Raw genomic sequence first — 121,896 nt, 5'->3', positions numbered from 1 at the left:
TTCCAGGCCCAGTTCCAGGGACCCTGCTCCCTCTCCCTAAAATGAGAGAGCATCCCTGCATTATTAGGATGTAATGTCTCGACAGATTATCATTTTTTTAAAACTACATGCAAATGAGAAAAAAAATGGATTCCAGTGGCTCCCCACGCCCAGCTCACACTAGGCCTGAGGAAAGGTTTGACGCATGATAAATAAAAAGATGAATCACTAACAAACGGATATTCCAGGGCGCAAGGCGTTTCTGTGCGCCTGCGTGACACCGGACGGCGTGGGAAGTTATTTGCTACCTGGCTGGTCCACTGCAGCCTCCGGTAGGGGGGGTGGGGCTTTTTCAGCCTCGCCCTGCCATTGGCCAAGATGGTCCGCATTGGCTGACGCAACACCTCTGCGGTCCTGCAGAGCTCGCCCCCAGAAAACCAAACACCCCCCCTCCCACCGCCACCACCATCTTGCAGGCCAGTGCGGAGAAACGGATGGCGTTTTGAGGGCCTGTGGGAATGGAGACTGGCTCCTGGGGATGGCTCGCCAAGCAGGACAAAAGACTGGAAGCTGCACTTTGAATTTGCTCAGTTTTATTAGGATTACCAAGGTTCACAAGGAACAACAAGGGGCTTCTGGGGGGGAGGGGAACAGGAATACCGCAATGACAAGCGGCCTTGCATAGACACCAAGGCGAGCTAGCGGGCACAGCGTGGGGAGGGGGCGAGGGACGGAGGCAAAGAGAGGCTTGGGAGAACAGGGTGGCAGTAGAGCCCCCCAAGGCCACAGCGGCCCTCCCCGCTTCGGGATCAAGGGTGTCCACTCCACACAGCACGAGGAGGAGGATAGAGGGGCCCTGACCAAGGCATCACAATAAATACGTTTAGCAGCACACAGAAGCTTGCAGGGGAGGAGGGCCAAAAGGAAGGGGGAAATCCCCCCTTCCCTCCCCCCCCAAAATAAGAACTCTGCAATTACTAAACCATAAAAATAAACTTTAAACCCGTGTACGAAGTCGGTCACCCCCCAGAAGTGCAATATGGGGCCGCGCGGCCCTAGCTGAGGGGGAGGGCAAATGGGGCAGGGGGAGAGGGATACAGAGAGGCAACCCCTGCAAGGGTAAAATGTTTATCCAGTTTTGCCCCTCTTCCCCGGGTTGGCCCAAACATTTTGGACCTGAAGCACCTCCTCCATGTCAGAGTCTTCAGAGTCTTCCCCTCCTTCGAAGTCATCTTCGATCCCTTCTTCCTCCTCCTCCTCGCTTACTTCCTCATCGTCACTCTCCTCACCTTCTTGCTCGCTGTCTGTACAGGGGAAGAGAGACAAGGGGCAAGGAGGGGAAAAAAGAGGGTGGTTAGATGAGCAGGTAGATGTCACTCTTTTGTTTGTTTGTTTAAACAATAGAAATTTATCTTCTCAGTTCTGGAAGCAGGAGGATAGCACTTAACAGTGAACAGAGCCTATAGCCAGGGCTTTGGGGGCCTGGAACCACTCCCCAAGCACCTCTGCTTGGAAAAAGCAAGTGTGTGTGTGTGTGTGTGTGTGTGTGTGTGTGTGTGTGTGTGTGTGTGTGTATGTTATCTCAAGCAAGCCCAGAGGGAAGGAGGGGTGGGAGCCCTGCCTCTGGCTTATCAAAATTGATACCATGTCTGAAAGTAGCTTTTTCTCCCCATGTAATGTGTCAATGTATGTGTCTTCTGAGCTCTAACGTTGGCTGAATAAACCTTCTGTTCTTCCCAGGCAGCTCCCCCTCTTCTTTTCCCCAGTCTGATCCAAACAGGCCACACTCTGTCTTCTTTAGTCCAATTCCCTACCCCCACTCCCACCCTAGGGCTGGGCAGATAGCTCTTCGTCCCCTTCTCTGAAAGAAGATGCCATCCAGTGGCAACTCCTTCAGTTTCCCTATTCTAACTGAATATATGTCTAGATTGAATTTACATTCAATGCCTCCTTCCTTGCCCCTGCCCTCAATGGAAATTTGCCAGAGACCCCATGGCCAAAACCCCCAGGAGTGGTTGGTCTTCCAGCTCCTTCTACCTCCCCCAGGGGCCTGCCTCTCCAAGGTCTGCCTGCCCACAGCCAGGCTCAAACATCTCCCTTGCCTGTCCTCTGCCATCCCCTTCTTAGCCAAGGTTTGATTCTATTGCCTTGCCCCTTGCTCATTCCCTCCTCCTACCCCACTGATGTGGCTCTGCTCACACCAATCCATTGAAACTACTCTTGGCAAGGTCACAGATAACCTATTCAGTGCCAAATCCAGTCCTCATTATACCTGACCTGGACACTGCCCACAATCCCCTCCATGCCCAGTTCTCTTCCTAATTCTACCCTCTCAGAGCCTCAGTTTCCTAATCTATAAAATGGTGATAACAGTACCTAGCTCATAAGAGCTGCTGTGAGGATTAAATGAGTTAGTAAGTAAATCACTTACGATAGTGCCTGGCACATACTAAACACTTCATTAATGTTAACTGGCCAGAATCAGGGCTAGGATTCTGTTCTGACTTGTTACCCCCTTTTATTTATAACTTCTGACTTCCCAGACACATAAGCAACCACCTGCCTGGGCTACCTGTACCTTATGTCCAACAGGCCTTTCCAACTCCATGTTCCCCTCTGCATTTCATCAATCCTGCCACCATGTCGTTCCCAATCCTAAGAAATGGTACCTCCGTTTGCCAGTCATCCAGGCCAGACCAAACCTGGGAGTCACCGTAAATACTGCCTTCTCCCTCAACCCCCCACATGCAAACCTTTCTCAGCATTTCCTAAAATACATGTTTTGGTGAGCAGTAAACAGTGGCTTCTGCGGTTAAGAAGTTTGGGAAATGCTGGGTTCCACAATGTTTAAATAGGTTTCTTACAGCAGGACTTTTCAGAGCCTTTAAGGGGCTAATGTACCTGTCACTCTACCTGCAAATATCAACGTATGCAGTATTGTCCCCAACATACCTGACTACTGGACCTTTTTGTGAGAAACAGCTTTCAGGGCTGGTGAAGGATCCTCAGAAGACAAACAAGCCTGGGAGTTCCCTGAAGGCCAGGGCTGGGTACAGAGTGTGCTGAATTGTAATATGTTTGCCAGTTTCCCCCTTTCTGTGTGTGAACTTGTCCTTCTCAATTTTCTACCCACCTTCTATCTCTTCATTCCTTGTCTATTGCTCTGTTACAACTTATCTACCCACCAGCTAGAACTGAAATTTGTTTCTTTGGTTCTCTTACAATTGTTAAGTTAAAGGTTCCCTGGCCTTGCTTTGTTTAAAAAGTTGCATAAAATGCTTTTTCTTTTCTCCACAAGAACAGACTGTACTCATGCCTTGATATCCTGACCCTGGCCAGCTTTTTTCTGGGAAGAGAAAGAGAAAAGAGGGGGGCTCTAGGCTCACCTTCCTCACTGCCCTCATCTTCTTCTTCCTCCACTGAGGATCCTTCTTCAGAGATGTTCTCCACTTCGGCCTCAGAGTCATCCTGGTTGTTGCTGTTATCCTGATCCTTGTCAGGGTCATCACTATCATTCCTGTAATCTTCGATGTCTCTGTCGTCATCATCACTGCCTTCATTGTCACCTTCATTGCCATCATCATCACTGCCTTCATTGTCACCTTCATTGCCATCATTATCTTCATCATCACTGCCCTCGTTGTCTCCTTCGTTGTCACTGTCACTGCTGTCCTGGTTGTCACCGCTGCTGCCATGGTTGCCACCTTTGGGATTCTCGGCACTATTAGGGTTCTCATCACCATCAGGATTCTCATCGTTGTCATCAGTATTTTCTTCATTGTCATCAGGGTTCTCTTCGTTGTCATCAGTGTTGTCTTCAGGGTTCTCACTGTTGTCGTCAGGGTTCTCGTCGTCAGGGTTCTCACTGTTGTCATCGGCACTCTCGTTGTTGTCAGTGGTCTCGTTGTCATCAGAGCTCTCATTATTATCAGTGGTCTCGTGGTCATCGGGGCTCTCATTGTTGTCAGTGGTCTCATTGTCAGGGCTCTCATTGTGGTCAGGGCTCTCACTGTCACAGAGGCTCTCACTAATGTCGGTTATCTCATTGTCAGTGGTCTCAAAGCAGTCGGTGGTCTCCATGAAGTCAGAGATCTTGATGTCATGAATGGTCTCATTGTCGGTGATGTCATCACTGTCTGAAGTCTCGCTGATAATGTCTTCCATTATGTGATAGTCGTCAGAGTCTTCCATAATCACCACCTCACACCTGTCCCTGTTTTTACTGTGGGGAAGCCTGGAGTTGAGTATAGGATTGGTGGGAGGCAGGGCAGACACTAAAAGGTGCTAAGTAACTGAGGAGGCAGTAGGTTACAAGGAATTCAAGGGATGAGGTTAGGGTGGGGAGAGTCCCATTTCTGCTCCTGCCTGCACGACCTCAGGCCAATCACACCCCACTTATGCGTATCATTCTCCACTTGTAAAACATACTGAATTGTCTCAAAGGTCCCTTTGGCCCTATAAATTCTGGGTAACACTTGCCTAATCTTTGTCCCTAACAAACCACCTCTCAGCCACCAATTCCCCCCCCATCACCTTTCTTCCTTTTCTTGCTTCTTTCTGTTTGCCCTGTAGCCTCCTTCTCCCATCATGTAGTAGCGCAGAGGGTTGACCCACAGGTCATTTTTGATAATCTGTTGAAAGAAATGAGGGGGGAAGGGGAACAGAGTTATGGGTAAAAGCCCCAGAGCCTACTCCCAATTCCCCAAGCATCCAGAAGCAAGCCTAGCAAGGCTTTCTCTGGCAATGCCAGGAGGGGCCCCACCTCAGCAATCCTGTCAGCCTCTGGGAGGCTGTGGTTTGAGAACCAGCTGAAGAAGCTGTGGCTGGTGTCCTGGTTCCTGTGCCTGCGGGCCTGGGGCTCCTGGCCCCGGTGCCAGCGGATTGGAGTTGAGTGGGACACCAGCCGGCCTGAGAGGAAAGGAGGCTGTAGATAGGGCACTGGACAAAGACAGACGGGAGTGGGGAGTGACGGTTTTCCCTAGGACCACCTCTTACCAGAGCGGCTGCGCTGGAACTCCTTGACAATCACCATGTTTGTGAAATAGGGGTTTGTCTGGAAATACAGCTTCATCTTATAGCCCATGGAGATATGTCTGAGATCCTGTACCTGCTCAGGTTAGAGGTAATGTTGAAATCCCCACCACACCAAGGCCCTTCCCACCCAAACCCCCTCACCTCCAAGGACCAGATTCCTTGCCTGATCCTAGTAAAAAACATGTCTTTGGTCTGACCTGCAGATTGGTCAAGTAGCGGAAAATGTCTTCATCACGTCGGTTGATCAAGATTGAAATTTTGGGGTGGTTGAGGAACTGATGGAGGGAGCAGTTTAGGTCAAGGAGTGACTGTTCAATGAGAGAAGGAGGGAGGGAAGGCCAGGCAGGGCAGAGCAAAAGAGAAGCTGGAGCAGAATTCCTTCTGTGTTCATGTGATGTGTGGGGAGCAAGTGGGTCATGGGACATGACCCATACTTTTCTTCCTATGATACTATGTGGTGAGAACCTATGTTTATGCAATGTCAGACATCTGTTATTAGGTTGCCTTGCCATGGTCCATATTTGCTGTGTGTCTGGGTGCTAAGGGTCCTATGTCTGTATGATGTTGTATCCTTGGGTGCTGTGAATTTGTATTCACAAGACATTGTGTGTCAGGGGGCTGAAGCCCCAGGCCCAAGTGATGTTATATCTGGTTGTTGAGGGCCTGTAGTCATGATGTTGCTTATTTGAGTGTTACAGGTCTGTGTACACATGATTTTGGGTATCTGAGTCTGAAGGTTTGTATCCATGTGATAATGTGTCTGGATGCTGAAAACCAGTAAGTCACATGATGATACATGTCTGCATGCTGAGGACCTGCGGCCACATAATACTGTGTGCCTGAGTGCTGACAGACTGGGATCATGTGATACTTTGTATGAGAGTGTCAAGGGTCTCTATCCATGTAATTCCATTATGAAGTTAAACCCATGTGTTCCTAACATGTTGTATATATGTACCCCAGAGATAAGATTTTCACCAATAGTGAAGAAGATTCTTCTTACTCTTCTTTCCTTAACTCCTTGATCTCCACTTCTAGGTACTCCTTCTTCTGACCTTTTAGGGGTTCCAGCTCCTTTCTAGCCCCCTTCTCTCTAGCAAGGATTGGGGTCTCCCTAGTATCTCAGCAGAGACCTAGACTTGAAGAGCCACCTGTGACTTAGGCATCCTTTCTGGGCAATTTCTCTGCTGTGTGCCTTTCCTCTCCCTCTTCACCATCTCTGAGCCACTTTATCTTCTGTGTGTCCCTCCCCTCCTCCTTTCACCATCTCTGGTCCAATTTTTCTGTGTGTCCCTCTACCATCCTCCCCATTTCACTATTGATTTTTATTATGCTCCTCCCCTTTTCTCTTTCCCATCTGTGGTCCAGTTTTTATGCTGTGTGCCTCTCTCCCCCCTTCATCATCTGTAGTCCAGCTTCTCTGATGTTTTGCCCCTCTCCTTCCATTCCTCCTCCACCAAACCTAGGCATTTTTCCAATAGGGATCCACCCACACACAAATTCACCCTTTCTGTTCCTCCCCCTTCCCCCCCCCCTTTTTTATCATGAGCTCCTGGCCCATGAATTTAGATGACAAGGATACTGCTTTGACCCAGAAGCCTGGGATGTGCTGGATGATGAGGTCCCTGCGCTCCAGGAAGGGTCTTCGCATCTGGATGAATTTGCGCTTCAGACGGAGGAAGGCCTTGCCTGCCTTTATGTTCACCGCCTCCAGGTCCAGTTGAATGTTTTCCAGTGCCTGCAGGATGCACTCTATCTTCTCGGCATTCTTCTTGCTTTCCTTCTTCACCTTCCTCTGCTTCCTCTTCCTCCTCCTCCTCCGCTTCCTCACGCTTTCCTTTTCATCCTCATCGTCATCTTCCACTAGGATGATAGCCTCTTCCTTCCCCCCTGGACCGGTTAACCTCTGGTACGCCCAGTGCCCTGCGCTACAGGTTTCTAGGACATTCTCTCCAGCAAAACTGCCGGGCTCCACAACCTGAAAGTCAATCTCCACACTTCCCCCAGAAGCCTCCGAAGGAGAGTATGTTTCTAGGCTCTCCGTGGGAGGGGGCGCCTCCCCATACCCTGACTCCATCTCAGGCTCCCAGCCGGGACCCCCAGAACCCAGGGTGAAGTACGCGCGGATCCCCCCCTCCTCCAGAATGACATAGGGCGGCGGCGGAGGCAGAGCGGGGCCCAGCCCCACCCCCCTCATGTCAGCCAGCACCTGTGCCGCCTCGGTTTCCTCCTGGAGCCTCGGGCGCTGCTCGGGTGGAGGCAAGGGCAGTCGCAGGAGCGGCGGGGGAGGCAGGAGTGGCGGGGGAGGCGGAGGCGGCGGAGGCGGTGGCAGCTGGTCGTGCTGAGCGGGCTCGGAGCTGCTCAGGCGGCGGGCCTTGGCCGGAGGCCCCTCATCCTGGCGGTCCATGGCGACCGCGCTCACAGCTCAGGGGATCGCACTCGCCCCTTCGCTCTCGGCCAAACCGCTGCTGCCTCTCACACCTGAAGCAGAGCCACTGCACCTCACGCGACCAGCTCTCCCCACAGCCTCGCTCTGGCGTTCCCTCCCACAGCGCCAACCCTACTCCCTCCGCGCCAAGCGTCAAGGCCCCGCCCTCTCCGTGACGTCAGAGGCCCATTCGTCCTCTCCAGTGGCTGCCAGCCGCGGCCGCGGTGCTCGCTCTCCCTCGACCTCTGCCTACTCTCACGCAATCCGCTTGCCAACACCACACCTCATCTCTTTCCGATTGGCTCCCCTCCGGGCCCGCCAATCACCGGGCTGACTCCGCCAGCGACGAGAGGGAAACTGCAGGGCGATTGGCTGCAAGGGAAGCTAAGGGGGAAGAAACCCCTCTCCCTCACCCCTCCAGCATTTTATCCAATGGGAAAAGTACCAGTGGTTCTGAAGACCAAAAAACAAAACAAAAAACAAACGCAGGCACCGAGCAGGATGTGCTCAGATAAAATTGGAAGAGCCTCGCTATCGTTTTCCCTCTTAGCGGCCCTCCCCTCAGCAACTACGCACTTCTTAAATCTGCTCCTTCCCCCGTGCCCAGCGTTTGCCCCCTTGGAGAACTCTGATATGGCCCCTCCGGGGGGCTAGGGTTGCCCTAAAGGGGTCTGGAATTTCGAAACCTAGGACCTTTGGTTTCGAGCTAGATTTTGACGTGGCGTTTTCCATCTCTGCAAAATGACTCTAGAAATAATAATCACACACAAGAAGTAACTTTCTCTGCGTCATTAACATGATTGTGATTCCGTTCATCTGCTAGATTTTTCTAGGATTTTCTATCTTTTCGTCTGCTCAATACTTGCCCTCCTCCCAATCCTTTCCTCTCCCTTTACCCAGTGTATGCTTTTTTAAAATTGTATTTTAGATCTTTGGGGACCAGATGGATGGTCTTTAGTGAGGTAGGGTGGTGGGTTCTGGCTTTGGTCTGGGATTGGCATCAGGGGCCTGCTCTTCATTTTGTAACACTAACCAAATCACTGCCTTTCTCTGAGCTTCAGTTTCCTCTGCTCTAAATTAGAGATCCTTAAGAATTGTAGGAAACTGCCCATTGCAGCCTTTCTGTGGTAGCGGAAAATTGGAGGCAACCTGGAGACCCATCACCAGGGGAATGGATAAGAAAAATGTGATACATGTAGAAGATGGACCACTAGAATGAATTAGATCTACATACAGCAACAAGGCTGGATCTTTATAAAACAGAATGCTGAGTGAAAAGAGAAACAGAACAAGATTTAAAGTACAATACTGTTTATGTAAATTAAAACACATAACAATACCATATATTTTTCACAGATACACATATATGTAAACAAATACATGAACGGTGAATTGGAAGGACATACATTAAATACACAAGAGTGGGTGTCTATGTGGGAGGGGGGATTGGATCAGGGATGAGTGATGAAAGGGATGAAACAAAACAAAAGAATAAAAGGGACTCACATGGACCAACAATGATATAGTGTGCCAAGAACTGAGGAGTATGGTCAACTCAATTCTGTGCACCTGAGAGAATAAGTAAATAAAGTATTTGAGTGCCCAGGTAGCAGGCTAGCTGGGTAGACTCCCAGGCTTGGCTTTCTTTATTCACCCCTAACATCCCTCCTCTGAATTTAGTCAAAGGTTACCAAAGTCCCAGCTGTATACAGTGGACTCTTCAGAAGGGCTCCCATCCCAGACTGAGCAGTCCCTCCAGAAGCCATTATTTTGTAGGGAGCATTTTCTAACCCCATTAGTTCACCCTCAAGTTTAATCCCCAATTCCCAGTCCCTATTTTCCATTGCAGTCCACTTTCAGGAACACTTCATTTGTGTTTTTGAGAGGAGACTGACCATGGAGTTGGAATGGTACCTGGGGGTTCCAGGCTTTGGGAAGAGATGGAGTTCTCAAGTATCCTGCCCCTGCTCCATGTTCACAGCCTGGGCCAAAGGAGGAAGATTTATGAAATGGGAGTCTACCCTCTTGCTGCATACATATGTACAGTTTTAAAATTCTATTCTCTGACCACTCAACCTCCTGCTGCAAGGACATACTCTAGTTTGTCTCCTTTCAGTTAGGTGCATATGTGTACGTGTGTGTGTTTGTGCCATATGTCTCCACATACAGGCATTTGCTTACATGTGTGCACCAGGCAGTGCTGCCTCCCCACACAGAGTCACACACAGTCTCACTTGACCATACCTCCCCACATGTGGTCATGCAGACAGGACACACACACACACACACACACACACACACACACACACATAGAGTCAGAAAGAGAAAACATCCAATATAGCATTGTTCTCTTCAGTTTTCCATTTACAAAATCCAATGGTGAATCCAGGCAGTTAGAAAAAAGAAATGGAGGAAAACCTTCCAGAATACACCCTATCTACTCCCACCCCTGTGGTCCCCCCACCCCACTCCCTGGGAAAGGCACCCCCATCACTATCACTGAGAGAACAGGTACCCACCCCCAGACCCACTCAGCCACTCTGGCCTGCCTTTCCAGAGCTGCTCCACAGCCAGGCTCATTAATGTCTCTCCTGCCTAGAGTGCCCTCCTCATTCCTCTTGGATCAAGGCTTCCCCAGTGCTGGGACTGTCTTGGGGGTAGGGAGGGAGCTTAGGACAAGGGCTTCTATCAGAAAGGGAAAAGGGTGTGGATAAATACAGATCTCTCCCTCCCCCAGGAAATGAGAGGGGGACAAAGAATCTGGGCAAGACCAGGCAAAGGAATGCCAGCTTGGCTCACCAGTTCCATAAGAACTGGCCATGATGTGAGTCCAGGGTGGACTCTGCCCTGGGAGGGAGGCTTGGGCTCTCCCACCTGAAGAATCTGGCTGTAGTCTGCTCCACTTTGGGTGGAAGGAAAAAAGGGGAGAAGGGCTGTTCAGGGGAAGGAATCTGGGGTCTGAGGGCCCAGAAGGCCAAGGGCTACCAAGAGGGGCAAGGCCCCTGAGGCTTCAAGGGGACAAAAAGAGGTCAGATAGGAATGGACTCAAGTCCACAATGCCTTGGAGCTTATACCATTATGCATTATACCAAGGCCACCCCCAACTTTTCATCTTCAGGATAATAGTATGAACCCAGGAGACAATTCTGGGGTTGAGTTCGGCTCTGACCCCAGGTGTTCCTTTCCAGTTACTCTGGGGAGTTTGGCTTTCTCCCTACACTTCCTTGGGGGAATGCTCCTGCCCAGGGCACCCACATCAGCCCTAGTGGAGCTGGAGTGGATTTCCATCCTCAGGAAGAAGAGTTGGGGGCTGGGGATCCAGGAGGCAGCTCGAAAGAATGCAGCCAAGCTCAGATCTCTTCAACTTGAGGCGTGCAGCTCACATCCCATTCTTCACCTAGCCTGAGCCCATTCCAAGGGTCCTTCTCCCTCCCCTCCTGGCTTCTTGAACAGATGCTCAAGAAACACTCAGGAGGTCTGGACATGGTGGGGAGGGAGAGGAAACCAGGCTTGGGACCAGGGTTAGCTTAAAACAACAATTGCACACAACGCAGCCATTAAACATCCCCGCTCCCTGGGGACCCAGAACCCCCTTTGATCCCTGTTGTCAGCAGATGAATTTCTCCCTAAAATCCAGTTCTTGCTAAAGGACTTGGAAGGAGAGGGTGCATGGGAGCAGAGGGGGCAATAAGAGCTCTGGAAGTCTATTTTACAGGACAAATTTCCCCCTTCTGGACAATGTCAGAAGGAGAGACATTAAAGCAAGAAAGCCTATCTCCTCAGCTGTTAGTAGAAAAACCTGCATTTTCAGTCTTACTTTCTTTTTCTGAATTGTCACTTCTGAGAGAGGAAAAGAGAGAGGAGAGAGAGAGAGAGAGAGAGAGAGAGAGAGGAAATGACAGAGATTGTAGAAGTGGAGAATGAGGCAGCAGAGACAGGCCCCACAGAATTAGAAACACCTCTTTCCCAGTCCCCCACCCCGGTCTCCAACCCTGGGGAGGTGTTGGCAAAGGTGCCTAGATTCCGGGTGGTTCCAGGGGCTGGGGCTGGAGCTCAGAAAGAAAGGCTCCTGTAGGAGGCCCACCCTTCCCTTATTGTTGGCTCCAGCAAGGTAGCCATGACCTCCCTGCCTGTCTGCCTACCCGCCTGCTTCACATGACACAGTAGGGTTCTCTGGGAGCCGGGGCACCTCCTGTGCCCCAGCAGGGGGCGTGAGTCCTCAGGCACTTCTTGAGGTCCTTGTTGAGCAAGAAGCAGACTATCGGGTTGACGGCAGCCTGGGCGAAGCTCATCCAAACAGCGGTGGCCAGGTAACGGTGGGGCACGGCACAGGCTTTCACAAACACTCGCCAGTAGCAGGCCACGATGTAGGGTGACCAGAGGAGCAAGAAGAGCAGTGTGATCGCGTAGAACATACGGCCCAGCTGCTTTTCACCCTTGACCTCGTCCATGCCCAGCAGCCGCCGGCTGGCTGCGTGCCCATTCTGCCTGATACCCAGCAGGGTTGGTGGCATGGGCCCACGGCCAAACCCAGCGATCCAGTTGGCAGCAGCCTGGCCGGTGGCCCCAGGACCGTGGAATGTCCAGTTCTGGCTAATGGCTGGCACCATCTGCACTGGCTTCATCTTGCGGTGACGATACTCGAAGAGGAGCAGCTTGCCATAGACAGCATGTGTGGCTGCCATGAGCACAGCCAACATAAGCATGAAGCCCAGCGTGTCATTGGCCTTGAAGTAGCGATGCTCAAAGATGCACTGGTCCTCCTCACGGATAAACTTGTAGGTGCCCACATCAAAGACAGGTGGGAAGGCCATGGCCACAGACAGGGTCCAGGCCATGCAGATGACAGCTGCGCATGTCCAGAGTGTCATGCGCTTGGCGTAGAAGCGGTGGTGGGCGATGGCCATGTAGCGGGTGACGCTGATGCAGAACAGCATGAAGGCCGCATGGAAGCAAAAGAGCACAGCCATAAAGGCCACAATCTTGCAGCTGAGAGCACTGAAGGTCCATGAGGAGCCGTGGCGCACAGAAGCCAGCACAAAGGGGAAGCAGACGGCAGAGCGTATGCCGTCAGCCAGGCACAGGTCCAGCAGAAAGTAATAAGGAGCCTTGTGCAGGGCACGCTCCTTGAGCACCAGCAGGGACAAGATGGCATTGCCCGCCAGGCTTACGCACATGATCAGTCCCAACAGCACCAGCTTCACATAAGCTGATGCTGATGGTGGGGATAGTGCGCCGCTCACCTCTTGGGGCTCTCCAGTAGTGTTGGCCATACTGAAGGGGCAGGGGCTGCTCCCAGCCTTACAGGATCAGCCAGTCCGGTATTTGATGGGCCCTGGGGGACTCCATCAGTTGTCCTGCTGGGCTGCACCTGCAAATAGGGATAATGGGGAAGAGACAGACAGACAGAGATAGAGAGATGAGGGCAGGAGAGAGACAGAGAGAAAAACACAGAGGCACAGAGACAGAGCGAGAAAGGATAGAACAAAGAGAAAATGGTGACAAAGACAAATAGATGCAAATTGAGACAGCAATGGGAGGGTGAGAGTGAGAAGACATAAGAAGAAACAGAACCAGAGAGACAGGGAAAGAGGGAAAGGAGAGATAGAGATAGAAATGGAGAGAGAGAGAGAAAGGGAGGGAGAGAGAAACACAAGAAAAAGAGACAGTGAGAAACAGGTGGAAAGGAGAGGTGAGGAAGAAACAGAAAGGGCAGTGTTAGTGGGTCTACATGGCCTCCACACTTACTCCCTGGCTGTTGTCAGGTCCTGCCCCTGGCCCACTGCTGCTCCTACCCCTTCCTTGCTGGGCGGGGGGTGCTTCACCTCTCTGGCTTGTCCTCGGTTACCTGTTTCCTCCATTGGTGGTTCTGTGGGGCGGGGGTGTTGGTGCAGCTCTCCTCCCCCTTTGCAAGGCCCTAAGGTTATGTTCCTCAAACTATTTTTGACCTCTGCCCATAGTAAGACATACATTTTACATCACAACCCGGTACACACACATGTGTGCACACAGAGCTGAACCAAAAGTTTCAGAAAACGGTACTGATCCTATATGTCACATACCCCATTAGTTCTACTCTATTTCATGACTTTTTGTGGATGTTGGTAGCCACTCATTAAATAGGCTTTTTTTTATATATTCATGATCAGGAATGTGGTTAGCATGATCAAGGAAGAGTGGGAAGACCAACGTGGTTGGAACAGGGCAGGCAAGGGAGACAGTGGTAGAAAGTGAGATCACAGAGGTGTCTGAGGTGTTTGGGGCCAGATTATATAGGGCTGTGGGCCATGACAAGGACTTAGGTTTTTATTTTAAGTCAGGTGGGGAGTATTGTGAATCTAAAGATGTGGGTATGTTTGTGTGCTTTCATTCATTGAAAAACGATTTATTGAGCATATATTGTATTACAGGCACTGGGAGTACAGCTGTGAGTCAGATGGACAAACGTCCCTGCCCTTATGAAGCTGATATTCTAGATAATAAAGAAGATACATAAGTGAAGTATAGTAGGTCAGATGATGGTAAGTTCCTTAAAAGAAAAGTAAAGGAGGGAAAAGGGATAGGAAGTGCTAGGGGTGGGGGAGGTATGCTTTTGGATGAAATGGAGAGCAAAGGCTTCACGGAGGTGTCATCTAAGCAAAGACTTAAAAGAGGCAAGAGAGTGAGCCATGTGGGTATTGGATGGAAGAGAAGTCCAGGCAGAGGGAACAGCCAGTGCAAAGGCCCTGAGGTGAGATTACATGTGGTATATTTGGGGAAGAGTAAGGAGGCCACTGTGCTTGGAACAGAGTCAGCGATCAGAAAGTAGTAGGAGGTGAAGTCAGAAAAGTGGTGAGGCCAGATCACGTAGGCCATCGTGAGGACCTTGACTTTTACTCTGAGTGATATGGGAGCCATGGGAACAAAAGCAAGGCGTGATGACTCAGGATTGCACAGCATCCCCCGTGCTGCTGGGAGGAGCACACACCATGTGGGGCAAAGGTGGAACTGGGGAGAGTACACAGGAGGCTCCTGCAGTAATTCAGGTGAGAAATGATAGTACTCCATGCCCCTTGCCCTGCTTTATTTTTCTTTCTAGAATTGATCTCTTCTAGTGCACTATATAACTTACTTTCAAAATTCAGTTTATTATCCACCTCTCCCTGTTAGAAGAAAAGCTCCACAAGGGCAGGGATTAGAGATTCACATGCTCTTCTCCAGAAGAGCAGTACATAGCACATGGTAGACCCTCAGTTAAAGGCTTTCAAATCAGTTAATTGGCTGAGGGACTAAATGGGCTGGTGGCTCAAGGACGGCTGCCTGAAGGCACCCAGGTAGGATAAGCTGAAAGAGCACTTTGGCCAATACAGGGGTGGGAGGGCACGGGCAAAGCTTGCGTGGGGGTGGGGGGCAGGGGGGGAACAGGGGGACTCCTGGTGTGTGCGAGCTGGGGGCGGGGGGAGAGGGAGTGTTATAAGGTAATATGGTAGGTGCCAGAGGGAAGGTAGCAAGGCAACCTGGGAAGAAGCTGAGGAAGCTCAGAACTACTGTTGGGGCTGGGATGGGCTGGAGGTTGGGGGCTACGGGGCTGAATGGAACCTCTCTACCCTCCCCTCCCGGGAAAAAAGTCACTCCTCTGTACTGTTTCCCAGCTCACTCCAACCTGGCCTGCCACAGCCACCTTGGGCCAAGCTTTTTTGATGACACCCCAAAGTCTCAGACATGGTGCCAATAGGCCATGAGAAGGTGCCAGGGCAGGGGCTTGGGAGAAATGGATTTGGTGGACCCCCTCTCAGCTGCTCAAAGCCTGATAGCTCCCACAGAACTGTGGACTAGCTGACAACTGAGTGTATGTAAATGTGCACAAACATACACACACACACACTCCTTAGCCTTGAGGGGAAGCAGGGGGAAAGCATTAAAGACAGAAAGAGATTGAATGTAGAAGAGAGACACACAGAAAGTGACAGAGGAGAGAGGTTTGTGTGTGTGAGAGAGGAACAGAGACATATGAGGGAGAAGGGGAGAAATAAACAGAGAAAGGGGAGCGAGCCTTACACACAAACAGGAAGAGATAGAAATAGAGACAGAAAGGGGAAGAAGAGTGAGAAAAAAGACACAAAGACACACACAGAAACAGAGACAGTACAAGAGACAGAAAAGGAAGAGAAAAAGAGGCAGGAAAATAGAGAATGAGAGAGTGAGAAGGAGGGAGAGAAAGAAAAATGAGAGAGACAAAAGGAGATAGGGAAGGAGGGAGAGAGAAAGAGAGACAGAGAGATAAGAGAGAGATGCCAGGAAAGAGAGAGAACAATATAGAGACATAGAGACAGGGGTTGAGACAGAGACAGAGATAGAGATAGAAGCGGAAACAAAGATGGAGATAGAGAGAGGGAGACACAGAGAAACACACTAAGATTGAGAAGGTGGATACTTTGTAGTCCAGAGTCTCAGTGAAAACAAACAAACGCTAAAATGAAACAACACAAAACAATAGCAGCAAACAAACAAAACCCTAGTGTTGCCTAGAAAGCTGGGGCGATTCTACAGGTGAGGAGAGGTTTCTTCCGAGCAGACTGGCAGCCACAGCCTGGACCCATCCTGGGCTAAAAACAGTGCATGCACACAAACACATTCGCACCTGCTCCTGCCCAGACACCCTCAGAAAGTTACGCAGACACCTACACACACGCTCACACGGACACATAGCCTACTGCTATGGAGACCTACAGACAGCAACCAGCTCACACATACGGACCTTGCCCCTCCCATACTCGCACACAGTACATCTGATGCTGCCTCCTTCCCACAGGCACTGAATACCCCTGTCTAAACACCAGTGCTCCGTCTTCAACAAAGGCATTACTGCCCCCTAGGGGACATTTTGGAAATTTGTAAGAGCATTTTTGGTGGCCACAATGCTGACGTGTAGGATGTCCTTCCAACATTTAGGGGTCCAGACAAGGATGCTGGCCATCCAGTGATCTATGGGGCAGTCCCACACAACCAGCATACATCCTGAATCCCCTAGACTTTATACTTGTAATGAGCTGAACCTTGAATCTAACTGTATTTCACATATAAATACAAAATCCCCCTAATTTAATATAACCTAAATTCTCCAGGAATATAGCTGTCAAGTAAATCCAGAGGTGACTGCACTTTGTTTTGGGGAGCACTTTCTTTGAGTTGTTCACTATTTCAGAAAATCTCACCCCTAGGCCTTTGCCTGTCATTTTCCTGCACTTTGGGCATGGGGCAGCCTCTGAGTTTTCCCCTCCCAAACCCATGTTTACTCACAAGACGTTACAAGCCTCTAACTACCTTATTGAATTTCCTGCGGAGTGCCATGCCCAAACATTTACATATTGAAATACAAATTATTTTCTTATAAATTACTTCCCTTTTACTTATTTATTTGTATTAGTTAATACAATATGCATATTGCATAAAATACTATATGGATTTTCTTTTGAAATTATATGTGCAGAGACTATATTATCTAAGAACTTCATGTCCATATAGTAAAGGGGTGTTACAAAATACGTGTTACATACAAGAGAGTGTTAGGTATGAGAGGGCTGAGAATTGCTCATATACACAGATACACACACACCCACACACACACACGTGCAATGGCCCATAAACCCACAATTATAACTCCCCTAACACACACACACACACACACACACACACAAACACACACACACACACACACGTGCAGTGGCTCATAAACCCACAATTATAACTACCCTAACACACACACACACACACACACACACACACACAGATGAACATTCAAATCCCGACAGATAGATACACATATGCAAACCCATTCACACATTATTCAAATCCTCTCACACACTCAAATTTTTGTGACACAGGCATGTATACAGTGGCATTCCTATATCATCACATACAAACACTGTTACACATGTTAACATTCAAAGTCATTTACATATGCCACCATACTCACATGCACTTGAACCCTCCCACATGCATACACACATATAAACACACACAGGCATGTACACACAGACAGAATCCCCCTTAAATATCCACAGAAATATTTGCATAGAGAAAAAATAGACAAGCAAAAAACTGCTCATATATACACACATGTACATACTCTAACACACTCTAACACACAGAGGCCGATTGATCCAAACCCTTTCACACAGATTAGGCATACTCACCAAAACAGACATGTACATCTTGGCACATGTACACACAGCTACCCATTCATGTACACTCTCACTAATGCAGAGAAGTATACCAGCTCCAACACACACACACACACACACACACACACACACACACACCCCTCTTTGCAATATGCAACCACAACCAACCACAAAGAGAAAAACCACCCGTGTATACAAACACACTCTTGCACACACAGGGATGTGTACACAAACAAGCATGCTCACATTACTTGATATATATACCCTGCAACAGATGTACACCCAGAGAAAACCCACACGTTTCCTTCAGACACAGGTGGAAACATTAGCAGAGCTACTTGGCTGGTGGGTACCTGCCACAGCAGGGAGCCAGAGCAAGAAGCCCTCTAGAGGTTCAAAGGGAAATTGTAAATGTTTGGATCGCTTCCTATTGAAACATCCCAGATAATCTGATTATTACTTTGATTGTCACCCTGGTTCATCGGTGAGGTTGTTTGGTTTGGCCTATACATGTACAGCGGTTTTTTTTTTTCTTTTTAATTTGGCCTCATTTATTTTTCCACAACTTTTTTTCTACAAAAATAGTTGTATGATTGTTGCTGTTATTATTATTATATAGTATAAGGTATTCCTAAGGGAATATAATTGTTTTTGTTAATTGCCTTGATTGCTGCTTCTTCATAAACTTTTTTTCCCTTCTAGAATATTTCAGATATAAAAACGTAGAAAGAATCCTGTAATGAACTTCAGTGCACCCATCACCCAGATTCACCAATGATCAACTCTCAGGGTCTTGTTTTGCCTATAAACTCATCCATTTCCAGAGTACTCTGAAGCATATCTATCATACCATTCATCCATAAGTATTTCTAAAAGGACTCTTTTAAAGACATTACAACAATATAATTTTTATTATCTCTTGGTTCATTTACTGACTTACTTGTGACTGGTTTTTAATATTAAAAGTTAGCCAAATCTGATTCTTGGTGGGATTTCATAATTAATTATTACCTTTTGCTTTTAGGTAAAAATATTTGTCAATAAATAAATAAAGACCAACTGTAGTTGAGTTGAATTGATTCATTAAAGGGAAAGCAAGGCCTTTATTCAAGGCTTTGTTTACAGAGTGCTGCTCTTTTAACAGCGCAAAAGACCTCAAGTTTCTCTTTTAAAAAAATAGGTTTTCAGGGGCGCCTGAGTGGTTCAGGCTGAGCGTCTGACTTCGGCTGAGGTCATCATCTCATGGATTGTGGGTTTGAGCCCCGTGTTGGGCTCTGAGCTGTCTGCACAGAGCCCAGAACCTGCTTCAGATTCTGTGTCTCCCTCTCTCTCTCTCTCTGCCCTTCCCCCGCTCATACCCTGCGTATGTGTCTCTCTCTCTCAAAAAATAAATAAACATTAAAAATTTTAAAAAAGATTTAAAAAATAGGTTTTCAGAAGTCACAAAGATCTGATGGCCCCTTCAATACTTTATATTCAAGTAGATTTAATTTTTAAGATACTTCTTTTCCCATCAAAATGGACTTTTTGATTAAAGCTGGAAAATCAGGAGACTCACAAGACACAGTCTTCCCTCAAAAAAATCTAGGCTGTCCCTAATTTGAGCAGTTTAATGAGGATTGTTTCAAATTTGGATTCAGTTGCCAAATAAGCCCTCTCTAGGGAGGCAAACCATAAGAGACTCTTAAAAAACTGAGAATAAACTGAGAGTTGATGGGGAGTGGGAGGGAGGGGAAAGTGGGTGATGGGCATTGAGAAGGGCACCTGTTGGGATGAGCACTGGGTGTTGTATGGAAACCAATTTGACAATAAATTTCATATTAAAAAACAAAACAAAACAAATAAGCCCTCTCTTCCTCAACCTAAATGTCCGATTTGCGTGGGAAAGTTATCAAAAGAAACTTCATTTCCCAGTAGGGTATGTCAGTCAACTGGCCACAAAACACTATCACACAGAGAAATATTTGGAGTTTTTAAAGCATCTCAAAGTGCAAATTAAGAAACCTGGCTCTTTTATGGGATGGGTTATAACATCCTTAGATAGAGCTCAACCAGCTAGTGACAGGGTTGCAGGATTAACAAGTAAAGCTAAGGTGCTCCTCTCAGTAGAATCTCACATGTTAGCAATCTGCCAGAAAATTGTCCACACCACATTTGGGACCAATGAGGTAAAAAGAATAAGAAAGGGGACATTTTCAATTATTGCTATTAGGAGATATAGTGATGGTGGGTCAAAGGACATTGAAATGACACTAACCCAGAAGATTGTTGAATCAAAAGTGTTTTTCATTTTACATTGAGGAGTCTCTACATGTTGATTAATTGTGCTCAGTTCATAGTACTAGTCAGAAAACCTGAAGAGAAATGCAAGAAGCACCAAAATAAACTAAGGTTGAAATATTCAAAGTGATACATGAGTATTTTGAAATACTGTGGAAACTCTACATTAGTCCATAAACTGATGCTGCTGAGATGGCATGAAATTTGCATTGGAAATTTGTTCTGAAAATGCCGAGATTCATGCACCAAGGAGCACCCCCCTATCAAAGTTTGCCTGTAGGTCTGATTTCCACAGTAAATGATGGTAGGTGGGTTTGATTAAATCCAAAGCACTACCCACCTGTGTGTTGGGTTTCTGTGAAGTTTTGATATCAGTACATTTATCTCTATTGTTCTAAACCTAAGTGTATAAGGATTTTGTAAAAGATTTATGAGCTAAAAGAAAATTTTCAGCATTTTTTTGTGAATGATTCTCATTTGCTGATTTGATGCTTACTTGTTCCAAGACAGCATGGTATTGGCACAAAAACAGACACATAGACCAATGGAATAGAATAGGGACTCCATAATTGGACCCACAAAAGTATGGCCAACTAATCTTTGACAAAGCAGGAAAGAATATCCAATGGAAAAAAGACAGTCTCTTTAACAAATGGTGCGGGGAGAGCTGGACAGCAACATGCAGAAGGTTGAAACTAGACCACTTTCTCACACCATTTACAAAAATAAACTCAAAATGGATAAAGGACCTGAATGTGAGACAGGAAACCATCAAAACCCTAGAGGAGAAAGCAGGAAAAAAAACCCTCCGACCTCAGCCGCAGCAATTTCTTACTTGACACATCCCGAAAGGCAAGGGAATTAAAAGCAAAAATGAACTATTGGGACCTCATCAAGATAAAAAGCTTCTGCACTGCAAAGGAAACAATCAACAAAACTAAAAGGCAACCAACGGAATGGGAAAAGATATTTGCAAATGACATATTGGACAAAGGGCTAGTATCCAAAATCTATAAAGAGCTCACCAAACTCCACACCCAAAAAACAAATAATCCAGTGAAGAAATGGGCAGAAAACATGAATAGACACTTCTCTAAAGAAGACATCCAGATGGCCAACAGGCACATGAAAAGATGTTCAGCGTCGCTCCTTATCAGGGAAATACAAATCAAAACCACACTCAGGTATCACCTCACGCCCGTCAGAGTGGCTAAAATGAACAAATCAGGAGACTATAGATGCTGGCGAGGATGTGGAGAAATGGGAACTCTCTTGCACTGTTGGTGGGAATGTAAACTGGTACAGCCGCTCTGGAAAACAGTGTGGAGGTTCCTCAAAAAATTAAAAAGAGACCTACCCTATGACCCAGCAATAGCACTGCTAGGAATTTACCCCAGGGCTACAGGAGTGCTGATGCATAGGGGCACTTGTACCCCAATGTTTATAGCAGCACTTTCAACAATAGCCAAATTATGGAAAGAGCCTAAATGTCCATCAATTGATAAATGGATAAAGAAATTGTGGTTTATATACACAATGGAATACTACGTGGCAATGAGAAAGAATGAAATCTGGCCTTTTGTAGCAATGTGGATGGAACTGGAGAGTGTTATGCTAAGTGAAATAAGTTATACAGAGAAAGACAGATACCATATGTTTTCACTCCTATGTGGATCCTGAGAAAGTTAACAGAAGACCATGGGGGAGGGGAAGGAAAAAAGAGTTAGGGAGAGAGCCAAACCATAAGAGACTTAAAAACAGAATAAACTGAGGGTTGATGGGGAGTGGTAGGGAGGGGAGGGTGGGTGATGGGCATTGAGGAGGGCACCTGTTGGGAGGAACACTGGGAAACCAATTTGAAACCAATTTGAAAATAAATTTCATATTAAAAAATATATATATATATATATGAAAGTATACTGTTAAGGTTTATGGATTCAAAGCCAAACTTCAACTTAGAAGAAGTGAGGTCATGTGTGGTTCCCTGGGTGATATTTAGTTGGTGTTATTAAGTTGAATATTAAAGACTTATTAAGATGAGTAGAGTGGGGCGCCTGGGTGGCGCAGTCGGTTAAGCGTCTGACTTCAGCCAGGTCACGATCTCGCGGTCCGTGAGTTCGAGCCCCGCGTCAGGCTCTGGGCTGATGGCTTGGAGCCTGTTTCCGATTCTGTGTCTCCCTCTCTCTCTGCCCCTCCCCCGTTCAAGCTCTGTCTCTCTCTGTCCCAAAAATAAATAAACGTTGAAAAAAAAATTTTAAAAAGATGAGTAGAGCAATGTCTGTGTCTCCTTAGGGTAAAAGCTTCTTCAATTATTTTGAAATACTCAAAATGAAAATTTTTTGTTGAATTCAAAATCCATGTGCATTTTTTTTTTTATTTTAGAGAGAGAGCGCACACAAGTGGGGGAGAGGGGCAGAGGGAGAGAGATAGAATCTTAAGCAGGCTCCATGCTCAACATGGAGCCCCATACAGGGCTGCCTCCCACGACCCTGGGATCATGACCTAAGCTGAAATCAAGAATTGGATGCTCAGGGGCCCCTGGGTAGCTCAGTCGGTTGAGCGACCCACTCTTGATTTCGGCTCAGGTGGTGATTTTACGGTTCCTGGGATTGAGCCCCACATCAGGGCAGAGCCTGCTTGGGATTCTCTCTCTGCCTCTCTCTCTGCCCCTCCCCCACAATGCACATTTGCACTTGTGCGTGCTCTCTCTCAAAATAAATAAACTTAAAAAAAAGAGTCAGACGCTCAACCAACTGAGCCACTCAGGCGCCCCTAATGTGCATTCATTACAAGAGTTTCAACATCACACTTGATTGAAAGAAAAGAAAGAGGTGTTAGATTTAAAGAAGGTTCCTACCTTTGAAGTACAAAATTCAAAGACTATAATTATCCAAGTTCTGATTATTGAGGAGAAAGAGGCTTTAACCAGTAAAAAACAAAAAAACAATGATCATTTGCTGCCACCTACACATGCAAGCAATTTCCTGTTGATGGTGACTACCAAGAGACAGAAGAGATTATTAGCTATTTCAGCAGAGAACCTGGGTAACCTGGGTCTCTCTGCCTGGCCATGGCAAAAACAAGTGAGTTAGAAAGGGAGGTGAAACAGGCACAAACAAGCAGTTAGTTGTTGCATTTCTTAAGAAAGGTTGGTAAGGTGTGAAAGCTTCAGAGAAACCAAAATGGTACCTGATGACCCCAAAGCTGATGCCTTTAAGGTGAGCTTTGATGACCCACAGAATCATGCAGCTATGTTTCACACATTCAAGCTAATTACTGAAGTCATCAGGGCAAACTGTGCCTGCACAACCTCCATGGAATAGATCTTACCTTCAACAATAGGCTTTCCAAGACCACGAAGTGGCAGGTCATGATATAAGTTTATATCCATGTCAGAACTACTAATGGTTACTTGTTTTGTTTGTTATGTTTGCGTTTTTATCAAGAAACATGATTACTTGATGTAGAAGATCTATGCTCAGCACAAACTGATTTACCAAATCATGATGAAAATGTCCATAAATGAGTCAGATTACCATAAAATAAAAGCAGTCATGATCAAAGGCTCAGAGGTGGGCATGAATGTTGACCACCACAAATATGCATGAGTGAATAAAAGTTATATTTCTAGAAGTGAGCTCGTGTGCTGTGAAAAATTCCTGAAAAGATGTCATTTGAATTCAATATTTAATAACTCCCTCAAAACTTTGCATTTTTGTTATCCTTATCACAATTTGTGTAACATAAATAAAATCTATGGAATTTCTTTTCACCAAACCCCAGTACCCCTAAATCCTCTTCAGTTTACTCCAATGTGTCATATGTATAGTCCCCTTCTCCATGTGCCAGGTTGGGCATGCCCTAAGACATTCACATCTAGTCAACAATGCATAGACCCACTAGCACACATGGACAGATATGTGCACACAGGCACATGTGTACATGGAGATTCAAATTTGCACTCACATCCAGACTTACATCAGCTGATAAGCACAATCAGGTGCATTTGTATATGTACACACACACACACACACACACACACACCTCCTCTTCTACACAGAAAGTTAGGCATGTGTGTAGGTACCCATCTAACAACAAATTATGCAAAGATATAAAAAAACACACAAACATACACGTACACACATACAGATAACTACCCTTCAACAGAAATGGAGGCCTAGGCAGAGAAAAATTCACCATACACATGGGCACATGCAGACACATACACATACAAACCAAATCATACGGGCCTACATGCTTTCAGATACAATCATGCATATGCATAGACATAAGAACTGGCATTCTGACACAGGTTAAGTCCTATTCACATCCTATAGATCCAGGCCCTCCCCTACCCCCAGGATCTTACATTAAGAGATTAAAATCCACTGTTTTATACAAACCTTGCCCTGGTACACATACATTATACACACAGTACCGACACTCTCACACATACAGGCACTTTGCTCAGATTCACTGCTACACACACAGAGGCAGGCATATACAGAGCAATGCAGACTCACACACACACAGCCATGTAGCCACCGATGCTTATAAACACAGCCAGACACAAACCCTCAGATGCACACACCCATTCACACCTATGCATTCACTTATACAACACAAATACATACATCCTATTACATGGCCATATGGGCACAAATCCTTTATACACACATATCATCCTATATAAACCTGGATACTAACCTTCCTACATGTATAGGCACAACAGAGATTCACACGTACACATTTACATCCTGACTAGTACAAACCTGTTTACATATTCACATAAAAACACACACAGGGCACCTGGGTGGTTCAGTCAGTTAAGCATCCCACTTTGGCTCAGCTCATGATCTCACAGTTTGTGAGTTCAAGCCCCACATCAGGCTCTGCGCTGACAGTGTGGAGACTACTTGGGATTCTCTCTCTCTCTCTCTCTCTCTGCCCCTCCTCCACTTGTGCTCTCTCTCTCTCTCTTAAAATGAATAAACTTTAAAATACACATACACATGCTCATATATGCAGCATACCAGCAATGCAGGTAACACCTGAACTCACATGGACACACATCATCACAGATACAGATATATGCATTCATTCACCCAGATGTACACTGGGAAATACACATGCATGGCCAAACCCCTTCCATTGACCTCCTAGACACACACTTCCTTTCTCATATACTTATGGTTTTATATACACAATGGGACACATATAAATATAAAGCCAGTTTTATGTACAAACACATTCTCACATACACACAGGATCTACTCACTCTCTTACACATACACATGAACACAAATAATGTAGGAAATACGCACATAGAAACTACTCCATTGCACTTGCTGATGGGCACATACTGTTACTTACACACCAGGCACATACAATAATTATAGTACTATGTAACACCTGATACAGCACAGAGGACTCATTATGTGCCAGGCACTGTCCTAAGCACTTTTCAAATATTAACTCATCTGATCCTCACCCTATGAGATAGATACTATTATTACCCCTACTTTACAAATACGAAACTGGGGCTTAGTTGAGATTAGGTGACTTGCCCAAAGCCCCACAGCTAATAAATGACAGAACCAGGATGCAAATCTAGAGCCTACCTCCAGAGACCTTGCGGATCTAACTTACTCACAGGGAGAAACACACTCACCTCACACACACATACAGATACACACCACTCTAGCACAAACACATGCACACACAAGCCACGTACCAACATATGTGGGTACCAATAGCAACACACATGTAAGCACATACATACTCACATTTACACTCTACCAGAGGCATATATGCCCTAGGAAATATATACACATTCCCACACATACCCACAATCACACACCCCACCCAGACACACCCACATTATCAAACACACAAAACACCCTGTTATACCACCTACAGACCATCTGGACAAATCCACACTCACATGCAGATACACCAACATTCTCAGATATGTTCCCCGCCCAAATACACACAAACACTCTCACACACACTATCCAGATATACCCACATGCCCACACCCCCACCCAGATACACTCACACACCCCACCCAGATTCACCTATATCCTCTCATTCACATACCACCCAGATATACCCTATCCATCTCTCATATACCAGCCAGAGAGAAGCCCACACTCCTTTACTTAGATACACACACAACCACACCCCAACACAGATACGTGCACACTCTCTTTCTTATACACACCATTCAGACACACCCACTTTCACACACATACCCAATACTGATACAGCCACATTCTCTCACACACATCCCATCTAAACACACCCATCCTCATACACACCCACCTCAAACACACCTACATTCCACAGGCACTCCACCCAACAACAGCCACACTTCTGCAAACTCCCAACTCAGTACACCCACACTCTCATGTGCAACATTCAAATAGATTCAAATCCATAGACACTCCCAACCTAGAGCCCTCATATTTGACCCAGGCACACCTACTATCTTCTTCACACATGGTATCAAGGTACACACCCACAATGACACACACACCATTCACAGACACTACACTTACACACAGCCAACCCAGATACTCACACTCACAAATTCCCAGCCTAAGTACATTCACACACACAGCACCTACACATTATCCAGAGACACCTGCTCACACACAAATCTTATACGTATACACCCATTATTTTCTCATGTTCTCTCCCTCTTTCTCTCTCTCTCACACACAGCAAATAGATCCACTCACAAAGCCCCACCCAGATACATCCACCCCCTGATACATATGTATACACCATCCAGATTTATCACAAGTGGACCATCGAGATTGTCTCTCTCTCTCTCTCTCTCACACACACACACACACACACAACTAGATACATTCCACTACAATCTAGACACGTCTGCGTTCACACACGCACACACACACACACACACACACACACATCCCACCCAGATATATTCAACTCTTACACGTGCCATCCAGGTATACCATCTCAGACACTCCACTACCCAGATACATCCATACTTTCATCCCCTCCACACCAGTCAGATGCACTAACACTCCAAACGCACTTTCCACCCAGATATGCCCCCCCAAACTCTCTTACACACCCCATCCAGTTATACCCACACTCACACACGTCCAAGTACATCCATACCCAGATACACAACCAAAGCTCTTACAACACACCACCTAGAGATACTACGCACACCACCACCCAAACACACCTGTGCTTTCACCCACCCACCATTTAGGTACACTCATATTCAAACACACTCCACCCAAACTATACCCACACACTATCTAACACAGAGCCCAAATGTACCACTATGCTCTCTCTCACACACCATCCAGATATACCCACATCTCACACACACAACATCCAGACACACCCACTCACACTTCCCAACCCAGGTAAACCCAAACACTTACAACATATCCAGATACACCTACACATTTCTCCCACCAGATACTTCCATACTGTCATATCTCTACCATACTCAGAAACACCTGCATACTCTTTTACACATACACACAATCCAGATTCCCCTCTATTCATCACCATCATCCAGAATACCCACACTCCACACATACAATGCAGATATACCCATACTCTCTCTCACACACTATACACACATCTCATCCACATACACTCCCACACACCAACCATAGATACTTCCCAATTATATGTATACTCACATACACCCCCATCATCACCCAGATGTGCCCAAATCCTCCCCCCACACACATACACACCATCTAGATATATTCCATCGCACACTTCCATTGCCTAATAGACTTGTATGCTCACCCACCTACACACTATCCAGATATACCCATATTTGAATGCTCCTACCCCAATACACCCATACTCCTTCATGCACAGTCTACCCAGAAACACCCACACTTTCACAGATACATCTACACTATAAAACACATACATCATCCAAACACCCCCTCACTCTCTTGCACCAGCCAGATACACCCGTACACACATACTCCTCAAAAACACACATCCTCACACATATTCCCACTCCCACTCATACCATACCCAATACATATCATACCACCCCCATACCCAAACTCTCACCCATACCATCCTCCACCCAAACAGGCTGATGTTCTCATAACACCTCACAAACACACCATCTACATAAACCCACACTCACACTCACCCCTCCCAAATACAGCCAAATTTCTCACATACGTATTTTTCCCAGAAACACCCAGAGTCTCTTACATACACAGAGCCCAGATCCCTTCTCTCTCTCTCTTTCTTTTTCATTCTCTTACCAAATATACTACCTTCTACACACACACACACACACACACACACACACACACCACTCTACCTAGATATACCTTTACTTATACATACACATTGACATCTAGATTTCTGCCTTGATGGCATAATTTGGGTGCTCTCTGTGAAAACCATTTACCAACCTTAGATACTACACAATGCCATTTTGTTCTGGGCCTTCAATGGTGGGGGGATGGGAAGGGAGGTCTTTGTGTTTCAAGAAATCCTTTTCTAAAAGGTCACAAGGTCCCCTTTCCTAAGAGGACTTCAGTCCTTAGGAGGACATCAGCCATGATTGGTTCCCACATCTTGAGTGTGAATGATGACAGGAATTATCCTGAGACACCTCCCCCCCACAAAAACCCAGCATATGGTCAAGGCCAAAGAGGCCCCAGAAGAGGGTCATGGATTGCTTAGGTGTTATAGCTTGCCATCCTGTAGGATGTCTACACAGAGCCAGCTATGGTCTAGCAGGGTGCCACTGACTCTTAGACATGCACATAAACACATGCTGGGGTGTACACACAGCATCACACAGACTCTTAAGTACCGTCCTTTATCACTCTTTCAGTGATTAGGCCCATCTGGGTAAGCCCAAGGCCAAATCTCTCTCACACACACATACCATCAGACAGGCACATGCACAAATACCTACACTTATCCCTACACATAGGCACACTCGCATTGCTCTTGGTCCCACATGTGCATTTCCATTTACTCTCAAACACAGGCATACATGCATGGCATATATTTCCATGACATAACACCCATGAAGGACATACATTCACTCACAAACACAGGTGTACACACAGGCATACTTTCACATGTCCACAGATGGACACACTCTACATCATACCCAGCGAGACAATGAAGAAACAGGACACACAGAAGTGAGCTCCCAAATATATACACACACACACATCCAGACATGACCACATAAGCATTTTCACACATGAGGGTTCACTCAAGCATTCACATGAGGGTGTACTCACACATAAACACCCAGATGTGCACATGCTTGTCAGTGAGATGATGTATTCACATACAGACATTCTAACACACATAGACATATACACACAACTGGGCATGTATGCCTGTGAGCATATTCACATATACATAGACATGTACATCATTCATTCCTATATGCACACAACCAGACACAGAGACACAAATGTACTTACAAAATACACTCACACAATCACAATAAGATATGTACACCATGTACATTCCCACATGTCTATACACCCATATGAGAAGCTATGCAAACAAAAGAAGATCCATCTATACTTATATTCTTAGACAGACTTGGACACAAAGGTCTGTTCACACACATGTGCACATGGAAGAACAGTCAGATATTCTTACATGCTTGTATATCTGCAGAAGAAGAACTGATAACACTTTTCACACACAAGCTCAAACATATTTATAGACCAAGAGGGCGTGCACATACATTCACTTACACTGTTCTAGAACATATGTTCCGGAATAAACACAAATACACATACACAAATAATTAGAACTACACAAAGTCGTACATCCATATACCTGTACAGACTGGCACACACAGGCATATTCACACAAACACACTTAGAGGTGGCAAATATACAGACATGTTCACTCAAATGCACACACAGCCATATGTTCACAGGTAGTAGCACATACTCACACATATACACTCCCAGTCACTCACAGGCACATCCATACTCACGCAGTCACACTTGCACTCAGAAATTCAAACAAAACACATATTGAGATATGTGCACCAAGTATTATGAAATGTAGTTACTCATGCATACCACAATCAGACTCGCATTCACACATAACAGTGTACCCACAAACACACATAGACATGTACACAAATACATTCATTCACTTATGCACATAGCCTTTTGTGCATATACACACAGGCACAGACCTCCCCGACCACAGCCATACCTCTATATACATGATCAAATGTGTACACATGGGGATACCCACAATATATTTTCATGCACAAAACATGTATTCACACACTCCCCTCTACCCACACAATTAGTTCTTTTACTCATGTGATCATCTACACTAACATTCCCCTAATCAGATGTGGACCCACAGGCCTGTCTACAGACGATATGTACTCAAAACACACACACAGACATACACATAATCCAAAATGCTGGAGAATCCACATGGGCTTTAACACACAGACCAACTCATATATATACATGACAGATACACCCACACAGAGGCATGTTCACACATAAATACTCTCCCATACATGCATGGACACACACACACATGCCCGTATACTCATAAACACACCGTTTAGATACACCTACACTCATATGCACACATAGGCACACACACCAATATACACAGATACAGCTAGACATTCACCTAATTCGGTATGCATACCCAGGCATTCTGAAACCCTCATACTCATATGCATATAATTAGACATGTACATTCAAAGACAAATTGATACCACAAACATACACAACTAGACATTCAACAGGCCTGTTGGCTCACAGAAACATTCTCACTCAGCCTCATAATCAAACATGCCCATTTGCTCACCCAGACCTGCAAAGTCATACCCACTCCCCTGTACACACACAAGCCTACCCAGACATTCACACACTTGCACATACCATCATGTGGCCTGCTCACATACAGGCTCACATATATCCACAATGCCCATGAACAGATACACAGACACACAGACTGCACACAGTTACACATATATACCCACTCTCAGATCCAGATGCCTCTAAACCACAGTCTGGGTACTCTCTCTTCCAAATTCTTCTTCAGAAAAGTCTACTCCATACCCCAAAGCCCCACCCCTCCCTACCCTCACCATGGGGTCTTCTGGGTCTCAGACTTTCCCCCCTCCTACTCCTCCCCTGGCCTTAAAGACCTTCCTCCAGCCACCCACCCCTCACGCAATGTCCACATCTCTATGCCCAGAAACCAGCCAGGAGACCCCACTGTCCCCCTCCAACCCAGTCTAGGCTCTAGACTCGGGTCCCTGGGACCCGTCCCCCACAGGTCTAGCTGCTGCATGGGCCACACCCCAGTTCTACCTGAAGCCCTGCCATCTCAGAAGCTTCAGCCTTGTCTCCAGGCCCTGCCAACCACTGACCACAGGCCAAACTCTTGCCAAGTCTCCCCTCAACAGGGAGATGCCTACATCACCAGGGCCAGGAATGCTGCAGGCTGCAAGCCAGGCCTCTGCTAGCTCATGGGGGCTCAAGCCTGTGTGTGTGTGTGTGTGTGTGTGTGTGTGTGTGTGTGTGTGTCTGTCTGTCTGTGTGTGTCTGTGTGTGTGTCTGTGTGCACACACACACACACACGCACGTGCAAGGGGGCAAGTGCAGGGAAAGGAGACTGGAGTGGAGTAGGGGTGGAAGGCTCTGCCCATAGCCACCACTCATCACTCCCTACAAAGAAAGAGTGACAACACTGAGCTGCTCCTGCCTCCCCTCCACTTCCCAACCCCCATTTGCCTACCTGCTGTCCTCCCTAGATCTCTGCCAAAACCCTGGAGAAGAGGGGCCAGTCCCTCCTCCAAATAATCATTAACAATATTAATCATGAATAATCAGCGATATTGACCATGAGCTTTGCTGATACTGCTTCAGGGCCACTTCTATGCACATCCTTTATTTGCATGCACCAACTCATCTAGTCACTACACACACCCATGATGGGAGGGTCACCAGTCTCTTTGGCGGATGAGAAAACTGAGGTTCAATAAGTGGCACACTTTCACTACAGTTGCAGACTAGTAGTTGGGGGAAGTGTCCCTGGAGAATCCATGTTCTTCATGCACTAGGCTTCCCTGCCCCTTCAGATGTAGGGACCACCAGCCACACTGTGCACAAGACCATAAGATCTGGGGGTCCCAGATACAACACGGGCATCTGAAGCAGAGATAGCCTTGGGTGAAGGCTGGGGCCCACACTGTGGCCCCTGCAGGTTGTGTGGCATGGTCCTTGCCCCCACAGAGCCACCAGGCAGCCTAGGGCCTGGACGTGCTTCCCACCCCCACCTCACTTTCCCTACCAGCTAGGAATCACAGCAATATCTTCAGTGGTGAGTGAGCAAAAGTCTGTGCTACCTGTGGGGAGAGACTGGGGAAAGTAGAAAGGAAGGAAAGCCGGGAGAGAGGAAAGAAGGAAAGGAGGGGGGGCGGTGGTCTGGGCTGGGATCAGCTTCTCTGTCATGTCTACCCACCTGCCTGTTCACACACACAGACAGAAATGCACACACCCTGCATGCAGGCTAAGGAACCTGGAGGAGAGTGGAGGAGGAGGGAGATGGAGATGGAGAGGGAGAGGAGGCAGCCGCAGGAGGCTGAGCCTGCCCAGGGTGCAGGCATTGAGGAGAGCACTGCCAGGCTCCCAGGCATGCCTTCCACAGCTAGCACACAAGGGGACATTAACACAGCCTCATGCCCCAAAGCGACCATCATGATAAAAACAGACCCCATGTGGGGAGTGGGGAAACAGGTGGTAGTTCCCTTTCATGGGACATTTGGGATTGGGGAAGATGGAGATGGCTAGAGGACTCTCCAGGCCTGGGTGTCCAAGTAGTCCTTGTGATGGAACGGGGATGGGGGCGGGGGAGACACACTAACAGAGTCAGAGAGAGAGACAGAGAGCATGGCAGTGATGGAGACTCTGAAATATGTGTGGGGAGACAGAAGAGAAGTCTCAGCCCCTCATCCTTGCTGGAGGGATGCTGACTACTTACCTGGGCTCTCTCAGCAGGGCTGTCTTGGAATCCAGGGAGGGGGCTCAAGCTGTCTCACCCAGGATAAATCACAGCCCAGGCCACATTGTGGGACCCTCAGATGTGTCCTCAGTGATGTGGCGGCCAGTGACACTCCTGCTTCTGTTGCCGTGGATACAGCGGCCGGGCTGGTCTAAAACGCAGACATCAGGGGAAGCAGGCACCGAAGGGGTGCACTGGGCAGGGCTGGGGGCATTAGGGAACACCAAGTGGGCAGCACACAGCCTTGGGGTGCCCAGCCAGCTGGCAGGTGAAGGTCCAGGCAGGTGCTTCCCCCACTACACATTCCCACCCCCATCTTCATGCCACCTCCAAGCTGGGAGGGGGACCAGCGCTGGCCCCTGCTACCCGTCTGCCCGCCTGGCTGCCGGTTCCCCCCTCCCCCCACCCCGTCTGCCTGCTGGCCGCCGCCTTTTGTCCTCAGAAGACACGGTCCCCGCGGGGCCTCTGCCAAGCTTCTAGCAGATGCTCAGGGGCCGGGGCTCCTCTCTGGGAGTACTCTGGCCATGGCCTGGAAGAGCCCCAGGTTGGGGGGCTCTCGTCCAGGCTCACCCCGCTCCACAGGCCTGGCGGGGATGGGGAAGAGGTGCAGGTCCACAGCCAGAGGCAGCAGCAGAGGTGGTGTTGGGGAGGGGATGGACGCCAGAAAGAGGGGGTGGGGTGGAGAGAGAGGCTGGCCAGATAGCTGTGTCCGGGGTTTTAGATCCGGGTTGAGGAGAGTGGCTCAGAGCATCCAAGGGGGGGGGGGGGTCCTGATGCAAAACGGGGGCACCACGGGCCTGCCGGAGGGATGCTCCTGACTTGGCAACCACCCCAGCTCACACAGATCCGGGTCCCAAGATGTTGGGGACACCCGGCCTTGATGGGACATCAGTAGGGAGCCCAGGGCTTTAAGCTGGACCCCATCCGGCCTGTCTGTCCCCCCTCTCCTCGATTTGCACGGTCCCTGCCTCAGGGGCGGGCGGGGGAGGAAGGCAGGCAGGGAGGGAGCGGGAGGGAAGGAGGGAGGCTGAGCAGGCTGGGAGACTCCCAGCCGCCAGCCTGGTCCTCCCTGGGGCGGGGCGGGGCGCGGTGGGGGCTGGAGAGGCTGGGGAGCTGCAGGCAGCTGGCTGGCGGACTAGGTGGGGACGCTGGCATGGCAGCTGTGCTGCCCGGACAATAGCTGGCTGGGGAAGTCAGACTCCGGCTTTTCTGAGATGCTTGAGGGAGGCAGGCGTGGACGTGGGGAGAGGCGGCCAAAGGGCTGCTGAGAGAGCAACTCACCTGGGCTACAAGTGCAGAGGAGGCAAGGGTAGGGGTCCGGGGTCGGATCTGGGCTGAGAGGTCATATGGAAGTTTCTCAAAAGCTTTCGGATGGAGGGGAGGGGGGCGGGGAATGCTTGGAGCTCTGCGAGGTAGAGCTCATAACCTCATTCGGAATGGGTTGTGTGAGGATTTTCCCAGCAAGGCCTGTGGGCTGGTGGTGGGAGAGGGGCAGGGAGCCCTGCTCAGCTCTGAACAGCCCCTCTCAGGACACCTCCCTTGTCACTCCTACTTTCTCTGTGCCAGTAGACAGGCACACACTCATAATTAAGGCCGTGTTCCAGGACAGCAGAAGGGGACAGGTGAGGAACCCTAGTAGGCAGAGATTTTAAGACAAGGAAAAAATATTTCTGTCCTGAATGGATTCAATTGGGGCCAAATGATGCCATAGTGGTTCACTAATTCATAGCATTCCAAAACTCCGACTCTCTTGATATAAGCAATTTTCTTTTATTTGTTTCCTTCTCTCATCCTTTGACTCACTCATTTCTTAAACATGGCTTTGTGCTAAGCCCCTGGTGGGCACTGGAGATACAGGTGGATCAGACTTGCTCCCTGTCCTTAGGAAACCCTTGCTGTGCTACCAGACTGTGGTCCTGCAACCCACTTGCATCTGAGTCCCCAGGAGAGCTTGTGAAATGTGGATCTCCAGATTTACTTCCCAGAAATACTAATCCAGGAGGTTTGAGATGAGGCTCCAAAATCTGTATTTTATCAAAGTTGGTTCTTTGAAAAAACTAGAAAAAATGATAAAGCGCTAACACTGATTTGGAAAAAATATATAGAAGGCACATAACTAGTATCAGGAGTAAAAGGAGGAAGCACAATTTGGGTCACAGATACATTAAAATATAAGATAGTATTATGAAGAACTTTATACCAAAAAATTTGAAAATTTTGATAAATGGGAAAATTCCTGGAAAAATACAATTCACTAAAACTCACACAAGAAAACAGCTTAAATGTAAAATATCCTGTAACTATTAAATAATTGAATTTATAATTAAAAAGCTTTTCACAATCTTCCAGACCCAGAGACTGTCAATGGTGAATTCTACAAAATATTTAAAGACAAAATGCACCAATTTTCTAATTTTACACAAATTCCTTCAGGAAATTGGAGACAAATTGTATGATCATTTCAATATATACAAAAAAAGCATCATGACAAAGTTTACCAAGAATATAAGGGAAATTCTCTAATTTAATATATGTCATCTACAAAAAACCTATAGCAAATATCATACCTAATGGGAGATGTTGAATGCTTTCCATCTAAGATTGGGAATGAGATAAGGATGCCCATCATAACTACTTTTATTCAAATTGTACTGAAGTCCTGGCTAGTGCACTAAAGTAAAATAAATAAATAAATAAATAAATAAATAAATAAATAAATAAAAATACATAAGGGTTAGAAAGGAAAATATGAACATACAGCTTCATTAGTCAAGAAAGTATGAAATAAATCAGCTCACTAAAATGACTAAAAAAGACAATACTGAATGTTGCTAAGAATGTGGAGTGACCGGAATTCTCATTCAATGTTGATGAGAGTATAAATTAATATAGTCACTTTGGAAACTGCTTAGCAATATCCACTGAAGGTGACCATATCCACACCCCATAACTCAGCAATCCTTCTAGGTATATGCCCAACAGAAATGTTTCTATATGTTTACCAAAAGACACATAAAATAATGTTCCCCTAAAAGCACTATTTGTCATAGTCCAAACTGAAAACAATTCAAATGCTAACAACAGAAAAATGAGAAATGAATTGTGGCATATTCACACAATGGAATACTACACATCAATAAGAAATACCCCACATCTACATACAATATGGATGGATTCTACAAACATTATGCTGAGCAGAATAAACCACACACAAACGAGCATCTGCTGTATGATTCCATGTAGATAAAGTTCTAAAACAGGTGCAACTAATCTATGGTGATACACGTCAGACTCGAGATTGCCTTTCAGGTCTGAGTAGGAGGCCTAAGGAGACTTCTAGAGTGCTAGGAACCTTGTGTTTCTTGATTTCCGTGCTGATTACATGGGTGATTACTCAGGAACAGTTCACTGAGAGCTGTGCATTTATGCCTCTACTTTTCTTTATGTGTGTTATACTTCAAGACAAAAAAGTTTTTAAAAATGAAAAAGTAAAATAAGCAGTCAGATTGTTTCAGCCTAATGGGGGGCAAAGGTGGGAATTGGGAGCAGTAGGAACTCAAGGGAGTCAGGGGCAGTGTGGGGAGAGGTGCTTTACCCGAGTTAAGTGTGGGAGAAGTGAAGGTGAGTTGGAAGAAGTGTAAGAGGCAATACAGTGCAATTGCTAAGAGCACTTACTCTGGCTCCAGGCTGCTTGGATTTGAATCCGTGCCTCTTACCCTTCTTGCACCTCAAGATCCTTATCTGTTAAATGGGGTCATAATGGTGCTTACAGCATAGGGTTGTGAGGATAAATGAGGTAATATTTGTAAAGTGTTTATAATAATGCTAAGACATAATTAGTACCATGCACATCCTGATTAAATAAAAAAGGGGTGCCTCGGCAAGTGAAACAGCCTGTACAAAAGTTTGGGGGGGTCCCAGAAGGCAAGATGCGCTTGGAGCATAGTGAAAGCAATTTGCTGTGGCCCTGGTGAGGGATGTTACTCTGGCACGGGCCAGACCCTGAATGCCAGGCTGGGGATCTCAGACTTTCTCTCTTTCTCTCTCTTGTTAAAAATTTGTTTTTACATTTTATTTTATTTTTGAGAGGCAGAGAGAGACAGAGCACAAGTGGGGGAGGGACAGAGAGAGAGGGAGACACAGAATCTGAAGCAGGCTCCAGGCTCTGAGCTGTCAGCACAGAACCCGACACGGGTCTCAAACCCATGAACCATGAGATCATGCCTGAGCCAAAGTCGGACGCTTAACCGACTGAGCCACCCAGGCGCCCCCCCCCCCATTTTAAAGAACAAATTACATATTCCTATCATAAGGAATGTTCTACTTGGTGTCTAAACAGCTTGGAATGGTTTGGTATATTTCTCACCCATGTTTAACTGTCCTAGTTACTGAATTTAAACAAGGCTTTTACCCAGGCTTGAATACAAAGGCTTCTTTCCAATTTATTCTACAATTTTTCTTAGAGTTTTCATTAATTCTCTCAAAAACTTTAATTTTTAATGAACATTTCAAACATATAAAGCAGAGAGTAGCATGAGCACACACATACACTCACCACAAGTTTGGACAATGAATAAGATTCTGCCTTATTTGTTCTATCTTTTCCATTCTTCTTTTTGAAGCATTCCAAAGCAAATCCCAGACATCACATCACATTCCTATATGCTTCAGTACACATTTCCAAAAAGGGACATAATTTAAAAACCACTATGCCATCATTACATTTAAGCATAGCAACAATTCCTTGTTAATGTCCAGTAATACGCAATTCCACAATTACTCGATTATCTTCATAATGAAATGTCTTTTTACAGTGAGCTTGTTCTAATCAGAATACACTGCACTGTCTGATGTGTCCTTGAGGGTCCCTTAATCTAGAACAGGTCGTCTCTTCCTGATTTTTTTTGTGTGCATGTCATGCTCTTGACTTGTAGTTGTGCTATAGATGGATTAATCTTCTGATTTTATCTGTTTGCTTCCTGGTGGTGTCATTTAACATGTTCTTTACTCTCCATTGTTCCTAGATATGGAAGTTAGCTCTGAGGACTCTATTGCATTCAGGTTATTTATTATTATTATTATTATTATTATTATTGCAAGAACACTTCATAGGTGGTGCTGTGAGATTCATATTTCATCACACCAGGAGGCATATAATATCTGGTGGTCCTACTTTTAATGATGTTAAGATTCATCAGTGAGTTAAGGTGGTAACAGTCTGATCTCTCCATGGAAAATTTCTCCATCAACCATTTATCTAATGATCTCATCTGTTGATTGTCGTCCGAATCAGTAATTTTTCTAAAACTTTTCTAAAATTCTACTGATTTTCTACATTCTTACATAAGCAAAAACTTTCTTTCATCAACTTGGGTTATTGTGTTATCTAAAATACAGTTAAGACAAGATAAAGATGTAATTCTGTCATTACCGATGCCAATTTGAGAGTAATTGATGCCCTATGGTTCCAATGGTTCAAATGAGGTTTTTGTTTAGACTGTTTCTTTGTTTTTTTGCTTCTTCTTGTTTTTAGTGCCACTGTGAACTCATGGATTTTTAAAAATAAATATATTAGGCGTGTTTCAATCCATTTTAATCATTATTCTGTTTGATGTTCAAATTACCCCTCATTTGGCCAGTGGGAACCTCTTCAAGTTTGTTCCTGTGCTTTTTTGACATGACACTAGTAGTTTTTTATTGTTTTCCTGGCTTCTAGTATTAAAAGATGTCTCAGGCTCATATTGAATATTTCCTGCTCCAGACCTGGAATATATATATTACATATTATATATTATATATATATATATATATATATATATATATATATATATATAAAATACACTTTGCATTTCCCACTTTCTTTACGCAAAGGGCACAGCCTGGAGATACTGTTTTACACCTTCTGCAAGCACCTATTGAGTGGTTATTATACTCCCAGCACTGGGCTGAGGAACTCAGGCAAGAGCAATCCCACTTATCACCATGTTTTTGTGCATTTTTTGGTACTACAGTTAATTAGGGCTGCGGGTGTTATCTCTGTCTCTCAGGAGACAGTGCTCCTGGATGCCACCTCAGTGTGACTTATTTATCTTTTACTATCTTTCAGTAAGCACTGACAGTGACAAACACTTGTCCTTCAGCATGTCAAAAGAATAAACAAATTTTTAATTACACAAGTTATGCATGAGAACACGCACATTGTGAGACGCTTGAGCAACACAGAAGTGTATGGAATAACAAGCCATTGTTTGCCTTGACTCTCACCCAGTCCCACTACACTTGACTGAAATAATTATTCCGATGGCAGTTGCCAAATGGTGATTTTCTAATTCCATTATTCCTTCTACCTTTATTAATTCACATCCTACAATAAGGAAGACCTTCCTCTTCTCCTCCATTTATTTGTTTATTCATTTATTTAGTTTTGTCATTGGATTTGTGGATTCTAATTTTATTGAATAGGTTATACATTGCAGCATTAATTATTTATTTTGATGCTCAAATTAACCCAGAATTTGACAAGGATGGGGGAGTCTTTTCAAGCTTGCTTTTGTGTCCTTTTGATATGCCCAACATTCTTTGAACACTTCCTTATTTTATGGAACAGCAAGATGTTCCAGGTTCATCTTGTACCTTTCCTGTCCCAGCTCTGGAATCAGCCATTTCTCCAAGAATTCTGCCTTGGTTCCTTTTTGTAGAGATACCAAGATACGGGTACTAAGTGTACTCACTGCTTCTAGGCCATTTCAGGGCACAGAGCTAGTACAGAAATACACACACACACACACACATATATACATGTATATGTATGTGTGTATATATAGAAATATATACATATAAATATAGAAATATATAGATACACATTATCTATCTGCAATCTCTGTTATCATCTTAAAAATAATGAGTTCGTCCTAGTACTCCAATTCCAATCTCAAACCACAGGGTTCATTCTAGCCTCCTCATTTTCTAACTCCCTTCTCTAACAGTGAGAAACCTGGTTCTCATTATCTACATTGTATTTGCTTACTTGTTCAATTCTAGGACACACATTCAGTAGTTTCAGAACTGCCAGCCCACACCACTGTGAAAACTAAAGCTACTAACTAAGGCTCAATATTTGTTTACAGTTCTTTTCCGTTTTCCCCTTCAGTGTAGTTATGTTATTCATTTGAAATAGGCTCGTTTGTTTCTGTTTGTATTCCATTTTGTTTTTCCCATCATTGTTGATTGACTGATTATGTAAAACAGTAAAATGATTTTAAAAATCAAAACTATACGAGAAAAATAGCCAAAGAAGTGGGTATAATTCCCATCCCTGTACCCTGTTCCCATCCTCCATCCTTTTCATCCCATTCCCACTCATCTCCTGTGGATAGTAAATCCCACTAGTTTCTGGTTTACCCTGATTGTGTTTCTTTTTGCACAAATAAACAACACTGTATTTTTCATTCCTACTTCTTTTTTTACACAAAGTATAGCATACTATAGATACACTCTTGCACTTTGCTTTTCTTTGCACTATTTGCTTTACAATACATCCTGAAAATGTATATACTTATAAAAGTAAAATGTATATACTTATAAAAACCTTTTAGTGGTAAAATATAATACAGGAAATACATAAAACATACATTCATTTTTTAAGAATAATTATATAAGCACCACACAGCTTCAGAAATAGACATTGTCAGGGGCATCTGGGTGGCTCAGTCGGTTAAACATCCCACTCTTGATTTCGGCTCAGGTCATGATCTCACGGCCCGAGTTTGAGCCCTGCATTGGGCTATGCGCTGACAGCTCAGAGCCTGGAGCCTGCTTTGAATTCTGTGTCTCCCTCTCTCTCTGCCTGTCCCCTGTTCTCTCTCTCTCTCTCTCTCTCTCTCTCTCTCTCTCTCAAGAAAAATAAATAAACATTAAAAAAAAAGAAACAGGCATTGTCAGCATCCTAGAAGTCCTCTGGGTGACTTTTGCCAATCATGGCTCCTTCTCTCTCATCCTGAATGTTATGGTATTTACTTCCTTGCTTTTCTTTTTTCTTTATTTATTGACACATAATCGGCATACAATTTCTTTGCTTTTCTTTACAGTTAACCACCTTAGTTTCATTTTGCCTTTATTCGAAGATAACACACACACACACACACACACACACACACACACACAAAAGCGCACAAAAATTATGGACAACTTGATGAGTTTTCACGAAGTGAATATACCCAAGTCAAGAAACAGATCATGCCCCCAGAATCCCCAACTGTGTCTCCTCCCAGTCACTTTCTACCTCAAGGTGGGCAACTACTCTGACTTCTAAGAACATGGTTTACTTTTGCTCTTTACATAAGTGGAAAGCTAATAGACGGTAGCTTTTTTTACTTAATTATGTTTGTGAGATTTATCCAGTCCGTTGTATGAAGATAGTTCATTCTTATTGCCGAATAGCATCTCATTGTATGAATACATCACAATTAAAAAAAAATCTGTTTCACTGGCATTGTTGGAAACTTGAGTTGTGTATACATAGCTTGTAAAAGAAAGAAAAACAAACTGAAGACCACGGCCCCATAGGTGAGACAGACAAATGAGGCAGAGTTCCAGAACAAGTTCTTTATGAGAACTATACATGTGGAGTTATGGATAGATGGACTTTGAGATGTTGGAGGTAAGTTTTGAAGGATGAGAATATAGGATCTCTCTAAGAAGATATAGGGAGAGAGACAGAGACAGAAAGAGACAGGGAGCTTCGGGGCAGAGGGAGAGCATGGTGAGGATCTGGGAACCAGTAACATCTGGGAAAGGCTGAGTCAGAGGGGGCTGCATTTAGAGGTGGAAGGGAGAACCAAGGTAGCAGAGTAGATTGGTAAGGCAAAGGATATGTCACAAAAGTCCTAGGGTGCTAGGTTAAGAAGATGAGACTTTATCCCTTAGGGGATTGGAATGCTACTGAAAGATTGTTTTCTCTCCTCCTCATTCATTTTTTCTCTTTATTTTTATAGCAGGGGCATCATATGGCCTATTTTACAGTTTAGAAGGGTCTCTCTGGCCATGGCAGGAATGATGGATTGGAAGGGGAAGAGCAGGAGGCAACGAGACATATTGGTGGTTAAGAGTGAAAGTTCTGGAGTCAGGCTTCCAAATTTTGTCCAGCCCAGTTCTCTCTCCTGATCTCCAGACTCTCATGTCCAATTTACCACTCAACATGTCCACTTGAATGTCTGCTAGGTATTCTGAAACTCAACACAAGCAACAATGAACTCTTGACCTTACCCCTAAAACCAGCTCCTCTTGCAGTCTTGTTCTTATCACATTGGCAATTTCATCATTTTGGTTGCTCAGGCCACATTCTTAGAGTTATTCTTTACTCTTTTCTCTTCCACACCCCACATCCAATCCATCCTGAAGTCTACTAACCTATTCATTTGCATTTCCTAGATTTCATGTAAATGGAATCATACAATATGTTTGCTTCTTTTTTTTTTGTCTGTCTTCTTTCACTCAGCATAATTAGTTTGAGATTCATCCTTGAGGTTGCGTGTGTCAATAGTTCATTCCTTTTAGTGCTGAGTAGTATTGCATTGTATTTATATACAACAATTTCTTTATCCATTCACCCGTTGATAGGCATTTAGGTCATTTCCACTTTTTGTCTATTACAAATAAAGCTGCTATGAAGATTTGTGCACACGTCTTTGTATGGACATATGCTTTCATTTCTCCTGGGTAAATACATAGGAATGAGCGTATAGTAGATGTATGTTTAATTTTGTGAGAAACAGTTAAACTGTTTTCCAAAGGTTGTACCATTTCATTCCCATCAGCTGTGTATGGGACTTCCAGTTCCTTCATATCCTTGCCAAAACTTGCTATGGTCAGTCTTAAATTTTTAACCATTTCAATAAGTGCATAGTAGCACGTTATCATGGTTTTGATTTGCATTTCCCTAATGACCAATGATGTTTAGCATTTTTTCATGTGTGTATTTGTCATCTGTACATTTCTTTAATGAAGTGTCTATTCAGATCTTTTGCCCATTTAAAAAAAATGTGCTGTTTGATTTCTTATTATTGAGTTTTTCAGAGTTTTTGTATATACTCTGGGTACAAATTCTTTATTACATATATATTTTGCAAAAATTTTTCTCCCAGTCTGTGGCTTGCCTTTGAATTTCATAACAGTCTCTTTTTGAAGAAAAATTTCTAGTTTTGATAAAGTCCAACTTATCAATACTTATTTTATAACCATACATTTTGAGTCCTAGTTAGGAAATATTTACTAAGCCAAAGGTGACTAAGATTTCCTTCTATGTTTTCTTTAATAAATTCTTAGTTTTTTGTTTTACATTTATATGATCCATTTTTGTATATGTTGTGAGGTAACTCTCAAAGTTCTTTTTTTTTTTTTTTTTTTTTTTTGCATATGGCTGTCCAATGGTTCCAGCACCATTTGTTGAAAATGTTATTCTTCCCCTCATTGAATTGCATTTATACTTTTGTGGAAAATTAATTAAACATATATATGAGCCTGTTTCTTGACTCTCTTTTTCACTGATCTTTACACCAATACCACATTGTCTTGATTACTGTAGTTTGAAATCAGGTAGTGTAAGTCCTCTAACTTTGTTCTTTAAAAACATTTTTTGGCTATCCTAGATCCTTTACATTTTCATATGAATTTTATAATTGGTTTGTCAATTTATGTATCTTAGCAATATTGAGTCTTCCAGTCTGTGAACATAGGATATCTTTCCATTTATTTAGATCTTCTTTAATTACTCTTAGTAATGTTTTGTAATTTTTGGTGTATAAGCCTTGCACATTTTTGGTCAAATTTATCTCTAAGTACTGTATATATTGTAATGCTATTTTAAATGGTATTTTTATTTCAAATTCCAATTGTTAATTGCTAGTATATAGACATGTAGTTGATTTTCAATATTGAGGTTTTATCCTGCAAAGTTGCTAAATTCATTTGGAAGAGATTGTGTGTGTGTGTGTGTGTGTGTGTGTGTGTGTAGATTTCTCAGGATTTTCTATGGACAGAACTGTTATATGACAAAAGGACAGCTTTACTTTTTTTCTTTACAATCTGGACGCATTTCTTTTTCTTCCCATACTTCAAGGGCTAGAGCCTCCAGTACAATGTTGAACAGAAGTGGAGTCAGACATTTTTGCCTTGTTGTTGATCTCAAAGAGAAGGCATTCAGTCTTTCCACCATAGAGTATGATATTAGCTGTAGATTTTTTGAAGATGCTCGCATCACTAATTATCAGGGAGATGCAAATCAACATCACAATATCATCCCACATCTGTTAGGATTTCTGTTATTAGAAAAGACAAAGGATAACACATGCTGGTGAGGATGGGGAGAAAAAGGAACCCTTGTTGGTGGGAATGTAAACTGGTGGAATGCAACCACTATGGAGGTCTCTCAAGAAATGAAAAATAGAAATACCATATGATTCAACAACCACACTTCTGGGTATATAGCCAAAGGAAATGAAACCACTATTTCAAAAAGATATCTGTCCTCCCATGTTCATTGCAGTATTATTCACAATAGCCAAAGCATGGAAACAACCAAAGTAATATTCCAGCAGATGAATGGGTAAAGAAAATGTGGTGTGTGTGTGTGTGTGTGTGTGTGTGTGTGTTATATGTATATATGTTATGCATAAAAATATATACACATATACGTATGTATGTATACAAGTATACACAAATGTTATATATTTACATATGTGTATATATATGCATATATCACATACATACACACACAAAGGAATATTATTCACCCTTTAAAAAGAAGGAAATGTTGCCATTTGTAACAGCATGGGTGAACTTGAAGGGCATTATGCATGATATCACTTATATGTGGAATCTAAAAAAAAATTGACCTTACAGAAACAGTAGAATGGTGGTTTCCAGGGACTAAGGAATGGGGAAAAAAGGAAGAGGCTGGTAAAAGGGTACAAACTTTCAGTTATAAGATGAATAAGGTCTGAGGATGTAATGTGTTACATGGTGACTACTATACTTGATAATACAGCATTATATAATTGAAATGTGCTAAGAGAGTGAAACTTAAATGTTCTCACCAAAAAACCCAAAAAAACAAAAACAAAAACACCAAACAGGTTAGTAAGTGAGGCAATGAAAATGGTGGTGGGAATACTTTCACAATGCAAACATATCAAATCATGATGTTGTACATTTTATTTTTTCCTGCTATTTTTATTTTTTAAATTATTACTTATTTTTAATTCAAGTATAATGAACATACAGTGTTATATTAGTTTCAAGTGTACAATGTAATGATTCAAGAATTCTATACATTACTCAGTGCTCATCACAGTAAGTGCGCTCTTAATCCCTTTTGCCTATTTCACCCATCCCCCCACCCATCTCCCCACAATTTCATTTGTCAATAATACCTCAATAAAGTGGAAGAATTTTTTCTGTTGCCCCTTTTTATTTCTTCCTCGACACAATATTGAGAAGTGTTATTTTGCTTCAAAATATTTGTGTATTTCCCAAATACCTTTTAAAAATTTATCTCCAATTTAATTCCATTGCATTGAGAGAGAATACTTTATATGATTTCAATATTTTAAGTTTACAGAGATTTGTTTTATGGTCCACCATATGGTTGTATTAGTTTCTTAAGGCTGCCATAACAAATTACCACAAACTTGATAGCTTTAAACAATAGAAATTTATTCTCTCACATTCTGGAGAGCAGAAGTCTGAAATCAAGATGTAGGCAGGGTTGGTTCCTTGTAGAGACTCTGAGGGATAATCTGTTCCATGCCTCTTTTCACCAGCTTCTGGTGGCTTCCAGCAATCCTTGACATTCCTTGGCTTATAGATGCATCACTCCAGTCTCTGCCTCTGTCTTCACATTGCCTTCCTATCTGAGTCTCAAATCTCCCTTTGCCTTTCTTTTATAAGAACACCTGTCATTGGATTTAGGGCCCAACCTAACTGCCCTGGCTAGAGCCTCTAGTCAGTTTAGCTTGTTGCTCTCATGGAGCTACCAGCCTCCTCTTAATCGCTTACCAGCAGGATCTCCATAGTCTCAGAGTATACTTGAGTTTGAACTTCTCCAAATTCTGTTTCAAATAAAGTTACTTCCTTTGAGGATAACTTGGAGTTCTCCCATAGGAACTGCCTCTCTCCCTGGACAAAATCTCTGAGCCACTGCTCCAGGCACTGGGTAAGGGTTGTAACTTCTGCCTTTCCCAACTGAAACTTCTTCTCATGTGTGGGCTGGGGCAAAGGCTATAGAGGCTTTAGTATTTGGGACCTGTTGTGCCTGAGATAAGTTTTCCACTCTATGAGTGGGGGCTAGATGGAGGACGGGAACATCAGAACTTTCAGATGCTTTCACCAGGAATTTGGCCTCTGCAACTTGGAGAGGGAGTGGATGAGAAATCCTGGTGTCCTGCCCCTTCCAGTGAGATCCTGTATCCTTTGATTGGGAGCTGAATGGAGAGGGATCTCCAATTTTTTTGGCCACATCCTCCCAAAGTGGACCCTCCCTATAGCTGAGTTGGGGTGGAGGATGGAGTGGGTCATGGCTCAAGGGCCACAGACTCTCACTGTGAGATTTAATAGATTTTCTTGAATAAACGTTTCCTTATTTGTTGTATTCTTTTAGGACAATTTCTGGAAACTTTAAATGTTTTGGTTGTAAAACAATAATTTTTACTAGTTTCTTTGCTGGTGAACAGGTCCACAGAGTTCTTTGTGTTGCCATTCCGGAAGTGGAATCCCCTGAGTGGCCCACCCTTTTTCCTTTAACCTATTTGTATCATTACGTTCAAATTCAAATTGGGTTTCTTTCAGGCAGTATATAATTGGGTCTTGCGCTTTTATTTAACCCTACAACCATTGTCTTTTAATGGAGTCATTTAGACCCTTTATATTTAATATGATTATTGATATGTCTATGTTTACATATTCCATATTGTTATTTGTTTTCTATTTGGCCCATCTGTTCTCCATCCCCAGTATCCTCTTTTTATGCTTTGTTTTATATTAGTGTAGTAGGTTTTTTAAAATGTAAATGTTAATTGTTAACATACAGTATAATATTGGTTTCAGGATTAATTGGTTTCAGGAATTAATTCAGTAATTCATCACTTATATCCAACAGCCAGCACTCATCACAAGTGCCCTCCTTAATACCCATCACCCAACTAGCCCATATCCCACCAACCTCCCCCAATCAACCATCAGTTTGTTCTCTTGTTAAGGGTCTCTTGTGGTTTGTTTCCCTCTCTTTTTTCTCCTTCTCCCATATGTTCATCTGTCTGTTCCTAAAATTCCACGTGAGTGAAGTCATATTGTATTTGTCTTTCTTGACTTATTTCACTTATCAAAATACACTCTAGCTCCATCCATGTTATTGCAAATGGCAAGATTTCATTCTTTTTGGTGGCTGAGTAATATTCCATTGTCTATATATGCCATTTTTTCTTTATCCATTCATCAGTCGATGGCCATTTGGGCTCTCTCCATAGTTTGGCTATTGTTGATTCCACTTCATTTTTAACAAAGCCTTTTTCCCCCCTAATGTGTGCATTTTGAAAGTTTTTAAAAATTATTTTAAAATATTTATTTATTTATTTATTTTGAGAGAGAGAGAATGGGGGAGGGACAGAGGGAGGGGGAGAGACAGAATCCAAATCAGGCTTTACACTGTCAGCACAGAGCCTGATGGGGGGCTCTATCTCATGAACCATGAGGTCATGACCTGAGCCGAAGTCAAGAATCAGATACTTAACCGACTGAGCCAACCAGGTGCCCCTGAAGGTTAAAAAAAAATCTCATTATGTCTTCAAGTTTACTAATCTTTTCTTCTGAAATCTGCTTTTAATCTTAAGAGATGTAATTTTCATCTCAGACCATGTACTTTTGATCTCTAGCAGTTCCATTTGAGTCTTTTAAAAATAACTCTATGTCTCCTATTAACAGGCTCACTCTTTCTTCTATCTTCTTCAACCCATGGAATACATTTATAATAGCTGTTTTAATGTCTACAACTGTTAACTTTATCACCTGTGTTATTTCTGGATCTCTTTCTATTGATTGATTTTTATCCTCATTATTGGTTGCATTTTCTACTTCTGTGCATGCCTAATAGTTTTTTTTAAAAATTTAATGTTTATTTATTTTTTTGAGAGATTGAGAGAGAGAGAGAGAGAGAGAGAGACAGAGACAGAGACAGAGACAGAGTTTGAGCCGGGGACGGGCAGATAGAGAGGGAGACACAGAATCTCAAGCAGGCTCCAGGCTCTGAGCTGTCAGCACAGAGCCCAACACGAGGCTCAAACTCACGGACAGTGATACCATGACCTGAGCTGAAGTAGAAGGCTTAACCGACTGAGCTGCCCAGGCGCCCCACCCCCCCAATAGTTTTTTATTGGATGCCAGACACTGTGAATTTTACCTGTGGGGTTCTGGATTTTATAATAACAGTAATAATTCCTTTAAGTGATTTTGAGCTTTGTGCTGGGATGCAGATAAGTTACCTGGAAACCGTTTTATCCTTTTAAGGCTCGCTTTTAAGCATTATTATATGTGACCAGAACAGCCTTTAGTCCATGGTAAATTTTCCCAACTACTGAGGTAATAACTAGCTGTGAGATCTACCCAACCCCTGCATATTTTGAGGTTTTCTCACCTCTGGCAGGTGAGAAGATGAACTATTTCCATCCCTCTGTGAACTCTGGGGTTGCTCCACACATTCTTTTTTGGTGGTACTTTTCCCTTGCTTGGGCAATTTCCTCACACATATGCACTGATCAGAATTCAGCTGGAGACTCTAGGGGAGCCCTATGCAGATCTCCAGAGCGTGCGCTCTCTCTCTCTCTCTCTCTCTCTCTCTCTCTCTCTCTCTCCTCTCTGCAGTTCTCTCACCCTCCACGCAGCTCTCTTTTCTCTGGTCCTCTAATCTCGGAATTTTCCTTGTCTTGGCCTCCCTGAATTCTCAACTGCTTCCTCAACTCTGGGGAGACCATGGGCCTCTGTTTTGGGTTTCCTCTCCCTGCACTGATGCCTGAAAACCCTCTCCAGGCAGTAAGATGGGGGAAATTATACTACTCACCTCATTTCCCCCCTTCTGTCAGGTATCAGTGACCTGAACTGCCTGTTGTACCAGATCCAAGAATTGTCTGTTCCAGTTTTTTTAGTTATTTTAAGTGGGAGGATAAATCCAGGCCTGTTTCTCCATCATGGCCAGATCCAAATCCTAAGTCAGTCTTAAAAAAAAAAAAATTACTTATTTATTCTTGAGATGGAGGTGGGGGGGGGGGCAGAGAGAGAGGGAGACAGAGAATGCCAAGCAGGCTTTGTGCTATAAGCGCAGAGCCCAACGTGGGGCTCAAATGCACAAACGCTGAGATCATGACCTGAGCCAAAATTAAGAGTCAGGCGCCTAGCTGACTGAGCCACCCAGGTGCCCCCGAATCCTAAGTCAGTCTTGAACTAATCCTTGAATGCTGTGTTAATAGGATCGGCTGTCTTTCTCATATGACATGTGTGTGTCCTGTGATGAAGAGGTTCAAGGAAGCTCCCAGAGTTCTGTCAGTGTAAGGGTGTAACAGTTGTTGCTATCCTAACAATTACCACTATTTATGATAATGAGGATGTTACAGAACTGTGTGTAAAGCATGAGGCATGTGGGCACCATTAAAGAACATCTGCTACTAGAGGCAGAAAGGAATACTGTTTTAGGTCAATACACCTAGAGTCACAAGGTGCAGGCTTTGCTGTGGACTAGCAAGGGGATCTAACCCGTTGGTATAGCAAGGGGATCTAACCCCTTGGTACTTAAGTTTCCTCATCAACTGCTCTACTAACAGAATCGGGGTGAATGTGGGCTACTGCACCCACTCAAAGGGGAGAGTGCCAGGAAGGAGGCTGTGAATGTTCAGCTGGGTCCAGAGGCAGAGAGTCCATAGAACACGGGGCCTCAGCATGTCCCACTCAGCAGTGCAGGGAGAGGTGCATGTTGCTTGCATCATCCCTGGACATATCCTGCAAGTGGCTAAGAAATCCCTGGAAAACAAGCCCACGGGACATGTACAGGGAGGAGTGACTCACTGAGATTGAGAGTACTCTGGATATCTAGTCTTTCCACTTCATGTTGTGGGGACCATATTTGTTTCAGGGTCTTTGCTCAGCTTTGGCTACTTTTATAATGCCAGCAGCTACTGCTGTCACTGACACTGCTGTGGAATAAGGCACAGCCAGGGGTTATGGGCAGGAGCTCTGGGGCCAGACATACCTGGGAGTGGGTGCTGGTATCTCCCCTCCTGGCTCTGGTGAGCTTCAGTAAGATAGTTAGCTGATACATAGTATAAGTTACTCATCTGTAAAACAGTGATTAATAATAATAACCACCTCCCAAAGATGTTATGGCTATTAACGGAGTTAACTGATGGTTAAAACAGGGCATCTGTGGAAACAATACTGACAAAAACAATAATGATCCTGGTTAATGTTTATCACAAATTTATTCTGCATCAGGCGCTATGAAAACTCCTGCTAGGGTCATCTCATTTGCTTTTCACTACAACCTATGAGGATTGACACTATTTCACGGTGGAGAAGACTGAAGCACAGAGACAGTAAGGGAAAATCCCCAGTCACACAGCTGATATGAAGAGAACAAGCTGAGATTGGCACTCAGGAAAACACCAGAACCCAAATTCCTGACCACTGCTGGGGATGGGGTATGGCATGGAGTGGTCCATTCCAGAGGGGCCTCGGCTGGGGCTGAAAACTCAGAGAAGGAATCAGAGAGGGCTGCTGTGGGCAGTGAATACTGGGAACACACACGAAGAGGGCAAAGGGGCCAGAAGGAAGGCAAGTGATGATGCCCTCCAGATGGTGGGAATCAAAAACTCCTAAGAAGTGCTCCAGTGGCTGTCCTTATGGGCTTTGGCCTCTGCTTGGGCTGTCCAGCAGCCTTGGGGCACAGCTGGCCAGAGGCCAAATCCCATGAGGACAGCCACTGGAGCACTCCTGCGATCATGCTCCCCCAGTCCCCCCGAGGGTCCCTTCTCTGTGCTCACAGACCCAGACCTGCACAGTGTCATCCCACCTCCTGATGGGACACTCATCCCAGCTCCTCTTCTCAGAAAACCTTCCCTTTACCTCCAGCCCTGGGGGACTGCCCTGGATCCCCAGTCCAGGGCTGGAGTTTCACCTGAATCCTGGAGAATTTTCTGTTCCTCCCTAACAGGGACATGATTACAGACCCTTACATGGTGGCAGGAAGACCTCTGTCCTGCACAATGTTGTGCGTTTGCAGGGAGCAGGAAAGGCTCTGGGTGGGTCCTCTGAGGTAGAACTGGGGTGCTGGTTGACAGGACAAAAACAGGAGGGACAGGGTGTAACTGAGGCCCAAGACTAGGGCTGGAGGAGGGGGCTAAAGAGGCTCCTGGGGGAGAAGGGGACACCTGGTGGCTGGCAAGGGGAGTAGAGAGATTTCAGCAGAGGGAAGGGGTGAAGCAGCTGCCACCAGGAGAGGGGGTTTAGGGAAAGGACAGGGATGATCAGAGGGATTTAAGGGGGTTGCCAGAGGCAGTGATACAGTATCCCTCTCTCCGGGATACAGTATCCCACAGTGGGCGCGGAGAGATGGCAGAGATGACAGGATCCACGACCTCCATTTGTGGATCTGGGATTCACCTTAACACCCCGTGGGGCAGGATGCAGAAGTCGCTATGATCAGAGGTGACCAGGGTGGGTCAGACGATGGTCATTCCCAGGATCCAGACATGAGATGTCTCTCAGAATCCTTCAGTCTAAGAGACCTCCGCATCCCTGGGGTGAACCTGCCTTCCTGATGACGTGGTGGTGACTGCAGACAGCGAGGGCCGCAAGAGCCCAGGCCTCTCCCCCATAGGGTGGACTGAACAGAGACTCACTGTCACGGCCCACACAGCAGCCCTGAGCTGAAGATTTGTGGCTCTGTGTCACAGGGTGCAGCCTGTAGTCTCTGTGAGTGAGTGTGTGAGGCCTCTGAGCTGAAAGGGAGCTATTACCTCAACTAGGAATCCTCTCAGCTGGCTGGAGTCTAGTTGTCACATGTGACATCTCTGAGCTGTTTGTGGTTGGGGTCTAGGATGAGAGGCCTCTGAATGATTTGTGAGCCTCTATCCCAGGGTATGAGGTCTCTGAACTATTTGGGGGAGTCTTTGTCCAGAGGGGTGGGTCTCTGAAATGTTCATGTATCTGCATCTGAGAATGATTTTGAGAGGAAGGCAGGATGCACCTTACTCTCACAGGGCTTAGCACTAGGCCTGAGATTTCACATTTGCTGTGCTTTCCCCCATGCCTGCCCTGCTAGGGATGAGGGCTTAGGGCCCCCATCCTCAGGGAGGGCCTTTCCTCAGCCATACACAGCCCCTAGGAGCCCATGGTAACAATACAGATCAAAGGAATATCTGTTTAGCATTACTCCCATCCTTGCTAGGGGCCAACCACTGTGACAAACCTATGGACATGTACTAACTCAGCTGATCTGCCCAATCCTCAAGGAGAAGGTCGCTATTTGCAGGTGAGGAGCCTGAGGCCCAGCAAGGGAGGCCAATCTAAGCTCCTGAGGAGGGAGGAACTGGATGTAACTTAAGCTTTTTGAAGGAGGCAGGGAGACGTCGGCACAGCAAGGCCAGGTAGGAGGTGACCAGGAAGGGGGAAAGCTGAGGTTAGTGCATGGCCACAAGGACCCTGTAACTGACTCACTTTCAGGATGTCTGTCCCTCGCTGGCGCTCACTCACATGCCCCGTTCCCGGGCACAATACTTGATGCACAAACGTAGAGGTGGTGGTAGAAGGGTAGACAGGTGAGGGAAGCACCTCAAATGCACCAATTTTCACAAAGCCTCAAGCAAACCTAGAGATTCCTGCCTCCACTTCCCTCCTTGCAGCATTTTTGGGCACTGAGATCGGAAGGAGGGCAGTCAAGGTCATGAGGGGGTGTGGGCAACCCTGTGTACAGCATAAGCCTCCCCATACCTGAAATGTGTCCTTGTCCTTATAGGCAGAGGGTCCTGATGCATGTCAAAGCAGTGGGACTGAGACCAAGACCACAGGCTGCTGAGGTATTTCCTAGATACCCCTGGGGAGGGGCGTCTTTTCCTCTGGAGAGACAGGCACATCATCCAGTAGCAGAGCTGGGAGCCCATAGGTGGGTACTAATTCAGTGGGGACAGTGGTGCTGCCAGATGGTCTCTCTGTCTCAGTCTCTCTAATGCTATCTTCCTTTCTGTCTTCTCTGTGCCTGAAACTTTGTCTCTGTTGCCCACCCACGTGGGTGGGACCTCACTCACCCAAGAGGACCCTTGCTTGGGCTCTCCTGAGGCTATCATCCTTTGACATGGATACTCATGGGGAACTGTTAGGGGGTTGCTCACGAGTCTATGGAACTGTCCAAGAAGGCATGTTCAGCTGCAGATGGGTAGAAAAAAGGTTCTCCCTTAGGGCAAGCAAGGAGCTGATCCCCATGTATTGGGTGGCCTGGGCCTCTGGCCTCTGAAAGGGGGCTTCTGAAATAGGGGCTTCTCTGCTAAAAAACCAACCGACCGACCGACCGACCAACCAACCAACCAACCAACCAACAAAAAGCCTCCATGGCTCAAACACGATAGTCAAACTCCTCACCATGGCCCTGAAGGTGCTTCACTATCTGGCCCCCATTACCTCTCTCACCTTGTCTCCTACCTCTCTCCCTCAACCATACTTAGCCAGCCACAGTGGCCTCCTCACTGTACCTCATACACCCTGCTCTGAGTTCCACTCCTGCGTTTTTCTACTGGCTCCTACCTCTGTCTGGGATTGTTTTCTAGCAGATATTCATCTCCAGGTGTCTGCTCAAGGATCACATTCTTTGAAAGACCTTCCTTGACCTGATTCTAAAAATTGTCCCCCTCTATTTCATTATTCCGATTTAATTTTAATCGCAATTGCCAAATTACTTACATTTTTGTGCTGTATGATCCCAATAGAATGTAAGCTCCATGAGAGCAAGGGGTTTTTTGTTGTTGTTGTTTCCACGCGGTCGTATTCCTAACACCCATAATAGTGCCTGACACATAATTTGGAGGGAATTAATGAATGAATGAGAGAATGAATAAGTAAGTACAAGGCTGTGGTGAGATGCATAACTACACAGGCCAAAGGATTCTCCTAGGGAACATGTTCACGGGTGACAGGATGCTGACAAAGTCCGCAGTCTTTATATCACTTTCTCAGTGTCCTTGGGGCCCCTGGAAGATGGCTCTTTCCCTAACAGAAACAAATGACTTATTACTGACAGTCAATCACAAAGGCCTGACACACAGCAGACCTCTAACACCATCCCCGTGCTCTACCCCTCCTGCCCCTGTTCCCCCACTAGACCTAGTTTGCATTGCCCACGGAGGCATAAGCCAGCACAACGCCTACCACATTAAAAAAAAAAAAAAAAATCACTTTTAACGCTCCCTATTACACTGGCGGCCACCGGAGAGAGGTAAATTTCAGCTCAGGAAGACTTTCTCCCGAGTCCACCACTGCAGCAAGCTGGGGTTTACACCCTGGCTTTGCCCTCCCTCCCTTTGGGACCAGCCTGGAATGGTCCGTGGGCATCTGCATCGACCAGCCATTCCAGGTACGCGCCACTAAGGGGCGCGCGAGCTGGAACGGTAAGCGTCACTGGACACACCTCTCAGGGCCACAGAGGCAGGACCGTCCACTCCGGGAGGTACCACTAGAGAGGGGACTCCGATTTTGGAATAATCCATTGTGTATGTGACAGTACTAAGGGTCTGCTTATACAGCGTGTGGCATCAGCCACAGGTCGCAGCGGAGGCGCTAATGGCGCCGCCAGGTCCTTCCCCACTCGCTCCACTCCATTCTTCCTGCCCATGTGAGCCTATGTGAACACCGGGTCTCAGGCCGCTTTATTCAGTTGCACTTCGCCGACTCCACCCCTCCGTTTCTACATGGTTACGTCCAGCTGGGCAGCAACGAGGTGAGAGATTGGCTCTCCGATATATAGGGGGCGAGGTCAGAGGCTTTCTGGGTGATGATTGGTCCGGGAGAGAGTGTGCTAGAGTAAGCCCTTCCCGGGGCGCAAAATGGCTCCGGAAAAACTCCCTACTCCCCGCCCCTGTCTTCGTCTACCCAGTTCCCATTGGCTATCTAGCGGGGTCAGGCACAACGAGGGCAGGAGCTCTGGGCGAGGGGTGTGTGTGTGTGTGTGTGTGTTTGTGTGGGTGTGGGTGTGGGTGTGGGTGTGTTTGTTTGTGTGTGTGGCTTTTCAGAGGGCACGGTTTTTCTCCGAGTTGAACTACTCACCGACTGACTGCCCCGAGGGGCTGAAGATGCTGCCCCAGTCGGTGGCGAGGTTCGGCGCAACAGCTCTCTTGTAGCCAGAGTCTGGCACTGGACGCGCGCCGTGACTGTGCAACTGTCTTCACGTGAGCTCTTTCAGTCTTGTTCAGCCCTAACTCGGTCACAAGCCTAGTCGGGCGCATTTGGCACGGCGCCATCAATTAAGTCCAGGGCGAGGTCTGTGCGCTTGTTTGGCGTCCCTGCCTGGGAAGTAGAGTGTGTCAAGCAGTTTGGGGATGTGTGTGGCTAGAGAGGACATCACAGGCACAGTTTGAGTATATTTGATCTTTCTGAGCCTTTTAGGAGATTGTGAGTGAATGGGATATTTTATCTGAGTGGATTTTGTACGGCACGGGATAAGGACTTTAGGCCGTGCGTGTCTGTATATCTGGGGGTGCATTTTCTGAGCTTTTTGCGCATTTATGTCCGTGGGGTTGAGATCTGTGTGGGCGTCTGCACCCCAGGTGTGAGGTCTCTGAGCTGTTTGTGATTCTGTTTCAAGTTGTGATATCTCTGAGCTGCGTGGGGTGGGGGGTATTATCTTAAGGTGTAAAGGATCTGTGCTGTTTGGGAGTGCAAGGTGTGGGTTCTCTGAAATGTCTGGGGACTTTAAAGATAAAGGTTATGTGATGTTTCTGAGTTATTTGGGCTTCTGTCTTTCCCTTTTTATTTTGAGGTCCTTGTAATAGCTTGGGAGGTGTCTGCAGGGTTTGGGAGTCTTCTCTAGGATGTGAGGTCTCTGAGCAGATTTAATTTGTTTCCTGGAGTGAACACGTTGATCTGTTGCGGGGGGGGGGGGCAGGAGTTGTTTCAGTGTGTATGGTCTCTGTTGTTTTTTTTGTATTCTGTGACTCAAGTTGCAAGCTCTTTGTGCAGAGATTTTTGGAATCTTTTTTAGGGTGTGTTCAGGGATCTGTTTTTGGTGTCCCTGGGTATCTGAGCTGTTTGGGGTCTGTGTCTGAGAAGTAAAATCTTTTATCTTTGTGGTTGTGAGGTCTCTTTCCAGGAACTGAGGGGTTTGGAAGCTGGCAGATATGATTCCAAAGCCCGGACCCCCAAATCCTGGTTGTGTGTCATCAGGAAAGTCATTTGTTTCCTGAGGATTAAATATGTGTCAGCATCAATAAAATGGGGCCAGTGCGTGTCTTGGAGGGTACCTGTGCAACTTAGAAGTGTGTGTAAAGGTCCTGACTCCCAGCCATCCTTCCACAAGAATTTTCTGATCACCGGCTGTGTGCCTGAGTACTTTCCTTGGAAGTTGGAAGTACAACACAGGATAAAACTGACAAAGTGTCTTATTCCTTAGAGTTAGCCAGTAAATGTATTGAGTGTCAGAGGATGTCAAGTGCTACATAGAAAGAGAAGGCGGGTTGGAGGAAGGAGTATGTGGGGATCATGTTGGTATTTATGCTGGGTGATGAGGGAATGACTCCCTCAGAAGGTAATGACTGAGCAGATTCCTGAGGAAGTGAAGGAGCAGGCCGTGGAACTACCTGCAATTGTTAGAACATTACAGGCAGAAGGTACAGCAGGTGCAACAGTACTGAGGGGAAATCCACTGAGTGTGTTCCTGGATATCAAGGAGTCCTGTAATGCTGGCAAAAGCCCTCAAAACTGGTTTGACACATAGAGCGCAGTGAAAGGTGTCTGGTGTTGCTGTCTCTATTTTTCCCACAACCTGTGAGGGAGGTGGTCTTCATCCCCATTTTATAAAGGACCCGAGGCTCCAAGAAGTGCCCAGAATCTTCTCTCCTGTTTACACCTGAAATTGCTAAGAGGAGTGAAATCTTGTGCTTCATCATGAAAGACTTGAGACATGAGAGGCTTGAGTGTCAGAGCTGCAGGGCCCACACCATCCAGTTTGGATGTCAGCCAGCCAGCAGATATAAGCGATAATATGGGAATCATGCCCCTCATTACATTTCTACACTTGATGGAGGTCCGGACTGAGAAAGAAATGGGGCAGAGAAGAGAGGCAGGAAGGGGAAGCTGGAGAGCAATGAGAAAAAAAAAAAAAAAAAAAAAAAACCAACACACTGGCTTCATGATGTTGCCTGGATTTGCCCCAATTCCCTTTAATTAATTGATTGTATTGAGATATATTCACCTCTCCCCCTCCCTTTTCTTTCCCTTCCCTTCCCTCCTGTTGTGCCTGAGCAGTTCAGCCCTAAAGCCATTAGGTGCTACAGAGCAAGGCAAGTGTGTGCATGTAGGGGCATCCCACACTTGGAGTCAGAGCCCAGGCACAGTGAGAAGGGCATCCATACATAGGGGCAGACTGCATTGGGGACAGAGCCCAAGGTAGTAAGGAGGATGTCCCTGGGGGTTGGATGGGGAGAAGGCTAACTGGCTCAAGGGTTCAAACTTCAGTGGAGTGTGGAGGTCAAGGTCAGGGATTGGTTCAGCAGAGCATGTGAGGGTGGGCCTCTGTGTGCAACTGGGATGCCTTATATACTTTAGGATTCGTCAACTCACTAAATGTGGAAGACCCGACTCTCACTTTTGGAAGAGGAGATTTCAAATACAGAAAGGAAGAAAACAAATTCTGAGGTGTTCTATTGGGATTGGAGGTCTCCATGTGAACTCATGCTTTATGATATGTATGTGTGCGTATGTGCATATGTTGATAGATACAGATGTACATATGTATGTGTGTGTGTTTGAATGTGTACATACATGTATTCCAAACTTTCTGGAAACAGCAACATCCCAATAGTAATAAGTACACCTAGCCCCGACGTCCTGGCTTCTAAATATTATTCTGCATTCAGTGATGGGTTCCCAGGCTGGGAGAGCGAAAGGACAAATGAGCCTGGCTCAACTTGTGGTACCAATCATAAAGGACAGTTCAAGGAAACTTGTGGTACCAACAATAAGGGACAGTTCAAAGACTGATTTGGTGATGTCAGAAGGACACAGAAAATAGCCTGAAGGGGCTCCCACTGGACATTCTGGGGATGATTTTATTTTTTCAGCTTTAATGAGATACTATTGATATATAACATAAGTAAGCTTAAGGTATACACGGTGATGATATATATATATATATATATATATATATATATATATATATATATAAATTGTGTGTGTGTGTGTGTGTGTGTGAGATCCCCATAACTTACTCTTCTTATGGCTGGAAATTTGTACCCAAGACCACCGTTTTCCCCAACCCCTGGCAAACACCATTCTAATCTCTATTTCTATGAGTTTGGCTTTTTAAATTTCCACATATGTGAGAACATACAGTATTTGTCTTTCTCTGTCTTCTTTCAGTGTAAAGCATTCAGGGTCCATCCATTTAGTTGCAAAAGTCAGGATTTTCTTTTTATGGCCAATTAATATTCCATTGTGTATTTATAGCACATTTTCTTGATCCATTCATCCCTCCATGGACACTTACATTGTTTCCATATCTTGGCTGTTGCTGCACAGTAAATCATAAAATCGGTGTTACTCCTCCAATTTTGTTTTTCATTTTCAAAATTATTTGACTATTCTAGTTCCTTTACCTTTCCACATAAACTTCATAATCAGTCTATATGTCCAAAAAGTCCTACTGGGATTTTTTATTGGAATTGTATTAAAATGTTGCATTCCTTTGAGGCCTATTGACGCCTACATTATTTTGATTTGATCAACCCAAGAACACAGTATGTGTCTCCATTCATTTAGGTCTTATATTTCTTTCCTCAGCTTTTTGTGGTTTTGAGCATATACATCCTGTGTATGTTTCGATAGACTGGAACGGGGGAAGCGATTGTAAATGGTACCTGCGGGTGGTTTCTGTATTTTGTCTTGTTATGTAATTGTTCATTGCTAGCATGCAGAAAGTTGCTTGATTTTTTTGTGTTCAGCTTCTATGCTGTGACAACATTGAATTCACGTATTGGTTCTAGGAGGTTTTTTTCTGTAATTTCATGGGATTTTCTACATACATAATCATGTCATTGTGAATTGGAAGTTTTATTTCCTCCTTCCTGACCTTTCTTTTTTCTTTCCCTACTGGAGTGACTAGGACTTCTAGCAAAATACTGACTAACAGAGGGGAGAGTGGATATCGTAGCCTCATTCCTGGTCTTAGGGAGAAAGCATGTAGTCTTTCCTCATTAAGCAGGATGGAGGGTGTAGGTATTTTTGTAAGATGCTCTGTATTGTGGAGTTGTTTCTAGAGAAAGTATTGTAAGTCCTGGAGGGTGAACGGGGCAATAGCTGAAACGTCAGCAATGTTCTGGTCTCAAGGCTGTCAAACGTGGTAGCATTATGAGCTACAGAGCCCCATGATCCCCCAGAGGACAGTTAAGATACAAAACCTGCTGTAATTCCCTGACACTCCTTAAAACTTCACGTACTCCTGCATGCCTTCACGTAGCCACCAAATGTATGTCTGGTTAATGTCTAAAGGTCCATTGTGCTCTCTATCCATGCTTTGATATTCTTTGATCCTCTATCTAATGAAATATGAAATAAGGGCTATATGCAGTCTGCTGCTCTCTCACAGAGGCAGCCCTGCACACCCGCTCGGTCTGGTGTCTGAGAACTTCTTCAGTGCGTGGCCACACTATATCCAGGTTAGGAAAGTTCCCTTCTGGTTATAGTTTGCTGAATGTTTTTTTATCATGAATGGCTGTTGAATTTGGTCAGATGCTTTCTCTGCATCAATTGATATGATCATGTGGGTCTTTTTTTTTTTTGATACACTAATATGATTTCTTAACTGATTTTTGAATTCTGCACCAGCTTTGTATTTCCAGGGTAAATCCAACTTGCTCATGTTGTATTATTCTTTTTATATATTATTGAATGATTTGCTAGTAGTGTCTTCATCTGATTTTGATATCAGGGTAATGCCAGTCTGATGAAATGATTCAAGAAGTGGTCCCTGTCTTCTATTTCTTTGAAGAGGTTGTAGAATTGCTGTTATTTCTTATTATATTTCTACTACTTTTGTAGAATTTTTTGAAATTTAAATTCAAGTTAGTGTATAGTGTAGTAATGGTTTCAGGAGTAGAATTTAGTGATTCATCACTTACATATAACACCCAGTGCTCATCCCAACAAGTGTCCTCCTTAATGCCCATGATGCATTTAAGCTCACTCCCTCCCCCCCCCACACACACACGAAACACCTCTCCAGCAACCTTCCGTTTGTTCTCTGTATTTAAGAATCTCTTATGGTTTGCCTCCCTCTCTGTTTTTATCTTATTTTTGCTTCCCTTCCTCTGTGTTCATCTGTTATGTTTTTTAAATTTGACATAGGGGTGAAATCGTATGGCATTTGTCTTTCTCTGACTGACTTATTTTGCTTAGCATAATACGATCTACTTCCATCCACATTGTTGCAAATGGCAAGATTTCATTCTTTTTAATCCCCGAGTAGTATTCCATTGTATATATATGTACCACTTCTTCTTTATCCATTCATCAGTCAATGGACATATGGGCTTTTCCCATAATTTGGCTGTTGTTGATAGCACACTGTTACTTGTTCTTAAGTGTGTGGTACAGTTTTCCAGAGAAACCGTCTGGGCCTGGAGATTTCTTTCCTGAAAGTTTTTAACAATGATATTTTAGAAATATATGTATGTTTTTCAGATTACCTGGGTGGTGGTTTTTTGTTTGTTTTGGTTTTGTTTCGTTTTGTTTTGTTTGGGTTGAGCTTTAATAGTTTGTGTCTTTCAAGCAATTGTTCTGTTCCATCTCAATTACCAAATGTAAGTGCATAGATTATTTGTTAGAATCCATTCAAATTCTCTGGATTCTGTAACCTATTTCATTCTGGATATTGGTAAGTTGTGTATTTTACTTATCTTTCTTTTTGTGTCAGTCTGGATAGAAATTTATGAATTTTATTGACCTTTTCGAAGAACCAGCTTTTGGTTTCATTGACTATCTCTATTCTTTTCCTGATATTTGCTCTAAATCCTGTTTTTCTTATTTGCTTGCTTTATTTTTATGTCCTGTTTCTAGTTTCTTAAGGTGGAAGCTTTCATTATTAACGTGGGTCTTTTCTTCTTTCTAATACAAACATTTGATGCGGTACATTTAACACTAAGTACTGCTGTAGCTGCATCCTGCAAATTTGGATATGTTGTATTTTCATTTGCATTCAGTTCATCTGATAAAGGGTTAGTATCCAAAATATTTTCTAATTTCCCTTGAGCCTTGCCATTTGCACCATGGGATTATTTAGACATGTATCGTGTAATTTCCTTGTGTTTGGAGATTTTCCTCTTCACGTTTTCTTACATATTGGGATTTTTTTTTCTTTTGCTCAGGCAACATTCTCTGTATGATTTCAACTATTTTATAACTTCTAATGTGTGTTTCGTGACCCAGGATGCAGTCCACCTTGGTGAAACTTCCATATGTGAAGGGTTCTATACTTGTCAGTTATATCCAGGTAGTTCACAGTGTTCAGTTCATCCACATATTGCTAATTTTCCTTCTATTCCTTCTGCATATGACTGAGAGAGTGTTGACTTCTATAACTGTTACTTGTAGATTTGTTCATTTATCCTTCAGTTCTGTCTGACTTGGTTATATATTTCGAAGCTTTGTTATTGGGTGTTGTGCAGAGAAGAGTTAACATAGTAGGCCTGAAACTACTGTGCTTACAAACATCAGCATGTTGGCCCTTATCTTGCATCCGGGAACTTGAATTTCAGAAGGTTTCCCACCATTCCCTACCTGAGCAGGGTGCTTTATTCTTCCTAAACTGTCCAAACAATATGTTTCATGTTAAACATCTATGAAACATCTCAACACATAGACATCTGTGAAAATACCTTTCCTTCTGGGGATCTGAAATCTTGGTCTGTGCTGGGCAGACAGTGCCTACGTGACCAGCCTCCATCCCAAACCTCTGACGCTGTGTTACTCACGAGGTACCCTTGGTAGACAGCATTTCACATGAGTTATCATGATTTGTTGCTGAAGGCACAAATTGCGTGACTCTCCTGGGAAAGGACTCTTGGAAGCTTGCACTGGTTTCCTCCAGATGTTACCCAGGGCACCATTTCCCCTGGGCAATTTTGCTTTCTATCCTTTTGCTGTAATAAATCTTAGCCCTGAGGATGACCTTCACGTCCTCCTGGGGATGCAGCAGAAGCAAGGGTGGTCTTGGGACCTCCGAAACCATGGTGGCAGCCATGGGACTCACTAGCAGGAAAACCCTGACTCACTAAAATATGGTGGAAGACTTTGCGTAAAGAAAGGATGGCACGGTAGAGATGATAAGCTGCTTGTGCCTCAGTGACTATGGATGTGCCCACGATATGAAAGAGCAGCTGAGCTGTTCTGAAAGGTAAATGTTACACACGGAATGCAAAAATAAAAGGTCCAAGTCCAAGAGCGTTGGCTCACTGCATGCCTTGGCTGCTTTAGCCATGCTGGATGATATGAGGTGAACAAGTGTAGCCAACTTAATGACTTGGGTCTTTATTCTCTGGAGGCCAGGGAAAAGGATCCAGACCTTCCCAAAGGTGAACAAAAATGTTGAAAGTTTAACTTGCTGTCTCCTGCACGTGGGAGAAGACAAATTTAATTGGTTGCCTGGGCTAGAAAAAGCTTTACATAAACTAGAGGCAAAGACGGAGGGAAGGCATTCCAGCCTTTTCTTCAGCTGGCTTACTGCTGCTGTGGCTGCGCCTCCCAGCATTCCAACCAGGATGTCCCCTGTATGGTCACCCGGTAAGTGTCCACTTACTGCTAGGAGTTTCAGTAAACTTGCAGTGAGAGCGAAAAGGGAGGATTTAAAAGTGGCTTTGTACGTTGTGGCTGTTGGTGCCTGGATGTCTGAGAAAGCTGATGTAAGACGTTAGGTGGGGCCACTGTTCAAAGCAGCTGCCCCCAGCAAGGGTATGACCTGTTCTAGCCTGGCTGCTGGATAAAGGAGAGAGACAAAAGGGACAGGAGGTGATGTAAACCCGTTTTGAAAATTTTGAAAATTCAGAATTTCATCCTGAACAATTCCTAATGATCATGAGTCTTTCTCGTTATGTAATAGAGTTTTCTATGAAAATATTTTGGTCCCTTTTGCTAACAGGCCCTCCTTACAAAAGGTTTGGAGGAGAGCAGGGGATAAATAAAGACACGGAAAGGTTCAGTTCCAGAATTGTACGCACTGATTTTGTAACAGTGGAGAAAACAAACCTGGCACCTGGGGAGAAGCAGAGGGAAGAGGCGAGGACATTAATGGCCTGTGTCTGTCCAGACTATTCTTGGAAATTTTCTATTTTTTGTTAAGGAAACACTCTCAGTGCAGCCTTTGCAAGCCTTTGTAAGCCTTTGTGAGCACTGCGAATGCAAATTGACTCCTGAGCCTCGAGCCATACCTGCCAGAGCTCTGACTGTGGGACAGCAGGGGTGGCCCCAGCTCCTGGGCGTTGCACGCATGGCACCTCCATGTGACCTCCACCCTCAGAGAGAGGATGAACTGGTGTCATGGACAGACACAACTTTGGGAAATAACTGCCTCCAGGCATCCCTCTAAAACCAAGGTCTCAAATGAATATTCCAAGTGGACAGGGAGTCCTAGAGGGGAAGGCCCGTGGCGGGAGGCCCCATTGAGGCCCCGGTGAGCCGCGTTGCCGGATTCGGTGTATGTCCAGCTCTGGGCTCCCTAACGATTGTAAACTCTGTTTCAGGAGAATCACGTGTGCCCGCTAGGATTACCCTTCCTGTGTGTGTGCCCCGACCAGCCCGACACTGCCTCAGCCTGGAAGACTTTCAGGTCAGGTTCTGCTTCTCGACCGGTGTGTGCTGTGCCTGAATTTGTGTGTCAGGCCAGCTAAAAAGAAGGTTCGTACAAAAAACTAAGCAGTAAGTTACCTGTTTTTCTACATTAGACCTTTGTGGTTAGTGCAGATTGTTTTAACTGGTTAAATCTAGGACCCCTGAGGGATGTGATGGAGATCAGTCCTGCAGGCTGGTCTTACCCTACCGCATTGGTCCTAAGACTGAGACCTGTGGCACGTCCCTCCTGCCCTCTGCAGACCGGCATCTGTGTGGTTCATCATCATGACACTAGGTCCATTCATTCCCATTTGACTTCAATTCCACAAGTGTGGACTGGCCTTCTGCCAAGTGTCAGGTCCTCTGGCCTGAAGACACCAAGAGGTGTGTTTCCAACCTTCCACGAGGCAGACACGAGGGAGACAGATATGGAAACAAAGTGGCAATGTTCAGTGACCGCTGGCAGATCACATTGTGAACATCTCCCACTTAATTCCTCCGGTCCTTTCACAGCATAACCTGGAGAAGACCCATCCGGTCAGTACACTTGGGTTCCCCTCATTCTATTTCCTGCACGCACAGCCACAGATATCAAGTGATACTGGCATGTTGTATGAGACGCAAAGCCATGAACAGAATTGCTTTCATTGATGTATTTTCCAAAACAGTCAAGGATTATTGGTACCTTCCCAGGTAAAACAACATGCAAGTATCCCTCAATTTACAGGGAAGTTAACATTTATGGAAAATCCACCTTATGTAAGTCTCTGTCAAAAAGATTTGCCTCCCTGAAACTTTCCCTTTTTAAATACTGATACTTCCCTTTAATCATTTCAACAATCACAGTCTCCCTCTGAAATTTTCAAAATGTGCCATTGTGGTTATAACCCACATAATATGCTGGTCCTTGCCTGGATTTGGTGAGAGGAAATACCATGGCAGCATGGTACTCCCAGGAAGTACTCCCTGGGAAGGATTCCGGGCACCCTCATCCTCTGCCTGCTTTCTGTGATAAGAACGTGTTTCAGGGGACAGCTGAGATGTGAGGTAAAGCTTCATTTCAGAGGTCACCACTGCTGTGGAATGTCCACGCCCGGATGGTTTTGTGCTCGTCTTGGCTCTTAGCTCCTGGGACTGGGGTTCTCCTCCTCATTGATGACAAGCCTTTCTAGGTATGGACACCAGAGTAAGGGGCTGGGCAAGGGCTTTAAGCTTTTGTCCTGTTCGGGACAGCAGATGATGTCACAGGACAGCTGAAAGGACAAGAGGGAGATGATCTCCTAAGGTCAAAGGCAGGTTTTTGATAGGTGAAGGGAAGACATGCGCCCAAGTTCTGGTTGCGCCAGGCTGACGTGGAGTGGAGTGTGGGTGTAAGAATGAACCAAAGGCTGCGAGGACATGGGGAGAATAGATTGCATAACCTCACACCATATGGTTTACGTGGTCCTCAAAAAAAGCCCGTGCCATCATGAGAACTTAATGTCATCTTCTGTCACCAACCCTACCCACTGGCCACGAAGAGAATGGATTTGAGATAGACCGAAGCTTTCATGGAGAACGTCCAGTGGGGTCGTGATGTCCTCTCAGAAAATCTGCCCTGCCCTTGGTTTGAGTCTCAGGCTGTGCTCATTATGTTCTGCTTTCTGTGTGCTTTCAGATTGGTCTCTCGTGTGTGTTTGTCTGGAAAGAGTCAGTACATTGAAGTCAGGCTTGCTACCACAGGGATTTAATAAAGTTCTTGAGAGTTTCCTAGGCAGAGTTAAAAATCACAGATTCTAGGGTGCGTGGGTGGCTCAGTTGGTTAAGTATCCGACTCTTGATTTCGGCTCAGGACATGATCTCACAGTTCATGAGAATGAGCTCCGCATTGGGCTCCATGCTAACAGTGCAGAGCCTACTTGGGATTCTCTCTCTTCCTCTGTCTCTGCTGCTACCCGATTCACGTGCATGTTCGCTCTCGCGCACGCGCTCTCTCTCTCTCGATAAATAAACATTTTTTTAAAAAATCACAGATTCTTAACATTGTGACCACGCTAAATGAGATTCACTGGGTATGGATCATAGCATGTGCACTTTTAAAAACTTCTTGGGTTCTGACTTAGGAGGACTCCTTGTCTGGGAACTACTGGAGCAGGGCAGTCAGTGGTCCCGTTTTTCTGCTGCCTGGCTTCTCTCTCCATTGTTGTGAGGGTGCAGAAGTGACAACAGTTTGGTGCCTTCTCTGATGCACAAACCCAAGAACTTCAGCTAGGAGACTGATGTGCTGTCTGCTGTACTAACAAGGCTCGGAGAGTATTGTTTCCACAGAGTATCCTGAATCCAGTCCCTGTCAAGCTTCCATCTAAGTGATTGCTGTTAAATCAAATTTCTGTATACCATGCAGTTCCGTGCTATAAAATCAGTTTGTGTTATATGTTAGGTGTAACCCTAAATATTTTGCAGTGGCCCTTGGATCCTAATATTGACTGAACAAGTACACAGTACAGTGAATTTTCTGCAACGTGGGCCTGCACCACTTACGGCCCGATGCCACTGAGCAAGTTACTTAACATCTGTGTGCCTCGTTTCCATTAGCAACGTGGAAACACTAGTTAGTAGTAAGTGTAGCTACTTCTTGGGGGCAGTTTAGAGTACTGACTGTGTTAAGACAAAAAAAGTCATCAGGACAGTGCCCAGCATGTGGCAAATTGCCGATCAATTCTAGCTGTTGTTGTTACTGTTGTTGTTCCCACATTTCCGGGAAGCATGTTCTGGACAGATGGTGTCAAGACTACCTTTGACTCACTGGAAGGACTTAGCACTATCACTTCGGCTCCCTGGGGACTCAGGAATTGAGTCTGTGGGGCACGGTGGAGGGCGTGTTTTTATTAGCATAACGAGTATTCAGCTCTCCTTATGGGCCATTGGGAAGCCTAAATGCAACGCGTGGTTCCATCATCGTGGGCTCCTATGGAAAACTTGAATGGAAACTTCTCTAGGAAATTAGAACGAATGACCTGTGTGCACATTTTGTACAGTGTTTGGAAAATGAAGTGGTCACTGGATGATGATAGAACACGAGTGTATAAATTTGCGTAAACATTTCAAAGAGTGAAATGTAAAGGCCAAGGACCTCATCATGTGGTGGCTTCTACAGCCATTAGTTGTATTGAACTCCTATTGGGAGTTCAGTCTGTTGGGAAGATGTGAGTCTGGTAAAGATACGAAGCTGTTAACAGTCCAGTTTTCATCAGTAACATTTGTTTTTCTTCCACTCATATTCATTATTCATTTAACAAAAGGCTGGTGTATTAGTATTTTCTGAACTGAGTCATGAGGAGGTGGTAAACAGTGTGTTTGGAGAGTCTTAGGAAAGGTGCAGTGAGGAGAGAATGGGAGTGGAGGATGAGGTGAAAGTGTGCAGGGGGCAGGCAGAGAGAAGGAGTAGCAAACAGGAGGGAAGGATAATGGATACAAGCAGAAGGAAAGAGACAGGAATACAAGCTCACACTTCAGGAGGCTTACTACAGGCCTGGATTTGTTTTTAGCTCTTTCCCTACAGCAATGATTTTAAAATTCATGGAGTATCCACTGCAGCACTGTGAGGTAAGTGTTTTTAAGGGTATCGTCCCTTGTTCCATCCAGATGAGGAAACTGAGACCCGTAGAGGTTAAGGGGTGAAGTAACTTACCCAGAGCCACCTACTCAGCAAGGGCAAGGTCAGGGTTAAATCCAGGTCAGAGAAAAACATACAGAGACATGGGATTTGGCCATAAACTGCAGTGCACCTCAGTGTCCAGTGTCCTTTGGTTCAAAAGACAGGTGAACGTGTAAGACAGCTTATCCTGATTACACTGGATCAGTGCTTGGATAGAGCATGATGTCTCAGGTGCACGAGAGACTGTGAGGTGACGAGTCAATACAGGCACATCACTAAGTCGGGATCTGGTTCATATCAAGGTCTATACACGCGTTTGCTGCGGCAGATTTCAGCGTTGGTATCCTCATCATGATCATTATGGACAGTAGTTTATGGTATATATAATGTTTGGAAACAAAACAACAGATAAAATCCTATAAAGTCGTTTTTCTAAAGACTCGATCTCTTTGGTATCTTGACATTTCAAGATAATGAATTGCTTTGATATCCTTGCCAGCTGAAAACCCAATCAGTGCATTTAAAGTGGAGGAGAGCTATGTGGGACAGTAGAGCAGAGCAGTGAGGGAAGCAGAGAGGTTTGGATGGAAGGTTAGCTAAGTCTGCAAGGGCTATGAAAATGCCACAGACGATGCAGGCCAAAACCAAACCAAATCAGACAGCAACTTGCTTGTCCCTAAGAAGAGACAGTTGTGCTATTGAGATAAGTATCTCTATTAAAATTTCTTAGACTTTTGCTCTCTTTTGGCCCCCAGGGTGCAGTGTGTGGTTCTTACAAGGTAGCACTGCTTTGGTCACGCTGTGGGTGAGAGTGGCAGCCTCACCTGAAGCATTCTCCGTTTGTGGGCCACCTGGAACATGTTACTTGAAGTCTGGAGGCCTACGGATTCATAAGAGAAAACAGAAAGCAAATGCATAGTACAATAGTTAGATCCAGCCACCTCCAGTAGAGCCCTACATAGCAAGTGAGATGCAGGCACAGGTATTGTAGTCATTGGTTGGGAAGTAGCAGGGTTGGGTTGGGTGACTCAAAGAAGAAGCATGGAAGTGAGTACAAGGTGAGAAAACACATTAAGAGGGGACAAACAGCGAAAATCCCGTTTTCTGGCCTTGCTTTTCTGCTATGAAAATAGAGTGCTCTAGTATTGTGGGGAGAGGTTACCCTGGTCCGAGGTCCGGGAGGGAATCGCTGCACTTAGTGATGAGCGTTCTGATGACCCACCATGAACAGTAACGAGGGGACACTGAGTGTGTGAAGGCACAAAGGTCTCAGCCTTTACCATAGACAGACTCATAAAGTTTCTTAGCCTTGCTGAGAGTAACGCTGCCTCACCTTACAGAAGCTCGAAGCCGCCATCTGGCAACACCACTGGTGCTCCTCCATCTCCTGATCCAGCTGGGGGGTGGCTGCCCAGGCACTGTTCCCTGAGCTGCATAAGTATGATGGTAACCGTGTGTGTGTGTGTGTGTGTGTGTGTGTGTGTGTGTGTGTGTGTGGCAAATATAGGGTGAGAGACTCTATTCATTTAACTATGATTCACTAAATAAGCTTCAGCTCTTACCTAGACACTGTAGACACTGTGTTGGGTGCCTGGGCGATACAGTAAACCAAGACACATCACTGCCTTCATGGAGTGAGTTTAAGCCAAATCATTCGAGAATAGTTAATCTAACAATCATATAAGTCAATGTAAAAATTACTACCGTGACTAGTGGTACCAAAGAGGTGTGTTTTATTGAGGTCTGATTGATAGGTAAAGCTATAGGTAGAGGTATTCACATGTACAACCCTTTCTTCTTGTTGGTGTGGTTGTTATTATATGATTATCATTAGCGGTAAGAACACTTTTAACATAAGATAATCTCTTAGCAATTTTAAGTATATAACACAGTATTGTTAGGTAAAGGCACTACGCTCTGTAGGTCTCCAGAACATACTTCTCTTTCATAGTTGTAACTTTGTACCTTTGACCATCACCTCACCATTTACCCCTCCCCTTACCCCTGGCAGCCATTGTTCTACCCTCAGCTTCTAGGAGTCTGACTATTTTAGATTGCACGTAGAAGGGAGATGGCCCAGTATTTGTCTTTCTGTGTCTGGTTTATTTTAGTAGCCATCAAGTCCTCCACGTCCAGATGACATGCTCTTATCTGTGTAAAACCCTGAAGATTCTGACAAAAAGAAATTGTTATACCTAAGGAACCAATTCAGTAACATTACTTTCATTTTTAAAAATAGCTTACTGGATATGAGATTCTTGGTTGTTGAGCATTTTTTAATTTTTTAATTACCCAGTTAGTTCCTTCTGGCCTCCATATTTTCTGCTGAGTAAACTGCTATTAATTGTATTTCCCTCATAAGTGACTGGTCATTTTCTCTTGTTGTTTTCACAATTTTCTCCTTGCCTTTGGCTTTCGGCATGTTTACTGTGATGTGTCTATGAATCTCTCATTTATCCTACTTGGAGTTCATTGAGTTGCTTTCAGGCACTGTTTCTTTGAATATTTTTTTCTGCTCCTTTCTGTCTCTGTTCTGGTACTCTCCTGCATCTGTGTTGGTGTTAAGAGTGTTCCATATGTTTGTGCAGCTCAGTTTATTGCCTTCATTTGTTTCCCTCACTTTCTTCAGACTGTATAATCGCTGTCCATCTGTCTTCAAGATTGCTAAATCTTTCTCTGGTAGTTCAACTAGTGTTGATCTCCTCGAGTGAATTTTTCACTTTAGTTACCGCACTTTTGAACTGCAGAACTTGTATTTGGTTCTTTTTTAAATAATTTTTCTCACTTTATTGTTATTCTGTCTTTGATGTGACATTTTCATCATACCTTCCTTTACTTTTTTGATTGTGGTTTTCTTTGTTCTTTGGACCTGATTATAACAGCTACTTTGAATTCTTTATCAAATCTGACATCTGGTTGCAAGCACCGGCAGTTTTTGTTGCTTATTCATGCTTTCCTGTTTTTTGAATTATCATAATTTTTTTCTTGTCTAACTATCTAAAATATTGGAGCAGTACTGGGTACTGATCCATCCCACCCCTTCCTGGGTTTGTTACCTCTGTTTCCTTGTCTAGTTGTTTAGTGTCTAGCTGGTTTATTTTAGTGGAGTCTGTTTTCTCTCCTTACTCTCGCCCACCCCCACCCTTGTGTTAGGCTTCAGATTTTAGTCCTCAGGGAGAGACGACTTGGGGATGCCTACTGTCCCCTTGGGATGACTGGTTGCGGCAGGCTTCTCTCTGATTGTCTCTTTGCCTGACCACACCCAGCTGTTCCGGTTCACTGACTGTGGGCTACTTGTTCAACTGTTTTCAGCGATACCCTGGATATATTGCTTCATAATCTAAACCAGTGAAATCCATGCTCCTTTGAAGGGCTAGCTGCTGAAGTTACTGTTTCAGAGTTTTTCTGACCCTAGGCAGGCTCCTTGCAGCTGTCTCTTCTCCCTGATTGTCTCAGGTAATCCGGCCAGCCTACAGTTGATCCTCTATGTCCAAGACTTCTACCAGTCTCCTACCGTTTGCCTTGTACCACAACCTCCACTGTTTTGCAAGTGCCCTTGGGCTTGCTTGACCTTCTCCTCAACACCCCTTTGCAAATGAACTTTGTTCCTCTGAGAGGAGCTATCTGCTTCAAAACCTCTGAGCCACAACTCTGTAGTTGGGGAGTGGGGACAATGGCAGCACATTCTTTCTCCTGTTTTTCAGCATTGCACTATGTAGCGTTGCTTTTGAAAATTTCCATTTTTAATTGTTTATGGCTGGTATACGGAAGCAGAATTTACTTTTACATACTGACTATGTGTCTCTTCACGTTGCTAAACTCGCTTCTTAATTCAAGTAATGTTTTATGGGTTTTTCTTACAGATTCAGGTGTTGCCAGTGAATAATGACTGTTTTACTTCTTTATTTCTTTACTTCTTTATTTCTGCTTGACTTTTTTATTGGCTAGAACAGCCAGGAAAATATTGACTAGAAGTGGTGAAAGTATGCATACTTACCTTGTTCCCTGTCTCAGGAGGGAAACATTCAGACTTTCAGGATTAACGATTACAGTAGCTTTAGATATTTTTGTGGATGCCAGTTATCGGTTTAAGGATGTTGCCAATAAACTGAATGAATCTTGCCATCTCCCCAACATTCACGTTGAAACCTTTCTCCAGTATGATGGTGATTGGAGGTAGGGCCTTTGGGAGGTGATCAGGTCATTCAGGTGAAGCCCACATGAATGGCATTAGTGCCCTTATAAAAGAGACCCACCCCTGAGAGCTCCCTCGGCCCTCCTGCCATGTGAGGACAAGAAGTCAGCGGTCCGTGAAGCAGGAAGCAGGGCCTCACATCCCAAATCTGCTGGCACCTTGATCTTGGGCTTCCTGGCATCTGGAAATATGAGAAATAGATTTCTCTTGTTTTTAGAAGTCATCCAGTCTGTGGTAGTTTTGTTGCAGCAGCCCTAGGAGACTAAGCTAGAAATCCTTCTTTATTCCTAGTTTGCTAGGAGTTTTTATCAAGTAAATTTATCAAATAAATACTCTTTATGCATCTATTGAGATGCTTATATATTTTTAGTCTGTTATTATGGTCAGTTAGCGTGAGTGATTCTGAAACATTGAACCACTCTCAAAACTGTGGAACCATTTCACTATGGTATTTTGTCTTTTTTCTATTTTGCTGGTTTCAAACAGCCGATATTTTATTTTGGATTATTGCATCTGTGTTCATGAGTGCTATTGCTCTTGTTAGCCTCAAAAGTAGAACAGCCAGTTATTTTACCAGCAAAAATGAGTTTATTCAGGAATAGCAGAGAATTACAGTTTGGAACAAGCAACCTAAGGCAAAATCCTAGGCAAGTTCAATAAGCAAAGTAGAGGAACGTTATTTTATGGAGAAGAAGGAGGAAGTTGGAAGGGTTGTTTTGAATGAAAGTCCATCGAAGAAAAGCAAGAGTTTAGGGTAATGACAGTTTCTCATTGGCTGAGTTGGAGGCGTAGTCAGTATCTTACAGGACATGCAATGTACATCTTTTCCTGTTGGGGCCTACATGATTCTTTCATGTTGATTATTCTTCTGTTGGGTCTATAACTGACAGTTCTTCCTGTAATTGACGTTGAAGTGGTATGGTTCTCCCTTCTAGGCTCTGGACTCTAGTGAGGTTTCTCTTTTTTTTTTTTTTTTTTTTTCCAGAGTCTGTTATTTATTTTCTTAATTTTTTGTCTTGCTTTCATATCAGGATATTGCTGGCTCTATAACATGTGTTAGGAAGTGTGACCTCATCTTCAGTTGCCTGGAAGACTTTGTTCAAACCTGCACTATTTCTTTCATATGTGTTTGATAGAATTTAAACAGTGAAACCATTCAAGCCTTGAGTTTTATGTGAGGGAAGGGTTTTTGTTTTCTGTTTGATTTAGTGAATTCAATCTCTGACAGATATAAGGCTAGTGGTGTTATTTTCTTGACTGGGGCCTGCGAGCCAGGGCCTTTCAAGGGGTTTTCCCATTTCATCTTTTTTTTGGATAATATTTTCAATAATATTTTCTCATCCACTTCATGTCTGAAAGATCTGTATTGATGTCTCCTCTGGCAGTAGTGATATTAGTAATCCATGTCACTCTGCCCTCATTCCTTATTATCAGTCTGGCTAAACCTATTAGATTTACTGGTCCTGTCACAGAACCAGCTCTTAGTTTCACTGATTCCTTTGTATCGATTTTATGATTTCTAGTAGGTCAATTTCTGTTCAAACCTTCATTATACTTTTTCTGCTTCCCTTAGGTTTAAATTGATTTTGCTTTTCTAATTTCTTAAGGTGACAGTTTAGACAGTTGATTTCAGACAGTTCTTCTTTTCTAATGTAAATATTTAATGATAAAAATTCCCCTCAATGCATTGTTGTAGATTCACCTTACAGATTTTGATATGCTGTGTTTTGGTTTTCTACTTCTTGCAGGTTCTTCTTTGATCCCTGCATTATTGAGAAATGCCATTTAATTTCAAAATATTCTGTGGTTTTCCAGACACCTTGCTGCAATTAATTTCTGTTTAATTCTTTGCGGTCAGAGAACCCAGTTTGTATGATTTCAGCCCTTTAGAAGTTGTTGAGATTTACTTTATGGCACAGAATATGGCCTGTCTTGTGAACCTTGTGTGTGCACTTCAGAAGATGGTGTCTTGTGCTGTCCTTCTGTAAGCATCCGTTAGGTCATGGCTGTTGATAGTGTTGCTCCACTGCTCCATATAGTTTCTGATTGTGTTGTCCACTTGTACTGTCAGTTGTGGATGGGGGAATGTTGAAGGCTTCAGCTAACTGATTTCTCTGTTTTTCCTTTTAGTTTTATCAGTTTTTAGCTCTTGTATCAGTTTTTACTAATGCATGCACATTCATGATTTTTGGATCTTCTCGATGACTGGACCTCTTTTATTAAGTAACATCTGTCTTTTCCCCTTGTGATAATCCTCATTCTGAAGTATATTCTCTGTAATATTAATTTAGCCCTTCCAGCTTTTCCTGTGATTCACGTTTGCTGGGTGTATGTGTCTTAGTGTGTTCGGGGTGCAGGAACAAAATACCACAGACTGGGCGGCTTATAAACAAACTTGGTATCTCACAGTTTTGGAGGCTGGAAGTCCAAGATCAGGGTGCCGGCATAGTTGGGTTCTAGTGAGGACCCTCTTCAAAGTCACAGATTTGTGGTTGTGTCCTCACATAGTGGAAGGACAAAGGATCTCTGGAACCTCTCTCATAAGGGTCCTAATCCTATTCATGAGGGCTCTGCCCCAGGGCCTCATCACCTTCCAAAGGCCACACCTCCTAGGTTAGGAGGTATGGGGTTTAGGATTTAACATAGGAATTTTGGAGGAGACATTTTCAAACCATAGCATTATCGATAAATTTTCCTTTCAGTTACTTTTAACTTAATTTATGTATTCATATTTAAAGTGAGATTCCTTTTGACAGTACGTAGTTGGGTCTTTCTATTTTTATCTTAAGTGACAAATTAGGTCTTTTAATTGATGTGTAGGCAGTGTACAATTAGTGTGTTAACAGTTTACATTTAAGTCTGCCATCTGGCTGTATATTTTATCCTATGGATATTTTATTCACATTTTCCTTTCCTATTCCCTCTATAATTTTGGATCAGTTGAACATTTGGTGTTATTCCATTTTATCTCCACAATTGGCTTACTAGTTATATGTCTTTAAACATTTTTTCGAAACGGTTGCTCTGGGGTTCTAATATATATTGTTGCTTTTCACACTGTGCCTTCAAACGATATTATACCACTTCCTGTACACTGTCAGAATCGTAGGACTATGTACCTTCATGTCCTTTCTCCCAGCCTTAGTGCTATTGTTTTCTTGCATTTTATTTCTACCAAGGTCGTAAACCCCACAATACATTGTTACTATTATTTAGATGGTTTTCTTTTACTGAGATTAAATATAAGGAAAAAATTCGTATACGCCCGCAACTTTACCACATCCAGCACTATTCAGTTCTTTGTATAGATCCAGATTTTCTTTGGATTTCATTTGCCTTCTTCCTGAGGAACTCCCTTTAACGTGTTGTGTAGGGCAGATCTTCTGGCAATGAATTTTATCAGCTTTTTTATTTCTTTGAAAGTTTTTGTTTCACCTTCATTTTCAAGAAACATTTGCATTAATCAGAAAATTCTGGCTTGCATGGATTCTGATCAGTCGTCTGCCCATTCTGTCCTGTTTGTTCCCTTGTATGTAATGTATCTCTTCTTTTCCTTTTCTGTCACAGGATGTCAGTGTTGGTGTTTGAATCAGTCTTTCCATTAGTTGATTGGGCTTGAGTCCTGTGTTGCTATAATCACTTTAAATATAAAATAGACTTGGGAACCTGGGTGGCTCAGTCAGTTGAGCGTCTGACTTCTGCTCAGGTCATGATCTCCTGGTTCGTGAGTTTGAGTCCTGCATTGGGCTCCCTGCTGTCAGCACAGAACCCACTTCAGATCCTTTGTACCCTTCTCTCTCTGCCACTCCCCTGCTTGTGCTCGCTCTTGCGCGCGCGTGCGCGCGCGCTCTCTCTCTCTCTCAAAAATTAAATAAACATTTAAAAATAAATAAAAATAAATATAAAATAGACTTCAGGTTCAGGGTGCAAGATAGATCAGTATACAAAAATCAATTGTATTTCTGTACATTAGCAGTGAATAATCCAAATAAGTAAGTAAGAAAACAACTTCAGTTACGATAGAGTAAGAAGAATATTTAGGAATTAATTTAACCAAGCAGGTGTGAGAGTTACACACTGAAAATTACAAAACACACTGAAAATTACAAAACACAGTTGAAAGAGATTAAAGCAAATTTTAAAAAATGGGAAGACTGTGTGTGTTCATCGATTGGGAGACTTGATATTGTTAAGATGGCAACATTCCCCAAATTGATCCAAGCATTCAGTGTAATTCCTATTGATATTCTAACTGCAGCTTTTTAGAAATTGAGAGACTGCTCCTGAAATTTATGTGGAAATTTCATGGACCCAGAATTAATTTAAACAATCTTGCAGGAGACAGCCAAAAGTGGAAGACTCGTGCATTCCCATTTCAAACATTATTTCAAAACTCCAGTAATGAATACAATGTAGTACTGATTTAAGGATACACTCAGAGGTAAACAGAATGGAATTGAGAGTCTGGAAATAACCCGTCTATCTATGGTGAGTTAATTGTTGACAACAGTGCCAAGACAATTAAATGGGGAAGGAGCAGTCATTTTAGTAAATGGTGCTGGGACAACTGGATAGTCAACATTTAAAAGAATCAATTTGAGTCCAAACCTCATACCACAGATAAAAATTAAGTCAAAATGGATCCAAGTCCATATGTAAGAACTAACACTATAAAACTTCTTCTGTAAGAGGGTGTAGGAGTAAATCTTTGTGACATTGGGTTAGGTGATGGATTCTTAGCTAGGACATCAAAAGCACAGATAATAAATGAAAAGTTAGGTAAAAATGGCTTCATCAAAATGAGAAAAAGTTTTTGCTTTAAAGGACACCGTAAGAAAGTGAAAAAACCAAAAGAATGGGAAGAAGTATTTGTATATCTGATAAGGGCCCAGTAGTCAGAATGTAAAAAGAACTCTTGCAAGATAAGAGTAAAAAGACAACCCAATTAATAATGGGATAAGGGAGGCACCTGGGGTCTCAGTCAGTGAAGTGACCGACTCTTGATTCTGGCTTAGGTCATGATCTCACGGTTCATGAGAGTAAGCCCCAAATCAGTCTCTGGGCCAACAGCATGGAGCCTGCTTGGGATTCTCTTTCTCGACCCCTCCCCCTGTTTGAGCGTGTGCGCGCGTGCTCTCTCTCTCTCTCTCTCTCGCTCTCTCTCTCTGTCTCTCTCAATTAAAAAAATGGGCTAAGCATTTGAATAGACATTTCTATTAAAAAAGGTCTGCAGATGCCAAATAAGCACATGAAAAGATGCCCAAAAATATTAGTCGTTAGGAAAACAAAAATTGAAAGCACTATGAATTATAACTTTCCACCCTCTAATATGGATATAATTTAAAAAGCGAAAATAACAAGTGTTGGGGAAGGTGTGGAATAATTGAAATCCTCATACATTGCTGGTGAGAATTCAAAATGGCACAGCTGCTGTGGAAAACAGTTTGGCAGCTCCTCAAAAAGTTAAACAGAGCTGCTGTATGACACAGTTATGCCATCGTAGGTATATATATCCAAGACAAATAAAGAATAAGCCCCCACAAAAACTTGTATACGAGTGTTCCTAGCAGCATTAATCACAACAAAGTGCCAACAACCCAGTGCCAACCAAATAATGAATATATCACCTGTGGTGATGTATCCATATAGTAGAATATTATCCAGCCATAAAAAGAACGGAGTAGTGATACTTGCTGCAACATGGACGAAAACTGGACACATTATGCTAAGTGAAAGAAGCCAGACTCAAAGGCCACATAATGTAGGATCCTATTTAGTGGATATGTCCAGAATGGACAAATCTGTAGAGACATAAAGCTGCTAGTAAATGTCCAGGGCTCCTGGGAGGGGGGATTGGGCAGGGACTGCTAATGGCGTAGGGTTTCTTCTGGAATTAGATGTTGGTGACGGTTGGCACAACCGTATGTACATAGTAAAAGCCAACAAAAAAGGGTGAATTTTATGGAATGTGACTTACAGCTTAACAAAATGAAAAAAATATTGTAAAGGAAAGCATTTGCTTTTGAATATGATTTTGGCCATTTTAGAAGTACAGTTGCCTACCCCAGAAGATGTAATACGCTGTCCAGGCCTTGCCTTCACCAGTTTGATCATCAGAGGTGACCACTGTAGTCTGATAGGTGTTTCCGTCTTGTCCCTGTTATCAGTATTTACAAATTGCACCTGCACATACATATACACTTACAGACACTGGTTGAGTTAGGATTACCACTGATCTGCTACTCCCCATTTGAAAAAAAATAATAACAATAAAATAAAAATCTCTGGTCAGTACAAATTTGCTCCTCTTATTCTGTTTCAAGGCCAGTGGGTGCTCCATTGTAGGATAGGAACACTTCATCTTTCATTTACCCTCCCAAAGGTCATTGACTACCAATGGCCATTTAGAGCCCACCCCCACTCCCTGAAATTTGCTATTCTCATTGTACACATACTTCTGTGGCTGTGTAAATATTTCTCTAAGACAAGTTCGTAGCAATGGAAATTGCTGGATCAAGGAAACCTTTTGCTAAGGAAACATCTCTGAAGTACCTTCTTGTGTGCCTGATACTACTGTAAGTGCTGGGGAGACATTAGAGAAGACCCACATATGTTCCTCTTTTCATGAAGCTGAAATTCTACTGAGGGTAGGGACACAGTAGAATCAAATTTTGATAGACGCCGTCAGAGAGCCCTGCAAAGTCCTTTTACCAAGTCACACTACCCTCGGTGTGACTGGAGTAACAAATGCCCCTTTGCTGGCACCCTAAGCACCCCATTCGTGACGTAGGAGATGTAGACAGGAGGCTGGACACTTTATCTCAGGCTCTCTACAAGATCTTGGCGTATGCAAGTGGAATGATCCCTGTGGGGAGTTTAAGAGTAGTGAGACTATGATGGAAGGATGCAGCGCCCATTAGTTTTATTCCTGGGGAGGAGTGGAGCTGGAGGTGATGTGACCCCATCTGGGCAAATTACCAGGGTGTGGGGTGGCAGGAAAGGGTGAAAGGTTGCTAGAGGAGCAGCAGGTTGTACTTTCCTGTAATAGGATGTACCACTGAAGTCCCAGATGAAGCAGTCTCCTCTGGGAGGTACAGCTGGAGTGAGGGAGTCTTGTGTTTGTTCCCAAAGAAACCATTGCGGGCAGGGTGCAGGGGAGCTCACCACCATGCAAGGACCTCCACCTCTCCGGAGGTCACCATCGTCCCACTTCTGGCCCCAGCCCGTCAGCTGTACAGATTCTAACCAAGTGGGGACCAGGGAACATGGAAGAGGAGCACATGAATGGTTTCCTCATGGGTGAGCAGAGCAGAGATTAAGGACCACACTAGACTGGTTAGTCTAGATGGGATTGCCTGCCAGGATCTTCCAAGGAAAAGAATCCCATTGGCTGGAGGTGGGGTGTCCTTCTCAGGGAGTTTATGGGTGCACAGGTGGGGCTTTGAAGAGTGGAGGTGGAAGTGGAGGGTTTGGAATCATGCTGTGGAACCTCAGGCTGCTCACCAGCAAAAGAGGCTGAAGATGCTACCCAGGTCAGTGGGATCACTGGCTTCTCTTAGTCTGTCCTTTAGTCAGTCTTCCTGCAACTTCTTTTTTTAACAGTGCTTCCAGGATCCCACTATAGTGAAATGAGCCCAATCACAAATCACTAAATCTTTCTCCAGTGTCCTGTTATGTGTCCACCAGACTATAAGTCTTGGATGGGCAGAGATATTTCAAAGAGGGGCTCATGACCTACTCCAAGCCAGTTTCTCGAGGGAAACAAGGTGCCCTACTCAACCCAGAGAAGTGAACACTTAGAGGATAGGATTTTAAGCATGAGACAGGAGAGATGTTTGAGTGAGGGCAGGCAAGTAAGAGATAGGTGGGTTCTCATGTCCGTGAACTTCTCCCCAGTCGTTCCTTAAGCCCTGACTGTATTCACACCTGTGCCTGAAAGGCTGCAGATGCAAGACTGTGTTCCTGGGGGAGGGAAATTCACAATGGCATGAGAGATGGGCCAGTGTGTGTGTCCCCTGAGGAGGACAAGGTGCATGCACCAGGCAGGCCCACGTCAGCCTCGCCGTGGATTCTGCCCGTGAGCAAATAGGCCTGCTCTGGTGTTGGCTTCATGGTGGGAGATCAGGGGGGGAAACGTATGCGCCTCACAGTTTGCACAAAGCCCCACGGGAACTGTGGACACCCTCATACCACCTTCCCCTTTAAAGCAGAATTAGGCATTGAGAGAAGGGGACAGGTTTCCTTTGGGTGGATGGGGAGATGATAAGGTAGAGAAGCGGGTGGAACAGGGGCACCCTCAGTGGTCAGGTAAGTGGTCTGTGGCAGGTCATCCTGGCACGGCAATGTGAACCCCTTCACCATCTCCTTCCCCCACTGGTGTTCACTGGCTTGCAACAGACCTGCTGACTGAAGGTGTCCTTGTGTTTGGGGCTCACATGGACACTGGGAAAATTGGGTGGCTGCAGTGCCTCCAAGGGTTAGGAGCTGAGAAGGCTGAAGCGAGCAGTGTGTTCAGGGTGAATGGGATGAGGGACAGGCCTTCCACAAGACTGAGAGGGCGTGGATCTACCCTGAGCAGCGTGGGACTGTCCTGTTCTGCCTTCCCCACAGGTTCCGATCCCCACAATGAGGCAACGGCTCCTCAGCAGGAGGGCTCTGGGGACTTAAGGACAGTGGGAGTCTCCTGAAGATGGCATGAACCCTTCCAACCTAGAAGGTCTCCCCATTTTGATGGGTGGAGGGCTCTACTGTCTGTCAGACGTGTGAGCGGGGGCTTCCCTCCTAGTTGTGGCCTGGGACCAGTGCAGCTGAGTTATTGTCCAGAAACAGCCAATGATGGCCAAACCTGGGGTCATTTATCCCTGGGAAAAGAGGTTCCTCACGTGCCTGGACGGGTGCACTGGGATGGGGGCTAATACTGTGGAGACAGCGGTTTCCCAGAAAGGCTGTCTGTAATTCTGTATTTCAGTCTCTCTGTGCTATTCACTCATGGGGCTGGGTGAGACCTCATTGTGTCTCTAATTGACATGTGTCCTGTATGGAGTGACTTTTTGTGTTCAAAAACAAGATGTCGTTTTACGAGCCATTTTGGGGTCCAGGATTTGAGATGTATGAGCTGTGAGAGGGTCTGTGTCCAGTATGGGAGATCACTGAGCTGTGGAGGGTTGTGTGTCCAAATGAGAGTTGTCTGGGCTATTAGGGGTCTCTCCTGGTGAGTGAGGTATGTGATCTGTTTTAGGTGCAGCGTGCAGAATGTAAGTTGTCTGGGGCTGTTCCCATTATGTATTTCAGGAATTAGGGTTTGAGCTCTCCTGAGGGTCTCTGTTGAGGCTGGCATATTTGAGCTCCTGGGGGCCCATATTCTAGGTTGTGAGATTGCAAAGGTTATTTGTCATGGGACAGGAGGTATCTGAGCAAGCTTGTGTTCACGGTACAGGTGTTTTGTGCTGTTTGTGTGCCTGCATGCAAGGTTGTCAGCTCTGTGATTGTATGGCATCTGTGTGCAAGGTGTAAGGTCTATGAGCTATTAAGTTTCTGAGTTGCAGGTTGCCAGGTTGCTAAAATGCATGTGGATCTGTATTATAGAATTTATCGCCTCTGAGCTGTTTTGTGTCTCTCCTCATATCTCGAGTTCCATAGGAGTTTGAATTCTGTGGGTGATTTGATATTGTATGTCCAATGCATTGAGCTCTCCTAGCTGCCTTCTCTTGGGTCTGTATCTCATCCACTCCAGCTTCGAACAACCTGGCTTCCTAGTCTAGGCCATTGAGTCAATGTGGTTGGCTTCCCTCAGTGTGTCAATGGGATATTTTGGGTTTTGAGAGCCATAGTGGGAGGCCCATGAAGTATCTGGGAGTCTGTGTCTAGGGTATGATGCTTCAGAGATCTGGGTCCCAGGGTGAGGAAACTCGCCTCTGTCTTCAGTGCTTTCTTCCAGGGATTGACACCTCTGAGCCACATGAGTGTTTATACCCTGATTAGAGAGCCTTTGTCACATACTGAAGTTCATACTTGAGGTATTTGTGGCCTCTTCCTGATGTTTCAGTCTGACAACTGTCCAGAAAGACAGAGCTTGATCTGAGTTGACTGACTGAACTCGTCTGTTCCAGCTCGTAACAACCTGTCTTCCTTGTCTAGACCATTGACTCTGTGTGGTTAGCTTCCCTGAGACCCTTCCCTAGGGTTGGGTTCTCCCAATCTCGAGCTTTAGCTTACCTATTTCATACAATCTCAAGTACAGTTTTAAGTGTAGTCCATATTCAACTAAAAACAGTAGAACCAGTGCTTCCCTAAAAAAAACTATTCACAAAACGTTTTGCTGAATCCCAGGAGGTTCCAGGTAAGACACTCCAGTAGGAACTTGTTCACAATCTGCTCCTTACAATATGGAATTTTAAAAAATCTTTTCTCTCTGTTACTGGTACCTTGAGAGGCTCGGGCAAGACAGGCCATTCACTTTTCGGTTTTTGACAAAACACCCTAACACTCACACGCGTGTGCACATAGACACACACACACACACACACACACACACACACACACACGACCCACCCAATACACACATTAGTAGTCAATATAAGGAAATTGTATTGGAAATGTAAATGGAATTCTGTGATTAATTATAAAGCCAAGTTTCTCATCACACTTATATGTCTGCTGCCCAGGATTGGCTGTTTTTCAGCAAACTGGACAACCAAACATGCCTTCTTTTTGTAAATATTATATATTGGAGCTTGTAATCTGATTACAACAGTCTAAATAATTGTATACCAGTGTAGGAATGACACTATTTTTTGTATGTCACCTCCTAGACAGAATTCCTCAGATGGTTTAATACAGGAGGTGATGCCAAGGAAACAGACTGTTTCTGAACCCGTGGAACACGGACTGGAGCCCAGTTATGGCCTGGGGGCCGGGGGCGGGGGGGTGTCTAGCAATGCCCATGGGAAGTGTCAATCTCATCTCCACTAAATATGGCATCCCCAACTAGAGAAAGAGAAATATGCCACACACAGGTTGTCAAACCTCAGTTCTGACACTGCAGAGGCAGGCTTCTGAGAAAAACAGCTGTTCTTTCAGAGAGCACTGCTCTTGTGTGGCGCAAAAAGAACGGTGGTCCTGTGACACGAATGCACACCCGGCTTGTTCTAGGGAGATTCTCCCTCTTTTATTCTTAGGTTCCCGCTTTTGCTCTCATGCATGTTCTTTCCCGGGATCCTGTTCTTTCCATCCCTGCGCCAGCGCACCCCCTCCTGTCCTCAGCCCCAGGTCTTGAACCCCCACCTCCCCAGAAGAGAAGGGCTAAGACCACCGAGAGGGGAAGTCCTCCCGACTTCCTAGAGAGACCAGCCACAGGAGGAGGGGCTGCGGGACTGCGTGTGACATCACAGACATGGGACACTATGGAGAAGCCGGGTGCTCCTTAACCTTCCTCCGGCTGCACGGGACAGGGAGGGACAACAGGGTGCCCCGGGGCGAAGTGGCTTCCTCTCCGTGGGCCGTGGCGTGGGTACTTGGGATCCGGGACTTGTAACCACGCAGGGAGTAGAGAAGGTTGAACCCACCCCAGAGTGACTGTGGCGCACCTGAGTGACTGCACAGGATACATATTTCCCGAGGTGGCAGGGAGAGTTTCCAGGCGCTGCGAGTGACGAGTGACGTTGGGTTGCTTCCTTTGTAGGGCGCACGCGTGGCAGGAAGTACCACTTTCAGACCTTTGTGTTCTTACCGGTCGTTTTTGCATGCGTGCATACTAGGAAAGACAAAAACCAAACTAGTACAGCACCTCACTATTCAGGTTGTTGCAATGCTGAGAGCAGCCCAGATCTGAACATCACACGGTCTCCGCAGGGTGGTTTTGCCTTTTTTCCCCTAAGGATTGAGTAGACCCATTATAGTGGCGGAGACTTAAGGTAGGATGTTTCTGCATTCAGGATTAGTCTCCACGAACAAGAAATGTTTCTCTCTGTGTCTAGCTAGTTTCAGGAGGGCTGACTTCTGATCTCAGTTACATCAGGGAGCTGGAGGGACTGTGTGTCTGGCCCAATCAGCAAAAGGAGAAAGGTCTGTGTTTGGCCTTGTCGCATGTAAACCCAGGAGCCACCCGACAGACATATGGTAGGGCGTGACAAAGCGTGAGGAGCAAGCCTTTTCTAGGTTAAAGGGGGAAGAGTGGTCTTTTGCGATAAGCCATTTCTGAAACACGAAAGCCTGTCGAGATTTCTTGACTGTGGCTCTCTTCAGGGCTCGAGTGAAGTTCAACATCGTCTACAGGGTAAAAATGAGCATGGCATGTTTCGTGCCTGTCCAAGCAGAAAGCTAGATAAGCAGAGATTCTCTTTTTAACCCTGGAAGTAATCTACACTTGAAGAGCACTTTATAGTTTTAAAAGGTAGTATTTTCTTGATCTAAAAGAAGGAGGCAACCATGAGTCATTATCCTAGAATAGGATCATCATCCTCATCTTACAAATGAGGAAACTGACCACAGGGAGGTGAAGTAACCTGCCCAGAGTCACACAAGGAGTAAGTGATGGGGCCCTGATTCAAATCTTGGTATATATGGCTTCACCACCTGCCTGCAATACAGGCACACACTGTTGGTTTCCAGATCCACACATCCGGCTCTCTCCTGTCCCCTAACTTCACACCTGAGACAACTGACAGGCTCACAGACAGATTGCACTCAACAGGTGCTAGGCACTCTCTGGGACTCTGTAAAGATGACTTTACAGAGAAGAGAACTGTTGGAGAAAGTAGGTCCCAAAGGCTCACCCGCCGCCCTCTGAGGGAGTGAGGCTACAAGAAGAAGAGTGGAGGGCCTGAAGGGGGGCTGTTTCTTTGAGGGACAAACTGACGGGCTAACATATCACACGTGATAAACACATTTCTTTTGATTGTTTGTTTTAATGTTTATTTATTTTTGAGAGACAGAGCACTAGCAGGGGAAGGACAGAGAGTCAGGGAGACACAGAATCCCAAGCAGTCTCCAGGCTCTGAGCTGTCAGCACAGAGTCCAGCGTGGGCCCCGAACCCACAAGCCACAAGATCATCACCTGAGCCGAAGTCAGACGCTTAACCTTACCTGAGCCACCCAGGTGCCCCTAAACACATTTCTTTGAATTAATTGTTTTTCTTTTAGCACTGCCAAAACACACTGCATGTTGAAAATACACACGGCAGGTAAGTAAAGCCAACCAATACATGGATAAGCAGAGAGACTCCCGTTTTGCCTAGGGACTGCCTAACTTGAAAACAGCATTCTGCTGTACAAGTAGAGAACGTTATCCTGGACTAAATGAATCAGAAATTAGCTGTGTTTTCTAATTATTAGCATCATTCTCCTATTACAGAGGATGCATCTTAGGCACAGAGAGGCTAGGTCAGCTCCCCCAAGTCACTGAGGTACTAAGTGGTTGAGCCCCACAGGCAAGGATACACAACATGTCCAAAAGTGAACGCACCTGCACCCACCCCCACTCCCCATGCATCGGCATCTCCTCCAGTGTTGCCTAACCCAGTGAAAAGCAGCCTTCTACCCAGCTGCTTCGGCCAGCGACTCTTAGAGCCGTCCTTCCTTGCTGCCTCTCTCTCACCACCCCCTCAAACACCAAGTCCGTCCAGTCCAACCTCCTACGTCCTTCAAAATAAGATCTTGACACTTACTTCCATCACTACAGTTAGTTCCCTAGGCCACATGACCCTCCTCTCTGCTTGATAACTACCACCAATATTAACCCTTGGCCACAAATTTCTTCATCCCGCTACCTGAGGGACCATTCTTAAATCCTAATCTGGTCTTGTGTACCCTGCTCAAAACTCTGCAGGGTCTTCCTGCTGTTCTTGGGATAACGTCCAGCCTCCTGGACCAGGCACAGCAGGCCTTGCCTACCCTCAAATGCCTCATCTTCAGCAGATGGCCTCCTCCACCCCCACTTCATATTCCAGCCAACTTAAACCTCTTTCTGTTCAGTAGATGGCCACTGGGCTTGGGCACTCTCTCTCCTCCCTGCGTCTCCTGTCCCCAGCCTTCATTTGCCTGATTCCTACTGATGTTCAAGCTATCAGGTTAAGTAGAGAGCGATTTCCATTTAACCCTAGGAATCCCTGGATGAAACGGCACTGTTAATAAAACTTTTTACTGAAAAGTGATGGAGATTTCATTATAAGTTCTCCCAAATAGATGTTTTACCCTGGTTCACAGTGAGTTAATTGGAGATGCAATCTGACAGCACAGTTGTTCTGGAAAAGGCTTCCTTGCTAGGAATAGGATGACACACAGCAAAGATCTCATCTCCTTTCATATGGATCCTTTGATGCACTTGGACACGGAGTTTGGGATGTGTCACAAACTTTCCCAATGTGAAGGGGCCCTGCCTTCCAGTGAGGAGGGATAAGCAGAAACGTGGAAAGAATATGTCACTTTATGGCACCTTTGACCCAAGAAATTAAATGCCTTCCACTACCTCCCTTGGACTTTGTTTTGATAATGTTTCACTCGGAGTTGCAGTCTGAGTTTCTGTTGGGACAAGAGAAAGTGTACTAACTAATCTTCCCTTTACAAGAGGTTTGGTCTTTTAGTCCCTGTGGCCATCAAGGAGGCAAAGATCAGCTGCTGCTCACTATTGGAGCCCTCTAAGGGATCCTGACAGTGCCTTCATAGAACTCCTTAGGGGTCCCTACCAGGTGCCAGAAACCCCTGGAGGAAAGTTTGTCAGTTCCTGTGGGGTCCAGTGGGCAGCAGCACCCCCTGCTGGTTCTGTCTTGTCATAGACTCAACTGTGAGCATTAACCTCATTCACTATAACTCCTCTGCCTAGGCATGAAATGAAGTGTGTCCCTTGGACAAGAGAAAAGATGGAACCACCAGTCCAGTCACCACCACAACCCCCAAACCCAAACCTCAGCCAGAGGCGTGGACTAGAGTCCCAGGGTCCTGGCATACTTGCTCCATGCTGACATGTCCCTAACACAGGGCACGGTGTGACTGTCTCTTCTGCAGCCTGGCTGTTGAGGAGCTCAGCTGTGCTGGTATATACAGTTTTATTACCCAAACACTCAGGTAAGTGTCAAAGCCCACTGTCTGTAGACAAGGAAACAAACGGAAAGGTTTAGGTCGCTGGTGCAGGAAAGGGTGGATCTGGGCATCACACCTCCGTTTTGCCTGACTCCAAAGCCCGACTTTGCACTCACAGTGATATTCATGGATTGTGTTTCAGCTGCTGAAATGCATATATTGTTCCAGTATTGTATAGTCATCATGGTCCCAACACCTGTCCACCTTGAAATGGAGGTACTCAGCAACCTTGAAAGGTTCTAAGATTTTGTGTCTGTCCTCTGATGAGCTGCCCTGAAGCCAACAGACCTGGAGTCCCTTGGCATGGAAGGCTTGCCTCAGAACCAACAGCCAAGCAGGACTTCAATGTCCAGGGCTCCCCCCGTGGAGTGGTTCTTTGCCATGTTAGAGAGCCTTTGCAAGCAACCCCACTACCCAAATTAGGTCTCTACCTGTCTCACTGGTGACCAGGTATTACGAATTGAGAGGCAAGCAGAGGAAGTGCTTTTAGTAGCTGCATCACAGCCGTAGCACTGACCAGACCCCACTGGTGATTTGAAGCCCAGTAGCCCAAGGACTGCAGTCCGACTCTAACTAGGTGTCTCTCTGTTCTTCGGCGTGCACGTCTGTACACTGTGGGTGAGCAAAGTGCCTGTGTCATCAGCCTCCCCAGCCTTGAGAGGTGTGTCCTGACCAAACACACACACATACACTTAAGTAGGGGTAAGAGGCCCTGCTGTGTGTCCCTAAGGTACTGTGATTTCAATTCTGCCACCGCTCTTCTCACACAATGTGCAGTGGTCATCTGCTTGCAGACTACACCCTGTGTGATCCCTGTGTCCCCACTGAGTCCAGTGAACTGACACATGAATTTGGGTGGTGCTTAGAACATGTTTCTTCAGCGAAGGAGGGACCTTCACCCAGGGTCCTTCATCCCAAAGGGCAGCTCGTGTACCGGTTATGACACAGGAGGATGGAGTAAACAGGACATCTCTGTACTCAGATTCTCTGTGAGGAGGAGGAAGATTGGATTTTTTGTACCATCTCTAATTCCAGAAACTTAAAGAGGCTGTAAAGGGATTTTCAATGTGTGGGTCACTGTTGCCCCGTCGGCCACAGTTCTGGTCTCACAGTGGAACTTGGGTCAAGATCCTTGGAGCTCCAGGCAACTCAGAGAATGTTTTCCAAGTCCCGAGCGACTGGTGCACAGAGTAGGTGCCCACAGTGATCTGTCCAGTAGGTGGATTGTTGAGTGAATTAAGGCTGCTAGTTAAATATGGGACGCTCTGCGTCCGACTTCAGCCAGGTCACGATCTCGCACTCCGTGAGTTCGAGCCCCGCGTCGGGCTCTGGGCTGATGGCTCAGAGCCTGGAGCCTGTTTCCGATTCTGTGTCTCCCTCTCTCTCTGCCCCTCCCCTGTTCATGCTCTGTCTCTCTCTGTCCCAAAAATAAATAAATGTTGAAAAAAAAAATTAAAAAAAAAATGGGACGCTCTGGCAAGAGCACAAATCCCCTTGGGGGACGGGACATGAGCACACGGGTGAAGGCTGTGTCAATCCAGGTGACTGCTGTCAGCCTCACAAGAAGGCGCTCCTCCTCACTGTCCTTCCAGCTCTTTGTCCAAACCTGCCTCTTCTCTAAGTGGTCCTCTCCATGTCCCTTCTCTGCCTAACTTACAGCCCGATACAGGGTGTCATTCGGCATCTGTGATCCTTGGGTGTCCTTTGCAGTCCAGCTGACTGAACAGAAGCTGACTCAGCACAGCAGGGTCTAGTGCCTGTCACCCGTTGTTCTCCCCTGCTTTCTGTTAGGCTCTCACTCCCTTCCCCTACCCCCCAGCTGCTCCAGCCTTCTGGCAGTATCTGCACTGTTTCTGGAAGCCTCTGCCTCAGACACTTCTTCCCAACTGTTCCCTCTTGACAGGAAAGTCCTGACCCCAGAAATGTGCTTGTCAGATTCCTCTCCCTGTTCACAATGTTTGTTGAAAGGTCACCTCTTCGTGAACCCTGAATTCACACCCTTGGGGATACTTTCTAGGTTCTGCTTTTGGGGCTGACAGATCACCTGGAGAGGCATTGCCAGCAAACATGCGGGCGCCTGGGTCTAAGAGCCAAAGAGTTTGTCTAGAACCAAAGAGAAGAACCTGGAGAATGTCCTAATATTCTGACTAAAAGGCAGAGGGGCACCCAAGAAAACGGGAGGTCAAATTATCACCGAAGGCAGGCCAGCCCCTGAGCAGCTCCTCAAATGAGTGGAATTGTGTTCACGCATCACTTGTAGCCTGAACCATGGGCCCTGAATGCTGAGGGAAGATCCCTGCTCTCCAGTAGCCATAGTCTGACCAGAAACTCAGAGGATAAGGCCCTGCCTGCAATAGCTGAGTGCCTGTTGTCTTTGGGGCCACTGTGTCCAGACCTGGCCATGCAGCTTCTGTTGTTCTAAGATGGGGATGGCAGTACCTGCCTTCCTTGCTTCCAGGGCTCTTCTGACAAACACAGGACGGAAAGCGCGCGTACACACACACACACACACACACACACACACACACACACACACACACAGATCAGAGAACTGGAAAGAACCTAGGTCCTTGATGGCGTCACCAGACCCCAGAATGTGCCCCGCCTGCACCCACCCTTACTTCTGATTTCATTGTGTGATTGTGAATTGCCTTTGTGATTAGACCTGTTTGAGGAGGGGTTTCCTCTTTACTCACAGCACAAAGCAGACTTCTGGATATGGGGAGCATCGTGGGGTTTGGTTTTCTTTTCTGTGGGAGCCATGTCGTGTCGTGGGTAAGGGCACAAGCTCTGTTCCTAAACAACCTTCCTTCCAACTCAGTTCTGCCACTTGCAGTCCTGTCATTTTGAGAAATGTACCTGGCCCTGTGTCTTACTATCCTCACCTGTGAAATGGGCTTATTATTCTTAATAGTGACAATACCAAGCAGAGAGGGTTGCATTTGTGAATACATAATGAGGTAATGCAAGTATGGTTCACAGAAATGCATCTGCCACATTCCCTATCTTTACACCTACTGATGCTGCCATGGGAGAGGTGGCAGGTCAGGCTTTACACCACGTGAGCTAGAGCAAAGAACATAAAGATCACATTACACGTCTGTGTTCAGCCCTAGAAACTCTCCTCCTCTGCCATACATTCTCATCCTTTGCGTCATGCACGGACGATCCGTCACCAGAGGGCTGACTCTCCCACCTGGGGACCACAAATACACACCGTCTTACACAGTGTGCATCAATTCAGTACACTCCAGTTATGTCCTCAGATAGCCTGCCCTGGTCCTGGTGCCGGGGTGGGGGTGGGGGGTACCCCAGGGCAGGTAACGGAGCACATGATGTTCCCTTACACCCACACGGCATCGGAAGCTGTCTGCATCCTAGTGCCTGCCTTTCTTTCCAGACTCGCCTCCCTCCGCCCTAAAATTCGGATTACACTCACACTGGATTCCAGGGCAGACCCTGCCACTTCAGTCTCTCTCCTTCAGCCTCAAATTCCTCCTGGTTAAAGGCAATAATCCTGCCTACTCAAGGTTTGTTGGGAGACCTCCAGGAGACAACAAATGTAAAACACCTAGCTGACATTAGCTGGCACATGGAAGGCGCTGGATAAGAAACGGCATTATCTGTTTCGCTTCTTTAATCCACAGCACCTGGAATGCAAAAGGTAAGATTTCCTCCTTTTATACGGCTGAATAATATCCCATTGTATAGATGTGTCACACTTCCTTTATCCATTCCACTGTCGATTGACAGGATTGTTGTTTCCATTATCCTGGCTACTGCGATTAATGCTGCAGTAAATATGGGAATGCAGACATCTCTGTGAGAGGCTGGCTTGAGTTCTTTTGGATATATGCCCAGGAGTGGGATGCTGGATCAGATGATGGGTTTTTTGGGGGTTGGTTTGTGGTTTGTTTGTTTGTTTGTTTTTAGTTGTTTTGGAGGGGACATCTGGGTATGAACAAGATCATATGATAGTTTTAATTTTTTGAGGGACCTCCATACTGTTTTCCATTGTGGCTGCACCAGTTGCGTTCCCACCGACAGCGTACGACGGTTCCAGTTTTCTGCATACTCTCCAACACTTGTGATCTGCTCTTTGTTAGTTTGTTTGACAATAACCATCCTCACGTGTCACATGTGTGACATGACATCTCATTGTGGTTTTGATTTGCCTTTCCCTAATGCTTAATGAAGGGGAGCATCATTTCATATACCTTTTGGCCATTTGTATGTCTTCTTTGGAGAAATGTCTATTCAGATCCCTTGCATATTTTTAAATTGGTTTGTTTGTTTTAACTATTGAGTTAGAAAAGTTTGTTATAAATATTGAAAATTAACCCTTATCAGATGCATGGTTTGCACATCTCTGCCCATTTTGTAGATTGCCTTTTCGGTTTGTTGATGTTTTCCTTTGCTGTGCAGAAGCTTTTAAGTTTGATGTAGTCCCACTTGGCCGTTTTTGCTTTTTCATGACTGCTTTTGGTGTCGTTTCCATGAAATCACTTGCCAAGACCCGTGTCACACAGATGTTCCTTTATGTTTTCTTCCAGGAGTTTTACAGTGTCACGTCTTATACTTAATCTTCAATCCCTTTGGGGTTGATTTTTGTGTGTGGTGTAACGTAGGGTCCAATATCGTCCTTTTTGTACGTGGGTGTCCAGGTTTCCCAGCACCATTTGTCCAAGAGACTGTCCTTTCCCCATTGCGTATTATTGGCACCCTTGTCAAGATCAGCTGACTGTACATGCGTGGGTCTATTTCTGGGTTCTCTTCTGTCCCATTGGCCAGTGTCTGTCTTTCTGTCACTACCATACTGATTTACTTACTGTAGCCTTGAAATATGTTTTGAAATGAGGAGGGTGGGTACTTCCAACTTTGTTCTTCCTCCAGGTTGCCTTGGCTATTCTGGGTCTTCTGTTGTTTCATATGCATTTTAGGATTGTTTTTCTAAAATTGTTTTTCTAAAATTGTTTACTGAAAAATGCCACTTGGTTTTGAGAGGAATAGCATTGAGGCTATCATTTTTCTTTTTAATCTTTCATCTTCAATTATAGATTACATTGATTGATTAATCAATTATATTCTAAATCTGAGGATTGCATTAGTTGGTTTTCAATTATTGAACCACCTTTGCTTTCCTGAGCTAACCCACTTGATCATGCTGTTTTTCCTTTGAATATATTGCTGGATTCCATCTGCTAGTATTTTGTTGAGGAATTTTGTGCTTGTGCTAAGGAAGAATATTGGTCAGTACTTTTCTTGGCATCAGTGAAATGCTAGCCTCATAAAATCACTTGCAAGTAGTTCCCCCACTTCTGTTTCCTGGAGGACATTGTGTAGAATTTGTGTGTGGGTGTTTTTATTCCTGTCGATATTTGGTAGAATTCACTGGTGATACCATGTGGGGTTTTCATCATAGGCTTTTAACAACTGATTCAATTTCTGTAAATGGTTCTGAAATATGCATGTTCTTTCACCTTGGGTAAGTTTTGGTGGTTTATGGTTTTTGAGTAATCAATCCATTTGCACATTGTTGCATTTATGTATGGAGATTTTCATGTAATATTAATAATATCGTTTCTCTCATACTTCCTGGGTCTCTAGTGAAGTCTCCTCTTTCATTCCTGTTGTTAGTAACTAATTTCTTCTCTCTCTCTCTCTCTCTCTCTCTCTCTCTCTCTCTCTCTTTCCAGTTTTGAGATATAATTGACAGCACTGGATAAGGTATAAAGGATAATAATCAGACTCACATATATCATGAAATGGTTACCATAGTAAGTTTAGTTGACATCCACCATCTCAGAGACACAAAAAGAAGAAAAAGAAACCAATGTTTTCCTTGTGAAGGGAACTCTTAGGATTTACTCTCTTAACAGCTTTCATTTATATCACATAGCAGTGTTAACTATAGTCATCATGTTGTACATTATATTTCGTTATTTATCTTATTTTTCTTACACCTGGAAGTTTGTTTCTTTTGGCCATCATCCTCCAATTTTCTTCTCCCTCCCCAAATCACCACCTCTGGCAACCACAAATCTGATAGCTTTTTCTGTATATTTGGAAGTGTCCTTTTCAATTCCATACATAAGTGAGATAATGCCCTCAAGGTCCAACTATGTTGTCACAAATAGCAGGATTTCCTCCTTTTTATGGCCAGATAATAGTGTGTGTGGGGGGGGGCGTGGGTGTGTGTGTGTGGGTGTGTGTGTGTGTGTGTGTGTGTGTGTGTGTATGTGTCTGCGTGTCTGTGTATTTACTTGATCCATTTATCCATCAAAGACGCTTAGGCTGTGTCGATATCTTGGCTATTGTAAATAATACTGCTGTGGACATGGGGGTAAAGATATATCTTTGACATTGTGGTTTCATTTCCTTCAGATATACTATCAGAAGTGGAATGTCTGCATCATATGGTAGTTCTATTTTTAATTTTTTGAGAAACCTCCATACTGTTTTCCATAGTGGCTGCACCAATTTACATTCCCACCAGCAGTACACAAGTATTCTTTATTCTGCACATGGAAGCTGGCATTTTTATCTCTTGTATTTTTGATGCTAGCCATTCTAACAGGTGTGAGGTGATAGCCCATTGTGCTTTTTATTTGCATTTCCCTGATGATTGGTGGTTTGCAGCAGCTTTTCCTGTACCCATTGGCCATTTGTACGTCATCTTTAGAAAAATGTCTGTTCATAGCCTTTACCCATTTTTATTTTATTTTATTTTTTTTAATTTAATTTAATTTTATTTTATTTTTTTAATGTTTATTTATTTTTGACACACAGAGAGAGGCAGAGCACGAGCAGGGGCAAGGACAGAGAGGGAGAGGGAGACACAGAATCAGAAGCAGGCCCCAGGCTCTGCGCTGTCAGCACAGAGCCTGACGCGGGGCTCGAACTCACAGACCGCGAGATCATGACCTGAGCTGAAGTTGGATGCTCAACCGACTGAGCCACCCAGGCACCCCACCTTTACCCATTTTTTAAATTCGATGATTAGTTGTTGTTTTTTTCAGTTTATTTTGTTTTGTTTTTGCTGTGGAGATGTATGAGGTCTTTATATTTTGGATATTAAATCCTTGTCAGATATACGGTTTGCAAATATTTTCTCCCATTCCATATGTTGTCTTTTCACCTTGGTGGTTTCCTTAGTGTGTAGCTTTTTAGTTAGATGTAGCCCCACTTGTTTTTGATTTTGTTGTTTGTGCCTTGGGTGGTATATCCAAAAATCCATTGCCAAGACCCGTGTCAGGGAGCTTTGTCGTTATGTATTCTTCTAGCAGTTTTAGTTTCCAGTCTTACATTTAAGCCTTTAATCCATTTCAAGTTAACTTTTGTGAGTGTAAGATAGGAATCCAGCTTTATTCTTCTACATGTGAATAGTCCATTCTCCCAGCAGCATTTATTGAAGAGACTGTCTTTTATCCATTGAGTATTCTTGACTCTGTTGTCAAATATTAGTTGGCCATACATGCATGGGGTTACTTCTAGGCTCTCGATTCTGTTCCGTTAGCCCACGTGTCAGTTCTTATGCCAGTAACACACTGTTCTTATTACTCTAGCTGTGTAGTATGGCTAGAAGTCAGAAGTGTGATGTGTCTTCTTTGCTCTTCTCCTTTTTTTTCTTCTTCAGTCCTGTAGAGGTTTATCAATTTTATTGATTATTTCAAAGAAGCAACTCTTTAAAAAAACGTTTACTTATTTATTTTGGGAGATAAAGAGCGTGTGAGTGGGGAAGGGGCAGAGAGAGAGGGAGAGAGAGAATCCCAAGCAGGCTCTACAATGTCAGCGCAGAGCCTGACATGTGGCTCAATCCCACGAACCTCGAGATCATGACCTGAGCTGAAATCAAGTGTCAGACGCCTGACTGAGCCCGCCAGGCGCCCCATCAAAGAAGCAACTTTTTTTTTTTAACGTTTATTTATTTCTGAGACAGAGAGAGACAGAGCATGAACAGGAGAGGGTCAGAGAGAGAGGGAGACACAGAATCTGAAACAGGCTCCAGGCTCCAAGCTGTCAGCACAGAGTCCGACGGGGGGCTCAAACTCACGGGCCGCGAGATGATGACCTGAGCCGAAGTCGGACGCCTAACCGACTGAACCACCCAGGCGCCGCAAAGAAGCAACTTTTAATTTGAGTTTCTCTAATCTGTCTTGTTAGAAATTTCATTGATCTCTGTTCTTGTATTTTAGTAAAATTCTTATTGCTGCTTACTGAGGATTATGAAATGACTTCCATAGGTTTGAACATCCTTTTTACCTAGATGAAAGCCAGTGAATATTCAAAAGAATGTGTCACCATGGTGGAAATTTTAGCCATTGTCTCCTTTTGGAAAGTACATGGACACTTATGAGTATAGCAGATGCTGGTCACACATGGAGTGTTCTTAAAATTATGCTTGAATGGTTATAAAAAGTCGGCAGGGTCGACTGAGCTTGCGCCATGCTACAGGCTCCCTATTCGTTCATTCTCTCTCTGTCGTCTCTCTCTGTCTCTCTGTCTCTCTCTCTCTCTCCCTCTCCCCCCCCCCCTTTGCTCACTCGCGCCCTCTGTCTCTCTCTTTCAACAACAACAACAACAACAACAACAACAACAAAAGTGGGCAGGGGATTCACATGGTTGACTGCAGGGCACCATTTTTCATTACCTATGATGTGGTTTTGATGATTAATCTCACGCCTGAGATCCTGATTATATGCCATCCGAATTCTGAGCTTGGAAATGTATACTCTTATTTAAAGCCCAGAACCATCATAGGGAGTAGGGCTCATTATTATCCCCATTTAACAGATAGGAAGCTGAGGCTCAGAAACGTTAAGTCAGGTGAATAATAACGGAGTTTTCTTTCTTCTTTTATCACCATTTGATGTAGTCTGGGTCCTTCTGGCCACACACCTCCCTTGCTAGCTTCCAGCTCTTTGACAACCTTTGTCTTCAGCTTGCTGTCTAGACCAAGGGCCAGGTGGAGCTGTGAGCATGGACCACACCTCCATGGATCCGCTCCGGAAATGCAGCTCAACACTGATTTCTGAGTCTTCCCCGATGATCTCTGAAGAGACCTCCCGGGAAGTCACGGCAGCCTCCTCTCCTTCCTTCTCGGAACTGCTTATGATGGGCCTGGGTGACCTCAAAACCAGTCCTGGCACCAAATACCCTGCCCCTCTTCCAGAGGGGCTGCTCCAACAGCGCTACAGAGATGAGAAAACCCTACAAGAGAGGCGGTGGGAAAGGTCAGCGTCCCCTCAGAGGAAGAAAACCCTTCTGGGGCACATGAGACGGCGGCACCTCGATCAGGTGGCACCTTATCGGGTGGAGAGGAAAGCCAGGATCTCCTCCTCAGGTGATAGAGATCAGAACAGATTCAGATGCGAATGTCGATACTGCCAGAGCCATAGGCCAAATGTCTCTGGGATGTCTGCGGAGAGGAAAGGGGCCCCCCATGCTTCCTCCTGGGAGACACTGGTACAGGGCCTCAGCGGCTTGACCCTCAGCCTGAGCACCAGCCGACCTGGCCTGCTGCCCGAAGGGGTGCTCCAACAGCAGGAAAGAGACGAGAAGCTCCAACTGGAGATGCAGCAGGAAAGCAAAAGGATGTTTCAGAGGCTCCTAAAGCAGTGGTTGAAAGAAAACTGAGGCTCTCATCCTCACGTGACGCAGGTCTGAATGGCTCCAGACATGATCCTGAGCGTGGATTTCTTTTGGGGACCAACCAGTAAGCAGTCGTCAGAGAAGTGACAAGAGCAGCGTTGATGACTGAAAATTCGATCGGCGTGAGCCCTCATCCAATCCCCGGAAGGTTCTGTCTTACCTTGAATTTGTGGATCCCTGTGGGGCTTTCTATGGGACACCGCATACCCCAGGGGTCCGTAACTTCCTTATTATGGCTCCCGTGATGCATGTTGTCACTTTCCCACCCCGAACTCTGCCTCTCCTCCCTGCCTTGTTGTCAGTACGGTAGAGAGCTTCTCTGTAGCATGAATGCCCCGTTGATGATGGCCATGTGCTTTTGTGCCATTTCACGGACTGCCTCCCAGCAGCAGCACTGGTCTGCTGGAATGGACGTGTGCTGAACGGAGATCCACTTTCAAGAGACTGACGCTAAAGGAGGTGCAGAAAGGGACATGGAACTGGAACTTGGTGGTTCACTATTGTGTTGTCTGTGTAAGCCGTTATGAGTATGCTGAGCTAAATGTAGAACATTGTTTCCCTGCTTTATAACACGGATGGTATTCCCCTCGAAGGAATTTCTGACCCGTTACCTCATCATCCTTGCCAAATAAATATACATATAAAAAAAACCTAACTTTTGCATTCAGGTTCTTTATCCATATTGGGTTGTTCTTTGTCAGGTGTGAGGTCACCGCATTTAAATTCTAGAGCAGCAGATCACAGTTTATCAGGAGGTTTGGAGCCAGGCCCGGAGGGCACCAGGGAACACCATCGAGTCACCGTTTGCAGCCCCGCAGCACGAGCAGCCTTCGGATCATCCGGGCAGAGCAAGTGGAAGAGAGTCTTCCTGCCCACAGAGAGCTGGAAGCACAGCCCACCGCCCACGGTATGAGGTCCTGGGAGATGGTGCTGGCCCCCCTGGCGTAGCATCTCCAGGGGCTGTACCTTGTTGCCCGGTGTCCCTGGGGTGGGGAATGCGAACAGCAGTTTTATGCCTGCATCACGGAGTCATTTCAGAGTTGTTTTGGGATTTACATGTGTGCCTTTTCATTTCAGGAGGCATTAATGAGGCATCATCCTTCTTCCTCCCCACAGATCCAGTGCTGTGTAACCCAGGAAGTGCCCGTGCAGTCCCTCTGAACTACAGAGAAAATCTGCTTGCGCTCAGTCTCCGTAATTAGGTAATGTCCAGAGCTGTGTTGCTGCAAACATCTGTGAGTCTTCTGCAGACAGAAGTGGCTTCAGAGCAGGTGTGTTTATTATGTTCTGAACGTGTGATCTCTCCAGAGAGCTTGGTGCTCAGGTGACCCTGCCAGGCTCGTGTCCCACTTGACAGGAGAAAGTAAACAAAGCAGGGATTTTCTTCCTTGAAACTCTGAGGCCTAAATTTACACTGGTCATTTGGGGTGTGGTTAGCAGGATAACATGCGCATTTCACTTTATTGATCTTGTCCTAGGTATCAGACAGTATTCTACATATCTCCATATATCAGCTTATGGAATCCACTCCCAGAACCCATCATTGAGCAAGACTTCGATCTCACTTTGTGTGTGAAAAGCAGAGTACAGAGAGGTCAGGTGAGTTGCTCAGTGTCGCAGAGGCACTGAAGGAGAGGGTGACAGGCAAACCTAGGCGGACTGAATTCAGAACATGACTCCTAACCAGCTCACCAACGTTAACCTCTATAGAGGCCAGGGGTGAAGTGCGGAGAACCAATGACTTTGGTGGACGTTTCCCAGCTGGAAGCCTCAGGTCTGATAAGATACCTCCTTGAATCCTCCCCATAATGCACTAGGGCAGGGGCACTCCTACCCACCTGGCAGAGTTCAAGGAAGTCATAAAGAGATGTCTTTACCGCAGCAGCCACACCAACCACAGACAGATGTTTAGCCACTCGTTAAGGTTTCATCGTCTCACCCTTGCCTCCCCCACTGCACGCAAGGCTGGCTGCTGGGGTGGGGAAGTTTGGAGTAATCACAAGACAATCCTGGCCCTCGGGATTGAGCCTTTAATCAGGGAGACCTGTAATGCCCATACATGTGGCAAAGAGCCGTCATGGAGCCCCTCTGTGGCTCTGTGGCCAGGAGACGAGAGGGGTGAGAAGGAACGGGGTGGGGCAGTGTGGATGTGGGGCTTGCTGAAGGTGCTCCTGACCACACTTACTCATGGCCTGCACTGGGGCACATGGGGAATGGGTGGGCAGGTGTGACTGACAGACCCAGTGGTACCATCCCACCCCTGCCTCAAAGTCATTGTCCCCTTGCCCACATATCAAGTGTATGTGGGTATCTGGGGGTCCCATCTGAGTCAGCACACGGTCCCAAGTTATAGACTAGGAGATGGAATCCACTAATGTCCAGAGATGTTCAGCATGTCAAATTCTGCATTTTTTTAAATGTTTATTTTTGAGAGAGAGAGAGAGAGAGAGAGAGAGAGAGAGAGAGAGAGAGAGAGGATACAAAGTGGGAGTGGGGGGGGAGGGGCAGAGAGAGAGGGAGACACAGAATCTGAAGCATCAGCATGTCAAATTCTAGGCAAGAGGCAGAGGGAGAACCACCAGGAGGCAAGAAATACAGGGAGAGCATGGGGGTAGAGTGGAATGCTCAAATCAGAAATCTCAATGTACCTATCACAAGTAAAGAAATTGAATTTGTTATTTAACAACCTTCCCACTGGGGCACCTGGGTGGCTCAGTCAGTTGAGTGTCTGACTCATGGGATCGAGCCCTACTGTCAGTGCAGAACCTGCTTGGGATTCTCTCTTTCCCTCTCTCTGACCCTGCTCCACATTCTCTCTCTGTCTCTGTCTCTCTGTCTCTCTCTCTCTCTCTCTCTCTCTCTCTCTGTCTCTCTCTCTCAAAATGAATAAATTTTAAAAATTGATTTAAAAACCTTCCCACAGAGAAAAGCCCTGGGCCTGCTGGCCTCATTGCTAAGTTCTGTTAAACTATAGGAAGAGATAATATCCATCCCTCATAGGCTGTTCCAGATAGAGAGGAGGAAGGAACATTTCCTAACTCATCCATTAGGACAATATTACCCTGCACCAAAGCCACACATGATAACACAAGAAACTATACACCAATATCTATCATTAACATCCATGCATAAATCCTCAACAGAATAGCATATCAAATCCAACAACATTTGCAAGGGGAAAACCAACTAACCAAGTGAGATTTATCCCAGGGTTGCAATATCGCTTTAACATTCAAAATACAATTCGGGTCAACCAGCATAGTAATATATTGAGGACAGAAACCATGTGATCATCTTGATAGACAAAGACATTTGACAAAACTCGAGGCCCATTCGTGATAAAAATGCTCGTCCAACTACGGACAGAAGGGGATGTCCTCATTCTGATAGGGCTATCTACAAGAAAAATATGTCCCCTGTCACATATTTATTAGTGAATGAATGCTTTCCCGCTGAGATCCAGACCAAGGCAAGGATGGCGGTTCCCACCATTTCTGCCCGACATGGACTGAAAGTTTCAGCCAGCGCAATCATGCAAGGCAAAGAAACGAAAACATGGAGAAACTGGACACGAAAACTATGTCCAAGCAAAGACTTGTACTCAGATGTTCACAGCAGCATTATTCATAATCGCCAGAGAGCAAAACAGTGTAAAAAAGTCTGTCAGCTGGTCAATAGATAATCGAAATGCGGCAACCCATGCAGTAAGATGCCACTGATCTATGAAAAGGGATGAACTTCTGATTTCTGCTACAACATGGATGAGCCCCCAGAGTGTTCAGCTACATGAAAGACACAGACACAAGAGTCCACTTAAAGCAGGAGTCAGTTTCTAGGAAATGCCCAGAAAGTGCAAACCTACAGAGATAGAAATTACATTAGACTCTGCCTCAGCCTGGAGGTAGTAGTGGGAAGTGAGCGCTGATGGGTACACAGGGTCTTTCTGGAGAGAAGGAAATGTTCTAAAACTGAACTGTGGCAATGGCTGCACGACTCTGTACATTTACTACAAGTCACTGCATTGGACTGTCTAACTGGGTGACACTGGTGTGTAATTAGAGCCCAATAAAGCCCTTTGGAAAATGTAATGCAAATGTCTAAGTAAGTCATGGTGGAAAAGGTATGCCATTGATTTTATAACACTAAGGAACTGTCCCGTCTCCCTTTCCATGTTCTGGGTCCTGCCTGCACGACCCATCATCACCTGCCTCCTCCCTGTGGGTGAGGTGCTCCCACCAGAATGAGTCACTGTGCACATCACAAAGGAATGCTGCTGAGTGCACACATCTGTGCGTGTGTGTGTGTGTGTGTGTGTGTGTGTGTGTGTCTGTGTGTGTGTGCGCTCATGCGCAGGCACCCGCTGGGTGAACTTAATGCTTGGCTCAGAAATCCGTGGCTGGGGTCAGGCTCCTAGGGTCCATCCTGCATCTGAAAACCCACTTAGGAGTTTTCCTTTCTTCAGGAATCCCATGGACCTGACTGCAGTTTCCCTGGTAACCAGCCTCATCCTTAGCTTTAACTTCTGGCCACAGGAAGATGTGTAGAGTGGGGAGGGGTGTTGTCCGCCCCCCACTGGGCCCCCTGCCGCACTCAGCTGCCCAGTGTGGAGACACAGCAGAGAGGTAACCAAGACAATGGAAATCCCACTGCCTCGAGGCCCTTCCCTCTCCCCTCTGCCTGCCTGAGTGTCATGTAAAGAAGGGGACGCAGATGCATAAACACACTCCTCTGTCCTGTAATTGTTCTAAGTGTGGCTGTAAAATAAATATGTCACAAACAGCTCCTGACTAATAAATACAGAAAGCAAACTGATGGCTGCTGCAGGGAAGGGGGTGGGTGGATGGGACAAATGGGTGAAGGGGAGTGGGAGATACAGGCCTTCAGAGAAGGAGGAATGAATAAGTCATTGCATCAGAGGCATAACACAGGGAATGTCGTCAGTTGCTGTCATAGCATTGTATGGTGACAGATAGTGGCTACACTTGTGGTGAGCAGAGCATAACACTAGACATGTTAAGTCCCTGTGATATACACCTGTGACTAATGTAACATTGTGTGTCAACTTTACTCATGTAAAAAAAAAATAGCTCTTGAAAGAAGACACATAAGGAATTTTTTTTTTTAATTTCAGTGGTAACACACATGGCTCTAAAGTTCAAGATTCTATTTAAACCAGGACAGGTGAAGCTCAGAGATGCTTCTCAACATCATCTGTGCATCAGATCTTTCCTGGAGCAGTTTAGAATGACTCAACACCTAAAAAACAGACAATCCAGTTAAATATGGGCAGAAGTCATGAACACACATTTCTGCAAAGAAGACATACTGACGGTTAATGGACATATGAATAGATAATAGGTACCGATCATCATAGGGAAATGCAAATCAAAACCACAATGAGCTATCACCTCACACCTGTCAGAATGGCTAAATTCAAACACACAAGAGACAACAGGTGTCAGCGAGTGTCTGGAGAAAGGACCCCTCCTGCACTGTTGCTGGGAATGCAAACTGGTGCGTCTACTGTGGAAAAGTATGGAGGTTCCTGAAAAAGTTAAAAATAGAACTACCCTAAGATCCAGCTATCGCCTACTGGGCATTTACCCCCCGAAATACAAAAGCATTGAGGCACCTGGGTGGCTCAGTCGGTTAGGTGTCCGTCCAACTTCGGTTCAGGTCATGATCTCGCAGTTTGTGAGTTCGAGCCCAGTGTGGGGCTCTGTGCTGACAGCTCAGAACCTGGAGCCTGCTTCGGATTCTGTCTCCCTCTCTGCCCCTCCCCTGTTCGTGCTCTCTCTCTTTCCCTCCCACTTCCCTCCCTCTCTCTCAAAAATAAACATTTAAAAAATTGTTAGCAGCACCTGGGTGGCTCAGTCGGTTAACTGTCCAACTCTTGGTTTTGGCTCAGGTCATGAACTTGCAGTTTGTTAGTTCAAGCCCCACATCAGGCTTTGTGCTGACAGTGTGGAGCCTGCTTGGGATTCTCTCTCTGCCCCTAAACCGCTTGCTGTCTCTCTCTCAAAATAAATAAATACCCTTAAAAATAAAAAAAAAAAATTAATGCAAAACACTACTTCAAATGGGATGCATTAACTCCTATGTTTTAGCAGCATCATTTGTTATAACCAAATTACAGAGGCAACCCAAATGTCCATCGAAGGATGAATGGATAAACAAGATGTATATATATACAATGGAATATTATTCAGCTATAAAGAGAATGAACTCTTTCCATTTGCAACGACATGCAAGGAGCTGGAGAGTATTAGAAATAAGTCAGTCAGAAAAAGACAAATAGCATATGATTTCACTCATAAGCAGAATTAAACAACCACAACGAATGAGCAAAGGAAAAAAGAGTCAAACCAGGAAACATACTCTTAACTATAGAAAACAAAGGGATGAAGGGGATCCTGAGTGGCTCAGTCGGTTAAGCATCGGACTTCGTCTCAGGTCATGATCTCAAGGTTCAGGAGTTCAAGCCCCACGTGGTGCTGTGTGCTGACAGCATGGAGCCTGCTTCAAGATCCTCTGTCCCTCTCTGTCTCTCAAAAATAAAAATTAAAAAAAAATTTAAACAAGAAAACAAAGGGATGGTTACCAGAGGGGGCATGAAGTGGTGGGGGGGTGGGGTGCGGGATGGGTAAAATAGGGGATGGGGATTAAGGAGTGCACTTGTCCTGATGAGCACTGGGTGTTGTATGGAAGTGTTGAATCACTGTATTGTACACCTGAAATTAATATTGTATGTAGGATTTAAAATAAACTTTGTAATAAAAAAAAAAAAAAGAAGAAAGAGAAAAAAGAAACCAGGGACAGATGCTAGTGCTCCATCCCTGGAGAGCCTGATTTAGCGAGTCTGGAATGTGGCCCCCACATAAGCAGTATTTGGAAATGTCTCCTATGAAAACTTAGATTGCAGCTGTGCAAATAGAACTATCCTTAAGGAGAAAACCTAAAATCAGAAATGTGAGACTCCTTTGCAAGGAAAGCAGGTTTCCATCATTACCTGCTGTGGTTGGCAGATCTCACAGGCTTGAGGAGAGGAAAAACATGCCATGTAAATGCGGGTTTTAAAACTGACATTGTGGGGCGCCTGGGTGGCGCAGTCGGTTAAGCGTCCGACTTCAGCCAGGTCACAATCTCGCGGTCTGTGAGTTCGAGCCCCGCGTCAGGCTCTGGGCTGATGGCTCAGAGCCTGGAGCCTGTTTCCGATTCTGTGTCTCCCTCTCTCTCTGCCCCTCCCCTGTTCATGCTCTGTCTCTCTCTGTCCCAAAAAAAATAAAATAAAAAACGTTGAAAAAAAAAATTAAAAAAAAAATAAAACTGACATTGTATCTGCTGTTCTCAATGTTGGCGAAAACCAAAGTTTGAAGTTAAAACCCTGGATTTGCTGTTGAAGCGTGTGACTTGTTATTGCTCGTCAAGATCCCTTGTGCTTACTTACTTTAAACTTTGCATTGCATAGATAACTTCTCCAGACAGATCACAATCATTCTTTGAAGATGGATTGGCTGAGATTTGTATCAGTTGATGTGGATGGATCAGCGGTCAGGCTTATCTGCCAAGTTATGGAGTTTCCTTTTTTAACTTTTTATTATAATTTAATAATTTTTATACAATAATTTTATTATATAATTTTTATATAATTTTATTATAATTTAATAATAATTTTATTATAATTTAATAACTTTTTATTATAATTTAAATGTTTAAATGAATTCACATGCTCAGATAAGAGACCAACTAGGTCCAGGTATTTACGATGAAAAATAAAATTGAGCAGTCCCTTGTTTCATGCTCATGCATGGACACGTGCCTCCCCAAACTTTCTCTTTTAGCGATTCCTTCTGGATATTCAAGTCCATATTCCAAATCATGGGCTCACTGCTATGCCTAATCCATTGAGGTTAGACATTGTGAGTTCTTACAGAAGATGAGGAGTGCAGTCTCCCAGATATATTACAGGGCCCAGGTCTTCTGCTCGGAATTCCTGTGTGGAACCACCCAAACCAGGGGAAATCTCTGCTCAGGATGCGATCAGAGTGCATCTGCCGAGGAGGATCCCTCCTGGGGGACTTTACACACATCTGTGGCAAGGTGAGGATCATGGCTTAGCCTTTTCCAGAGCAGGTCCCAGAGAGTCATTGGACAATGGAGAACACACCTAGCAGTATCTCTAGGATTTTGCCTTCGGGAATTGGGTGGATGGCAGTGTCCAGCCATGAGACAGGGAATAGAGGTCTGGGGTCCTGTGCAGATTTGTAGGGCTTGTGGGATTTGCACCTGAGTAGAGGTGTCCTATAGGTTCAGCCCATGGGGTCCTGGGGCCCAGCAGACATTTCTTAGGTAGACTTGCTGATGGGAAAAGCCATCAGCATACAAGGGGAAATAGATGAAATCAAGTTAGATGCGTGGAGCTCTGGATGGCCATGTGGTCACCCACGAATCATGTATTAGGATGAGGAGAGCACAGGGAAGAAGTTGGAACCCTGGGAGAAAAAAGAAAAAGATTTAGGAGGGGATCAAATGAAATGGGCCAACAAGGAGACTTACAATTAACGACTGAGAAGTAGGAAGAAAGCTTGGGTGGGCTGCTGTCACAGATGCTGAGGAAAGACAGCATTTTGAAAAAAGAATGTTCAGGCTGCCAAGACAGCATCGGGTACTTTGGTTTTGCAGCATGGAGCTCTTTGGAGAATTTAGCAAAGGAATGTTCCACGGGTGGGGGACACGGTAGAGGGAAATCCAGAGGTAAAAAGTACTCTCCTCAGTCTACACTTTGAAGAAGCCTGGCTTGAAGAGAATCAAGGCCAGGGTGGTAGAGACAATTGGCTGTGTGCTTTCAGGGGATGTTCTTTTCTGTCCCCAAAAGCAAGACAGAAAACAAGATGCAGGTTCTGGAACCTCCTCTGGATGGTGAGCACTGTTGAACAGATGACCGAGTTGAGAGTTGGATGAGTCTCACAGGTGTTTCTTTCAGGGCAGAGCAGTGGGATTGGGCAGCAGTGGGGTTACAGGAAGTCTTCCATCATCTCCCATGCCATCCTTACCCCTGTGACCCATGCAGATGTGGCTACAGAGACTCAACATCTTCCAGGTAAAAGCCTCAGTGGATGGTGTCCGGGGAGAGTCCAACATGGAGTTGTCAGACTAGAGAGGAACGGGGGGGGGGGGGGGGGGGAGAGATTGGGAAGTTCTGGCAGAGGTGACATCAGAGGACAGGAGTCCTGTTGGGGGTGCTCAGAGCAGTTATGCCATTGAGAGCAGTGGATGTAAGGGGCTTGGGTTTGGGGTGATGGCAGGGCTGGGGATGTGGGCATTAGGCCACCACATTCAGACCCAGTATCTGTGAAAAAGATGTTTCTTGGTTTGGTGCAACCTTGTCTGTGGCCTGTGCCTGGATAGACTTGAGTCTTCTGTAAAACTAAGGCCTCTTCAAGAGATTGGCCTCAACATGTCCTATCTGGTGGTGAGGGTGCTTTGGGGGTCCTTCCGATGAGGAACAGAGAGGCTGGGCCGTAGAGCAGCAGAACAGAACTCCCATGTGATTCCCGCCACCACAAAGTGTATCCTCGGATCCCCATGAAGGGGGTGCAGGGTGCAGGGTGCAGGTTGCAGTGGGTCTTTGGAAGTACAGCGAGTGGCCCAGCTCTAAGATCACACACCAGGGCCACCTGGCAAGCCACCATGAAATAACTCAGGCGAATGCTCTCAGGCGAAGGACCAAGGTCCAATCCCAAAGCAAATTCTGCCATTGCTACATGGCCACAGCCCAGGCACTGTCAGAGCTCAAGGTCTTTGGGATGGAAACCCCATCTTTCCAAAGCTCCTTCTCACTGCTTGAAGGGGGAGGGAGGGACAGACCATTATCTGAGAGGAGCCCCGATGAGGAATGGAGGCCAGGTGGACCATGGCTGGAAGAAGAGACCAAGGCCTTGCTCCAGGTCTTTCCATCCCCAGAGTGACACAAGGGGGTGTAGGCTTCTTCAGGACTAGTCCCTGGCTTCCATTTGAGAGACTCTAGGGCCTCAGGGCACCACTGTCCCATGAAGATGAAGGGTGGGAGAAAGCATGACTTTTTGAATTCCAAGAACCAAGTGGGACAATGGATATATCAATGTGTTCCAAGTCCTACAGCCTCCTGTAAAGAAAGCCTGTTGAATGGAGTACTGTTCCTGCTGCATAACTGTGTTATTGTTACCTAATGGGCTCTCCTTCATGGAAAGCACACTCAGGGGGCCAATGACAGCAACTGTAGACGTGAGACATGTCCTTTAGGGGAAGTTTGATTGCTGGTCTCTCAGAACAAAAGCCAGTGTCCTACCTGAGGCCATGTCAGGTATAGTGGACATGGGGAGGATCTACCTTGGAGATTAGATATGCTGAGGACCCAACAGAGGGGGAAAAGAACTTGGGAGATATTGCCAGGTCTGACAGCAACCACTGGGATTGTCACCCCTGCCTCTCAACTCTCAGGAGGAAACTCACATGATTTACCGTCCAAGGACACAAGAAAGGAAAACCTCTACCTCTTCTAATAAAAACTGGTGGCCTTGTACACGGTCCTCCAGGCTTTTTCCTCTGGTTCTGGGAACATTTATGAAACCCAACAACACAACACAGGCACTGAAGTGAATGTCTGTGTAGCAAAGGAGAAATTGCCCGTGGAGGGCAAGGAGGCCATCAGGAGGCCCTGCTCACCTCGGTGACAGCCCTTGTCACTGAGTCCACTCTGCGTGTCTGGGGGGGGGGGGCTCCCTTCCTTCATCTGTTCTGGGGGTCTGTTTGTGGATGTTTGAAGCTTCCTGAGTTAAAGGACAGGACAAGACAAGGACCGCTGATCTCTCAAATGGACGGCTTGGCCAGTGGGCAGAGGAAGAGCAGGTGGGGATGGTGAGCTGAGATCACAGAGCCACTCATGCTCCTCAGACCCCATGGGCACGTTGGCTTATTTAGTCCCTGACTGATCTGATCTACACCATGAGAGCTGACCCTCTGGACTATGGAATGCAAGGGGAGGGGGGAGGAAGAGCCATTAATTTACATCCACTATGATAGCTACGTGTGGTCAGATGTAATCAGTGAATTGTCCAAATATACAAATGCTCAGTCTCTTTAAGTGAAAGTGTTCTCACATTTCCACCCCCTGCATCCTCCTCCCAAGATGAGGAGGGGGTATGTGTGGCTACAAATCTGTGTGATGATGTGAGTAGCGGGTCTATGACACACTTATGTGGCTCACAGTGCCCTCGTGGTCTCTGAGGGAAGGACAACACTTGTCTCCCAGGTCCAGCTGGTGATGCCGTGCATGGGGCTGGTGTAACTTGCACTTTTGTCCCTCTCTTCTTGGTCGGGTCCTGGTAGTCCCTGACTGACTCAGATTTACCTCACTTTGCTGGCATCTGCCAGTGCCTCTGAATCTGGGTTGCATCCTCCACCCCACCCCTGGGCAAGAGCGTCCAGTCCACAGGCTCAGCTGCAGAGGCATCTAAGTCTCCAGCCAGGTTAAAGCCTCCTTCATGAACCTCTGGCTAGGAGCTCAGCCACATTCTACATCCCCTAGGGTGGAGTACAGCTTCCCTCACCCACCCACCCTACCCCACCCCACCCCACCCCCAGGTCACACCTACACCACAGCAAGAACTAATTTCAGCTCCAGAAAGCTACATATCCACACTCCAGCTGCCCTTCTACCCAAAGAGAGAGGATGGCCATTGGGCAGAGGGTACCTGTGCATCCCAAGTGTGAATGAGGTGAAACCCTCCTTTCCTTGGTGCTCCTCCTCGCTTCTTGACACCCATCCCTTGTCTGAGCTGTGTTGCCTCTGCCACCACTTGCTCTGTGGGCCTTGCTGCCCTGGACTGAAACGGACACTCTTTCTTTGGCTCTTCTTTCTTATTGACCCAACCTCCCATGCTATATCCAGGTGAAAAGGAGCATAATGAGAAATTGGCACATTGTCAAAAACAATGGAAATTGTGGTGACCTATCCCTCCCACTCAAAAAGTATGTATAAAGAAAGAGATGGAGAAATGAATGGGCAGAATGCCAAAGGCTCCTCCGAGGTGGCCTACGATGTGCTTAGGGTGTGAGTGGGGTCAGGCAACATGGATATTAATGGTGGCCTTGACAAGAACACTTGCAGTGGAGTGACAGGGACAGAATCTCTGTTGAAGGGGGTCGAGGAGCTAATGGTCTCAGGAGAAGTTGAAGCAGTTTTGCTTTGAAAGGCACAGATGATGTGCCAGTAGCTGCAAGATGACATGTGGGAAGAAGATGGGTTCCCCCCCCCCCCCCCCTTGGGTGTGGAATGCTCCAATGTAGAGAGAGCAGGTGATGGTTCAGGATAGAGGAGAGACAATTGCAGGAGCAGAGTCTCTGAGAAGGTGGGAGGCCTGGGATCCCGAGCAGCAGTGAGGGGCTGGTATGCAGAGGGGCAGCAGAGAATGCCAGGACAGAATCAGGTAGGTTGGGTTTGGGAAGCTCTGAGAAGCCCCACCTGATTGCTACTGTCTTCTCCGTGAATTATTAGGGAGGTGCACTGGAATGGAAGAGGATTGCAAGTGAGTGATGTAGTTAGTAGTGTGGGCAGGATGAGTGGGAGTGAGAAGCCATTCTCTCCTGACCATGGGATTAAGATGAAAGAATTCAGTAGGATTTTAAATTTTGTCATGAATGCTCTGATGCTCAGATACAAGCAGGGAGTGTTGGTATTGGGCGTGAACCAGTGAACCACGAGGTGGCCCAGGGGTCCATGGACTGGAAGCCCCCAAGAGGCTGAATACTGTGGATGTAGAGTCATTAGAGGGAGGGAGCTGGAGAAGGAGGGCATCCTGTTGGGGGTGAGGAGAAAGGGGAATGCTTGGCAGCGACAGCAAGGAGGGGAGCGGGGTTCCTGATGCCCACACCCCAAGGCAGGTCCCCGGGCAGCGGGATGTTCGGTTGGGGAGAAGAACAACCCTGAGGGTGGAGAGGACCGGGGGTGGCCAGGTGCTCTACTCGAATCCTGAGGAGGCCAGGAGGTAGTAGAAGAAGGAGAGTTGAGACGACGGCCAGTGTGCCACGTGACGACCATTTGCACAGGCTGGGGGGGGAGGGGCGCAGAAGGACAATAACCAGCGGATTTGTATAGGCATCGCCAAAGAGGGGATCAATGCACCCAATTGGGGGACAGGAAAGGGATATCACAGGTTCTGGCCTCTGGACAGGTCTGGAAAGTTTCGTCATTCCCGGGCACACTGATTGGCACCAACCTCAATCAGCCACCGTGCGCAGGCCCAGACCCACCAATCTGATCGCAGCCCCAAGCCCTGGACTTCTCCTCACTTGCTGCTCAGACTTCTGAGGGTGGGATTTCCTGCCTCTGTGGGCGTATTTCCGGGGAGGGACGACAAATGGTGTGGTGCTAAAGACCGTTTGGCAGGGCCAGTTATGCCTTGCTCCAGCTTTCTCTGCCCCTCAGTGGCCTTCCTCTTTGCTCCTTCAGCTATGATCTTCAGGGCTCTTCACAGGAATGCACAAAAAAAAAAAAAAAAAAAAAAAAAAGTGATTTTTCTTTGCGATATGTATTGCTCAGTTTCTCTCGACCGTAGGGGGCAGTGTTGTACCATGTGTTCATTTTTCAGGCCTCTGCCACCCCCCCTCACCCCCGCCCTTTCTCTTTGAAAAAACTTGGAAAGTATTTTTTAAAAACAACAGGGCCTTGTTTTTGTACCTGTGCAGTTTAGGCAAGGACAGATTCAGCCTGTATACAAAGTTTGAGGGCCCCAGTGAAAATGTGCAGCCCTGTGACAAAACTCTGCTACCTTTCAAGTTGCCTTTCTTATATTGTTGCCCAGGTTCCTCGGCAACCCGAGGTCTCTTAAGTCCTCTGCCTATTCACTTTCCCCCACACCTAGTGGTTACCAGTTGCGGAGGGGAAGCATGGTACTGGGGGTTCTTAATTAAAGGGTTCAATGATACATACTGTCTGGGTGATGAAAATTCTGGGGATGGATGATACTGGTGATGGCTGCACAACAATGTGAACTTCCTGATGGAACCAATGGATGTTCATTTAAACATGCTTAACATGGTAAATTTTATGTGATGCATATTTTACCACCACAAAAGCGAGAAAAAACGTCTTCCAGGTAAAGGTGACTTAGCACAGAGTTTGTTCTAAATAAGTAGTTGCACAAACTGGTGGCAATGAAATACAGATGTCAAATAAGACTTGAAGGAACTGGTGGGTAAAAATATCAAAATGTATGTTGACCCTGTTGCCTTGCTTGATCAGATTTCTGCTCACATTCCCTCATTGTTTCATCTCCTGTCTCCCTGTCAGGTACCTTTTGCCACAGCCACTGTGCTGCTCTGGGCTGAAAGAGTGCTCCTGGATATACATGTGTGCACGTGTCTGTGCCTGCACAGGACTCTTGGGACAAGCACATTTATTGACAGTCATGATCCCATCTCTGTGGATGGCCTCACACATACATCCTGTGGTTTTCTTCCTACTCCTTTTTGTGGTTTGGGTTTTTTCCTTCTTGAGTCAGACAGATGAAGCTTCAGCTATCCTGGTAACCAGTTTTGTTTTGTTTTGTTTTGTTTTGTTTTGTTTAATTTAAACATCTCAACGTCTGATCACAGAAAGAGAGGGTGATGGAGACACAAGCTTTCTCTTCCATTTGGAACTTAGGCTGGGCTGGTGCCTGAGGCTGAGTCACTCAGTGAGGTTGAATGGAGGAATGTTGCCATGGTAACAGAATGGCTCACCCCCTTCCAGCACACAGGCCCCTCTCCCTGCCTCTCCCTTGCCTGCTAGATCTCTTCTGAGAATGGGAATGTGCTTTGGCTAGGAGAGAAGGGATAGATGTATAGCAGAAGATGCAAGGAGAGAGATGTAATGTTGGGATGCCCTCAGAAGGACCTGGGGGAGGGAACACAGCCCCCCCCCAAAAGCATCCTGCAAAACACTGAGATTCTAGGAGGCTATGAATGCTATGAAAGCACAGTGGCTCTAATGTGTTTCTGTGATTTTCTCCAGCTCTACAGGATGCTACAGCATTTTCGGAAGCCACGCCCCACAGCTCAGGCCCTGGAAAATGGGGTCTGTGTTATTAAAGGAGAATGGAGCCTGGCATCAATTGGAGAGGACAATGACAGACTTGAGAAGGACCTGTTCACCTCAGTGACAGCTCTCATGAGTTACTCTGCTCTGTGTGTCTGTCTGTTCTGCTCTTCCTTCTGTGCTCCGCTTTGGGGTCCATTTATGGGACGTAAAATGTTGTCCTAGTTAAAGGAGAAGACAAGGGAAGGATGCCCCATCCTCCTCTAACATGGACTGATTGGAAGGTGGACAGAGGAGGAGCCTGTGGGGATTGTGAGCTGGGATCACAGGTTCACTAGTGCTCCTCAGACCACAAGGGCACAGTGGAAAATTTATTCTCTCTAATGTGATCTTCATGATTGTTTACTCTCAGGACTGCATAGAAAAGGAGCAAAATCCCCACTAAATGCATTGTTGATCTGGTAAGGGTGGTCTGATCTTATATGTGACCGGTCTAGTTGAGGAAATGCTTAGATTCCCAGATTTCCACTGTACCTGCCTACTTGCCTCCAAGGTGGGGAAGGTGTATGTGTGGTTTACAAGTCTCCTGGGTGATGCTGGAAGGGGGTTTTTGTGAAATCCTTATGTTGCTCACAGTGTCCTCGGGCATTTCTGAGGGAAGGAGGACTCTTCTCTCCCTGGTCCACCTGATGAAGTGACCTGCACCACCTGTGCATATGGCTGGTGAAATTTGCTTTTTCCTCCCTCTCCTCTTGGCCTGCACCTGGTGTTCCCTGGGTGACCAAGCCTCAGCTCACCTGTGCTGGCATCTGTAGACACCTCTGATTTGTGGTCTAAGCCTCAATCCACACCCTGGGCAGGGCTGCTGCGCCACAGCCTCAGCTTCAGGGTCACCTAGTCACTTGCCTACTTACTCTTCCTTAGGTCTCCTTCATGAACCCCTCCATGTGTGACTCACTCACTTTCCACATTTGCCACCCCAGGAATGCAGCCCCTGGGGTGTGACAGCACAGCAGGAGCCAAGATCAGCTCCAGAAAGCTAAGTTCCTCAACTTCAGCCATCCCTCTGCCCAAAGAGGCTGCTGGATCATCCTGCAAAGTGAGTTCCTCTGAATCCCAAACATGAATGGGTGCAAAATCCTCCCCTCTGCCTCTCTGATATATCTCACTTGTCCTCTTTCATAGAGGAGAGTCAGACCTGACAGCCTTACCTCCACCTGCCACCTCCTCTGTGTGTCTTCTACCCCTCTAAGGCTGGGACAGAACAATCTTCTATTGCATGACTTTCATGCTGACAAAACTCCCCATAGTATATCCAGATCCCAAATTGAAAGCTTTAAGACTTTTTGTTTTTTTAAGGTAAAAAAAATTAGTTAACTGTTAAAGAAACATAAAGGAGAGTGGAAAACCAAACATCCTTGTGGCATCGTCAGCACAGAAAATCTATAAAAGTAAACTCAGAGTTCAAAGACAGATACCATGTTTTAAAAGGGTCCTAGGAGATGCTTGTCAGCAATTGTAACATCAGTACCCAGAGAGCTTCAATCCTAAGTCCTCTGCTCCCACCAGCACCTGGATACTCGGCAGCAGAGATGAACTTATCCAAAGCTTGTGATGTCTTCAAGGAGTTCTGGGGCAAATCTGGGTGAGTCTTCCTAGGTGACTAGTCCAGGAGTATTTGGAGGTTTGGCAACCTTTTTTCCAGTCTCCTATTTACCACATAATCAATTAAAAGATCACGGAGACTGACTCCATAGTTTAATCCTTCAAAGGAAATATTTCTTTCATTACTGGGAAGTGGCGGGGCGGGGGGGGGGGGGGCAGAGCACAGTCTACATGACTGGAAAACAAAATGAAAGCATGTCAGTCCTCGTTATAATACCCCTGAAATGAAAATGTTTCCTTCAGAACTTTTCATTCTGGGAACAATGCCTTCAGTGACCTTCCTGCTGGAGTTACAATACAGGTTCCTGGCTCAGTCCTAACCAGGGCAATTTCTCCCTACCTAGTTCCTATAGGTGTGCTCCCATCAAGACAAGACAGGTGGGAACACTCTGGCCTCCAGCAGCTCTTCTCGGGCTCCTGATTCTCCCAGAGGCAGTCGCTCACACATGCAAAGCAATGATCTACCAAACTCATTTTGAGAACTCTTGGTGCCAGCCTTGTTCTGGCACCAAGGATGAAACAACCCACAGAGAGAGTGTAGATGGGACGGGCCCTGTTAAAAGCCCTGTGGAATAGGGAGTGAGCAATAAACACTGACAAGGAGCACAGTGGCCACTGGGGTTGCGAGAACATCACCCAAAGAGTAAAGTTTCAAATAGGCCAAAATACAAATTAGAAGAAAGGGAGGGAGGGACATTTTCAAAAATAAGGCAATTGTCACATGTAACAGAAGCATCTGAGAAGTACAGTAAGTTGCAGAGAGGACATCATCATAAGGGTTCACTGGTGGCCTTGACAAATCAGTTTTCATTTTGGGGGACAAGCTGATAGAAGCTGGATTGAAGAGGTTAGCAAAGAAAATGGTTACAGAACAAGGGAAGATTTGCTGTTTGCAGCATCAGGGAAATGTGGAAGTGTCTCAGAAAGTAATTGGATAAGGGATGGCTTTACGTTTTACTTACCCTTGTATCAGGGGTGAGAAATAGGAGCGTGCTCATAAATAACAGAATGATCAAGAAATAAACAAGTGACAATTCGGGATCATTGCTAAGGCCTACCCCTCCTCCAAAAGATGGGCAGAGGATCCAGGTGAAGGGCCTGGCTTCAAGTGGGATCAGGTCCCATAGTCCACAGGGGTAGCAGATACAGGTGCAGATCCCATGTTGCTGTGAATGGTGAGAGTTCCTACCTGGTAGCTTTTCTTCTTTTTTTCTCTTAATGTATTAGCATGGAACATCTTGAGAAGCGTGGGTTCTCCAGCTCTGAAGGCTACTACAGGTAGTGGAGAGAGAAGATACAGGTGTAGAGTGAGCAGAGTTTGTTCTTTATTGGGGTGTACCAGGAGAGGAGAGAGGAAGGTGCAAGGAGCAAAAAGGCCAGTGTCTGAAGGGGAGAATTTATAGCCCTGGATAAGCTGGGGAAGGTGCGGTCTGGTGGAACGTGAAGTAGCCGTGGGTCCCTGGATTGGAGTCCCCCAAAGGGCTGAATTTTGTGAATGTAGTGGCCTTAGAAGGAGGGAGCTGGAGAAGCCGGGCAACGTGTTCGGCGTGGTAAGAGAGGGTAATGGTAGACAGCCACACCAGGGAGGGGAGTGGAGTTTCCTGTTGCCCAGGGCAGGTCCGTGGGCAGCAGGATGCTAGGGTTGGGGAGAAGAACATCCCTGAAGATGGAAAGATCCGGGAGTGGCTGGGTCACCTTTCAGAGCGGTTAGGAGCCTGGGAGGCGGCAGAGGAGTGAGGGTTGAGAAGAGGACAGCGCATGTGCCGCGGAACGAGCGTATTTACAGGTCGGGGTGGGCAGGAGGACAATGACCGGGGGATTCGTACAGGTGCCGCACGCGAGGCGGTGGGGAGGCTTCGAAAGTCAGGCGCCAGGATCCCGACATCACCGGTCCAAGCGTTTAGACCGGTTCGGGAAATTCTAGCGGACGCGTGACGAAGGTTGGAACCGACGTCACTGAGCTGTAGTGCGCCGGCCCAGAGCCCACCAATCGAAATCACATCCCGCGACACCGCCCCCGTGACCCTTCCGGAGGACGGAACTTCCTGTAGCTGTTGTTTTGGTTCCGAATGTGGAACTAGGCAAGGTTTACGTGGTGGGGAGACGGTTTGGTAGGGCGACTTTGGTAGATTCTCTTCCTTTCTTGGGTCCTCAATGTCATCCCCGTTGGTTTCCTCAAGTACTACATTTAAGGATTTTCGCGCAAAATATGTTGGAAAGATCGACTTTTTGAGGGTTTTTTTTCCTTTGGTTTCTCTGGCCTGCAGGTGGCAATGTTGCTCTGTAATGTTCTCTTACTCGCCTCCCCCCCCCCCCCCCCGCCCTTCTTGTTTGAAAAAACTGGCATCATCCCTTTCCTAGAACAAGGCAGCTAGCTGTTCTTTGCGACTCAGGGAGTTAGGGTTGCTGGGCTTTTTTTTTTTTTTTTTTTTTTTTTTTTTGCCCTTTTCAGTAAGGGCCTTCTTAAAAACACACCCCCTTTAACAAAATCGTTTTGCTATTTAAGTTGGCTGCTTTTTTAGTTGGGCTTCCTCCGTTGCTTAGTAACTGTTGTTTCCGGGTCCTTAAATGGGCTTGTGTTTGCCCAATTTTTTTGAGTTTTACGAGCCTTTATTAATATATTCTTGTTAAACTAGTTAATCCCTTTGAGAGAAATTGGAGCACAGAGAAAATATAAATGTATTTATAATATATAATGAAGTCATTATATAATAAAACAACCTATACCGCAGTACCATCATGCAGTAAGAATGAATAGTATTTTGTGAAAGACTCCCTCGAGGGTTTTCATTCAAAAGGTGCCTTTTAAATATATGAAGTTTCATTTTTACAGCATAATTTCAGCCTCCTTTTTAAATTCAGTTGTACATTTTCAAAAATCGTTTTCATATTTTTAGTCATTTCACGGAAAAATAATGTGGACTGCGGACATAGTGCAACATGTTGAAAATTTTTGTAAATATCGAGTTCCAAATATAATTACCTATTATCCACGTCCAACCACCACATCTCACCCTGATGACGACAGTAGCTGTGGTGCGGGTTTTTGTGCTTTGTCATCCTTAGCACTGCGAGGTAGGTGTACCTTGCACTTAGTGTGTGCTCAATAAATACTGTGAAGTTGTAGAAAAGTTATTTTCTGCTTATTTTTCTTTACATATAGAAAATCAGTGTTTTCCCAGCCTTGGATTATAATATAGCAACAGTTTTCTACATGATTTTTATCATTTGGTCCTTTGCTCTCACTATTTGTCTATATAATCAACATTTGTTAAAAATCAGTTTTTCTGGGGGCGCCTGGGTGGCTCAGTCGGTTAAGCGTCCGACTTCGGGTCAGGTCATGATCTCGCGATCTGTGAGTTCGAGCCCCGCATCGGGCTCTGGGCTGACAGCTCAGAGCCTGGAGCCTGCTTTGCATTCTGTGTCTCCCTCTCTCTCTGCCCCTCTCTTACTTGTGTTCTGTCTCTGTCTACCAAAAATAAATAAATGTAAAAAAAAAATTTTTTTTTAAATCAGTTTTTCTGACCTCAGCATAGGTCAGTTGACTTATTGAAGGTCATTTAGCTTCCTGTTGACAGAGTCAGGACAGAGCTCTAGTCTTTCCAGTTTCAAGGTTTTTTTCCTTTCTTCCATTATAATCTCAATGTAGTTTAAGAGATTAAGATGTAGCACAGAATTGCCTGGGTAGATACGGTGCATTTTTTTAAAGGTTTTTTTAAAACTTATTTTGGGAGAGAGAGAGAGCAGGCCAACGGGGTAGGGGTAGAGAGAGAGGGGGGCAGGAGAGAGAATCCCAAGCAGGCTCTGCACTGTCAGCTTGGAGCCCGATGTGGGACTCAAACCCAGGAGCCATAAGATCATGACCTGAGCAGAACCCAAGAGTTGGATGCTTAACTGACTGAGCCACCCAGGCGCCCTGAGGTGGTGCATCTTTTATTATTGCTCCATGTTTTCAAATCCTGTCAATATATTGGGTGTCTTTCCAGAAGCACCTGGCCTGCAGCATAGTTGATTCATAGAACTTAGATTCTGGAATACAACCTAAAGTTTGTTTTAGTGGTTGAAAGCCACAGTCAACCTAGCTTGCTGCATTGGATTATTGATTTCAGTCGTGTAGTGTGGGATAGGGGTTATGAAAAAGAATATATATGAACATAGGGGCCCAGTTACCCACATGCTATCGGAATTAGGAACACAGTCATTTGACTGTAAGCAGTATGTATGAAGCGAACCTGATCTGACTGCACTGGTCTTTCCCAAGTCTAGCTAATACTTCTGATGCGGCTTTGGCATGCCTCATGTAACTGAAAAGAGTCACATATTTCTTACCAAAAAAGTTTCATTTTAGACAGTACCATAAACAAATAATCTGAACTCATTTATACTAACAACTTCTTTACCATGAAGATGTCATTTGATTGGGCATTGAGTCAAGAAGGCCCCTATAGTGGGTTGGAGGAGAAGTTTGTTCCTTGCTGTTCTGGTCCTTAGTCATTAGCTTGGATCAGCAGTTTGGATAGGACAGTGCTGCTGGTCTTTATTAGATGTGATTGGAGGCACTTGATAAGGGGTATCAGAATAAAAATTAAAATGACCACTTGCTCTAGGTGAGAAATGCACTCCTAAGCCTGCATTTCTGTCTGGAATATTCAGGGAAAGCAGTCCCAGTCTTAGCCACCCCATGATGACCACAGGTTCCAGAGGTCATGACTAGGTCATTCACTCAACAAATGTATTGGTAGGATTCACAGATGTGGCGATTCACCAAAAAGACATCAGAAAGGCTTGCATGCATATATTTGTAGCAGTTGCCATGGACGGCTGTGCAAAGCGCATCCCCTAGGTGCCAGCATGATGTCTAATGCCAGTTGATGATAGACAACAGCCTTTGGCGTCTGGCATTTCTCCAGTGTGCCAATATTTTGGGTGGCATCATTGATGGTTCAGGCAACTTCACAAACTCAGACACGGAGTTGAACTTCTTCAGGAGCTCAACAAAGTCTGTCCTCCAGAAAAAGACTGCAACATAAGACCCGGGGGCACCCGGGTGTCTCAGTCGATTAAGCGTGGGACTCTTGACTTTGGCTCACGTCTAACTGGATTTCGGCTCAGGTCATGATCTCATGGTTTGTGAGTTCGAGACCCCCGTTGGACTCCGTGCTGACAGCTCAGAGCCTGGAGCCTGCTTGGGATTCTCTGTCTCCCTCTCTCTCTGCTCCTCCCTGCGCTCTCTCTCTCTCTCTCTCTCTCGCTTTCAAAATAAATAAATATGGCACAAAAACAGACACATAGACCAATGGAATAGAATAGAAACCCCAGAACTAGACCCACAAACGTATGGCCAACTCATCTTTGACAAAGCAGGAAAGAACATCCAATGGAAAAAAGACAGCCTCTTTAACAAATGGTGCTGGGAGAACTGGACAGCAACATGCAGAAGGTTGAAACTAGACCACTTTCTCACACCATTCACAAAAATAAACTCAAAATGGATAAAGGACCTAAATGTGAGACAGGAAACCATCAAAACCTTAGAGGAGAAAGCAGGAAAAGACCTCTCTGACCTCAGCCGTAGCAATCTCTTACTCGACACATCCCCAAAGGCAAGGGAATTAAAAGCAAAAGTGAATTACTGGGACCTTATGAAGATAAAAAGCTTCTGCACAGCAAAGGAAACAACCAACAAAACTCAAAGGCAACCAACGGAATGGGAAAAGATATTCGCAAATGACATATCGGACAAAGGGCTAGTATCCAAAATCTATAAAGAGCTCACCAAACTCCACACCCGAAAAACAAATAACCCAGTGAAGAAATGGGCAGAAAACATGAATAGACACTTCTCTAAAGAAGACATCCGGATGGCCAACAGGCACATGAAAAGATGTTCAGCGTCGCTCCTCATCAGGGAAATACAAATCAAAACCACACTCAGGTATCACCTCACGCCAGTCAGAGTGGCCAAAATGAACAAATCAGGAGACTATAGATGCTGGAGAGGATGTGGAGAAACGGGAACCCTCTTGCACTGTTGGTGGGAATGCAAATTGGTGCAGCCGCTCTGGAAAGCAGTGTGGAGGTTCCTCAGAAAATTAAAAATAGACCTACCCTATGACCCAGCAATAGCACTGCTAGGAATTTATCCAAGGGATACAGGAGTGCTGATGCATAGGGCCACTTGTACCCCAATGTTCATAGCAGCACTCTCAACAATAGCCAAATTATGGAAAGAGCCTAAATGTCCATCAACTGATGAATGGATAAAGAAATTGTGGTTTATATACACAATGGAGTACTACGTGGCAATGAGAAAAAATGAAATATGGCCTTTTGTAGCAACGTGGATGGAACTGGAGAGTGTGATGCTAAGTGAAATAAGTCATACAGAGAAAGACAGATACCATATGGTTTCACTCTTATGTGGACCCTGAGAAATTAACAGGAACCCATGGGGGAGGGGAAGGAAAAAAAAAAAAACAGGTTAGAGTGGGAGAGAGCCAAAGCATAAGAGACTCTTAAAAACTGAGAACAAACTGAGGGTTGATGGGGGGTGGGAGGGAGGAGAGGGTGGGTGATGGGTATTGAGGAGGGCACCTTTTGGGATGAGCACTGGGTGTTGTATGGAAACCAATTTGTCAAATTTCATATTAAAAAAAAATAAAAAAAAAAAAAAACAAAAAAAAACAAAAAACCCCACAAAATAAATAAATAAACATTAAAAATGTTTTAAAAACAAAAAAAGACCTGTATCCAGTGGTGGTAAGCACATCTAAATGATTGCAAGTTGTTTATCTTTTTCACATAATTCCTTTTCATCTCCTGGTAAGAGTGGGTGTTTTGCAGAGGGATGTTCTCACTCCTCACCATGGATTGTTCTTCTAATTCAGGAGCGAGGGATTGACCCCACATCTGAAAAGGTGACTGTCCAAATGTATAGTCACAAAGAGGAAAAGAGATGGGTGAGAGACATGACAGTTTATGACAGTGGACCCACAGTGAAATATGAATTGCTCAGGTGTTCTCCAGGGCGAAAAATCACTTGTACTTTTACCATGTTGCTTTCCTGGGGGAAGCTAGTGTTAGGGCTGTCCCAAGGATATCCACCCCTTTCAGCTGGGCCAATAACCTAGTGGGCTTCACTTGCAGAAGCTTGGGCCATTAATTTAGGATTAGAAACAAATGTTTCCTTTTGATAAAAACCGGTTCTTCTTCTTTGGGGGCCTATACTGGGCAGGATGTTTAAATTTGGAGATTTGTCAGAGATGTAGCTTGTGTGGCAGGCAATGTGTCTCAGGTGGCAGCAGTAATGGGGCAGAGGTTTCTGTTGTGGTAGGGAATAGGGGGTTGGTAAAAAGTCATTGGGACCGACAGGAAAAGTGAGCATAGCCAATAGGTGACATTAGCTTCATAAGGCTGAGCAAGAAAATGACGGATATTTAGGGTATTGTGGAAGGGCACAGGAGAAAGGAGGCAAGAAAGGGAAGAAGGACTAGAAACAATAGAGGGAGGATAGAAGATGATGAGGATAGGGTAACAAAGTTTTTTAACTACAGACCCAGTGAAATGAGCACTTCTATCACTATGAAGGTAAGTAAGGATTCCTTGGGTAGGAAAGACAGATTCCAACTTTCCTTTCTTTCCTTTCTTCCTTCCTTCCCTTCTTCCTTTCTCTTTCTTTCTTTCTTTCTTTCTTTCTTTCTTTCTTTCTTTCTTTCTCTTTTTCTCTCTTTCTTTTTCTTTTTGAAGTCACAGTAAAAGCTGTTGCCTTTGAGCAAGGAAAAGCTTCTAAGGATGCAATGAGAGCAGAAATGGTGTATGTATATATATATATATATATATATATATATATATATATATATATATATTTAATTCGTTGTTATGCAAGAGGTTGTATAAAGTCCATCTGTAAATCTTCAAAGGTCTCTTGAAGCTGTGGTTCCTATCCATGTCCCACCTTTACAGTGTTTTTAGGGTTATAAAGTGTTGCAAGTGGAACATAACCCAGTGACATCCTCTGCTAGTCAATTAAAAATGCCCCACTAGGGGCACCTGAGTGGCTCAGTTGGTTAAGCGTGGACTCTTGATTTTGGCTCAAGTCAGGATCTCACAGTTCCTGTGTTAGAGACCCATGTTGGGCTCTGTACTGGCAGCATGGAGCCTGCTTGGGATTCTCTCCCTCTTCCTCTCTCTCTGCCTGTCCCCTGCTTGTACTCTCTCTCTTTCACAAAATAAATAAACTTAAAAAAAATTTTCCCACCAGTACTTACCTAGCAGAGGAGATACCATGATCATGAAAATTTTCCAGGAGGAGGCTTATTACCCATTGTAGTCTGCATGTGCTGATCCCAGCGATTCTCTGCCCCCACTCCCCCCAATTCTCACCAATGTTGTCTGAGAATAGTTTTCTAGTTTTTTTTTTTTTGTTTTTTTTTTTACCGTGATGAGTCACAGCCTGCAAATTTTCCATCAAACTCCATTTCAGAGACTGGAGAGACCAACAGCAAGCAGTCTTGGTGTATCTACAACCCATCTGATTGAAGGGGACACTCAGATTTC

General features: G+C 45.3%; 3 protein-coding genes and 1 long non-coding RNA gene across 36 annotated transcripts; 1 reads left to right on the top strand and 3 right to left on the bottom strand.

The window, feature by feature from the left end:
- Window positions 1–550: 550 nt before the first annotated feature.
- Window positions 551–7,589, bottom strand: TSPYL2 (TSPY like 2). 2 transcript variants are annotated; one of them, XM_045050600.1, is made up of 7 exons: window positions 6,596–7,589; window positions 5,211–5,321; window positions 4,975–5,086; window positions 4,742–4,887; window positions 4,513–4,610; window positions 3,366–4,201; window positions 551–1,283 (listed from the first exon to the last, which is right to left on the bottom strand). In XM_045050600.1, the coding sequence occupies exons 1-7, from the start codon at window positions 7,418–7,420 to the stop codon at window positions 1,108–1,110; spliced, it is 2,304 nt and encodes a 767-aa protein (XP_044906535.1). In that variant the 5' UTR covers window positions 7,421–7,589; the 3' UTR covers window positions 551–1,107. The 2 variants fall into 2 exon arrangements, with proteins under 2 accessions (XP_044906535.1, XP_023104601.1); XM_023248833.2 differs by having other exon boundaries at window positions 5,211–5,288; window positions 6,596–7,587.
- Window positions 7,590–8,735: 1,146 nt separating this feature from the next.
- GPR173 (G protein-coupled receptor 173) lies at window positions 8,736–33,679 on the bottom strand. Of its 2 annotated transcripts, none has more exons than XM_045050601.1 (2): window positions 32,926–33,679; window positions 8,736–15,313 (listed from the first exon to the last, which is right to left on the bottom strand). In XM_045050601.1, the coding sequence occupies exon 2, from the start codon at window positions 12,712–12,714 to the stop codon at window positions 11,593–11,595; it is 1,122 nt and encodes a 373-aa protein (XP_044906536.1). In that variant the 5' UTR covers window positions 12,715–15,313; window positions 32,926–33,679; the 3' UTR covers window positions 8,736–11,592. The 2 variants fall into 2 exon arrangements, with proteins under 2 accessions (XP_044906536.1, XP_004000584.1); XM_004000535.6 differs by having other exon boundaries at window positions 8,736–12,812.
- A 21,464-nt stretch (window positions 33,680–55,143) lies between these two features.
- Window positions 55,144–102,235, top strand: LOC105260237 (protein FAM156A/FAM156B-like). 31 transcript variants are annotated; one of them, XR_006593320.1, is made up of 8 exons: window positions 55,145–55,415; window positions 63,975–64,128; window positions 86,713–90,633; window positions 97,322–97,527; window positions 97,737–97,822; window positions 98,099–98,219; window positions 101,083–101,242; window positions 101,752–102,235. XR_006593320.1 is itself a non-coding variant. In XM_045051215.1 (5 exons), the coding sequence occupies exon 5, from the start codon at window positions 95,949–95,951 to the stop codon at window positions 96,603–96,605; it is 657 nt and encodes a 218-aa protein (XP_044907150.1). In that variant the 5' UTR covers window positions 60,690–62,632; window positions 62,780–63,018; window positions 63,975–64,060; window positions 90,370–90,633; window positions 95,845–95,948; the 3' UTR covers window positions 96,606–97,275. The 31 variants fall into 31 exon arrangements, 20 of the variants coding, with proteins under 20 accessions (XP_044907146.1, XP_044907140.1, XP_044907154.1 ...); XR_006593324.1 differs by lacking the exon at window positions 101,752–102,235 and having other exon boundaries at window positions 55,144–55,415; window positions 97,737–97,891; window positions 101,083–101,399; XR_006593323.1 differs by lacking the exon at window positions 101,083–101,242.
- A 6,030-nt stretch (window positions 102,236–108,265) lies between these two features.
- Window positions 108,266–115,316, bottom strand: LOC123383477. Its single transcript, XR_006593229.1, has 3 exons — window positions 115,036–115,316; window positions 114,530–114,612; window positions 108,266–110,126 (listed from the first exon to the last, which is right to left on the bottom strand). It is a non-coding gene; the product is annotated as an uncharacterized LOC123383477 (long non-coding RNA).
- Between the last annotated feature and the right edge of the window lie 6,580 nt (window positions 115,317–121,896).

The sequence above is a fragment of the Felis catus genome, chromosome X (assembly GCF_018350175.1).
Source record: "Felis catus isolate Fca126 chromosome X, F.catus_Fca126_mat1.0, whole genome shotgun sequence".
Lineage (NCBI taxonomy): Eukaryota > Metazoa > Chordata > Mammalia > Carnivora > Felidae > Felis > Felis catus.
The sequence above is the reverse complement of the archived record's forward strand: the minus strand, read 5'-3'. Positions and strand labels throughout refer to the sequence as shown.

Excerpts from the sequence above, each read along its gene's own strand:
- TSPYL2 (XM_045050600.1), bottom strand. The coding sequence starts at position 7,420 with ATGGACCGCCAGGATGAGGGGCCTCCGGCCAAGGCCCGCCGCCTGAGC. Across the intron at positions 4,611-4,741 it reads AGGCTGACAGGATTGCTGAG|ATTATCAAAAATGACCTGTG; the intron begins GTGGGGCCCCTC and ends TTCTTTCAACAG. Across the intron at positions 4,202-4,512 it reads AAGCAAGAAAAGGAAGAAAG|TAAAAACAGGGACAGGTGTG; the intron begins GTGATGGGGGGG and ends GCTTCCCCACAG.
- GPR173 (XM_045050601.1), bottom strand. The coding sequence starts at position 12,714 with ATGGCCAACACTACTGGAGAGCCCCAAGAGGTGAGCGGCGCACTATCC.
- LOC105260237 (XM_045051220.1), top strand. The coding sequence starts at position 95,949 with ATGGACCACACCTCCATGGATCCGCTCCGGAAATGCAGCTCAACACTG.